The sequence below is a fragment of the Cinclus cinclus genome, chromosome 27 (genome assembly GCF_963662255.1).
Source record: "Cinclus cinclus chromosome 27, bCinCin1.1, whole genome shotgun sequence".
NCBI classification, from domain to species: domain Eukaryota; kingdom Metazoa; phylum Chordata; class Aves; order Passeriformes; family Cinclidae; genus Cinclus; species Cinclus cinclus.
Genome location: NC_085072.1, coordinates 7,045,317 through 7,166,147, shown reverse-complemented (window position 1 = coordinate 7,166,147; position 120,831 = coordinate 7,045,317). Strand labels below are relative to the sequence as shown.

Here is a 120,831-nt window from a genome sequence, read left to right as displayed (position 1 = left end):
CAGTCTTGGGAAAGCGGCGGAGCCCCGGGACCCTCTGTGGGAGCCCTTAGGGGGAGAGTCTGCAGCGGAGCTGCAGCGGGACCCCCGCTGGCTCCTGGCTGGTTCCCCTCCCTGCTCGGCGCCGCTTCCTGCAGCCGCCTGAGCCCCGAGTCCCAGCAGCCGCCACTCACCCGCTGCCGGCCCCGACCCCCTCTCACCTTGTCCTGCAAACCCAGGGCTTGTTTTGGGGTGCACTCACGGTCAGAGAGCCAGCGCTGTCCTCCCGCAGGGCAAGGCGGGGCTCATGCTGGGGGCGGCCGGGGGAACCCTGCGGGAACCGGGCTGGCCGCGGCCGCCGGGGCTGCGCTCGGTCCCCGGTGCCCAGCACCGCTCGGCTCCCGCAGGCGCTGCCGCCTCCCCGCCGGAGCCGGAGCATCACATGGTGCCGCCTTCCAGCCTTTAAAGAGCGACTGACCCGATTCGGGGCTCGCCGGCACCGGGAGAACCGGGGGAGGGGGTGCGAGGGGGCCGAGCGGAGGCGGCAGGGCTGAGTGGAGCGGGGAGAGGCGGCAGCGGGGAGAGCAGCGGAGCCGGTCCCAGCCCTAGCGCTGCCGACACCAGTCGGGCTCCGGTTTTAACGCTGAAACTGGTTTTTGAGGTCGGGTGTGAGCAGAAGATCGGGGCGGGGAGGGCAGGGCGGAGGCAGAGCCTGAGCCTGAGCCTGAGCTGGGGTGGGCGAGGATCCGGCCCGTCCCCGGCAAGGGCAGCGCTGCTCGGGACTGTGCCCCAGGACGGCGTCGGGACCCAAAATCAGACCCGTACGGCCCCAAGAAGCTCTGGTGCTCACCCAGGCTCTGGCTGGCAGTGCCTCACAGAAAATGTTCACCACCTGCTGAGGTGGGCGGGAGGTGAGACCCCCAAAGCACTCTTCATCCTTCGAACTGCACTCCCCAGGCTGGGGAGGGGCTGTGTCCCTGGGACAGGGGAAGGGTCTGTCCACACAAGGCGTGTGGAGGAATGGTGACCCCGAACTGCTGCTGAGACAGGACCAGACACTCTTTAAGGTTCTAGGAGAAGTTTGGGGGAATATGGTCATCCCCCAATTCCCCTCCATCAGCCAGGCAGTACAGAGAAAATGGGTCTGGGGGCTCGATCTCACTGATGGAGTTGAACCATCCAATCCCTCCAGGGACCCCTGGATATGCAGCAGGCACCTGCAAAGCTCGTCTTAGATAAATCACTTCTCAGGAGTGCGGCTGATTTATCCAAATGCTGCAAGGAACAGGACCTCAGACATGGGGCAAGGGGAGTCTCATGACACCCATCTGCACCTCTCCCCGTCCTTTCTTCCTCTGGTGAGACTCGGTACTGGAGTTGTCCCCTACTCTGCTCTGCCTCTTGAGAAATGTCCCAACCCTTGGATCTGCCCCTTAGGGCGGCCCCTCATCCTTGTCTCCATCAGAGCCTGCACACCCCACAGCAGGGTGGGACCATCCCAACCCAGAACTGATTTTTCGTCAGTTGCTGTCCCATGAGGTGCCTACTTTCCCCTTTGGCCATGTGGCCAGCAAAGAGCTGGGGGTCCCAGCCTCCTAGGGCTGTCTGGAGACTGTGGCATTGTGCCACCTCTGGGCACTGGGCTGTGCCAGCAGCAGGGTGAGGTGAGCTTAGTTTGGTCTGAATGATCTGTGCAGAGAAAAAAAATAAAAAAAGGCTCGCGGGCTCCTGTAAACATAGTGCTATTTATGGAGCATTCAGATCCCACAGCATCTCCTCACACCTCCTCCACTGCAGGGAAAAGTGATGCATCCTATGGCTGAGCCTCTAAATCCAGAGGTAGGGAATGGGATGGGGGTGCTCAGGATGGGCTACTGAGAGTGGAAAAGACATTCCCAGAGACCCCAAAACCCCTCACCCACCACCTTCCCAGGGTGAGTGTCCTTGCAATCAACCTCTGACTGGGAGCAGGGCAGGAAAACTGGCAGGTTCCTCACGGGAGTGCAATGCGGAAGCAAACGCAGTCAGGGCCTGGTCTAATTGTATGCAAATCTCCCAAATAGAGATTAAAACCACTCCTTTTCCTTTGTGGATTTGCAGTTTTTTGTCCTTCCCTGGATTCGTGCCCCTGAATGCTCAATTTTAGCAGCACCCCTAAAAACCCCCATGTTATGCCAAAAATGAGCTGCTGGCTGTGAACCTGCCAGAGGTGGGTGGAGCTCTCTCACCAGCCCAAGCAAAGTGTCCCAGGGCATGGGCAAAGGCTGCAGAGCTTGGACGACCAAACAGATAGGAATCATCTGTTCATTCTCCTGGCACCAAGCTGGGGATGTGTTCAAAGAATGTCAGGGATTCCTTAGAAACCCATGTAAAAGAATTTTCAGGTGAGTATCAAACGCTGGGAAAGTTATCCAGGTCTTCCAGGCTCTTTGTGGGGTTTTTAAGGAGAAAATGTCCTGAGAGCTGCAATGGGTTGTGAAGATGCTGCTATGGATAAATACCCTTGGCACACAGGGAGAGATGGGATGAAGTGGGACAAACAGGGGATATGGTGTGTCTTCCTACACCAGCTCCTGTGAGCTGGGGACAGGAGCAGCCTGTGCCATGGCAGGAGGAGACGGGCGGTGTCTGGCTTGATGTCAGCAGGATGCACCCAAGGCTGTGGCATGTCGGGGCTGGCTGATGAGACCAAACCCTGACTGAACCCCCAGGGTTTGGCAGCAGCCAAGAAATGCTTTTCCAGGGAGACAAGTCAGGGTGTGGGGAGCTCATTTCTGCCCATCTTTCTTCAGCTTTTCTCTGGGGTGTGGGTTTTCCCCTGCTGCCTCAATTTACCTACACAAAGAGCAGCTCCCTGGTGCCATTCTGGGTGATCAGGCAGGAGAAGCTGAGGATTTCTTTACCTCTTCCATCATGGTGACCATCCCACAGAACTTCTGGTCTTGGAAAGGGACCTCTTAATTAGGAAAGTAAATTAGGAGTGTGGCTGGTGCCAGCAGCACAGGGATGTGTGCTTCGAGGGCTGGTGGCTCTGAGAGAAATTAATTTGGATGAATGATCCCCTGAGTGCCATGGTCTGGTGGGTCCACGCAGTATAGCATAAGGCAAAGAAAGAAGCAGCAAAAACAGGGAAGCCCTGGAGCTTTTACAAGGAGGCCTCCACTGTGCTGAGATGTTTTGGAGTGATGCTCAACCCACGGTGCAGAGGCCACCATTCTGTGTGCCAGTGACAGAGCCTGGGGACCTCACTCAGGACATGGCTGGTCTATGACTTGTGCTCAGTTTCTCTCCAGTTTAATGGGGTACATGGCCCTAGGAAGCCATCTGGGGAGCAAGGAGCACCAGACTTCTGTAGGATGGTGCATCCCCATCTGGGTTTGGCAGAAGATGCTCAGCAGCAATGACACAGCACAGAAGATATCACAGAAGATAATTTAAATGGGCAGTTCCCAGAGAGTGGATGAAGGAAAGGCTGTTTTTCTGTGGATTGCCTATTCACACTGAGCACATCCCACCCCTGTCCCTCAGATCAGATTGGGAAGGGCCTTGGCAGCGCTGCCCATGTGCTGAGGGAGAAAATGCAATCTGGGAGGTGCCTGTGATCCCTCAGCCCTGTGCCGGCACAGGGCTGTGCCCCAGTTCCCTGCAGCCTGGGTAGATGCCACATTCGTGATGCTGCAGATTCTCACAGAAGTCAAATGGATCAGGCCCCACTCAGATCTCTGTCAGATGCCAGCCAGATGCTGCCCACAGGCAGCTGGGTCACTATGCCGGAGTCCTTGGCACAGCAGGATATTGCCAGACTTTTGTGCTGCCCTGTCAGGGAGGAACTGCTGAGACTTCACTGGGATGGAAGAGAAAACTGATCCAAGCCCAGGGAGTCCTGGCAGCGCCATCCCTGGCAGTGGAAGCGGGGTAGGGCAGAGGTCTGTCCAGGGTCCGCCACCACACCCCAATCCGGGCCCTGTGCCTCGGCACTGCTGCCTCTTCCACACCACTCCGGGGTAATTTTATTCCTCAGGGAGAACTGGGAGTGTTAGCAAGCCAGGCTGAGGGCCAGGAGCTATTCCTGCCACCGCTTCCAGCCGGCTCTGTGGGGCAGGAGGGGGTTAAACCTTTCCAACCCTGCCAAGAAGTTTCAAGGACAGTTCAAACCCTTTGCCCGCTCTCCAGGACCACTCCTGGAACAAACCCAGCACTGTTTGGCCTCTGGTTTCAGTTGCAGTAGCTCGTGGAAGGGCAAGACTGTGCCTGCTACCTCCAGCCCTGCTGTGCTGTGGGGAGGGAGGAGGGAGCCCGGTGTTGTGAGGGCTCTGGAACACCCAGCAGTGATGACAGATTCTTCTGGGGCAAAGACTGACATGAAACAGCGACTGCTCAGGAAAGGAAAAAAAAGGCTATGAGGGATGAAAATGTTAAAGGAAAAATGTGAATTATGGTTTGCTACAAGGGCTGAATGAGGGGAACCACTTCCCTTGATGGATCTCAGAGATGGTAAAATAATTTTCTGATTGACCTTTGGGGAAATGCTGGGGAGGAGATGAAGAGCTGAGCGGGTGTTGTGGCTGGAAGAGCCCAGGGCCACCCCCAGACCTGGGGCTGTGATGGCCTGGGGACACTTGGGGACACCATAGGGGTGGTGTAAAATGAGGATTTGGGGTGAAGGAGAAAACTGGGATGAAAGAGTGACAGTGGGAAATGTCCAAGGAGGACTGGACTGAGCTGGATTGGTGTCTCTGAGTGAGGAGGGAGAGGCAGCAAAAAAGAAACCATGGTTGCTGCTCCCCAAGCCCATATCTTTCGCTTTAGCATCTTGTCCCATATTTCTATTTTTAAATTCCCTGCTTTTAGCTTCCAGCTGTCACTTACAGCTCTCAGGTTTGGTAACGGAGCTTTTCCCCCCACTCAGACTCTTGCAGAGTTCAACCATCTCACCACCCTCCAAGAGGAAAGCTCTTCTTCCACCCAGGCCCTGAAGCCTCTGAGCCCTGCACCCTGCTGCTGCCCAAATTATTGCCTTCCAACCAATTTAAGGCGAATTCTTTTATATCCAGAAATTAATTCAGGACACTGAATTGGGTAGGTTCTCTGTGTTCTAGGAAAAGCTGTTCAAACCCTTCCCACATGCTGAAACCTGCAGATTCCTATGGAAGACGTGGAAAATTCCTTATCAGCACAGGGGATCCACCTCCTGCCCTGTTCCACTTCTCTTCCATCTGGAGTCGTTTCCCTCGTGGCCCTCGAGCAGCACAAACACGGCTGGAGCAGTCCGAGCAGCGTCCCAGCGGATCCCCGGGGAATGACTTGTCCCTGGCAGGACGGGGAGGCTGCAGGGGACGTGTGACGCTCCGCAGTGTCACAGCAGCCCCGGGGAGGGCGGGGGGACGTTCCCACAGCTCGCCGCCTTCCTCGGGGACGCGGGGCCAGAGGTTCCTGCCACGAGCTCGAGGTGCGTGAGCTTCGTTGGACGAGGAGGCTTCTGCTGCTTTTCCACCTCCTCGCAAGGACTGGGGGATCTGGGGGCAGGGCCGAGCAGGGGTCGCCCAGCCTCACGCTACGGAGCCCCGGAGGGGTTTGTGCTGGGAGGTCACTCGGTGATGCCCCGGACCTGCTACCACAGCGGTGCCGCACGGCTCAGGGGGCTGGATATGACGGAAAGGGGGGATCCATCAGTGCTGCACAGGTCAAGGGGTGTCAGCTGGGCGGCTACAGTTTTGGGGGACTGACATCCCCCGTATTCTCTCCGAGTTCTGAGGGAGCAGAGTGGGGGCGAGGGGGAATGCAGGCACCGCATTCCCTCGCTGGGAAAGGCTGGGAAAAGCACCAGGCTGAAGGACAGAGACGCAGACAGGCGTTGTGAAGACAGTAACACCAAATTTTCCTTCCTCATTACAGAAGCAGCCCTTTCCACTAGAAGTCTTGGCTGGAGTAGTGTTTGCTATCCGCGCCCGTCTCCTCCATCCAGGTTGGCCACGTGGGGATGAAGCAGGGAAGGAGCCTCCTGATGTGTACCCATGACGCTCGCACCTGCTCACCCTTCCCAAAATATTATAGTGGGGCAGGAGCTGGGATGTTGCACCTCTAGGGATCCCCTGGGATTAAAAGGTACCCAGGCACTGGAAACCAGGAAACTGGGAAAGAAGCCCAGGATCCCTCCTGGGGACAAGGGACCTCCCCAGCCCCAGAGGCAACTGGGGCTCCCAGTTTCACATCCCTAAATAAATGCTCTTGAAAGGACAGAGGCCTGCGTGAACTCCAGTGGCTGAGAGGCTCCCCGCTATTTTGTGCAATGGCTCCCCCCCAGCCACTGCACTTCCCAAAAGCAATTAAATCCATGGAGCCAAAGGCAGTAGAGAGGACATGGGCACTGGGGAAGAGCATCCCGTGAGGGCCAGAGGAGAAAGAGAATAAATATAAAAATATATACTACTACTACTACTACTACATTGTAATAAATTATTATTAATAATTGTTTATTAATAATATTTATATTGTTTTCTATTATTTTATATTTCTGCTGCAGAAGAAATAGGGAAGGAAACTCCTCAAATCACATTCCTGTCCCTCCCTATGGGATGAAAGCCAGCTGCTCCCCAAAACAGATTTGTGGGCAATTGTGAATGTATCTACTACACCTGAGGCCAAAAAGTCCTTCTCCAGGACAATTTCATCCCCAAATGAGTAGGAGAATGTAAAAGAAAGTGTTTCCAGGGAGTCCCCCCACTTCCCTGGAGCCTCCCCTTCCCGGATTAGGATGTTTTGGCCCAAAAGATGAATGAGGGAACTGGGACTGGAGCAGGAACTGCAGGAAGCCAAACCCTGGGAGCTATTTTCAGCTGTCAGGCAGGAAAAGCACCTGTTGGGGTCATTACACCACGGGAAAAAACAAACTTCAAGATTTACTCCTGTGGAGGGTTCAGAAATAAATAGCTGGGATCATCCCTGCTGGAGAACAAGGGGAGCACCCTTATTTCCAGATCTTGATTCCCCCTCTCAGCCCCCAGGGTCCCCACCCTGAATCCTGCGGGGAGAAGGACGGGTTCCTCCTAAGAAAGAGGGATTTAAAGGGGTCTGAGATGCTTTTGGGCTCTGACTCGCGGTGCGCATCCCTAAATCCGGACTCGGTTGTGGATATACGGGCTGTTGGTGCCCTCTCCCGTCCAGCTGCGGTGGCTGATGGCTCCTTCATCCCTCCTGCATCCTTCCTGCCATCCCTCCTTCATCCCTCCTCCCTCCTTCTGCCGTTCCTTCTGCACGGAGCCGGAGATCTTTACCCTCCCTGGTCCCATGGGACCCTCAGGCGACCTAACCAAGGAACGGAGGGGTTTATCCTTGGTCACGACCTCATGGCTCCACAAATTTGCTTTTCAAGGCATTTTTCCTCACAGGCAGCCAAGGGTTGCATTTCCTCAACAGTGGATTTCATCTCAGCAGTGGCTGAGATGGGTTGGGAGAACGTTGACCCCCTGAAATGGAGGGAAGTCACGGGGATCATGCCAAAAACACCTACCCCATTTCTGATCCCTACACCAAAATCCACCAGGCTTCTCACCCCTTCTAACCCCTTTTCATCCTGGCTCTCCTCATCCCTGCCTCTGCTCCAGCTCCAGCGGCTCCTTGGGAGCAGGACATCCCCGGGGGAGCTGGCCCAGGGACCATCAAGGGGTGCATCTCTGCCCAGCCCCAGGCCAGGATTCTCCTCCAGCCCCTGGAGTGGTGCGGCAGCAGCGACAGCTGGGAATGAGAGTGGGGGTTGGGGTTTGCTGAGGCTTGGCTCCCTGGACAAGGGGGGTACCGGGGGGGGGGGGGGGGGGGGGGGGCGCACGAAAAGGCTCCGCCCATGCCAGGGGAATTTTCAGGGTGGAGCCCCTCCGGAAGGGCTGGGGGCCCCTCCCTGGGGCCTGGCGCGTCCGGCATCACTGCTGGCATGTTGGGGGGGGGGGGGCGGGGGGGCGAGTCTGCTGTTCCTTGTCCCCCGGGGAATCCCACACTGAAGCCACAAAATCATCACAACTCTCCCTCCCTGTCTCTTTCTGAGTTACTATGTGGTGCCCTGCATGGAGACAAAGGAGGGTGGGTGTCACCCTTGTGTCAAAATTTGCTGTCACTTGGGGTGGGGAGCACCAAGGGGACAAGCTGATGGTCACCCATCCAGGACACATGGGCAGTCACCCAGACCCCTCCCCACCCTCCCTGCTGGTTCCAGGCATCCCATGTCAGGGCTGTCCCTGCCAAGGGACACTGCTGTCCCCAGGTCCCATCCCTGGGCCTCACATCCTCCTCTGCCTGGATCGCTGCCTTCTCTCAGGGTCAAACAGCCACCACATGTCATTACTGAAACCCTCACATTCATGGGCCTTCCTCTGAAACACCCACCTGTCCAGCAGCTTGCTGACACCACAGTGTCCTACTCTGGGGAAAACAACCACTTGTTGACAACCCAAGTCCCCACTGCTCCTCCCTTGGTGACACATGGAGGGACAGCCCAATCTGTGCCGCCATGCAGGGGACGGAGCAGCCAGGGATGTCCCTGGCATGGCAGTGGAGGGGGGCTCCAGAGGGAAGCCCCACTGTAGGGTTCATTAGAGGGCGTCCTGCTGGCTGAATCCTGCCTCCAGCTGTAATTTGGGGCTAGGGACTGTGAAGGGGAAGGGTCATGTCCAGACCATGGGGTTATGGAGAAAAGGAGGCCATGGAGGGGCAGAAACACAGGAGGTTTAGTACTGCAGTGGGGCAGAGCATCCCCTGATCATTGTGGGCAAGGAGGGAGGTCAGGGCACCTAGTGTGGTCCCTGGACTGGGAGCCGGCAGACGTGTGGGTCAGGGTACCTGGTTTGGTGTTTAATATGGGGATCCTGGTGGGTCAGGGCCCACAGGGTGATTGCAGCAGGGCACCTACTGAAATTCACAGACTGGGCCCAGTGCTTTGATGTGTTGGGGCACCCAGTATTGCCCCCAAATGGGAATCCAGTGGACTGGGGCCTACTCAGCCAGCAGTACCTCTCTGTCAATCCCTCACCTCTGTCCCAGGTCAAACCTGTAAAGACAGTTAATAACCAAAATAAAACTGTTCTCCAGACAGGTTTTAGACCTCCATCATGACCCCTGATTTCCTAATGGGAAGCTAGGGCACATAGGAGTGAGGGGGTACCATGGGTGCTGAGCCCTATGGGGACACAAGAGCTGCGGGAACAGACTTGTCCCACTTCCCTCCCATCCTACCAGGGAACTTAGACTGGATGACTTGGCACTTATGGGTGAGGGAGGGGCTGTCTGCTGGTGCTGTCACTGCCGCTGCCATCTCTGCGGGACAGACAGCAGGACATCATCCCCCATCACTCCACACAGGCTGGACCCCAAACTAACCCTAAATCCGCAGAAGGATGAGATGTGAATGTGCAAAACCACGGGCTGGGGCTGAACGGGGAGGCTCTTGCCGAGCCCCATCCCGGCCGAGCAGCTGTCGCCGTCCCAAATCTCCGGCAAGAAGGCACGTCGGAAATCCCGGGTGTCGGAGGAGAGGTCTGCTCCACATTCCTCGGCCGAGAACGGGGACAGGGCCAAGCATCTCCCCACCGCCTGCAGCTGCTCCCAAATATGTTACGACTTGTCACGGCGGCAGGAAGAGATGCCGGTGAGCCTGGAAAGCGAGAGGGGATATGGGACGGTGGGGTGCCCCGTGGGGGTGGGAGGGTGGGTTCGGCTGGAAGTGGCATTTCTGTGAGCCTCGTTTCCTGGGCTGAAATCCCAGAGAGATGATATCTGCTGAGCCCTGGCTTTCTCCCCATTAGTAAGACGGTCCCGGCACCCCAGGTTGTAGATGCTGTTTGGGAATCCAAATCTCTTCACCAGCCCCTAAACCCAGTTTTTTTCTGCCCTTCCCAGTGGGAGCCGGCCGGCACCACTCGCACCATCGCTTCTCCAGCTGGGCACGGCGCAGCTCCGTGCCCCGGGCAGGGATGTGCAGCCCGCGTGTGCAGCTCCGAGCAGGGAGCAGGGACACGCACTGTTTAAGGCTCTGTGCACCGGGAGGGAGACTCCCCAGGCTGCAACAGGGTTACGTGTACGCCCAAAACTCAGCAAATCCAGACCATCAGACGTCTGGGAAATCCACCATCAGACGTGGTGGGAAAGCAAAACAGCCCCTGGGTGTCTCACCCTGACCCCGCTCCGCGGACCTAGCCGCAGGCTTGGGAAGCTGCGCCGGAGGAGCAAGGACAAACCCTCCTCGCTGGGATTTTCTCAATGGATGGGTATTTTTAGCTCTGGGCTCCTGGCTGCCCTCCCCGCCAACTGTGTCGGGGTGAGCCGTCCCCGCGAGGCCCCCGCCGGCCGGGGAAAGGTCACCCGTGACGGATCGCAGCACGTTCTGCCCGGGGCTCACACAGCGTCGCTTTGTGTTGCCTCCCAGCCGCTACCATCCATCACGGGATAACCTGACAGTCGGCAGCAGAGCCCTAATCCCCTCTCGGCTCCGAATTACCCGGGCCGCAGCCTCGGCCGGCCGTGCGTACCCACGGGACCGGGAAAAGCCATGCTCGCCCGTCCCCCAACAGGTGTATTTGTGGGGCGGGGTGGCCATAATGGGAGTCTCCCTATAGCCCAGACACGGGGTCCCTCGATGCATGGCTACTTGCACAATGGGATTCAATATCCTTGATTTGATATTCACCGGGATGAGCCTGCTGGACCCACAGACACTGCCGTGTCCCTCCACCCTGTCCAGGAGGGATCATCCATGGCATGGAGAGGGGCTGCAGAGCTGCAGAGCTGCAGTTGGATGGGCACAGCGTTATCTCTGCTCCCACATCACTGGATGAGACCTCCAAATGGAGCTGGAGCAGTGCAGCTGCTGGGGCAGTGCAGCAGCCAGTGGGATCCCTCTTCCCTGTGTCCACCCGACATAGGCACTGAGTGCCATTTCCTCCCCATCTCCATGAGCTGCCTTCTGTCTCCCCTGCCCATTCAGCCGTGGGGACGCAGTGGCCTTGGTGGCCTATTAGGGCTGGCTTGTCCCACTTGTCTGGCTGGGGACACACAGCCAGCACTGCCCCATCTGTGCTGCCTCTATGAACTGACAGATGCTTGACTGCTCTCCTGTGCAGGTCAGCCACATGCCTGTGGAGCCCATTATGTCATGACCATGTCTCCCATCCTCCAAACATGCTCCTGCAATTCCAAAAAGCCCATTTATACTGGGGTGGTCCTGACACCTCTCATCCAGGGATGCAGCTGCATCTCAAGGGGCTCACTGGGGTCATGTCCACCAAAAGCTGCTGATAAAGGTCCCCATGAGTGATTCAAGCTGCTTGATGTGACGGTGTGGGGCTGATGTGAAGACCTCAGGCTCTGGTTATCCACTTCTAAAGCCTTCACTCCTGACATGGACACCTCTGCACACCTGAGGGATGAATCCTGCCTCTTCCCAACCCTTTTAGTGCTTTTTCTTTAGGCAAGGGCCAAGCTGATGCTCTGATTTCTTTCCTTCTCGAGTATTTTGGAGTTTGACTGACTGTGGGGAGCACAGGGGTTGTGCTGAGAGTGAGCCTCAAGGCTACAGGTCCTGCTTTCCTTAGTGCAGATCTTCATAGATATTAAAACCATGAGGACAACAAATCTGCAGGGCTGGGACTCCAAGAGACCAGGAATTGGGGTGAAGAGGTGTTGGAAAGCTCCTGGCCCCCCCCAAAAATCACAGCAAGTAGAAAATAGCATCATGACAGGTTCCAACAAGGCCAGAAATCAATCCCAAGTGAGTGAGGGTGCTGATAGTCTGTACAGGGAATGTGCCACAGCACAGCCTTTCCAAGGAGGGGGGATTTGGAGAAGGAAAATCCCAGCAGAGTTGGCCCTGCACTTTGCTGACATTCTTTCCACTGACCGATCCCTCAGCTGGAATCTGGCCTGGAGCAGGAATAGGAGGAGATGGGAGATGGTTTCTGATGTTCCAGATGGAAAAAAATGTCCTCTCTGAATTCAAGACAAAGCAGGAGAGATGTAGCCAAGCCATTTGAGTCAGCAAGGAAGGGCTGGGGATGAGTTAAAATCCCCCTCACACTGCTGCTGGGTGTGCCTCAGTTTCCCTAGGGGGAATGTGTGAGCAATGTGTCTTTTCTGGGAGAGGCTTACATCAGGATGGCATTTGGGGCTTTGGTTATCCACAGGTACACAGACCAGCACAGGAGAGCAGTGGGATGAGGCAGTGCCAGCTGGGAGAGGGTCAAGCCCAGCCTGGCTCTGCTGGAACCTGGAGACACGTGGGAAAAGGTGTCCTTTGGGTTTGGTGCGTGGGAGAAGCCACGAATGTGGATTTTGTAACAAAAGTGTGGTAAGGGACTTGCTGGGCACCTTCAAGAAGCCCACGGCACAGGAAAGGTTGGGCTTGGCTCTGTCCTGCCTGCTCCGTTCTTGCAGGACAGGCAGCAGGCACAGCATCTGGAACCGGGGCTGGCGAGCATGGAGAGGGGTGTCCACAGAGACGGGACAGGAGCCCGGGATGCTCCCTGCTTTGGGATATCCCTCCTAGGGCTGGATTCCGAGGCTTTCCCGAGGCTTCAGCACAAGTGGGATCAGTGTAACACGGCCCGGCAGGATGGGGCCATAGGGAATACGGGGGCAGAGTGGGATCAGGAGGTGGGAAGGGCTAGGAAGGGGATGATGCTGTGCTGGTGTTGGGTCTCACCGCAGGGAAGGCACAGATTTGGGATGCCGGGGGATCCCGTGGGGCAGCGTGAAGGGATGGGGATATCCTGGTCAGGTAGACTGGCCACGAGGCCACCACGGCTTGGCCAAGGCAGCCGTAAGTGAAGGGACCAGATGACGCTGGAATGCCGGGGGGGAGCTGGCAGCCGCCCGCGTCCCCCCCGGCACCTCGGGGCTCACACAAAGCCCTTGTTCGGGTCCAGCCGAGCTGCCCCGCCGCCGTGCCAGCCCCTCCAGCCCCTCCGGGCCGAGCACTGTAATCCCCGTGGGGAGAGCACATAGAATCAGACGGACAAGTTTTGATGTGAGGCAGCAGCTTAGAGTGGGCTCAGGTTTCCTTTGGGTCTTCTATATTTATCTCCGTGATTTAATGCCAGCGCCGGGGTTTAAATGGCACCAAGCAGTTGGCTCTGGGAGAGGGAGCAGCCGTCCCTGAGCCGCGCACACATCCCCGAGCTGCCCATGGAGCTTTTCGAGACCAACCCGTACTTCTTCCCGGAGCAGAGGTTTTACGACGGGGAAAACTTTCTGGGCTCCCGCTTGCAGACCTACGAGCCCGCGGCGTTCCCCGAGCGCGCCGAGGCGGCCCTGGGTGCCGAGGGCAGGGTGGCTCCCGAGGACAAGGAGGCGCTTGCTGAGCGCTGTCCCGGGCAGTGCCTGCCCTGGGCCTGCAAGGTGTGCAAGAGGAAATCGGTGTCCATGGACCGGCGGCGCGCGGCCACGCTGCGGGAGAAGCGGCGGCTCAAGAAGGTGAACGAGGCGTTCGAGGCTCTGAAGCGCAGCACCCTCCTGAACCCCAACCAGCGGCTGCCCAAGGTGGAGATCCTGCGCAGCGCCATCCAGTACATCGAGCGGCTCCAGCGCCTGCTCAGCTCCCTCAACCAGCAGGAGCGGGACCAGCGGGACCTGCGCTTCCGACCCCAGCCTGCCGTGAGTGTACCCAGCTGTCCCCTGGGTCCCCCGCCGATCCCCCCCCAGGTGCGGGGGTGGTGCCTCGTGGGGGAACGCTCTATGGGGCTGATGCAATTTCGGGGTGACTCTCTGTGGGAAAAGGGCCATATGAGGCTGATGCTCTGTGGGACAATGCCCTGTGGAGGTGACTTTCCATGGGGTGATACCTATGGACAATGCTCTATAAGGGGATGCCATTTAGATGTGACGCTCTATGGGGGTGATGCCTGGTGTGGGGCCATTTTGGGATGCCATTCTATGGCAGAGATGCTCTATGGGGACAATGCCCTGTGGAGGTTATGCCCTATGGGGGTGACACTCTATGGGGTTAATGCCATATGGGAATGACATTCTATGGGAGTGATGTCCTTTTGGGGTTCCACTCTACACGGACAATGCTCTATAGGATGATGCTTTAAGGGGTTGATGCCATTTCAGGGTGAAGGCCTTTTGGGGGTGATGCCATACGGGAGTGATTCTCTGTGGGGACATTGCTCTATGGGAGTGATGCCCTGTGGGTGTAACCCCAAGCAGAGGCACTGCAGAAGCTCTGGAGCACTGGGTCCTGCTGGGGAGAGGGCACAGGACTCCAGCTCTGGGGTGAGGCAGATGCTGCCATCTTGGGACACTGGTGGATGTGTGAGTGTGTCATGCACGGGGGCATGGAGACAGTGATCTGTCAAGTGCTCACATCCCTGTGGGAAGGAGGCCACTGCCACTCTGTTCCTGTGAATGGGTGCCTTGGGGACGTGCATGTGAGTGATACGTGGGCCTGAGATGGGGAGGGGTGGGAATGGTGAAAATGAAGTATATAACATAGAACTAAACTAAATGAAAATATAACATAATACAACATAATAATTAACAATATTAAATGCTAAATACAAAAATAGAAATACAGATATGAAATATAAAAAATATAAAGCATAAAATATAAAATAAAATTAACACTCCCTGTTCACACTCATGCAGAGAAAGGGATGAGAGGGATGGCACAGGGATGACACCTCTGGTTTTTAGGACCTAAGGGGCCAATTTGGGCACTGGCTGAGGACAGTGGTGTGTGGCAGGACAACAGGACAACTCAGTTGTTGTGTCCTGCCACTGACCCCAGAGAGGCAGGAACTGTCACTCTACAAGAGTTTGGTCATTAAACCAAGTTTTCAAGAGGTATTTTCATCTTCCCCCTGGTTGCTGTGAATGGTTGGGCAGGTGCTTCCCTGCTGCTCCGAGGTTTGGGTCTGGGAATGCACAGAGAGCTGAAACTACAGCTGTAGGTGTAGGGAGAGATGATCAATACAGATGGAATAGATAGCTATAGGGGCATGTATTGGTATAGGCATTGATGATATTGGTCCTATAGATCTAGAGATCGTATAGATAAATTAAATAGAGATGAAATTGATCTGCATATGATGGCTATAGAGATAGATTATATAATAATAATATAGATAATATATAGATATCTATATATCTATATATAGATATATAGATATATAAATATATAGACAGTCATAAAGATTATATAGATTATAGATATATAAATGACATATAGGTAGATATGGATAGATATAGATGCAGCTAGAGATGCAGATACAGACATGGAAAGACTTTATCAGAGACCCAGAAGAGGGAAACCCACATCTCCTTCCAGACCAAGGGATTTAAGGGCCAAACCAGTAGGTATCCAGGTAGTCCAATTTAATGCTAAATAAAGGAATGAAAAAAGTATTTAGGCTCCATCCTACATATTTGTGGGACTTCCCATTATCCACTTTAATGCCAGAATCCACTTGGATACCAGAATCAAATTTCCACTTCCCAGAATCCACCTGGATTTGCAAATGTGCCCAAAACTGTGTTGAGCTGCCCCTTTGTCACTTCCATTCTGATCTGCCTGTTCTCCCAGATGTAGCCAGGGGTTCATGTATTGATGCAAAAGCCATTATTTTTGGGGGAATAAAAAAGATTGTATATGTAAGAATTTCATGCTTTAATGGGAATTAAGTCCAAATGTTAATTAATTATCCCATGCTGCCATGAGCTTGTAGAGCCAAAGTGCCATTCTAGTCTGCTACAAAGAATTGGGTCAGTGGGGTTGCTCATATAAATCATGTTTGGGGTTTTACCTGAGCTGACACCCACTCCCAGATAAAGACACACTCCAAAAAAAGTGAATTCTGAGCTTTGCTGAATAATGCTCTCATTTTTCATGCTGTCGGCTCTTTTCTCCAAAATAACAATTCGGCCCCAACTTTTCCCAGTCCCCCTCCTCGGGATGGTGTGAGGTCATACAGCCCGGGTATTTTTTTTTTTTTTAAAGGAGTCTGATTAGGGTGATTTTCAGCAAAAAGGTGTTTTGCCCAAGGACATTTGTTCGTCTTCAGCCCTTTTTCAAAATCAGTGGGGAGACACCTTTTTACCTGCAGTGAGTGGGGAGCCCCATTTCTCTGTGGCCAGTGTCCCCAAAAAAGGAAGTTTTTCAGCCTTTATGGTTAAGACCTGATGGGTCCTGGGGACCTTTGCGTGGTGTCGGCTCCTCCAGGTGTGGCGGGGCGTGCTCCCCTCCACAGGGGTGTCATGCTGTGGGATGGGCCTCCCGGGGTGTTTTGGGGGGTGACAGCGGGGTTCGATGGAGGTGACACGCGGTTGCTCTGGGCTCCTGCAGGCAGCCAGCGAGTGCGGATCCGGCAGCTCCTCCTGCAGCCCCGAGTGGAGCAGCCAGCTGGAGTTCGGCACCAGCCCTGCAGGTACCGCCCACCTCTGGGCATCATCATCATCATCCTGCTCCTCCTCCTCCTCCCCCTGCCCTCCCCCCCCCCTCCCCCCCCACCTCCCTGGAGCATCCCACGGCCTCGTTGAGCTCTGCAGGGAGTGGGAACAACGGGGACACCGCAGTTCCAGAGCAGAGCATCACTGAGCCAACCCTCCCTTCCCGGCAGAAGATGCTTGAGCAAAGGACAGAAGGAACCTTGTCCTTCTTTCCCCGTCCCACTGCTGCAGAGTGATGAGCTCAGAAATTACAGCACCTCCTTGGCTCAATGCTCAGCAATTCAGGGTTCTCCCAGCCCTGATTTCACCAAAACACCAATCCTTGGGAGCTGAGAAATTGGGCTGCAGCAGCAGGGGCCCTGGTGCCTTCATCCCCAGCAAGGGTTTCATCTGTTGCCATCCCTTGGCTTGGCTTTTGCTGTCTGTGTTGCTGGGCATGGCTGGGCAGTGCTGCCCCAGTCCCCCTTCCCTCCCTGCAACCCCTCAGCAGCTGCTGGTCTTTTTTTCCATGCTTGCCATTATCCCTACCTCTGCCAAATCCACCTGTTATTTTCCCCAGAAGACAGAAACTTAAATCTCATTTTCCAGTGGAGATTAAAACTTAAGAAGGGTCCAAAAGCTCCACTCCCTGTTGCTCTCTCATCCTTCCCCAGGGTGGGGACTGGCAGCAAGGTCCCTAGGTCACTCTAGCTATGTGGGGGGATCATGGGGTCATAGAACGGTAGAAAAGAATCAACAAATTGTTATGGGTGCAAAGGATCATTAAGTCCAACCCTCAGCCATCTTCATCACTAACCTACAACCCTCTGAGAAGAACCAGGAGCTATCTCCAGCACAATCCCCTTTCCCAACAGTGTCCCTACCCCTTGCTCCCCCAGATCCCATTCCCAACAGTGTCCTCACCCCTCTATCTCCCCAGATCCCATTCCCAGCAGTATCCTCACCCCTCCGTCTCCCTAGATCACCTCCTGGCTGATGAGGCAGCTGAGGAGCGCAACCTGCACTCGCTGTCCTCCATTGTGGAGAGCATTGCTGTCGAGGACGTGGCTGTGACATTCCCGGAGGAGCGGGGTCAAAACTGAGCTGGCGCAAACCCCAGCGGCTCCTTGAGATGGTAACGGGGTGGGAATGAGATGCCAGAAGGGTCCAGCCGCTGGAAATCACATCCACCCCTCCAATGCCATGGGCTGCACGGCTCACACCACTCGGCTCCCTTCCCACTCCTTGCGGAGCGCTCCTGCTGGGCTGGAAGAACAGGAAGCGGTGGGATGGGGCAGTGCCAGAGCGGCTGCGGGTGCTGCAGGGGCTTCCAGGGGCCTGGCCCTGTTCCTGGGCTGCCCGGCCGGGGACGGGCAGGTTTGGGGCCAATGTGTGTGCTGGCTTCGCTTTGCTGAGTTTTCCAGATACTCCTTGACCAAGGTCTCTCTCCGTCTGGTGGTGCCGACCCAGAGCCCACCTGTCTTTTCTACTGAACGCTGTGTGCAGTTGCCATTTAGGGTTTTTTATTATAATTATTATTTTTGCTAACTTATTTGGATTCTTTTTTAAATAAAGGCATTCTCGTTTGGACAGCTTGGTGTTTCTTCTACTGTTGTCCTGCCCTGTGTAGGTCTCCCCAGTTCCACAATCCCCAAATCCAGGTTGGAGATTTTCCTATCAGTAAATCAGCTGGACCTCAGCATAGTCACTCATCTGGGAACTGGATGTGCCACATTTCAATCAGCCCTACACCAACCAGTGATTTCACTGGTGTTTAAGTGGGGGTCAGGCTTGTGCCCCAAAGATCTTGAAGGAGCTAGAGATTAATGATATTTTTAATTTGGGCTCTACAAAGAAGGCTCAAAGCCAGCACTGTTTTAAAAGCCTGTTTATTGGAACACACATACATCCTTTCCTGACCCGATCCAGGGTTTGGAGTCCATGCAGTACCAATAATATGATGAAAGAAATAGGGCATCAATATAAAGGGCTCACTGACTCTTCAAATTAAAAAAATATTTAATACTGTATTAGGCAAATGATACACTGAAAAGACATTGTGACTGTAGAGTCTCTCAGATATTGCACTTCCAGACAGCACATGATAAGTATAAGGTCATTCCAGCCATCAATAAATATCACATCAGAAATAAGGGCCACACAAGGCAAACGTGGCATGAGGAGATGAAGAGATCCTACCCTACGGGGAAGAAATGGGAAGAGTTAAGAGCCTCCTGCTAGGAGGCAGGAGGGGAGAGCATCTCCTCTGCACCTGGAGGGGAAGGGTGGGCATGTCCCGGGGGCAGAGGGGCGGGCACCCAAGGAGGGTCCCCTCTCCTGTGGGTGCTGGGCACAATCCCCATGAGCTGTGTGAGGCAGTCCCAGGCACAGCCCCCCTGAACAGGGCACCTCACAGCACCAAAATCAGCACCTTGCCCGCCCAGCCCTGGGTGAACACTGCCCTCCTCACCTCACACCAGGCCCCCGTTTGTCCCACCCAGGATCAGCCCTGGCACTGCCCCAGCCCCCACAAGGGCAGCTCCTTGCCCAGCCACCCTGGAGGGAGGATCACGAGCCTGAATCTTCCTTGGCTTCAAGTCCTGTGGACAGCAGCATCCCTGATGCCCAGGGCTTGGGCGAGTCAGTGCAGCCCCGTGGCAGATTGGCAAAATGAACCAAGCAGAAGAGAGGCTTTCAAACATCGCAGACATTTTGGGGATGTCCACACTGCTGCCCAGATTGCACCATGCCAGGATGGCATCCGGAGCACATCCATGGCCCAGCCAGCATGGGAGAAGTGGGAGACAGGCCACAGTCGGAGCCACAGGAGCTGGGGAAAGCAGGGGGTGCATGAGCAGGAGGGACAGATCCTGTCGGTCCACAGCAGTGACAGTCTGTGGGTCTGGGCCAAGGAACAGGCACAGGCTGGGCTCTTGTCCTGGAAGGCACCCAGCATGTGGCATACAGACATGGGGATTTGCTGAGGAGCAAAGTGGGAAAGGCCCTGTGAGGATGATGGCTCAGATCCACCCATGTACCCACTGGCCCACAAACCCAGATGGAATCAGCATTGGATCCTCCTAGCACAGGGCAACCATGGCCCAGAGCACGGCAGGATCCCAGGAGCCTCCCTGAAGTGCTTGACTATCCTTCCCATACCCAAGTGGGACCCTCATGGCATGGCATCCTGGGGCCCCCAGTAGAACCATCTGTCCAAGAGTAGAAAAACCACATGTGGTGGGATGCTGAGCATGCCTCCTGCATTGTCTCTGAGCCTCAGGCAGCAGCAGCTTCTCCACCTCTGAGGCCTCCCTAACCCTCCATGGCCAGGCAAACCTTGGTGAGGACAGCTCCCTGCCTGGGTGCTGCTGGGGCTCCTGCTCTGCCCTTGTTCCCCAGCCAGCTCCAGGGCCTCACACTCACCCAGGGCCTGGCTCCCATCTTGCTGACCCTCAGCACGAGTACGTTCGGACCGTGGAGGTCTCCAGCCTTGGGGACCCGGAGGCACCGACTGGAAGGGAACCAAAGAGCAAAGCAATTACTGACTTCTCCAATTAGCCTCCCGCTGTCCCAAATCCTATTTATTGAGCAGCATCTGTGCACTGCAGCCACGTAAAGATAAGGGTCAGAGGAAAAGCCACATTTGGCCAGCTTGGATGCTCCTGAGGCTCCAGGGTATCTGGGAAATTGCCACTTGCCATCCCTGCCCCTGGGCAGCGAGCACCCTCCTCCCCATCTGGGTGGGATTCTGACAGGTTTCACTGTCCTCAGCCAGGAACTGCAGCTTCTGGGGATGGGGTGGAAAAGGTCAAACAAAAGTTTGACTCAAACTGCTGGATGGAAAACTGGAGGCAGGAAGAGAGCTGAGCCTGAGGTTTGGAGTTGGAAGGTGAGTGCGCAGCTTTTTAATTCTCATTCCACCATAATTTCTGAGCCTGCTGAAGCCAGCTTTGCTGCAGCGGGGAGCAGCTGCTGCCTTGGGATAGTGGGACCAGAGTGCCTGGTCCAGGGAACATACTGGGGTGACCTGGCTGGAGCTTCTGCCTCCCTACAGCTTTGGAAGGGATCAAGACACCTTGAAGAAAGGAGTTGTGTAGTGGAGGCAGATCCTTGGACATAAAGCAGGACAGCCAGCAGCATGGGCAGCCCGGGTCTTCCAGCAGGTCCTGTCAGCTCTGGGAGAGCTCAGGCAAATGGAACCAGTTAATACACCCCTTTGGGCATGGTTCCCAAAAGGCAGAATGGAGAAAACTGGCCTAGACTGGGCTCCTGCATTCTGGCAGCCCCTGGGTGACATATCCCACTTCATGCCCCAATCCTGGTGCCTAACTTGTCCTTGTAGTTTATAACCAAGAAGTCACAGGTCTGAAGTAACCCTTCCAGAAAAACCATTTCCAGCAGGCCACAGTCCCAGGATTACATGGATTGAGCATCTTGGGGGACCAGTAACCCTCTCCCCCTCCCCCTCCTCCTCCTCTACCTCCTCCATCTTCTCCTCCTTCTCCTTCTCCTTCTCCTTCTCCTTCTCCTTCTCCTTCTCCTTCTCCTTCTCCTTCTCCTTCTCCTTCTCCTTCTCCTTCTCCTTCTCCTTCTCCTTCTCCTTCTCCTTCTCCCCCCCATCCCTTCCCTCTCCTGGTGGCACATCCTTCCCCACATTCCCTAAGACACTAGGCAGGGGTGGGAGAGAACCCTCTGAAGAAGGGCTGACCCACCTTCTGGGGGTATTTTCTTGGCTGGAGCAGCTGGAGGGGGCAGTGGCACGAGGCTGGTGACACGGAAGCCAGCAGGCAGGGTCTCAGCAGAGCCACTGAGGAGGTTGATGCTGTGTACATCCCGTGGGCGGAAGCGCTTGCGCCAGGATGGCGTCCGACGGAAGGTTTTGTCATCACCCTGGAGGGAACAGCGTGTGATGAGCCTGGGGTCAGTGCCAGCAGCACCTCCTGCCCCTGTGAGACACCAGCTAACAGGGGTATGTCTGTCCTTGGTGACCAGATCTAGAAAAGTGGGGGATCAAACTGGGCCCAGGACATAGGACATCTTGCTGGGATCCCATGGCATTGGCTTTATTCTTTCCAGTTCATCTGTCTCTTCTCCACAGCCTGCCTGTAAAGATGCCTTGGAGACATAAATACAAAAGTCCTACTAAAGACTCCAAGGGGTGCTGGGCTCATGGCAGAGGAGCTCCAGCCCTCAGAGCATCTCCTCTGGACTCACTCCAACAGCTCCACATCCTCCCTGTGCTGGAAGCCCAGGGCTGGAGGTAGCTCTGCAGGTGGGGCCTCACCTGAGTGGGGCACAGGGACAGAATCCTGCCCTGCCCTGCTGCCCATGCTGGGGGATCAGCCCAGCACACAGGGGGGGTTCTGGGCTGCCAGAGCACATGGCCAGGGCACGTTGAGTTTCTCATCCACCAACACCCCCATGTCCTTCCCCAGTCACACCGGACTTGGAGAGGTTTGTCACTCACATCATCCAGCCTTCGGTCTGTGCCCAAGGCAAGCAGGTTGTTGAACTCCCTTTCCAGCACTTGTCGAGCCTGCAATTAACCAAAAAATTATGATCCTGCATCAATGGGGAACATGCTTCCAGCCCAGACTTCCATCCTAGCAAAGCCTGAGCATGACAGAAAGAGCCCCTATGCCATAGGAGAGACTTCCTTTGAAAGGCAGAGTTGAGTTGGTGACACTGTTGCAGTTACACCACAGCCACATCACATACTGGCCACTCTCCTCCCAAATTCCCCAAGGATACTGCTCCTACCTGGCTGTTCTGGGTGGGGATCTGCAGCACAAGGGCCAGGCTGTTGTGGTCAAAGTTCTCATCAAGGGCCAGCAGGGCTCCATGCACACCACTCTCCATCAGGTTGTTCCCATACTCACGCAGCCCGATGGACTGGATCCAGTGAATGACCTGGTCATTGGTCCACACCAACACATCTGCACAATAGCAAGGGCATGGCTCAGGGCCACCTCACACCACTCTTGTGGCTCTGAGGAGGTCTGGGGATGTCCTGAGGCCCTTTCCCTTTGCCCCAGCATGATTCTATGAATCTCCTTCCCAAGCCAGCAGCAAAACCAGGAGCTCAAGTGCCATGAACAGCTCAGTTCAATTTACCAAGCTCAAAGCTGAAATAACAGGCAGAAAACAACTGTGAAAATTAATCCTAAGAGCCCATGGCTGCTGATGTAATTAGGGGCATTATCAATAATGAGATGTAATCCAAACAGCAGCCAGATGCACAGGGAATCTCAGGACAGTGACAAGGAAGGGAAGGCTGAGCAAGCTGGGGATGTCCTCAGTAGTGAAAAGGGCAGAGATCATGAGATGCTCAGGTTGCATCTTTGTTTTGCCCTGCTCCCTCCTCATGCCTGCCTGGGATCAGCTGATAAAGGTACTTGGAGCAGCAGAAAAGGCCGTCAGGAGAACAGTCCTGTGGTCTTAGAAAGAATGTGTCAAAAATGACAGACAGAAGACAGATCAGCCCTGGGTATCTCCTGGGAGGTTTCTCCTGTCCTGGAGCTGGACAGGGGATGCTGACCTTTGATTTCGTGTTGGGTCTCCTCTCGCCTCCTCTCGAGCTCTTTGCGGTCGTAGTTGAGCCTCTTGAGGCACATGATGCCATACTGGAGGCTGGTGCTGCAACAACACGAGGGGACACAAAGGGACACAAGGGGTCACCCAGCCCTCCAGGATACATAGCTGGGAAGGACCCGAGTAGGGACTCCCCTCTCTGTGTGCTCTCCATATGCCCAAAGGATGCTTCAGGCCAGGTATGGGTCAGGACAGAAACAACCCAAAGCTGGAAAATGGGGAATGTCCCTCCCTTCCATGGCAGTTCCCCACTTCATCAGTTTGAGCCTGTTCCAGCTGTGAGCACACAGATACAAACAAAGAAATCCTCACACTTGGGGGCTGCAGAGGGAAGAGGGAACCAGCCCATGGGGGATGCTTCAGGCTGAAGGACTCATCTCTGGAGGTAACCCTGACAGGCCCACTGGTCAGGGTGGGCAGTGGGAATCCCATGGCAGGGTGGGATCCTGGTGTTGAAGCCATGGCTGCAATGGCACAAATCTTCTCCCACTGGGCTGCTGGCAGACAGCAGTGAAGCACTGCCTGGGATGAGCCTGAAGTTTTGCCCATGGCTTGCTTCACAGCCAGGGGAAGGCCTGATCCTCTGCAATTCTGCAGCAAGGAGTGAAGTGAGGGAGAACTTCTGCCCGTAGGACCTGCCCCAGCTCAGGGTGGTGAGTCCAGCCCAGAAGAGCCATCCAGGGCTGCCCAAGACAGGGGAGAATCCCTCAAATTCCCCATTTGCTGCTCCATGTGCACGTTAGGGAGCTCCAGGGGCCAGGACTCACCGGTGGAAGCTGTCCACCATCTTCAGGTGCACCCGCAGGTCCTTCTTGGTGAGGTGGTCCAGCATCCGTGCGTCCACCAGGCACTCCATGAAGTAGCTGCGGTACTGGGGCAGACCCAGGCTGGGCAGCCACTCATTCCCAATCCACTCGTGGTTCATGTCCCCATAGGCCAGTGTCTGCAGAGAAGCATATGGAGAAGCTGGGGAGAACCCAGTCCACCCTTGGTGGAGCTACAGAATCCCAGGGGATCAGTGAGAGCCCAGGAGGGTCACTGTCCTGAGGCTAAATCCAGACCAGAGGATTCAGCCTTGAGTGGTACTGAAGGAGCTGGAGGGAACAGTCCTGTTAGCCACAGTCTGTGTCCTACTCATATCCCCCCAGAAGAAAAAGCAGTAGCCAAACGTAATGGCAAGGGATAACTGGACTTTATGAGCAGCTGCCTCTGGAAAAAACATATTCATTGAAAGATGAAACAACTGAGAAACAGGTTCCAGTGCATTCCCAACTGATTTTTAAGAATCTCTATTTTATGAATCTCTACTTTATGACTTCAAAACAAAACAAACAAACAAAAAAACAAGGATCAATTTTGGGAAAAAAAAAATCCATTCACTTCCACTGCAAACTGATTTGGGGTCCAAAAATGAATTAAAATCCACTAGAAGGAAAGTAAAATATTTGAGATGGATAAAACCAGAAGAGATGGATCCAAGCAAGACTCTTTCTCCTACCTTTTTGGTTCATATAAATCATCTGTATAGACTTGGGGCTACAAAATAGGTGAAAAATAAATGTGTGGTTGGAATTCTGCCCGCATGCAGGGTGCTCATACAGGTGGGGGTTCTTAACTGGAACCTGGCTCTGTATCTCACAGAGGTCCCAGGAAAAGCCACTGCCTGGAGCAGAGAAGACTCAGGAGGACATCCTGTACCTGGGAGAGGGCCCAGAGGAGCAGCCATGGGGTGCAGGTAAAGTCTCCAAGGCCTTGGTGAACATCAGTACCCCCAAACATCCCCTGGGATGTCCAGCTCCCCCCCCCCCCCACCACCCCATGCACCGCCCATGGACAAGGGTGGACCAGGGACCTCACCTGTGCCCAGCTGCCTTCCTCTGTGTCCTAATTGTGACACACGCAGCATGTCAACAGAAAGGACAGTGAAGTCAGTACCTGGTGGCCCTGCACAGGGACAGGGCCTGCCATGTGCATTGAGCATGGGACCCCTCAGCACAGAGGGACACGGAGGGGACAGGGTTCACTCTTATGGCTTGGGGATTTCAGCATTGTCCCCAGGGTGCTGGTGACACCCTGACCACACTGGGCCTGGTTCCCACCCCATCTCTAACCAAGAATACAGGATGGAGAAAAGGAAGGAGAAGGAGAAGGAGAAGGAGAAGGAGAAGGAGAAGGAGAAGGAGAAGGAGAAGGAGAAGGAGAAGGAGAAGGAGAAGGAGAAGGAGAAGGAGAAGGAGAAGGAGAAGGAGAAGGAGAAAGGATGAAGCTTGGGCTGGAGATGGCACCGACCCTGGGGCTCATTCATCTTCTCTGGGAAACATAGAGAGTTCTTACGTCCCCCGAGGTCAGATGGATGAAAGAGAATTAAGCTTCAGTACATCCGTCACAACCTGCAGGGGGCTGCCCAAGCCAATTTGCTGATTTTGTAGCTATTTCCTCCTTTGCCAGCCTGTGCTGGTTTTCCTCAGTGTCACAGAACCTGCCAAGGGACAGTGGCACATCCCTGCTACTCAACAAAAGCTTTAAAAAATGACTATTTCAGAGAACCCCAAACTTGTTGGGATTGGAAGGGACCTTAGAGATCATCCTATCTCACCCCTTGCATGGGCAAAGATACCTTCCACTACCCCAGCATGTGCCAACCTGGCCTTGGACACACAATTCCCAAATGCTGCCCTGCTCTGACACAGATAGGGGGTTGCACAGAAGGGAGTGTGGCTTCATCTCTCCAAAGGAGCCAGAGCTTTTGGGAGCATGGGCACATTCCTGCAAGGGACTCCAAGCAGTCAGCCAGTGGCAGGGACACATGGTGGGGACAATACTTGGGTGTGCTGATGTCACTGGGGGAATTAGACCATGACTTGGGTGGAGAATTACTCGGGGATCTCATGTGTCTTGAGATCACTCCTGGGTTTTGTCTTTAACTCCCAAACAGCCAAGCTGTTCTGGAAACCCAGTAAAATCCCCAAGGGAAAAAAAATGAATTAGGTTTAAGTTATTTTTAGAAATTGCTGGGACATTAAAGGTTGAAAAAGGGTTTCTAAAGAGCTGCAGGGTGCTGGCCAAGAGCTAACATGTGAGGGATCCCCCTCCCTCTGTGTTAACACACCTGGAGCTGCTTGGACCCTGACACCCCAGGGGCTTCCCCCAGTGCCCTGGGGGCTGCCCAGCCTCACCGTCTTGGTGGAAGTTGCCATGTTCTCCATCTCCTCATGAGTGACCCAGACATTTCCAGAGGACTGCAGGAAAAAGAGCAGAGGGGTCAGAACAAACCAGCACAGAAACAAGGCCTCTGTTCACAACCACCATGGAGTCATGGAATCACAGAATAAGTAAGGCTGAAATATCAAGTCCAACCCTCAACCCAGCACCACCACTGTGTTCAGCTCTAAACCACGTCCTCAAGTGTGACATCCACCATCTTCCAGGGACGGTGCCCCATCATTGCCCTGGGGAGTTGTGCCAGGGCCTGATCACCCTTTCCATGAAGAAATTGCTCCCAGTATCCAGCCTGAACCTCCCCTGGCACAGCTTGATGCTGTTTCCTCCTGTTCTGTCCTTTCTTCCCAGGAGCAGAGCCTGATCCCCTCCTGTCTGGGAGTTGTGCAGATCCAGAAGGTCCCGCCAGAGCCTCCTTTTCTCCAGGCTGAGCCCCTCCAGCTCCCTCAGCTGCTCCTGGTGCTCCAGACCATTCCCCAGCTCTGTTCCCCTCTCCGGATGTGTTCCAGCCTCTCCAGGACTCCTTTGTCGTGAAGTGCCCAGAACTCCCCCAGGATTCCAGGTGTGACTCCAGCAGTGCCAGCACAAGGGACAGGGACTGCCCTGAGCCTGCTGGGGTAGCCCAGGTACCCCTAGCTGTTTTGCCCACATGAGCACACCTGAGCTCACCTGAGCTCACGTCCAGCCTCTGTTAGCACCAACTATGCTGGAACCAAGCCTGGTTGAGACTGGTGGAGGATCAGACCACCCTGGAGCTGTCCTGAGGACACCCCACATCCTTGCATCACAACCTTGTGACATCCCACTGCCTGAGAGGACTTTGGGCTGTCTATGCAGCCACAGAGAGCAGAGCAAGGACCTTCATTCATCTCCCTTTCCACTTTAGTGTGATGCTCAAGGAGACTGCAGGACTGTCCCCTTCAGCTATGGCCCCAGACACAGCCATCTGAGGGGGACATAGCCAGCTTTCCTTCTGCCAGCTCCAAGTCTACAGCTGTGTCTTGGGATTACTTGGTCACCATTAACCCCTCGAGGCTTTTGGGGACCAGCAAAAGACACAATCCCTCCATCCTACCAAGGGCAGGGATCTGCAGCTGCTCTGAGTTGCCCCAGGAATTTTAGATGGAGAAGGCTTGTGTTGAAATGACCGGGAAGGAGGCTGTGTGCAAACAAGCTAGCCCTGTACATCAGGAATGTTTGGATTTCTCCTCTTTGGATGGAGTTTTATCCTCTCCAGGGCATCCAGGTCCTGAGTTCTGCTCTTTGCAGGGTTGGCCTCCTGCTGACAACCCCATGTGAGTGGCAGGAGCCTGGAAACGGGAAAGAGCTTCATGCTTCCAGCTGGGAATGACCTTCACGCTGGGGGATGACTGCCCAGTGGTTTGACCACTCCACGAAGGGACATCACCCCCTCCACAGCCACGTTTGCCAAGTGGTCCCAAGGGAAAGGAGGGCAGGGAGCATGCTGTCAGGTCCATGGAGGGTGTGGGGACGTGCAAGGAGCACTCACCGTGCGGGACGTGGGCGGTGCTGAGGGGCTGGTGAGGGACACCATCTCCTGGATGGCCAGGCGCAGCTTGAGGCGGTGCAGGGCATTGCTGATGCCGATCTCCCGCTGGATCTCGGTGTCCGACAGGGCTGACATGATGGCCCCACTCTTGACGTTGGCCCGGCACGCGGCCACGTACCAAGCTGGCATCCCCACCCAGAGCTAGGGACAGGGATAGCGGTGACTGCCTGGCACTGCCAGCCTGGCTCCTTCACCAGGGGCAAGGCCACCCTCTCTAGAGCCCAGTACTGAAGCTGAATGCCCATGTGGGATTCTGGGCTTGGCTGTACCTTGCAGAGGTGGCCCAGCATCCCTGTGCGTGATGGGCACAGCACAGGGAGGGAGCACCCACGGAGCTTTTCACAGAATCATACTGTGGCTGGAAAAGCCCTCTAAGATCAGTTCCAACCATTCCCACAGCACTGCTACATACACAACTTACCTATGTCCTGAATGCCACATCCACACATCTTTTGAACACTTCCAGGGATGGTGACCCCACCACTGCCCTGGGAAGTTGTGCCAGTGCCTGATCATCCTCTCACTGAGGATCTTTTCCCCCGTATGCAGCCTGAACCTCCCCTAGCGCAGCTTGGAGCTATTTCCTCTCCTCCTGTCCCTTGCTCCCTGGGAGCAGAGCCTGACTCTCCCCGCTGTCCATTCCTGTCAGGGAATTGTGCAGAGCCACAAGGTCCCCCCTGAGCCTCCTTTTCTCCAGGCTGAGCCCCCCAGCCCCCTCAGCCAGTCCTCATCACACTCATGCTCAAACCCAAAATTCCACTCAAACCACAACTCCATGGGCTCTGAGAGGGATTCAAGGATCTCCTCTGCTCTCCCAATATTTGCAGGCCCCAGCCATGTGCACAGACCAAGCATGGTGGGACATGATGGCACACACAGACCTGTGGGGACAGCACGGGGGCAATCCATGGGCACGCACCTCCAGCCAGGACACAACAGTGGGGCCATCCCAGTGGGCAAAGGGCAATCCTTTCCTCCGAGCCTCTTCCAGGAGTTCATGTCTGCAGGAACAGAAGCCAAAGAGTGATTTATGGGGGGCTTGTGTGGAAGGGAGAGTTCTTGGAAGGGAACAGACCCCAGAAGCAGGAAGCAGCTGGAGACAAAGCTCTGAAGGAAGTAACAAGGCCCAAGGGAGGGTGAAGAAGAGAAGATTTCCCAGCAATTCCTAGTCCTGTGCCATGGCTTCTCATCTGATCAGTTTCTTGCTGGAATAGGGAAGAAAGTTCACTCACTTCTTCCGCAGGCGCCGATCCTTCTCGGCCTGAGCCCCCAGCTTGCCCAGTCCCAAGGGGTCCTGGATGCCCCCCTCCACGTCAGTCAGCAGCACTGTTGGGCAAGCAAGACACCCTCAGGTCCATGTGATGTCCCTGAGTCAGTGTGACCTCCCCCAGGGCCAGTGTGGGCATTTTCACCATCCCCAAACAGTAACAGCACAGGAGGTGACAGTGCAACCCACCCCCATGGCCCTCCAAATCCCTGGGAAACCCAAGCAGATCCCCTTCTGCCATCCCTCCTATTTCCAAATCCCAGAACCCTGAAGTCACAGAATAGTCTGTTCTGGAGGGAGCCCAGAAAGATCATTGAGGCCAACAATGCTCAACGTAGAACCAGTAAAGGATTTAGGAGTGGAAAACCAGCTCCTACCAAAGGGCTCTGCAAAATCCATGGGAAGGGAAGTAGATTTGGGGATATTAAAGATGAGATACATTGACAGGAGGTCACTGTCCACACCTCATTAAGGGTTGGCATTAAGGCAACACCATGCTCGTGTCTGGGGAGAAAACACCAAGCTCCAACTTCCCTGAAGCTGCTATGGCCCCAGTATCCCCAAACCAGCAGGGGTGTCCCTGCCTCTCCCTGTCACCCCAAAAGCACCCCAGTGCCAGACAGAGCCAGAGGGTGTGGAGAGCCTGGCACAGACAGGGACAGGGTTGCTCACAGACCTTGCCCTGTGGCCCCTTCTCTGCTCAGCTGGATCAAGCGACCCTTCTCTTTCTTCCCAAACAGGCGCCCAATGGAGGATTTGATCCCCTTCCTCTTGGAGCCCTTGTGTAAGGAGTCCTGGCTGCTGCTGGGATTGCTGGCCTGGTCCTCCAGTGAGCTGGGGATGGAGGAGGAAGAGCAAAGCCTTTAGGTTATTCTTGAGCACGGCATAGTCCATGGCAAACCCCAGACCACCCCTCTCACACAGGCCCCAGGTATATCCTCAAGCCAACAGAGATGCCAAAGGTCTCCACATACCTCTTGCCATCCTCCTGACTCAGGGCAGGGTGGCCCAGCTTCTCCAGCCGCAGTGTCCTGGGTGAAGATGGTGGAGACGTCTCACACTTGATGGTGGTTTTGTCCTCCCGGCTCTCATCCCGAGCTGCAGGCGACTGAACAAGCGGAGAGGTCATGAGTGTGGGAGGTCAGAGCCCAGCTCCATCCTTGCCCTGCTGCCTGCCTCTCTCTTGCTCCATGGAGGCATGGCCAAAAGAGCCACTAGAGCCCTGGGGCTTTGCCACACTCCAGGAATGGCCTGGATGAGAGCTCTGGCAATGGTTCCAGATGCCCAAGCGGATGGGGAGGATGTGGCAGTATGGCTGAGATCCTGGGAACAGGGGGTGAGAGGATGCAGCTCCATGGTCCAGGTTATGGTTTGAGGACAGAAGCTGCTGGCCCTCATCAGAGGGCTCTGAGGAGCACAGATGGGAATGTCCCAAGGACACCCTGTTGCCAGAGGGGACACAATGTTTGAAGACCCAGTGGCTTTCTGAACCTCCCCATGTCCTGCCAGACCCCCCAGGCTGCCAGTGGGAACAGGTCCAGCACCTTTCGGGGATCCCCATGATCCTCCTGCTGAAGCCCTGGGGTCCCCAGCTCCATCCCGCGCCTGCTGCACCCTGACCTGGTGTGGACAAAGCCAGGAGCAGGCTGGAAAAAGGGCTTGGACAAAAACCAACGGGATGGGAGCCACTCACTAGCAGTTTCCTCCGGTGCTTCCTCAAGTCGCTGGGCTGATTGCAAGGGGGAAAGCGAGAGAGACACAGAAAGGGGGGCAGTTAATGGAGCACCCCCCCAGAGCAGTCCTGGGGCCAGGCTGCCAGGCTGGAGATAGCAAACACGGGCACCCCGTTGTCCCACCCCCCCCCCCCCCCCCCCAGGCCTGTGCAGACACCGGGCATTGCTCCCACCTCACAGCCGGACCCCCGCCAGCCCTGGCCCCTCCTGGCTCCTCACCAACGTCATGATCCCCATGCGGTCCAGGTCCTGTGCGGTGCTGCGGGAGCTGAGCTTGGGTGTGGAGCGGCCGCTGAGTGGAGGGGACGAGCTGGCCAGCGACAGGGCAGTCAGCGAGGTGGGGATGGAGGCCCTCTTGCACAGCTGGGTGAGGTTCAGCCCCTCCATGCTGCCACTTGTGACCCGCGTTTCCAGCTCCTCTGCACGGAGCTCCGTGGACTCCTTCTCTTCCTGGATCATCCTGGGGAAGCAGTGGGGCTCAGGGCTCCTGGCTCCCCACCTTCCCATGGACACAGGACCTCTATCCTGGGGAAATGCACCTTGGTGCTGTGCCTCAACCCCTGATTTCCAGGAATGGCAGCAAGATCCATCAGGATCCATAAAAACCAGAGCTGAGACACACCCTGATTCCTTTTAATATCCATGGAGGACTTCTTATAAAATAATGATTGCTTGAAATAATGACCCTCTGAGCCAGAACTGGTGCAGCTGAGGGACAGGGAGACATGACAGGAATGACCAAGCCCTGTGTCTGGATGTCCTGGAGCCATTTCCCTGACTGAAGACACAAGAAGGCCCCAATTTTAGGCCAGCAAAGACTCCTGGCTATCTGTTGTCCCCCTGGAGCCATTTCTGCACACGGCAGTAGTGCGTTTTGGCCATGGTCATACCTGATCTCTTCGTTGATGGCATCCAGCTGCTCCTGAAGCATCATGGCCAATGTCTGGGCATCTGAGTGCCCACCAGGAGAGAGCACATCCATGGAGCTGAACAGCGTCTCGCGGTCATCCTCATCCACATCAGAGATGTCAGGGTCGCTGTCAAAGGCGTGAGGTCCCGTGGACAGGACCCCACCTGCCTGGGCCTGCTCCCAGTCCTGGGGGAACAAGGGCCACAGTCCTAACATAGCATTCCCATGTCTCCAAAAGCCAGGCTGGTGACCTCCATGCAGGAATTCCATCTCAATGTGACCCCAACAGGAAACCCTTCTGATGTTCCCCCATCAGTGCACCAGGGGAAGGAAACTGCCCCGTGTCTCCAGATCCGACCCTAGGAGTCTGCCCAGGATGCAGGGCAGGATCCCACCCTGTGCTGGGGTGCACAGGATTTACCTTGGCTGGCTCCTCTCTCCGGGCACTGAATCGTCCCTTCTGTGCCCGGGCCAGCCCTGGAGCTGCTCCAAAGGGCTCGGCTGGGGCGTGGACCACAGCTCCCAGTGGGAAGCGCAGGTCAGTGGCACTGCCCATGTGGGACCTGGGAAGAGAGAACCCTGTGTGGGACTTTGCTCTGTGCAGGACACCCTCACTGTCAGGCTGCTCCCCTTGCAGCCCAGACAGAAGAGGAGGAGCGGGAGGAGGAGGAGACCATTGCAGGATGCCCATCCCAGCGATGTTTGCCTGCTTGGCATGAAAGGATGCAAAACCAGGGTCTGGAAACCCCATTCCACTACAGGGGACCTGGAAATGCACTCACAGAATCACTCACAGTACCACAGAATATCCTGAGCTGGAAGGGACCCACAACAATCAAGTCCAGCTCCTGGCCCTACACTGACACCCCAACAATCCCACCCTGTGCATCCCTGGCAGTGCTGTCCAAATGCTCCTGGAGCTCTGGCAGCCTCTGGCAGTCTCGGGGCTGTGCCCGCTCCCTGGGGAGCCTGAAGAGTGCCCAGCACCCTCTGGGGGAAGAACCTTCCCTGATATCCAGTCTAACCCTCCCCTGACACAGCTGCCCCCTGGGTCCTTGTCCCTGCTCAAAGAGATCAGAGATTGAAGCTGCCCCTTCTGAGGAATCTGCAGCCTCTGGTGACCTCTGCCCTCAGGAGACTCCCAACCTTCCCAGAATGCCACAAGTTCAGCCTTGGGCCTTCCCCTGCTGGGCCCTCCACTGCTGCCCCCTCCCCCTTGTCTGTGCACCCAAGGGGGCAACCCAGCCACGTGTGCCCAAAAACTCCTGCACTTGGGGGGCTGCTGTGGAGCCAGGGCAGAACAGGCCCCTCCTGCCTCTCCCTCTCGAGAGTAGCTGGAATCTCTCAATACAGCTTGTATCTTCTCCATCCCCACATAACCAGCAGGAGCCAGCCAGGGAGCTCTTCTCCTTTTTATGTTTATCCCAACATTTTAATGAGAAAATACCCTGATGAGGTCTCTTCCCAGGCAGTGAGTGACAGGATGAGGGGAAGTGGCCTCAAGGGGAGGTTCAGGTAGGATACTGGGAAAACTTTCTTAATGGAGAGGGTGGTCAGGACCCAGCACAGGCTGCCCAGGGGAGTGGTGGAGTTCCCACCCCTGGAAGTGTTCAAAAAATGGTAGATATGGCATTTTGTGATGTGATTTAGTGGGAATGTTGGCATTTGAGTGAAGGTTGGATTTGATGACCTTGGAGGACTTTTCCAACCTTAATGACTCTGTGATTTCATAATAAAATTCCATTCGAAACATCTCCCAGGTGTGAGGACATGAGCATTGCTGGAATCTTCCAGAAGGAACCAGCTGGAATTTCTTCACCCTCCTCCTCCCTACTAGGGCTGCTGCTTGGGACTAGGACCTGGTGAGTCCCGTATCAGGCAGAGCAAGGCAGCAGCTGGACATGAGGACACTTTGAGCCACTCATGCTGCTCATTCCACATCTCCACTTTGCCTGGTTGTTACTCTTGGTCCTGAAGACCCAACTATGGAGCTGAGCAAAGCACCTTCCTGGGCACAGGGTGATTACCCCCCACATACAGTGCCATTGGAGACTCAAGGTTTGTTTAGCTAAAGGTGAATTTAAGATGACAAAAGCAGCCCAAGGCAGATTGTGGTTTTCCACCATGGTGGGCCTGGTTTGCAGTGCAGATACAGGCTGAAGACAAAGCAGCATGGCAGCAGCATGGCTGGGCCAGCCTGGTGTGTCAAAGGCACAACCCAAGTTCCAGGGATTTCAGAGCTGCTGATAAGCTAAAACCAGATAAAAATGTCTTAGACAAAAGCTGACATTTCGGCTGGGGGATAATTCTGCAACTCAAGATTTCTGCTGATTTTTCATCTGAGAAATAGAAAAGATCACCAAACTGTCCATCCTGCTCTTACAGACCCATGCAAAGAGGTCCCACACCTGCTCCAGACTCTGCTCCAGCACCTAGCTCTCCTTCATCCTCACAGGCTCTTCCTCAGCCTCCCCATTTCTTCTCTCCATGACAGACACAGGGTCTCCAGGCCTTCTTCTCCTCTCTGCTGACAGATCCAAAGCTGGTTATACCAGCTCCTCCCCATCTTTTCCAGCCTTGCTGAGAGGGGAATTTTCTTCACAGGTTGCTCCCACTGACCCCTTGCTGCCTTGAACCCACACGGGAAGTGCTCAGGGCAGGGTGTGGTGTCCCAGGTGGCTACAGCAGTACAACAGGGTTGCTGTGCTGTCACCCTCTTTTTCCACTCTCATTTTCCTGGAGCAGCTCTGGGTATCCTGGGCAGTGCCAGAGGCTGCAACCCGATGGACTCACCTCTGCTCCTGGTGCCCTGGGCTGAGATGTCCCCATGTCCCAGCTGACTTTAAATGAAAGGGTGTGGAAGGACCATTGCATTGGAGAAAGAAGGGCTTCATTCTCCTTTGTCTGCAACAGCTCCAAAGCAATTCCTCCTTCTGCACCAGCTCATCCCCTGTACTCCACAGGGGAAAAGTCCTTTGGTGAATATCTATCTTTCAGAGCAAAATAAATCCTAAGCCACTTGTGCAGGAAAAGAAACAATGCCCAGTGGTTTCTCACCCTCACAAGAGCAAATCTGGGGCCATTCAGTTAGGCTGGGCTATTCTCAAGAGTCTATGTCCTACCCCAGGACAGATTCATGGTGGGAGAGCACGGCTGGAGCTGACCCTGCTGTGAGGACCCTGCAGACCAGCACTGAAGCCTGGGGGCAACAGAAACACCTAAAGCCAGCAGCATTTTCGGGTCCCCAAAGTCAGGGGTGCAGGGGTTTGCCCTGGCACTTACCTGGTGTGCACACTCTCCACAAAGGTCCCACTCCTGGTCTTGAGCTGATCCACCTCCAGCCTCAGCTTGTCAATCTCGTCAGACAAACGCCGCTGTTTGGGGGGGATGAGACAGGCAGGTGCTGGGTTTGCTCTGGAGAGCTGCCAGGTTTGGGGTAATCCACATCCTTGGCTATGGCCATGTTCACATTCCCTTTAGAGATCCCCACCCTGGGTTTAAAGCATCTTGGACACATCAGTAAAGAAACAGCTCATGCAGGCACAGGGAATGAGGGTGATGAGGAAGGAGGATCAGGGCAAACAGACACCGGTGCTCAAGGTATGCTGCTTTGGGAGATGAAGAAAAACAGGTCCCACTTGGATGTTCTGGTTCTGCTCCAGACTGCACGTGTATGTTCCCTTGGCAAGGGATCAGCAGGGAGGAACCACCCAGCCAAACTTGCTGTTGGTCCTGCCCCTCCTGCTCCCAGCCCTATCCCCATGGGGAAGCTGTGCCCATACCCAGTGCTGGGAGCAGCCAGGGGGAGGCTGCAGATGGACAGGGAGGGAAGGGAGAAGGGATCTCCTGGGCACAGCAGGATCTAGTCTGGGGGACAAACAGACTGAGCCAGGGTGGACAAAGTGCCAGCAGTGTCATGCGAGTCCCCGAGCTCTGCCCTGCCCAGACCTGAGCAGCCATGGCTGGGAAGCACAGGAATAAGCACACATCCTTCCTGCAGGCAAGGGGAAAAGCACCCCCCCTGATCCCCCAAACCATGCACGAGACATGCAGCACATGCCAAAAGCTCCCACTGCTCCAAAAAGCCACGTGCCTCCAGCTTTCTAGCAAGGCCACTAGGGGTTCACGATGAGACTGCTGTATCTGAGAGCAGGATGTGAAGACCTATGGGGCCTCTGCAAGCTGGGCACAGGGCAGATCTCCTCCCCAGTCTGAGAAAGCCTCAGGGGCCAAGGAGATGTCGCTGCCTGAGCCCTCCTGTACACACAAAGGAAGCCACCCTGGCCTTGCCACTGTCCTCAGTGGGCTCAGGGATGGATGACTGTGACATGGAGATGGGACCCAACATCCCTGGCAGGGAACTGACCCAGGGCTCTCTGGGGAGGGGGGTGACAGCTTACATCCAGCTACTGTGTGGGTGAGTGTGTGGCCTCCTGCTGCTGGGTGCTCTGGGATCCCAGCCCCTCCCAGACTGGGGCATTTTAGAAGAAGCAAGTGCCCCTGGCCAGGGGTTGGGAGTGAGGCAATGCCATCACTGCCGCATTTACCTTGTCATGCTGGTGTTCCTCTATCTGCTTTTGGGTATTTTCCAGCTCTTGTAATAATGTATTCTTTAAGAAAAACCAAGGAAAATAAAAGGGAACAAAAACAGGAAAGAAAAAGAGAGACCATTTAGGAAACAGCCATGTGGCCTACCAGGAGTGGCCAGTGTGGAATCCCTGTGTAGTGAACACTTGGAAAAGGCTCCCTGGGCTATTCCTCACTGGCCTGTGCACAGGTCTCCTCTGCAAAGCTCCTGCCTCTCAAGCAGGGTAGACACAGCTCAAGTCCTGCCCCACTCTGGGGCTGAGCATGGCCATGGAGGGCGATGGGGGATTTGACAGACAGGGCTTGAAGATTAGGAAGTATGTCTGAGAGGAGAACAACTTCTTGAGCAACTGGATCAAGAGGAAAAATGTCCCTTACATCTAAGCTAGGGAGTAGGCAGGAGGGAAAGGAGATGTGTTCATAGAATCACGGAATCATGGGACTGTTAAAACTGGAAAAGCCCTCTAAGATTGAGCCCAACCATTCCCCCCAGCACTGCTGTGTTCATAGCTAAACAATGACTCCAAGTGTCACATCCATGTTTTTGGAACACTTCCAGGGATGGTGGCTCCACCCTGTCCCGGGCGGTCTATTCCAATGCTATTCTTTCCCTGAAATTTTTTTTCATAGTATCGATCTAAACCTCCCCTGGAGAGTTTGTAACTGCCTGAACCAGTGCTCATTTTTGGTACCTGCTGGCAGCCAAACAGGATCATTTTTCTGCATGAAAGACCTGGATAAGCTCTCAGGGTGGGCAAGTGCTGGCACGAGACTGGGGAGCAGGCAATGCTCTTCACAACATTTCACCACTCTGGTACTTGTTACTCTGGGGTGGGATTTGGACTCATCCCTGCAGGCTGGGTCCTGCTCTTCATCCAGACAAATCTGCTGAACAACTGGACATGCTGGTGCAGCCACATTTGGCTGGGGACAGGAGGAACAGAGCAGTGGGGGAACAGAGCCAGCCCAGGAGGCATCAGCTGGGAGACGCACTTGTGTGCTCCAACTTCCTGAGGGCAGGAACCCCAAGAGAGAGCTGAATCACCAATGCCTGACTACTTCCCACTGGCACTGTGGGTGGATCTTTGCCTGGAGCCAGCTGCTCTCAGTTAACTCCATTCACACCAAGGCAGCCACAGCTTCAGCCAGCTCCTCCAAGGAAATCCAGTTCCCCAGGAGTCAGGTGGGAGATGTTCATGGACACTGCCCTGGCTTGGAGGAAGGAAATCAGTCTGCACCTGGGGGCAGGAAGGTTTTAAGGCAGCACATGGAGGGATGGGCACTGGGACAAGATGAACATTGCATTTTTTCCTGCAAAATGCAGTCGGGATTTGCTCTGACAGCTGAGCACAGGTGGCATCAGGGCTGCACCGGCAGAGACACAGGGAAGCGAAGGAATGGAGCAGGACAAATCCTGCTGCTGTGGGAGGTGCTGGGGAGGGGGTCTCCCTGGGTGAGGTGACTGGAGCTGTCCCATGTTCCACCAGCACTGCCATGTCCTCCATGTTACCATTCTCCACAGGCACTTCCAGCCCTGGGCCATGGTTGGACAAGGCACAGAGGGGCTGCAGACCCCTCAACCCCCAGAGGACCTCTGTCCCAGGCACTACCTTCTCCTCCAAGGCTGCCATCCTCTCCTTGAGATGCAGCTGCAGGCGCTCGTTGGACTCGCTCAGCAGCCGATCCACGGTGTCTGAGAGCCTCTTGTTGTGTTCCTCGTTCATCTTCTCCCGCTGGCGGGCCTGGGACAGACACAGTGACATCAGTGACATCCGTGTCAGTGCCCTCCTGCCATCCTGTGCCTGCTGCAGCGGTAGAGGTGGCCCACCAGGCCCAGCTTTTGGGGACAAATCCACCTCTTACAGCACTGGTTGGACCCTCTGTGGTGGTTCTGCTGCTCTCTGCTACCTCCCAGCCAGGAATGAACAGGAGAGAAAAGGATTTAGTGAGATCATGCCTGCCTGCCTGCCCCTCTAGAAAGCTTCTCCTGTGTACCTGCCATGAATATCCACACTGGGGGCACGTTTCAGACCCCAATGGATACTGAACCTCTAGATTTTCAAATATCTGTCTTGAGGCAAAACATCTGGGGGCTTCCCCAGGGACACATCTGTAATGCCACCTGGGTGACCTGAGAAACAGGCATTACAACCTCTTGCATGGACAGCCCAGCCCCTGGCTGAGAAGCATAGAAACTGAAGAAGGAACTGTGCAGCCCAGCACACAGCAGCTCAGCTTCCCTGCCCTTTTCATCCTGCTGACCCAGGCCTGGGGGAAGAGCTGCTAGAGCCTCCCCTTCCACCCTGCATCTGAGGTCCCAGCTTGCCCCAGGGGGTGATGCTGGGAGAGGAGCAGATGTGGAATATTAACAGCAAGTCTTGGATGCCTGGGAGAGGGCAAATCACAGCAGAGTGCCATGAGCTCCTATGTGGCTCAAGTTTAAGTGATCCAGGATGGCAAAGGATTAACCAGGCTGTTCTCCCAACCTGCTCCATAACTGTAACCCAGCTGTGCCCAGGTACCCAGGCACCCAGGCACCAAGGCAAGGATCAGGACTTACCCTGGCCAGCTCCTGGTTCTTCTCCTCCAACTGAGTCTCCAGCTGTCGGAGGTGCTCCTCAATGCTCCCATGCCTTTCTTCTGCCTGGGAAAAGCAGAGCAACCTTCTCGGATGATGGTCCCCAAAGCCATGAGAGCCCTGCTGCATCCTGGTGTCCATCTCTGCATCTGAGTCCTTCCTGGGATGCAGGGCTCTCTCCCACTGCCTGCATCCCTTCCAGGGCTCCCTGTGAGCCCAAACCAGCCCTGGGCAGGACTTGACAGGAGCTGGAGGTGCTCTGTGAGGGACTAAACACCATTCCAGAAACCAGAAAGGGCAGGGGTGGCTACATCCCTCCCTCCCTCCAGGCCTGCACCCTCCAAAATCCAGCTTGGTGCTTCCTCTTTCTCCTCATCATAGAGTGGTCTCACCCAAGCCAAAGGGCATCCACACCAATAGGGCTACCCCCATGCTGGAGAAAGGGGCCAAGGGAAGGGAGCAAACCCTACATGCAGGACACATTGAGGCATCCTTTAAAGGTGGCACCTTGTCCCTGCAGCAGTGGGGACAGCTGGGAAGGAGAGGTCACATCTGGGAAGGAGAGTGGGATGCCTTGGGCTGCTGGGGCTCCAACACTGCAGGGGATCCCAGCTGCTCCCCTGGTCACAGCACTACCCTCTGGCTCCAATCCCTGCCCTCCTTCTCCAATCCTTTCCCTTCCATTCCCTCTGGTCTCTGATGTCCCCTCCAGCCCCAGCCCCACCCCTGGCACTTGCCTTGGTGAGCGCAGCAATGCGCTGAGCCAGCTCTGCTTCCACCTCAGGCAGCGTCTCTGCCTTTCTCATTGTCTGCTGCAGCTTCTGCTCCGCCAGCTCCAGCAGCTCCTGCAGGTGCCGAGCCTTCTCCTCGCACTGTGGGACAGTAGTGTGACTGCCTGGCATGGCCCACCCCAGCACCCCCCTCTGCCCCCCACATCCCCGGGACAGGGGGGTACTTTGGGTCCAGTTTCAGTACCTGGCGGTGCAGGGACTCCTTGTTGGCCAACTCATTCTCCAGTTTGTCATTGAGGTCGTGGATGGAAGTGGCCTCTCGCTGGGCCGCCAAGTACCGTTTCTCGAGCGTGGTGATCCTCTCCTCCATGTCCTCCTTCTGTGCCAGGGCCTGGGGAAGCAATGGGGCTGTCATATCCTGCTCTGTGACAGCATTTTGGGAATAGCAGGGCTGTTCAGCTCCTTCAAGCCTGGGACACCCTGAGTGCAAGGCATGTGAAAACCCCCCTTGTCATGGGGATGAGGGACAGCAGAATGGGACAGTGATAAAGGGAGAATCAAACAGTCACAGGAAAACCTTTTAGAGAGGACACAGGTGCAGCACATCTGAGAGCCTGTCTGTAACCTCAGGGAAGTCCTTCTGGTGTACTTGGGGACAATTTCCCAAAGGCAGTGGCCTCTTCTGGAGAACACCCTGCACACAACAGGAGTTCCAAACCCTTCCCAGCCCAGTGGAAGCAGCTGTGAGGTCTCTGCCCCAGGTTGGGCAGTGCAGGGGGACATGGACTCACCTCTCGGAGGTCCCTCTGGTACTTGCTGCTCATCTCCTCAGATTTTATCAGATCCTTCCTGGCGGTGCCCAGATCCTCCTCCAGCTCAGCCACGCTGGCAGCCAAGGCAGAGATTCGCTCCTTGGCCTGGACCACTTCAAAATTCTGCTTCTCCAGGAGCTCCTGCAGCTCCACCACCCGCCCGGCCTCATCATCTGGGTGGACAGAGCCATTGGAGAGACGCTGCAAGGCACCAGAGAGGGACGTGGGTATCGGGATGCTCCAAAGCTCCCAGGCTGTGGCATTGCCTGCAGCCACTGCAAGTGGGAATGTGGCCCTGCAGGGACTCCGTGAGGGGATGGAAGTGGAGACAGGAGGCTCTGGGACCTCCATCAGTAGCCTCCACAAGCCAGGGATGGGGCTTCTTACAGGAATGAAGGAATAGGGAGAGTTGAGGGCTTCCCAGAGCATCTGGTGGAAGGTGTCCCTGCCCATGGTGGGCATTGGAACAAGATGGTCTTTAAGGTATCTTCCCATAGAAACCATTCTGTGATCTTTGGGAAGCAGAACCCCTTGGAGCACCCGAGCACAAATTCCACCCCCCACTCAAAAATGGCCTGTATCCACCAGGAAGGGCATTTCCCATGGGGCTGGACATGGGGAGAGGGGAAAAGGTTTTCAGCATGCTGGAGCCAGCACCAGGGAGGTGGGAGAAATGACAGCCTCACTGAGCACGGCCAGAGCAGGGGTTTGCAGGGCTCTCACCTTCCAGGGAAGCTTTGGTGCCGGTTCCTTGGGCTCCCTTTCATCACGCTCACCCGCCGTGGGCTCCCGGGTGGAGCCTTGCTGCAGAGCTGCCACCTGCATGGGAACAGGGACTCAACAGTGGGACACTGCAGGAGGTGAGGACAGTCCTACTGCACCCAGGGCTGCACCAGCTTCCTGCCAGAGTCCTGCTTCTGGCTGGGGGGCACTGGAGGGAGTGGGTGAGGAACAGCCCTGAGCTGACACTGCTGGGGTCACACCTGGAATCCTGGGGGAAACTCTGGGCCCCTCAATTTGGGAAGGACATGGAGGGGCTGGAGTGGCTGAGGAAGCTGGGGTGGCTCAGTCTGGAGGAAAGGACGCTTGGGGGCACCTGGCTCTGCACAACTCCCTGACGGAAAGGGGACAGCCAGAGGGATTGGGCTCTGCTCTCAGGGAACAGGGACAGGACAAGAAGAAATGGCCTCAAACTGTGCCAGGGGAGGGTCAGGTTGGAATCAGGAAAAATGTTTTCCCTGAAAGGGTGGTCAGGCCCTGGCGCAACTACCCAGGGCAGTAATGGAGCCACCATCACTGGAAGTGTTCAAAAAGCTAGTGAACATGGAACTTCACAATATTGTTCAGTGGGCATGGGGGTGTTTGGTCAAAGGCTGGAGGCTTTTCCAGCCTTAATGATTCCATGATCCTAAGAGAGAGGAAGTCAGAGGTGCTGGGAAGGTTCAGCGCTGAGGGATGTTTTCCTGGTGAGCCCTGGATCCCAGGAAACTGGTTTACAGCCAGACAGATTCTGAACCCAGTGTAGCAGGAGCAGGGCATAAACACTGGCACCGTGTCCTGCTCTGAGAGGTGAGGATGGGGAATGGGCCCTGCAAGGAGAGGGGCCGGTGAGCCTGGGAAATACCATGAGACTTATCCTGGGAACTGGAAAGAGGAGCAAAGTTTGGCTGGCAGATGCTGTAGGAATCGCTCTTTCCTTTCGGGAGTAGTGGCTGGGCACAAACTCCAGGAAGGAAAACAGAGTTCATGTCTCTTCAAGAACACTTTGTCCCTGAAAGTGTCCAAGACCACGTTAGACAGAGCTTGGGGTAACTTGGGATAGTAGAATGTGTCCCTGCCCATGGCAGGGGGTGGAACAAGATGAGCTTTAAGGCTCCTTCCCACCCAAATGAGTCTGGGATTCTGAGATGACCATGGCTGGAGGTTGGGGACAGAGAAGTCCCAACCCCAGGACTCCAGCAGAATAGAAGACGGGGGATGCATGATGAGGTGCTTGAAGCAGTGTGGTTTGGGTCTCTGCCAAATCAGGACAAATCCAAGTCACTCTCAGCCCCCTGGAATGATTCAGATTCAGACTGTTTTTGTCAGTGACATGAATTCCAAACAGCAAACCACATGGAAATGTGGTTTGTCTCACCACCTGTGAGACAAACAATTTTCAGAATCCTTACAAGGTTTCCTTAAATACAGACAAACCTTCAAGTAAACAGCAATTTTAGAACAAAAGCTTTACAACAAACCTGACAAATGCAAATATCACAGGAACTCCCAAAGGTAATGGAGAGCATTCCCAGCTCAGCAGGTGTCCAGGTACCTCTTACCTGCCGATGGGCATCTACGAGCTGCTCCTCCAAGGTGGCCACTCTCTCCAAGGCTGCTCGCAGGCGTTCCCTCACCTGCAGGTGAGTGAAACAATGGGAAAGGCTGTCATTTGTCCACAGGATTTAGGCATGCTCCCATTTGTTGGACTGACAGCCAGGCTCAGGTGGATTCACAGGTTCAGGATCATCCAGCCCATCACAGAGTGGGGTGAAATTGTGTTGGAGACAACAGGCTGGGCCAATTCTTAGAGATCTATGGCCAGAATAGCCTAGAGAGGTCTCCTAGCAGAGGAAGGAGATGCCTGAAGTGAGTGAATGAGGAGGCACAGTAAAGACTGATCCAGGGTGTCAATTGCCAGGCCCCCCAAGAGTGACCTGGGGGAGTTCAGAGTATCCAACAGCCTCAAACCCAGAGGATCCACTGGGCAGCTCCAGCAGCTCCTCAGTGCAGCTTTGGGATATCCAAGACTTTCCTGCTGAGGGCCCCCATGTCACCTTAACAATACAAAGTTAAGCAGGGAAGGAGTGGAGGGTTGGGAGAAGGAGCTCTGAGTAGGAGAGGTCCCAGCAGCTTTCCCACCTTTTCATCCAGTGCCTTGTGATGCTCAAAGAGTGACTTTAGTGCCTTGAGAACCTCAACCTCACTGGACACCCCGGATGGTGACTGGGCCTGGCGCTTGACCACGGTCATCCTGAGGGAGCGCTCATGCCGTGACACCAGGCACTCCAGGTGCTCCAGCAGGAGCTGCAGGGAGACGAGAGTGGGGCTGTCACTGCCAGGATGGGCCCAGCAGCCCCTGCTGTCCCACAGCCCCAGGACTGAGGGCCTGCCAGCAGGGTCTCCAGGCTTACCCGGGTGTTATTGCGCTCCGCTTTCAGCTCTGAGATCTCCTCCTCCCTCTCCAGAAGCTGCTCCCGGCAGGCGCTGAGCTCCCGTGTCAGTGTGGCAAACTCCTGCAGAGATCAGGGCAGTGAGCAGGGACACAGATGGGATGGAGTCAGCATTCCAGCCCCACCACTGGACCTCCAGCACAGCATTTCCCATCCAAACCCCACCAGGGTAATGCTGTGGGGAACATGGAGAAACCGGTGGAGAGGCACAGCCAGGCCAGGAGGGGGGTTTTTTTCCTGGCTTCCCTCATGCTTTGGACAAGGAGAACACAGCAGCTCAAAATTTATCCCACTAGGTTTGATGTCCAATGGCACAAGAAACTTCTCTACAGCTGCAGAGGTGGTTGATGACATTTAAAGCATCCCAGTCAAGACGACCAGCATGTTTCCATTCCCACTGTCCCCTGGATGCAGCTCCCACATTGCAGTATCCCATCAGGCTAAAACTCACCACAAAGCCACAGCTGGTCAGGATGAGTCCCCTGGCCCTCAGACAGCCTCTGCCATGGCCTCAGGACCTGGAATCATCCAAAACTTCCTTCCAAAAGAAAGAGGTTGATGCCTCAGTCCAGCATGTGGAGCCCCAGCAAGCTGCCTATGGGGCTGCCCCAGGTCCTGTGTCCCAGCTGAGAGGGATGGGGCACAGCAGGAGATATGCCAGCTGCCACCACTTCTTGCCGCTGCCACCACTCCCCCCAGGAATGTGACAGCCAGCAAGGAATAGCTATGCCCAGAGCAACGCCAAATGAATGCTGCACAACCAGCACATCCCTTGAGGCAGGATGAAAACTAAATCACACTTGTGGATGTGTGAGAGGGGAAGGGAAACTTGAAGTCCCTTGGATGCAGGAGGATTTCCTTCCCCCTAAAAAAGAAACCCAGGCACCTGGGTGAGCCCAGGAGCACCTTCCATTGCTCCAAGTTGCTCTTCAGTGGTGCAAGGCCCAAGTGAGGTTTTGCAGCTGGGATTTCTTAGGGTGAGAAATGCAAATGCAGGAATATGCCAGGAATTCGCACCAGGTTCAGTGTTGTTGGAAAGAATTTCAAAAGGCAAAGGATTTCAGAAGAAACTGAGAAGGATTTGATGGAGCATTAACAAACTAAATTTCAAGAGGGGGCTGAGAGCTGTTTTATAGAATGAAACTATTTTTCACTTTAATTTTCAGGTTTAGCAAATAAAACCCTTTCAAACTGAAGCAAAGCACTGAACCAAATGCTCTGCTCAGCTCCAAGTGAAACCTGTGACAGCTGAAGCTCCGAGAAATCCAGAGTTTATTCATCTGTTTGCCCCAGCCAGGTTTTCCCTCTCCCTCCCCACCCCAAACCTGTCCCAGTGGTGGGGTTTGTAGCCTGGGATTAGTGGGGATGGTGGTGGGCACTGATGCAATTGAGACCCCACAGTGGAACAGGACCTAAGCAGGTTGCAGTGAGGGAAAAGGGAAAGAGTCACTGTCCCCATAAACAGCTGCTTTCCTGTCTGTCACCTGCCTCAGGCCACTGCCACACCCCTACCCCACATTCCTGCTCCACATCCCTGCTCCGAAATCCCTGCTCGGGCATTGGCCCAGGGCCTGAGGTCTCCAGTTCCTTCCCAGAATGCCTTCTGCCCCATCCATTCCCCAGGGACCACTCCAGCCCTGCAGTTTTCCCTCTTCCCACCCCTTCTTAGGGAACACCCGTGGGATCTGGGATCACCCGTGGCCCCATCCCTTCCCCGAGGATCCCTTCAGCGCTGGGATCACCTTTCTCCCCACCAGTTCTTCCCCCGAATGTGTCACAAAACCCCAAACCTCGTCACCAACCTCTGCCATGCCCCATCCCACACTTGCTCTGGGACCATCCCACAGCCCCCAGAGCACAGGGAGCCCTCGGCAGGTCCAGCTCCACTGGGACCCCGCTGTGCCAGCCCAGCCCTCCCCGGAGCTGCGCTCTCCCTGGCGCTGGGATCCCGCTGGGATCGGGCTGGGCGCAGCCCGGCCGCAGGCACACGTGCGCATTCCGTGGGCTATGCAAGCGCTGCCAGCAGCTCCCGAGAATCCCTGCGGATTAGAGCCGGGCTGGGAATGCCAGCGAGCAGAATGCAGCAGATGTGCCAGAGAGGTGCCTGTGGATCGCCTCAGATTTAGGGATGTCACTCCCCCAGTCCCTGAACATGCCAAGAGACAGGCGGCAGGGCTCCAGGAGCTCGAGAAATGAATCCTGACAGCCGGGATGGCCCCGGGACTATCTTCTAGCAGCTCAAGCTGTAAACGTGGGGGACAAACACACCAGCTATGGGCTTTTCCAGCACCGGGGCAGGACCCTGCAGATCCAAAGCCTCTGGATCTGCAAAGGTAAAAACTTCTTGCTCTGCCCCACGGCTGGCAGGGGACACTGGCTGTCGACATGGATGCTCTTCCCGATGGAGTGAACAAGGTAGGGCAGCACGGGATGGGTGGGACAAGGTATTGGAGGCAGCAAGAGGACAGGGATGGCCAGTGCTGGGGAGAGAGATCACCACTGCGGGGACAGCAATGGCCAGCACTGGGGACAGTGACCACTAGCAGTCCGTCCTCTCCCCTCATGCCCTCGCTGTGGTGGCCAGGCTGTACAGATACGCTCGCATCCAGGATTTCATCCTGAAAGAGGGGATTAAAAGGGAGCAAATCCTCTGGAGAGAGAGGCAGCCCCTGCTGCAGCCAGCCCGACACACACGCGGTCAGCAGGTCACAGCCAGAGCTCCTGCCAGCCCTTCTCCAGGGGTGCTTCTCTCCGAGTCCTCCATCCTGACTGGAATGCTGGCTGCAACCTGTGCTGTTTCCCACATCCTGTGCCAGGCCTGGAGCACCCCATGGCAAATCAAAAAGCCCTTGATAACTGTCTCCCCTCGGGGAAAGGCTGCAAAAATGAACATATGCATCAAAAATAGCAACCACCCTGCAGTGAGCCAGGCCAGCAATGAGGTCAGCCAAGTACACAGGGCCTGAGTATGATACCTTGGGAATAAAAAATAGGAATAAATCACCCCAGCACCCGCTTCTAGCCACCTCCCTCAGCCTTGGCCTTTGGCTCCCACATCTTGGCTGTGCCAGATGCCAACATTGCCACCTTGCTCTGAGTCACTGGTGGGGACTAGGCAAGTTGGGGACCATGGCAAGCTGTCCCCAGTTCATGGCTGCAATGTCACACTGTGGAGTGCAGCCTCCACCGCATCCACAGGTGTGCCATGGCCCTCCATCCCAGGAAAGTGGAGATAAAGAGGATCCAGATGATTTTCTTCTGCCCTGACCATGGCTGGGAGTCTCCCAGGAGAGGCAGAGGCTCCTGCCCAGCTCTGATAAGATCTGGGACTAAGCAGGGACACCTATAAACAGATTAGAAAGTGAAGGAGAGGTGCCTTATCTCCAATCCAAGGTGGACAATGAGACTACAGCCTGGGAGTCCCCAGGAGCCCTGCAGGAAGCCCAGCAGCTCAGGAAGGGGCCAGTTTGGATTAAAAGCAAAGCTCCACTGTGTGACTGACTGGGCTTGGCCCCAAGTCCTGGGGTGAAAGGGAGCAGGATGGAAGGAAGGAGGAGGAAGGAGGGATGCAGCAGGATGGAGGGATGGAGCAGAATGGAGGGAAGGAGCAGGATGTAGAGATGCTGTTTTCACTGTCGGAGCAGCAAGGAAGACCTGGAGCACCACACAAGGTATTGAAGTGGGATGCTGTGGACAGGCACTCAGATCTTCAGTGAGCACCAGGCATGTTGGGGGTTTGGGGTTTTCCTCCTTGGCTGCATCAGGGGAAAAGACACAGGGAAGAGCTGGAGGGAGGCCAGGAACCAGCAGCATGGAGATGGCTGGAAAAGCATGGCGAGGTTTAGGAAGCCCAGGGGGAGAAGGCCCCAAGGGCTATAGCATGGAAAAGCTGAAATGCCTAAGTCCTCAGCCCAGGGCCCTCTTGTGTCTCCCCCAGTGTCATCCACAGCACAGACAGAGATGCAGCAGGATCACACCACAGTCAGCAAAATTCCCTGTTTGTGGCAGGAGCATGGCTGCTGCTCCAATGCACCCAAGCCTGGGGACAAACTGGCTCCAGCTATGGGATTAACTGCATTTTAAAGCCCCTAATTGGAGTGATTGCTCCTGACAGGAGCGGCAGGGGATGTGTGGGAAGGATGTCCATGCTGGGAAATCACTGCTGCTGACTCAGCATGAGAGGAAGAGTCACATCCATCGTGGCAGCCCCATCACCCCACTTCTCCTTCTGTCCCAGGAGTGGAGCAAAATGAAAAGAAAGCCCCAGATCAGAGACGAGGGGATAAACACAACCTCAGCAGCTGTAGCATGGGATTACACAGATTAAATCCTGCTGGGTAAACCCAGGGCTTTGACCATCACCCAATCCCAGCGCTGGGCACCAGCACTTCCTGGACCTCCTGGATACAACACTGGGGTTCTGCGAGACCATCCATGGGGAATCAGTGTCCTCCCTTCATCAGGATGTGTATTTCTACCTGGGATTGCTCAGGGAGGAGCACTGTGCAGCAAGGCAAGCAGGAATCCAACATCTCACTGTCCTAGTCTTGTAGGAGCACAACTAGCTCCAATGGTTCTACACAGCTCCCTCCATCCTTCCCAAACTCTGGAGATGCTTTAAGGGTCTTACCCAGTGGGTGTTTTCCCCCACCTGGGTTTCCTGAGGTTCTCATTTACCTGCTAGTCTTTGCAAATTAACTCGAGATACGATTCAAAGTTAAATGGGATTGTTAGATGTCAGGTCCTGGGGGACCTCCAGGGAGTTTGGGGAGTCTTAGGGGGTCTGCTCACCCCAAAAAGGCCAGATCTCAGCTCTCCAGGCAGTCCAAGAGGCAGAAAAGGCACAGAAGAGCTTAATGGAAGGAGAAACTGCAGGAGGTTTCCGTGGCTATTGGCAGCCCATAGCCCTCGGCCCTATTGAAATCTGGGAGCGTGTTCTCCCCATGACACAGCTGGGGACAGGGACTCCTGCCAAACTCCCAAGCCATGGCAGGACAGGGAGGAGCTCCATCCCACACAGGACCCTGCACTGGCAACACATCCAGATGCACCGGGAGCCCTGAGTGTCACATCCCCTAGTGGCACCTGCCCCCAGCAGAAACTGAGCTGGAGGTCTGGGCAGGAGGGACCTGGGAGCAAAGCCAGGGCCTTGACAGACTGCTGAGAGCTCCCAGAACCAGCTCAGGGCTCAGTCCTCAGCCATGAATTCCCTGCAGAACAGGGGGGCTGGAGCTGGAGCTTTCAGCACGATTAAGTCGCATTCAGCACTCCCACATGAATAAATCATGTAAGAAGCATTAAGGCAGCTTAGTCTCCCCAGGAAACAGCCCTCGAGTTCTGCCTTTTGGGGCCTGAGGGATGCCCCCATGGACTGGGGGTGGCTCAGCCATGCAGCACAGGCAAGGGGGAATGGGAGCTACAGGCAGGAGCATCCCTGCCAAGGGGTTTGCCCTGGACAGGCACATCCCCTACCTGCCCCATGCCTGGATCTGCACCAGATCCACATTCCCTGCCTGTCCCTTTGGATTCCATGCCAACACAGCAGCATCCAGCTGCCACTGTGCCCTGCGAGGGTGCAGAGCGCCATGACCCCAGCTGCCATCCATCCCAGCCTCACCAGGCAGTGCATACCCCAGCCTGGCTGCACCCAGGGGACACTACTGATGAGCCTGGGTACCCAATCCTGCCCTCAAAGAAGGCGTTCTTCCAGACATCGAGCTTGCATCCCACTCCAGTTGGGGTCTGAGACACTGCAGGAAGCTCCTGGGCAAAAGAGCTCACACAGAAGGAGGGAAAGGATGGGACAGACCTATGGGATGTGCCCATCCTCTCCCTGCACCCTGGGGAGAGAACCATGTATCCCAACCCCACTTACCTGGTACATGCACATGCTGGGATTAATCCCATTGGGCAGGTGACCACCTTTGGATTTGCTTCCTGTGTTCATGCCAGGCCCTCATGTCCGGGGGTGAGCACGGGGGGCACCGGGGGCCACCGTGCTTGGGTGCGGAGCTCCGTGCCCACACAGGGACCACAGGAGGCAGCAGAAGCTGCGGGGAATGGAATTCCCCATGGGATCCGCCCCAGTCACATCCCGGGCACGGAGGGACCAGAGGCGGCCCCAGCCAGGCACCCGTGGGTCGCAGGCACAGTGCTGTCAGTGAGTCCCTGTGTGCTGACCCAGATTGCTCCGAGCACACCCCGAGGCTCCGAGTGCCTGTCACTGGAGCGGGAGCAGAGGCTAAATCCGTGCATCCCTTAATCCGGGAGGCTCTGGTGGGGTGGGCAGAGCAGCAGGGTGACCTGGCTTGCTCTCTCCAGAGCAGGGAGCAGAGGGACTGAGCCCCCAGCACAGGGAGGTGGTGGTGAGACTGGATGTACCCAACACCCAGGTACGTCTCAGCAAATCTCTCAGGAAGGTAGAAGTTCATCCATAGGGACCCCAGGAGCTCCTGGGAAGCACTGTTGGGTGTTTTGCTCTCAGCACCTTGGGTAGAGGCAGGACCAGCCCAGCTCTGTATATGGAGCAGTTGTTCCCAAGCTGCTTTCCTCCAGACACGGCAGAGCACCAGCCCCCCACAGTCCCCGTTCCCCCAAGTCTGAGCTCTGGGACACTGTGCTGTCCCACAAGACCCCACAGGCATGGTGGGCAGCTCAGACGCATCCTGCACAGCCCTGTGACACTGGGCTCATACACCTCACCCTCTTCCAGCCTGAACATTTTTGTGGAAATCAAGTCCAGTCCTCTGGAGTACCTGGAGAGGGTCCTGCAGGTGGGGGGACCGGGAGCAGAGCACCAGCAGAAACCTCAAGACAAGCCCTGATTCCCCAAGCCCTGGGGTGCTCACTGAGCATGGACATCTGGCAGTCTCACTGTCCTCTGCCCCTCTGCTCCCTGAGATGTCCCAGTCCCCACCATGCAGCAGCTCTGCCTCCAGTGTCCTCCCTCAAGACCAAGACTGAGATATAGAAGTCCCATCACCCCACTGGGGAATGGAGCTGATGGCAAGGAGCCCTCCTGGCAAGGGAAGGGGCAGCAGTGGGGCTGCTCTGCACGGTGAGGAAGGAGAGTGATGAATAGTTAATGCCCCCATCTAAAATGCCAGTGTGGGCTCAGCACGTCCTGACATCCCAAGAAGTTGACTGGAGGCAGCAAGGAAGATCTGCTGCCCAAAATGAGCAATCTGCTCCCCAGGTGCTGTCCCCCAAGGGACTGACTGTCTCCACGGGAAGTGAAGACTCTGCATCTGCCTTGCTCTCACCCTGGGGTGTTGCTGGGGAGATTTTGCCCCTTCTCCAAATGCATTCCCCCGTGGACAGGGGAGGGTTGCACTCCTACCCCTCCTCACAGAGCTGCGAGGGTACAGAGGAGAAGGGGAGATGTCCAAGCTGGTTGTGGCTTGGCCTGAGAGAACCTGGGGGATTTGCTGCTGACATGAGGTACAACACTTGCAGCAGCATCACCACTGTCACACCAAGCCAACCCTCCCACAGCCAGGAGCTGAACCCCACATCCAATTCCCCTGTGTGCCTCAGGGAAGGCTCTGCTGTGCCAGGAGCAGATGCTCACCTGTGGGAGTGCCGAGTTCAGCTGCCTCTGGAGCTGGTCCCGCTCCCGGAGCGTCTCCTGAAGGCGGCTCTGGGAGACAGCGAGTGTCTCACGTGTCTCCCGCAGGGTGTCCAGCAGCTTGTCCCTCTCGTCCAGCATGTTCACCATCAGCTGCTCGAAGTCAGCGTCCGCCTCCGAGCCCTGGGGGGGGCCCAGCGGGTCCCCCTCGCTGATGGTGGGCATCACCTCGCACATCATGGCTGGGCTGGCTGGAGGAGGGTCCCGATGGGGCTGGGGGTCTGCTGAGCACAGGTCACATCACTGCAGGCTCCCAGGGGCCAGGAGAGCCAGCATGGGAGTGGACAATGGGGTGCTCAAGGAGAAGGACTCCCCATCCCTTCCTCCTGGGTGCTAAGCAGCAGCTGGCATCACTCCAGCAGGGTGCAGGGATGTCCTGGGCACCAACAGGGTCTTCGCAGTCACCAGTGCCCCAATCGCTACTCGTCACTGCTGGCTCCCACTGTCACGGCTCCTGGGTCCCGTGTGTCACCTCCCTGATGCCTTTCCGAGGGGCTGCAGCATCTGTGACCCACGGGCTGTTCAGAGGGGGACAAAACGACCCTTGAGGATTTGTCCCAATGGAGAGCCCAAGCCAAGAGCAGCACAGGGAGGATCCAAGGAATGTTTGGGCTGCCTGGGCATGCCAAGAGGGGCTTTGGTGAGGATGGGCTGCTGTCCCTAAAGCTGGATGAAGTGTCACTGCTGATGTGGAAGCGTATCTCCACTGGGCATCACAGTTCTTCAAACACCCAGCAGTGACCTGTGGCAGAGGGGACAGAGATCAGATCCCTCCCACTGCCCCCAAAATGCCCAGAGAGATGCCCAGCCCCCTCTGCTCCCCATCAAACCCTTGAGAGCTGCACCAGGCGGGATCAGCATCCACATGAATGGGCTGTGCCAGGTTGTACCTCCTGCGCCCACTACACTGAATCCAGGATGGTACCAAACTGCAGGGAACAGCAATCCTGGCACCCAAAATCCTGCAATTGTCTTTGGCATTCACGTGTCCTGGGCCAGGATCTCATGCCTTCTGTGGAACTCCTGGCTGCTCAGGGCCTCTGTGGCTCCACTGTTCCCCAGCCTCAGGGAATTTGCAGAAAATCAGGCTCCAACCTGAGTTTGGTCCAAACATGGAAGTGACAGCAACAAATGAGTTGAATGATTGGATTAATGTCCCCCCCCCTCCCCCTTCTCTAGACAGATGTGCTGGGCCCAGCTGTTCAGTGACAACTGAACTCCAGCACATACTCCCTTGGTCAAACCTCTCCCAGGGATGCAGGCAGCAGCATCTCCAAATTCCTGCCCAAGCACAAGCACCAGGGATGATAGGCTGGAGGGGAGAGGCAGAGGTGATATTTGGCTAATATAAAGGCTGGATTAAAGCATGGCTGGACCTGAGGATCCAGCCCAGGGATGATGCTGGAACCCACAGCCCCACCTTCCCTTCTGCAGCCCCAAACCATCCCAGATAAGATTCCAGGTGGGAATTCACAGTCCTGTGGGGGAACTTCAGCCCTCTGCAGCAGGGTGAGGGTCCCCAGCAGCAAGGGTGAGTGTGACACTGCCACCCCAGCCACCGTGGTGACCTGCCCACCCCAGTCACCATCTGTGCCAGGGGACAAACCATGGGAAGGGTTTGAGCTGAGCAGCAAAACACAACATGGCAGGCCCAGGGTGAGGAGTGCTGGTCTAGCGCTGCTTCTGGGGCAGGCTCACTCCAGTTTTAAACTTTCCAGATGAAACGCTGAAGGATAGGTTGGAATATTCTGTGGATGCCTCTGAGATCATGGCTGCCCCATCCCTGGAAGTGTTCAAGGCCAGGTTAAACTGGGCTTGGAGCAACCTGGGATAGTGGAAGGTGTCCCTGCCCATGACAGGGGGTGGGACTGGATGAGCTTTAAGGTCCCTTCCAGCCCAAACCAACTGGGATTCTGTGTCAATTCCCCTTCAAAGTCCCTCCCCATACACGGATAAAAAGGACATGCACACAGGCCTAGGCCAGAGCAACCTGTTCTGGCCCTTTGGGATGGGATGAAAGCTCGTGTATCCAACAGCTCAATGGCACAGCAGGGACCTGCCCTGATGAAAGGTGACACTTGTGAGGAGGTGTCTTTGTCACACCAGACACTGCCAGGGTGGGGGAATCAGAACTCTGCTCTTTGGATGACATTGGCTCATCAGCTGAAGGGAAGTTTGACACAAAAAACTCTAAAAATAGAGAAGCTCTGGCAAAAGCAGCAGCCCCTCACTGTGCATCCTGTGTGATGCTGAGAGCTGGCTCCAGCACACAGGGACATAGGACAGGGCTGTCCCACAGGTAGAGTCCTCCCCTCCCTTCACAGATTAGATCCTCAAGTGGGATAAAACCTGTTGTGGACATGTAACACTGTACTGAAACTTTGGAGGTTGCTTATGCTCCATCCTGGCTGTTGGGATGTGGATAATCAGGATAACTGTCGATTCATGGGATAACTGCACTGAGGACATTCCATCCCTGAAGCATGCCACAAAAACAAGGCTGGTGGAGGAAAAGGCAGAAGTGAGGGAGTCCCAGCCCCTGCTCTCCTTGGGTTGAGTTGGACATGAGCCTCATCCCTGTAATTAAGCAGGGAAAATGCTTTCCAGTTCTGCTCCTAATGAACAGCCCATGGGGTACTGTTGGGGGTTGGTTTCTTTCCCTTTTCCCTCTGTGGAATTTTCCCCATTGTCGTGCTAAGATACCTGTTGACTGGGCCCTGGTGACAAGGGGGAGGGGACGGGAGGGAAGAAGCAAGCCCCGCGAGATTCAAACAGCCAGAAGAGGAAGCGGAAGGCTGGGCCTCGGCCCATTTCCCCCGCGGAGTTCGGACGAGAAGGACGATCGCCGTCTGTGTCCCATCCCAGCGTCGGGAAACCACCATCGGACCCTGCCCGGCTGTCTTCTCGCTGTGAACTACCACCATCCAGCACTCTACTGATCACCGGGACCGACACCGTGAGTGGAGAGCTCTCTCTCCATCTCTCTCTCCCCCTGGGACAGCGCTGCCATCACCCCCAGCCCTCCTGCGGCTCTGCGGGACCCGCCCGCCCCCAGCACCGGGAACTGCAGCTCAGGGAAAAGGTGCCTGCAGCCAAAAAACACTGGGACTGAGTTACTGTTCTGTTTGTGGGTAATTTCATAGCTGGTGTTGTTCTTGTTTGTCTTGTTAGATATACTAGTAAAGAACTGTTATTCCTACCCCCATATCTTTGCCTGAGAGCTCTCTTAATTCCAAAATTATAATAATCGGAAGAATCACATTTTCTTTCAGTCCAAAGGGAAGCTTCTGCTTTCCTTAGCAAACACCTGTCCTTCAAACCAGGACAGATTTTGGCCACCCAACGTGGGGCCTGAGGGCATTGAGAGAAAAGGGTGAAAAAGGAATAACAGTTCTTGAGTTACCTCAGTTTTGTGTTAGGTGGCATCATGTTGTCCAGCTTACCGTGGTTTGGGCTCCATGTGGCCACAGCTTTATCTCTCCCATTTGCAATCCCTTACTTGAACATGGGTCCTATAACTCAGGCTGCTGTAACTATTATCCAGCTCCTTTTGTGGGCTGATAACGTGAGAAATTCATGGATTTTTAACTTCCTCTGGAAGGTGGGCACATGGATTCGGAGCTATCACACTCTAACTGTATGTTTTTGGGGCTACTTTAATAATGGTACATACTGTGAGGATATGACACCAGGGAAAATTTTGTCCCAACCCCTTACACAGTTTTTTGGGTCTGCTCCACCAACTTTTGAGGGGTTCAAATCTCTTCTAAGCAGTAATGATATCATACAGTGGCTGACATTGCTAATAGGCCTTGTAAACCTGTTCTATTTAACATTCCGAGATGAGGGGAGATTGACTCGGATGACAACCCTGATACGTCCCCCAAGGAATAGGGATCCTGCCCCAGAGCCTGGCCCTGCCCCAGAGCCTGGCTCTGCCCCAGAGACTAAGGACTCTGCCCCAGAGACTAAGGATTCTGCCCCAGAGGCTAAGGATTTTGCCCCTGAGCCTGATTCTGCCCCAGAGCTCACCTCAGAAAGGAACCATCCAGAGTGGGTGGGGTTTCTAGTGAAGGAGATGGGCCAGATGCTGAAGGAGTACCTTTCCCCAGCTCTTGAGAAACTCTCCCCCTGCCTTAAAGAGGGAGAACCTGATGGTGCAGCAGTGGAACCCACAGATGTTACATCTCTCCAGGTTCCAGCTGAACTGCAAGGGCACTCACAGCCAGCAGTAGTTGCCCCTGTGGAAACTAGAAAGTCTAAGGTGAAAACAAAGCACCTAGATAATAATGATCAGAAAGCAGGGCCCTCACAACCAGCAGGGGAGCCAGAGGTTGAGATCCTCACAGAGTCCCTGTCATACGAGAGTCTCCGTAATCTGCGTAAAGATGTTGTACGAAGGGGCCGTGAGGCTTTTACAACGTGGTTACTGCGGGTCTGGGACCTTATGGGTACAGGTGTGCAGCTGCATGGTACTGAGGCAAGGAATTTGGGACCCCTGACCCAGGACTCAGGTGTGGATCACATATTCGTAAGGGAACCAGGCCCCCTTTCCCTCTGGGAGCGGCTTTTAATGAGTGTAAGAGAGAGGTTTGTCCAGAGAGAGAGAATGCAGGAGCACCACCATAGAATGCGCTGGAAAACCGCTGAGGAGGGGATCCAACAGCTGAGAGAAGTAGCAATACTGGAGATACTCTTTGGGAGGGGTGGACAACATGACAATGACCCCGACAAGGTCAGGTGCACAGGGCAGATGTTGTGGAATCTGGCACACCTGGAGCCATCTCAATACACCACATTCATTGCAGCCATTAATGCTGACACCAACCACGAGACAGTGGGTTCTGTTGCCAGTAAGCTCAGAAATTTTGAGAGTATAATGAATGGCCCAATGCAGGCTCAGGTCTCTGCCATGATTAGGGAACTTAGAGAGGAGTTCAAGGAGGAGATAAGAGGGGTGAGGGAGGAGATGAGGAAGGTCAATGCAGCACCACTGTGAGTCACAGATACCAGAGTTAGAGCCCAACGTCCCCCAGCTAGGGATAGAGGATACACCCCACGAGCTGACCTGTGGTTCTTTCTGCGTGACCATGGGGAAGACATGAGGAGGTGGGATTGGAAACCCACTTCTGCCCTGGCAGCACGGGTGCGTCAACTCAAGGAGGGAAACACTAACCAAAGGAGCTCCACTAAAGTGAAGGTAGCCTCAACTTCCCATAACCAAGATGCAGGGTATTACAAAAGGGAGGATGATTTGTCAGATCCCCTTGAGGGAACCTCCAACATGTATGCCCAGGAAGGAAATAATAACCAGTGCTAGAGGGGCCCTGCCTCTAGCCAGGGAAAGGCACGGGAAAACCGGGTCTTTTGGACAGTGTGGATCCAATGGCCTGGCACATCAGAGCCACAAAAACATAGAGCATTAGTTGACACTGGTTCACAGGTCACCCTAATACCATCAGAACATGTGGGGGAGGAGCCTGTTTCTATTGCTGGGGTGACAGGGGGATCACAGGAATTGACTTTGCTGGAGGCTGAGGTGAGCCTGACTGGGAAGGAGTGGCAGAAGCATCCAATTGTGACTGGCCCAGAGGCACCGTGTATTCTAGGCATAGACTTCCTCAGGAATGGCTATTACAAAGACCCAAAGGGACTCAGGCGGGCTTTTGGAATAGCTGCTGTAGAGGCAGAAAACATTAAGCAATTGAACACCTTGCTTGGACTGTCGGAGAGCCCATCTGCAGTGGGACTCCTGAAGGTGAAGGAGCAGCAAGTGCCAGTTGCCACCTCGACAGTGCACCACCAGCAGTACAGGACAAATCGAGATGCCGTGATCCCCATCCACAAGATGATCCATGAGCTGGAGGGCCAAGGGGTGGTCAGCAGAACCCACTCACCCTTCAAGAGCCCCATCTGGCCTGTGCGCAAGTCTGACGGAGAATGGAGATTGACTGTGGACTATCGTGCATTGAATGAAGTGACTCCACCGCTGAGCGCTGCCGTGCCGGACATGCTGGAACTCCAGTACGAGCTGGAGTCCAAGGCAGCAAAGTGGTACGCCACCATTGACATTGCCAATGCATTTTTCTCCATTCCTCTGGCAGCAGAGTGCAGGCCTCAGTTTGCTTTCACCTGGAGGGGCGTGCAGTACACCTGGAACCGACTGCCCCAGGGGTGGAAACACAGCCCCACCATCTGCCATGGACTGATCCAGGCTGCACCGGAAAAGGGTGAAGCTCCAGAACATCTGCAATACATTGATGACATCATTGTGTGGGGGAACACGGCAATGGAAGTATTTGAGAAAGGAGAAAAGATCATCCAGATTCTGCTGGGAGCCGGTTTTGCCATCAAGAGGAGCAAAGTCAAAGGTCCTGCCCGAGAGATCCAGCTCCTGGGAGTAAAGTGGCAAGATGGGTGGCGCCAAATCCCCACTGAGGTCATCAATAAGATCACCGCGATGTCTCCACCAACCAACAAGAAGGAAACACAAGCTTTCCTAGGTGCCATAGGCTTTTGGAGAATGCACATTCCTGAGTACAGCCAGATCGTCAGCCCTCTCTACCTGGTCACCCGGAAGAAGAACGAATTCCACTGGGGCCCTGAGCAGCAGCAAGCCTTTGCCCAGATCAAGCAGGAGATCGCTCATGCTGTAGCCCTCGGCCCAGTCAGGACAGGACCAGAGGTGAAGAATGTGCTCTACTCTGCAGCCGGGAACAAGGGCTTGTCCTGGAGCCTTTGGCAGAAGGTACCTGGTGAGACCCGAGGCCGACCTCTGGGATTCTGGAGCCGAAGTTACAGAGGGTCTGAAGCCAACTACACCCCAACAGAGAAGGAGATCTTGGCTGCTTATGAAGGAGTTCAAGCTGCCTCAGAAGTGATTGGCACAGAAGCACAGCTCCTCCTGGCACCCCGACTACCAGTGCTGGGGTGGATGTTTAAAGGGAAGGTCCCCTCTAGCCACCACACCACCGATGCCACATGGAGCAAGTGGATTGCCCTCATCACACAGCGCGCCCGTATCGGAAACCCAAATCGCCCTGGGATTTTGGAAATAATTACAAACTGGCCAGAAGGTGAAAATTTTGGTCTTGCCGATGAAGAGGAGCAAGAACAAGTGACCTGGGCTGATGAAGCCCCGCCATACAACCAACTGCCAGCAGATGAAACTCGCTACGCTCTTTTCACTGACGGTTCCTGTCGCATCGTGGGGATGAACCGGAAGTGGAAAGCAGCCGTATGGAGCCCCACACGACAAGTTGCACAAGCTACTGAAGGAGAAGGTGGATCAAGTCAACTTGCTGAACTCAAAGCCGTTCAGCTGGCCCTGGACATTGCTGAAAGAGAGAAGTGGCCAAAGCTTTACCTTTACACTGATTCATGGATGGTAGCCAATGCTCTGTGGGGCTGGCTGGAAAGATGGAAAAAAGCTAACTGGCAACGTAGGGGAAAACCAATCTGGGCTGCTGATGAGTGCAAAGACATTGCCAGTCGGGTAGAGAAGCTACCCGTAAAGGTCCGTCATGTAGATGCCCATGTCCCCAAGAGTCGGGCTAATGAGGAGCACCAACACAATGAGCAAGTAGATCAGGCTGCAAGGATAGAGGTGTCACAGATAGACTTAGACTGGCAACACAAGGGAGAGTTGTTTCTGGCTCGATGGGCCCACGATGCCTCAGGTCACCAAGGCAGAGATGCTACCTATAAGTGGGCACGAGACCGAGGGGTGGATCTCACCATGGACAGTATTTCCCAGGTTATCCATGACTGTGAGACGTGTGCTGCCATCAAGCAAGCCAAGCGAGTGAAGCCCCTCTGGTATGGGGGGCGGTGGTCCAAATATAAGTATGGGGAGGCCTGGCAGATTGACTACATCACACTGCCTCAGACACGCCAAGGCAAGCGCTACGTGCTGACCATGGTGGAAGCCACCACTGGATGGTTGGAGACCTACCCTGTGCCTCATGCCACTGCCCGCAACACCATCCTGGGCCTGGAAAAACAAGTCCTTTGGAGACATGGTACCCCTGAGAGAATTGAGTCAGACAATGGGACTCATTTCAAGAACAGCCTCATAAACACCTGGGCCAGAGAACACGGCATCGAGTGGGTGTACCACATTCCTTATCACGCACCAGCAGCTGGGAAAGTGGAACGGTGCAATGGGCTGCTTAAAACCACCTTGAAGGCACTGGGTGGGGGGACTTTCAAAAACTGGGAGATTAATCTACCAAAGGCCACATGGTTAGTGAACACCCGAGGTTCCACGAATCGAGCAGGCCCTGCCCAGTCTGAGCCCTTGAGAACACCAGATGGGGACAAGGTTCCAGTGGTGCATATGAGAGGTATGCTAGGAAAAACTGTTTGGGTGAACCCTGCCTCCAGCAAAGACAATCCAATTCGTGGGGTGGTTTTTGCCCAAGGGCCAGGGTGTACCTGGTGGGTGATGCAAAGGGATGGAAAGACCCGATGCATACCCCAAGGAGACCTTGTTTTAGGGTGAACTACCTACAATACTGTGCCTGTATCTGTAACTGTTTGGATGTCTATAATTTGAAGATTTTAATTTGATTTGGCATGATGGTAGGGGAAAATTCGGGGTGGATAACGTTGGGGGTTGGTTTCTTTCCCTTTTCCCTCTGTGGAAGTTTCCCCATTGTCATGCTAAGATACCTGTTGACTGGGCCCTGGTAACAAGAGGGAAGGGGACGGGAGGGAAGAGGGAACCCCACGAGATTCAAACAGCCAGAAGAGGAAGCGGAAGGCTGGGCCTCGGCCCATTTCCCCCGCGGAGTTCGGACGAGAAGGACGATCGCCGTCTGTGTCCCATCCCAGCGTCGGGAAACCACCATCGGACCCTGCCCGGCTGTCTTCTCGCTGTGAACTACCACCATCCAGCACTCTGCTGATCACCGGGACCGACACTGTGAGCGGAGAGCTCTCTCCATCTCTCTCTCCCCCTGGGACAGCGCTGCCACCACCCCCAGCCCTCCTGCAGCTCTGTGGGACCCGCCTGCCCCCAGCACCGGGAACTGCAGCTCAGGGAAAAGGTGCCTGCAGCCAAAAAACACTGGGACTGAGTCACTGTTCTGTTTGTGGGTAATTTCATAGCTGGTGTTGTTCTTGTTTGTCTTGTTAGATATACTAGTAAAGAACTGTTATTCCTACCCCCATATCTTTGCCTGAGAGCTCTCTTAATTCCAAAATTATAATAATCGGAAGAATCACGGTTTGTTTTTTTTCAGTCCAAAGGGAAGCTTCTGCTTTCCTTAGCAAACACCTGTCTTTCAAACCAGTACAGGTACCCACAGGCATGTAGCTCCCTGCCAGCTTTCCTGGGGGCAAGATGTCCCAGACTCCAGGGAAATCCAGGGCCAAGAAGAGCAAAACACAGTCCTACCCCAGGGCTAAGCCCTGTTAATTTGGGTGCAAAGCCTAAACGAGGTGATTTTTATGCCCCCTCCTCTGCTGTGCCTCCACTTGAGGGATGGCATGGAGAAGGAGCATCCAGACTGGGGAAAAGTCTGGCAGTTCCTGAGCAGGACTTGAATGGCAAAATGAGTCACATGGGCATGGCCCCAGCCAGCTGCCTGTGGGGAATTGGGAGAAATTAGCAGATGAATTAAGAGATACTAATCAAGGCACTCAGGGAAGAACCCTGCAAGCCCTCAGGGAAGGGAAATGCTGCAGGGAATGACCAAGACATAAATCTGACCAGAGCGATGATGGGATGGAAATTTATCCCAGCTGCAAAGGAGAGACACCCTTATCATGAGGAGACTCTGCAGATGCCAATTCCAGCAGGGCTGTGGTGGCTTTCTGCAACCCACAGAGGTCATCCAAGGGGCTGGACCCACACAGTGCAGGAGGAGGCACAGATTTACGGCCAAGAGCTGGTTTTCTTTCTCCTTCCCCCATGGCTGAGCTTGTGTATGGGTGGTTTCGGGGGGGAGGGTTTGTTTCACTATAAACCTGCTCCTGCCCACAGTCACATCCTGTTATTCCTGTGTGCTTGTGCAGGGAGATGGGGAGATGAGCACAGCCAGTCCCCCAGCCTGGGAAGGGTGATCACAGAATCACAGGAATCATACACAGCACTGATTCTAGTCCAGGATGGACTCATCCCATTTCACTGGTCCCCAGAAGCTGCTGTGCCCTGTCCCTGAGGATGCTCAGTGAAGCATCAACCTGTCCTGGACAAGGCAACGATGGTGACGCAAAGCTCCTCTGTGCCCAGGGTTTGGGGGTGTCTCCACTGAGGTCATATTCCCCCTTCATCCCAGGCCACTAAGGACACACACAGAGGTGTAAGGCTACAACCCCCTGCAGCCAGAGCAGCCCTATGAGCAGGGTGAGACCTCCCATCCCCACAGACAGCATCCAAAGCCCCTCTGGCCTGGCCTGAAACCCCTAGGCAGGTGGGGACAGCCAGTCCAGGGCTCTTGGGGCTCTCTGTGCCTCCCAGGACGCTGCTGCACTGTGAGAATCCCTCTGCCAGAGGGCCCCTGGCAGGGAAATCCAGGGGGATGCTCTGCCACCTCCAAGTGTGGCTCTGGACACAATCCAGCCCTGTGTGCCCGTTCTGTCTGGAATCATGGCCAAGTCCAAAAGTGGAAAACTCCGTGCACTGCAGTGGGACTGTCCACATCCACGGACACTGAGCTTCCTCCAGCATCCCCATCATGGATACATTCCTCCAACAACCACAGGAACTCTCCTACCCCATGGATTTGTGAGTGAGCATTTCTGGATTCAACCACTGCAGCTTTCACAGCAACACCATGAATCCCAGGAGTAGCCCAGGCTCTAGAAAGGACCAACATCCAGAGTCAGGCCAGCTGCAAAGGGTTTATTTGGGATGGCATGAGAGGGAGCCAGGACCAGGCTGGGTTTGATCCCTGCTGTCTTCAAGGCCTGTGGAACAGGAAGTGAGTTCAGTAAGCAACAGGCACAGGTGAGTGTGCACGGATGTGCACACAGGAACAGGGATAAAGCAACATCCATGGAGCCAGAGATGTGGGAACAGGGACAGGGATACAGCAACATCCACAGGGCCAGTGACATGCACAAGAGCAGGAGTGTGCAGGAAGTTCCTTCCCAGGGTCAACTCCCCTAATTTCTGTCCCACCTCAAACCTTGGGCTTTTCTCCATTCTCCAAAAGCAAGAGAATCTCGCCCATTCCCAGGCACCTCTCCCAGGAAGCCCAGCTAGAGGGGGCACACACAGAGTCTGTCCCTACCCAGCAAAGTTTAGCACTTCCCAGGCAAACCCACACATACCAGCAGTCACTTTGAAGGACCTTGGGGACATCAGTGTGGGTGACAGCCCAAGACACCCTCCACACTATGCTGTGACTGCGGCAGCAGCAGTGATGGCACACCCAGAGCAGCTCTTTGCTGCTGGAGGTCAGAGGGGCCTGAGCTTGCTCCCAATTAGCGCCTGTAAATCTCAGCCTTTCACAGGACTCTGGGAGAACTCCCTAAATGCTCTTGCCTGGCTTTAGAGCGCTTTAAGTGCTGGGATAATCATTAGGTAGAGTTGTGAGGCTTCGAGGAGACATCTGGGAGCTGAGCAAAGAGACACAGCACAGCTCCAGCCCTTGCTGGGTATTTTTAGTCCCATGGGACTGCCAGGCACAGGCGTCCTGGGAGCAGGTTTCTTGCCAGGGAAAACATGCTTGCTTTACTATCCCTCCCCACTCTACCCCAAAATGATGTTTTCCCCCCTTTTTGGGATGGAAAACAGCTCAGTCACATGCTGCCTGCTCAGAGAGGTCACTTCCTCACAATGGTGCCGAGACTTGGAGCAGCAGCTGATGGGCACCAGAACGGGTTTTTGCCCTGGAGCTAATGATTTACTCAGCTCAGCTGTGAGTCAAGGTAGCCCGTGGGATGCTGGATCCCAGGAAGCACCCTGGCTTTCCCTTCCCAACAAGGGAGAGAAGCACCCACAGCTTCACCCATGCACAAAGGATAGAGTTTCCCCGTGTTTCCTCTCTGAATAGCTCCACTCCCATCCCAGCCTTGACAAGGAGAAGAGCCTTGGTGGCTCTGTCAGCAAGACCATTGCCCAGTAGGCAGCTGGCAAAGAGACTTTAACACACTCCTTGAAGGCAACAAGCTCTCAGAGATTGATCATCCCATAAAAATGTCATTCTGATCTTTTCTGCTCCTGGAAAATACTCCTCAGCTGCCCAGCTTGGCCTTGGAAGCACAGAGATGAGATGGCAGAGCCCACACCAGCATCCCTCACTCCCAGTTCCCTGGAACAGGAATAGCCTCCCTTCTGCCCAACTGGCCAAACTCGGGGTTCAGCACCTGCACTGACCCCTCCCTGCCAGATCCAGGAGGGACCAGAGTCTGATGCCCTTTTGCTGTTAGTTTTACCTTTCAGGAACTCTTTTAATGCATTATACTGCATTAAACATGACCCAGGACAGGCTGCAAATGTTGTATCCTGGCATTCCCAGCAACCTCATCCCAAACACTGCCCCTGCAGACAGAGGCACATCCCAGCACAAGTCCTGCCCACCATCACTCAAGTCAGACACCACTTGCAAGCAGCCAGGACATGTTGGGCCACCAATCCTAACGCAGGGAAGGTCAGCAGTGACCCACTGAGCAGTGGGATAGCAGAGTGGGAACATCCTCACCATCTCTACCAAGCCGCCATCTCTCCTACCCTCAGTGAGTGATGTGATAATTGGAGGTTGGGAAAAGGGAGATTATTCTGCACACAAGATAAAGGGGATGCTGAAGAGCCCTGGCTTGACAGTAGAAATTGCTGATTCAAGTGTAGAACCTGGAAATGTTCGCCTGCTGCAAGTCTTGGAGAAGCCTTTGCCACATGCTCCTGTGGCTCATGGGCTGGGATTTCCCCTCCCAGGTGCCGTGAGACCTCAGGAGAGGTGCTGCTCATGCCCAAAGCAGACACCAGCTGAGTTCCACATGTGCCAGGAGCTACTTGGATCCCTCTGACAGTCCCACAGCCCCCAATGGCCCCTCTCCATCCTTCCCTCCCTCTATCCCTGTGCCCAGGCACAGACCCCTTTCCACACACTCCACAGGTTTCTTAGAGTTTTACAAACCTGGAGTGAAGCCATCCTGCTGTGAGGTGAAGCATCCTGACTTCTCCATCCTGAGTGATACTTGGGTAAAAATCTTTTTCTCATGAAGAAAACCAATCAGAAGACACTGCCTCATCCCAGCTTTTCTCCCAAGTCCCTTCATTTATTCCCAGGATACACTGTGGCCTCATGGGACCACCAGTCCCCTGAGAGGGACAAGGAAGATCCAGTTTTCTGTGGGGCCCATATGGTGACAGCACTCCCACATTCCTTAACACCGCCCTGCCGCCAGCAGGAAACTGCACAGATGGTCCCTGGCTGGTGCCAGAGGCTGCCCATGGCCAGGACACCCAGGGATAACAAGGGAAATGAGGCATTCTGGCTGGAAATAAGGTGCCAGTTTTAGCAACAGAGGATTGGATTCCCATTCCAAAAGGTGAGATGGATTTGCTGAGATCAGGGCTGGCAATGTGGTGGAGACCTGCGAAAAGACGCAGTGGTGCCTCCTCTCTCGTCCAGGTCTGGGAGGACTCCTGGGGTACCCCACAGCTGAAGCAGTGTGTCCTTTGCACCCAAGGGGACAATGTCCAACTTGTCCCTTGTTGGAGATGCAGCAGTGGCAGAACAGGACATCTGGGCAGCTCTCCAGGGTTTGGAGCTGTCTCAGGTGTTGGGAAGCCCTGGGAGCCCCTAAAGGGTGGGGACAGGGGACACTGCAAGCAATAAAAAGCAGCATATTTATCTTATTTTGAAGGACACACTTCTTCCCCAGAGATTTGCTCCAATCCCACAAAGCAGTTCCCACCTCAACCCTTGCTCACTCCAAACTGCTAAACCAGAGGAGAATCTGTGAGGAAAAATGTCCAGATCTGACAGTTTCTTTTCAGGGAGCAGTAAATGCTAGCATTTCACTGGTATTTATACTTCCCAGTGGGAGGGGAGGCATTACACACTACTTCCAGAGGGTATTTTCAGACAGTCACCTGCTCCTCATTGTGCAGAGACACAATTGTTCCTCAGCAAAACCTTGTCAGACAATGAGCTGAAATCTGTGCTGGGCCCTGGGGGTGGGGGGGGAGGATGGAGCCAAACCCTCCAGGGCTGGCACCCAAACGCTGTCACACAGACATCTGCAGGAATCTACAGGACTCTGTCACAACCTGGGAGGTGTTGTGGGGGTTGTGTTGGGGGTCCTGACTCAGTTTCCTTGTTTCCAAAGTGGGCTACCTGTCCTGCCCTGACCCCAGAGAAAGGTGGGACCTCAGTCTGTTCCAAGGAGGAATGTGGCAGGGACAGAACTGCCGGGTAAAGCCACACCAACCTCCTTTGGGGTGATGTGACAGACAGAAATGGGCCTTGGAGAGGCTCCAGCCTGGACGATCCCTCAGACAAGTGGGATCCCCAAGCCTGGCCAAGAGATTCAGCAAGCCCTGGGTCACCTTGAGACTTCATCCCTGGGTTTGCAACAGCCAAAGACATAGCTGGGAGGAGAGAGGACCACAGATCTGAGGATCTGACACAGGTCTGCTGAAGCCCTAAGGATCCCAGGAGCCTGTGTGGAAGCACAGGGAGTGCTCTGGAGGAGCACAGGAATGTGGTTGCTGGAACACGAGCTGGATTGCACGCTGTGGCACAGCTGCTCCTATTGGCATAAGGTGTTCACCCGAACCAGCAAAAACATAAACCAAACCCCCAAATCCTGTAATCACACCACACTCCAATCACCTACACCCAGTGGCATCACTGAAAGACAGGACTGTGGAAATACTGGAGAAGTCCCAATTCCTTTGGTGCATGAGAGGCTGGAAAACCACCAGTGCCTTGGAAGGGAGGAGATGGATGCACCTGACCCATGAGACCTTGCTCACATCCCTCTTCCAGGATGTTGTGTGCACTCAGATCCATCCAAAGGGACAAGGAGGGGTTTCAGCAACCACCAAACCAACACAAAGAAGGAACGGTTCCAGTTACAACATTTCCTTGTACAGCTGCTTCTCTGCTGCATGTACACATGGCTCATCCATCCTTTTGTTCCATAACTTTGAACCAAACTCCTGTCCTTTTCTCTGTTAGCCTGAAGCCACAGAATCCCAGAAGCCCAGACTAGCTGGGGTTGGAAGGGACCTCTGAAGATCTAGTCCAACAACCTCTCAAAGCAGGGTCAAACCCCAAGCAGATGACACAGGGACACATGAAGGTGAATTTGGAATGTCTCCAGGGAGGGAAACTCAATGCCCTCCCCAGGCATTCTGGTGCTCTGCCCTCCTCCATGGAAAGTTCTTCATGTTGAGGCACTGAGAGTCTTTAATTTCTCTCTCAAGGATGGTTATTTGAACAGAAGCAGAAGGAAATGCAATCCCTACAGAAGCAGCACATCAAGGTGAACTAGGCCCTGGGTGACTCTGTCAGAGAAGGCAGCATTGGGATCCATCCCAGCAATTGGGCTGGCTTCCAGCCCAAGGTGGATGCAGACTCCTCTGACAGGGAACAAGGCACAGGAAAGTGATCCACCACCATTGGGAGAAAATCCTGTGCTTGTCACAGAGGGGGCATCACTGCAAAGTCCCCTTACCTTTGGGAAAGTGAGGCTTTGTGCCTCAGGTTCCCCATGAGAAGGGCACAGCTTCAATCCTTGCTGAGGCACAGAGGAATGGCAGGTGATTTTCCATGATTTCACTGGAGGTTTTGCCATGGGTACATCCCTCCCACCCCCATGACACTTCTGCTGAGGAGTTATCTCATCTGGGAGCCTGCTGGGCTGGAGCTGGGGGCCTCCCCCTCGCAGCCAAACTAGAACCTGCCCTGCTTTAGTCACACCCCGTGAGCACTTGTGGTGTTAATTTATTCAGCGAGGAAGGAAGAGTCACCAGCTCCAAGGGGGGCTGAGGAAATCTGTGCCAGGGGTGCACCCGAGCCCTGCCAAATGCTGTAGAGGTGCCTGTTCACTCACCCAAGCCCTGGCACCCATACCTAGCCCATGCCAAGCCCAGGGCTCGGGGTAGACTGCTGCTTGTAGAGAAACCCCAGGACAAACCTCACATGCACCTGAGGAGCTTCTATGCCTGGTCTGCCCAAGATCCAGGGTTTCTCCCACCACCCATCCCACTGGAATCTCTTCCACACCCTCAGCCGGCCCTCCCTGCCACACCCACACATCAGCTGCACATCTGCTCAGTTCCCAGTGGAAAATTCAGCCACCAGCTCCATGGCTGGTGGAAAGGGAAAGCGGCTCAGTGAGCTCAGAGGCTCAGAGCCAAATCTCTCTCCCTGCCCCACCCAGGCAGGTCTCCAGTATTCTGCCACCACAGGATCATGTGGTGAACTCTGCCTTTCTGCCAGGCCCTGGATCACTTTTCTTTGGAAAGGACCTTGAAAGCTCAACTGGTTCCACCCCCTGCCATGGGCAGGGACACCTTCCATGAGACCAGGATGCTCCAAGCCCTGTCCAACCTGGCCAAACATCCTTCAACAGATTCTAAATTAAGAGTGGGGTTGAGGAAGAGCCCAGGGAGGGAGTTTGGAGTCAGGGAAGAAGCAAATGGGACTTTCTGTGAAATTTGGGAAGTGTTAGAGGGTGTTCAGAGCCACAGTGGACAGAGCAGAGAAGTGTCCAGTGCTGCTGGCTTCAGGATGGACCACAGCAGGTTCAGGAATACATCCCTGCATCACACTTTGGGGTTTTGCAGGCACCACAACCTGCAAGGGAACACCAACAGTCCTGGAGCATGACCCTGGCCCTGGAGAAGCCTCTAGAGTTCAGCAATTCACCACCAACCACCCCAGCACATAAACAGAGCCAACAGCAGCAAGACTGCGCCCCAAGTTCCCCTTGTGCTCCCCATCCCACCTGCAGACAAACCAGGTAGGGCTCCCCTTTCCTCCATCCTCCCAAAGCACAGTAGGTTTTAGTTCGTCCTGTTCCAGAAGAGTGGTGACATCATGGTTTGGGCACTGGATGACACCAACAAGAGGTGACTGGGATGGTTTCAGTAACTCTGGTGATGAGGGGTGGGGAAGATTCCCTCTTGTTTTCACCCCTTCTGCTGTTCCATGACAGTGCTAAGGGACTTCAGCAATTACTTAATCCCTTTGTTGATAGCACAGCTAGTTCCTAAAGAGCTTTTGCCCAGATGCAGTGGTGGGCAGTGGGACATCAGTGGGATTTTCAGTTCTGGACACTCAGGCTTTGAGTTTGAACAGATCCAGCACTGGGACAGCTCTGCAATGTCTGGCAAGGAAACCTCACAGAATTTACCACAAACATCTCCTCCCCTTTTGAGACATGTGGGTGCTCAGCTCCGTGTAGGACAAGGCAGGACCATGGGGTTAAATCCCTGCCTGACTGAAACCTGCTCTTCCTCCCAAGCACCCTCACAGCACGGATAACCACAGCCCTCCCTTGCCAAGCCAGGCTCCTCTGCACCTTGGCTGTCCCCCACTGGTTTGGAAGGTGTGGATGAATCCCAGCAAGGAGCAGGCAGAGACGGAGATGAACAGCCCCGTCCACCCCCAGTCCAGGCTAGAATGACCCTGGTGCCATGCTCACATGGGGCAGGGCCCAAGGCAGTGTCAGCTCCCAACGCCTCATCCTTGGCAGCCACTGGACAGGGCAGGAGCAGCCGTACGGGAACATCTGAGCACGGTGACATTACAGGGTGGCTGGGAGCAAGGCTCAGGCACTGGAGCCCTGTCTGCTCTGTCTAAATCCACATCGAGCAGGGTCATGTCTTCAACCCACACCCTTCAGGTGCAAAGTGAGCCCCCAAAATGAGCCTCAGCCAAAGCCCACTTGGCACATCCAGTACACCGGGCACAGCCAAAGCCACAGTGCTGCAGGAAGGACTCATCCTACTCCTGTCTGGCATTTTAAGCCTTGTTTCATGCAAGAAGGACTTTCTGGTGGAGTCTCTGCCCTGCACATCCCAAATCCTGAGGCAGGGGAGGATGTGCCTGCTCACTACATCAGCAAGGCAGAGGGCCTGGAGATGCTGTGCTTTAGAAGGGAAATCCAAGTTGTTCCTCTTTAGGAGAATTGTGGTATAAGCTCAGCCCTTATTACGTATCAGAGGAACCACAGAAAACACCTCAAAAATAGCCTGCCATAGAAAAACTCTAGCTGGAGTTCATTCCTCCCGGATATAGGACACAAGGAAGATATGAAGGATATAAAAGTCCAGTTCTCTCCAGAAATCCCAAGTACTGGAAAATATCAGGAAGAATAAATCAAGGTTTGCATTAATGTGACAAGCTGTGTTGGATCCAGCAGGGAGCCCTAAGCAGAGCTCCTGAGGATTTCACCCAGCATGGCATGAGCAGAGACAGGGACCAGAGGAAACACCACATCCCACCACTGCTCCCCTCGTTTGAGGATTGAAGAAAACAGAGAAAGCTTCAAATCGAGGGAAGCAACACCAAATTGCTCCAGAAAGTGTAGGGAGTGTGGTGGTTTGCAGAGAGGCGGCAGCCCTCCCCCATGGCAGCAGAGCTCTCATCTGGGCTCATACTATCTCAAAATACAGCACTGGGCTTTAGCTCAACTCAGTTTCTAACTTGCTCCTTCTCAAAACGTCAGCTCTGTGGAGCCCAGCTAATGCAGACAGCTAATGCCCAGGCACTGCCCTGCCTGGCACAGGACCTCCAAGAGCTCTGCCCTTGTCCTCACTGTGCTACCCACAGGCTCCTGTGGCCATACCAGCTCACCCAAGTGGGAGCCTCAACCATGGCATCATCAAGCCTGACCCCGGCTTCCAACCACCACCCCCAAAGGGCACCCAAAAAACACTGAACCCGTTTCACCCTTTGGCCCAAAGCCCCTAGGAACAGCACTCTGCCACCCCCAGTAATTTAAGCCCATCCTATTCCATCCCCTGCCAAGAGACACCTTCCACTATGCCAGGTTGCTACAAGCCCTGTCCAGCCCAGCACCAGTAACAATCTCTTGAACTACCCCAGGAGGTTAGAGCAGGATTTGGCTAATCCATAAGACATCACCAGGAGAGGAGGGACATATCTGCAGCTCAGCAAGCTTTCAAAGGAATTAAATGTGGGTAATTACACTGGTGGGAAGAGTTGCTGGTGGGGTGGTTTCCTACCTGGTCCCCCTGTTTGCTCATGTGGACACTCAAAAATGTGGGGGCCAGAACACCTTAAACTCCCTTGGGGGGGAATGAAGGAAAGGGGATATCCAAATGCCTTGGAAAACATCTGCAGCCTGAGCTGAGGATGTTGTGTGCTCTCTACCAAAAGCCAAGAGCTTATCAAAGCTCACAAGGCAAAAGGACTCATCTGGAGCTGGGACTCTCTCCACACGACCCAAGCACAGCAGCTGAGCCAACGCTTTCCAGAAGGTTTAGTGACTATTTCTGCAGACAGCTTTAAATTTCTGGCTCTTTTACAACACAGTTGTGGACCTTGTGCACCTCTCAGTGCCTGTTCCTGCAGATGTGGGAGCAGACAGGGCCCAGCTCCAGCAGCACTGGCTGGGGTGGAGTGTTTAGGCCATTCCTGAGCCCCAGTAGTCAGCACTGCCAGCTGTGCTGCTGCAGAGCTGCAGGCCCTCCAGGGCAGCAGAGGCAGAAAACCCAGCACGTGTCACGACTGGTGGGATGCTCACCCGAGCAGAAGTGGCTCTTGCTCAGCCTCCTGTGCCCTCCTCCCACCTCCCCAAGTTCAGAGCTGCCTGCAGGCACCAGCCCACCTGAGGTGACCTTCACCTGTCATGCTGATATGGGGACATTCACTGAGTGATGCTCACACGTGAACCTGATAGATAGAGCTCTCTGACCTTGCCTCCTCTGGGTAAATGCACCAATTTATCCCCACCAGCTCTGGAAGGTACCTGGTTTGGACAGCTACAATCACTTCCCTGATGAAATACAGTGATTCCAGGCGAGGTCATCTGAGTTGCCATCTACCTTGCCACAACCAGAAGAGGACCGTCAGCCCATGCAGACACAGCAACAACACCTCCCTGGTGCAGGAATGCACCCAGTGCAGGCACTCAGAAGGATGGAATTTACCCTGCATCCAAATGGTATGCAACTGGAAGTGGGATTTTTGTGCCTTGCCCTTTTGAAAGTGCTTAGCCCTGCTGAAGAACATGGTAGACTCTGAAAATGTGGTGGAGTCTGAAGAAGGTGGTGGGCTCTGGGCTTGACAGGCAAAGCAATCCCAGATGCTCTGGGAATGTACATTAACACCCACCCTGCAGATCTCCCATCCTCATGGCACAGCATGAGGTGCTCTCCAAAGCCCTTTCTCCCCTCCAACATCACAACCACAACTGTTGGTCACCATCTTTTCAGCTCATCAGAGCCACCTTCACCTGCCTGGACCTACTGAGAGCTGACAGGGAGCTCCAGGGCTGGGCTCACATTCAGCAGTGCTCTGCATCCTTACAGGCCATACAGCTTCTCCAGGGTGCTCCCACCCCAGATGCAGAGTGAACCTGAACAGGATTCATCTCTCCCTACAGCCAAAGCCACTGGATCCCTTTGGCACCTTTGCATATCCAAATCCTTCCATTCATAGAGCAGGGATGGATCCAAGCCCACCTTGCTCCTCGCTCTCAGAGATTTCTGAAGAGCATCAGCCAGTTCTGATGGCTGAAATGAGATAAGGGCCTACATGCTCCAGAGATAAAGTAGAATCTAGTTACTGAAGCCCAAGAACCAAACACCCGCCCAAACTCAGTCTCACCATCTCCTCTGCCCTTTGCAAAGTACGTGGCCTCCTCCAGCTGTGTCTGGTCTAGAGAACATGGGACAGGGCAAGGCAAGAGGGTTTCTGGGTCAATCCAAGTTTCCTGAGGGGAAACAGATGGGTTTTCTGGTGGGGACTGATGTTCTGAAAAGCAATTACACATGAAGACATCCCCAACAGACTCTGTTCTGGCCCAGAGCCCAAGTCATCCTGGGCTTGGATTTTAATTAGCCCCATTTTTGGTATCTGCTCTCTCTTCCCTCCAGATAATGATTTAATTACTACAGACATATCTTCAAATTAGCAGCTTCCTCAGTGGATTATTCAGATCTCCTCAATTACAGAGCCCAACTCACCACCATCGCAAGAGAGGCTGGAGAGAACAAAGGAAGCCCACAATGCTTCCTGAAAAGAGGAAAGACGCAAGCATCCATACAAGCAGGGGCCACTGCCAAGCCCTTCTCCTCCGTTTATCCAGGTCTCTCTCACAGCTGGACAGGAAACCTTGCTCCACCAGGTCTCTCTCACAGCTGGACAGGAAACCTTGCTCCAAACGACACCCAAAGAGCTGTATCATGTGTGACCATGGCCCTGTCTTCCCAGCAGGCCTTTGTACCCAGCTGAACACAAGCAAGTGAAAAGGACACGGGACAAGCTGGGACATGGAGCTGCCTCTGTGCATCCCCCTCTAATGGGATCATAAGTTTGAGGATCCTCCAGCAGAAGGCACCCTGTGGAAACCTGGTGAGGACCCACTGCCAGACTACAAGTGCCCTTGTGCTGGGTGTCAGTAAGCTCCTCACCTCGGGAGGGACCACAAGGGAGGTGGGATCAGGCAGGGAACAGGGACCAAGAGGTGGGAATGGCAAGTCAAATCTCCTCCAGCAGTGGGACTGGGCAAGGGCCTGGGGCTCAGCCAGGCCCCAGGCCTGAGGGATGCTGGTTGAAGAGAAATCAGCAGAACAGGCTCCCAAAATAAACACCAGAGGCAAATGCAAAGTCAAGGAAGGGGGAAACCTTCAGGGTGCAGCTCTACAGCAGATTTGGTGCCAAGGAGCAGAAACTCATCTGCACAGGAGAGAAGTCCCTAGCTGAACTTCCAGACAGACATGCTGTTCCCTCACTGTAAGGTGTGCACAGAGCACCTCCAGGCTGCACAAATTCCCAGCAAACTCTCCTCCCCAGCCTGGCACAGACTCATAGAATATTCTGAGTCGGAAGGGGTGATCCCTGTCCCCAGGCTGGGCTGGGACAGGAAGGGACGCACTCAAGAGGTGCCCCATCCCTTGCTGCAAAAGGTAACTGGTTACTGGTGTCATCAGCATTTGTCCTGAGCCTGGAAGTCCTCTCATATTTACAGAAGTTTTGGGTACCACTAAGTGTACTCAGCAGCTGTGTCAGAGTGATCAGCCTCAATTCATGCCGTGGGGGATGGACAGAGGCAAAAGGAAACCATGAAGGTCCCAGCTGCCCCAGGGACTAGTTAAACTGGGTGCTTATAAGCAGCTTCTGATCATGGTTTAGTGGCCACGGTAGTATTAAGTCAGAAGTTGGACTGCATCTTGGAAGTATTTTCCAACCTTAATGATTCTATGAGTCTTTGATTCTATGATTTGGGGATAAATCCTGTAAATTCTCATACTTTTGGGAGACCATACTCATACAAATGTCCAGCTCACGAGTGACCACACAGGACCTGACCACTGTCACTCATCTGGCGTGCACTCTCCAACTGCACCAAAAGAAAACAGAGAAAGCTCCAGGTGCAGGCAGCAGCATGGGAAGATCTTTCTGCCTCCTTCCTCACACCAGGGTTTTGGCAATTTGAGGCACCCCAGGGCAGCCCATGAGGAGTCAAGAGTCCTTGGAAGGAAAAAGTCCAGGCACTGAGTGATAGAGGACCTGACACACCTTGGTCTGACAGACCAGGGTGGCTCTTTCTGATAGGTCACTACATTTGTCCCAAGGCCAGGGCAGTGATAGACCCTCCCTGGCATCTCCAGTGGATTTCCTTGGAGTTGCAGTGGACAAAGGAGGAAATCAAGCAGTCAGTGTCTTCCAGCTGGTGGGGGCTGGTGATTGGTTTCCTCACCTTTCCAGCCTTGAAAATAAACATAATTTTCTTTGCAAGACTGAGGGAACTATCAGTGCTTGTGTCTATGGCCTGACCATGTTGCAGCAGGGTGTAGGGCTCCCAGGGAGCAGCCAGCTCTGTGAGTGTGTTCCTCAAGCCCCTGCTCCTACACTGCCACATTCCATCCCCATCATGAACTTCCCAGCAGCAAACATGGCAATCACATGGAGATGGAGATGTGCAAATACTTTCAATCCAAGGTCTCCTAAAGAAACATATCTCTTTAGAGCATCACACCTGTTCTATAGCTCAGCACCTCCCAGCTGTGCTAAATTTCAGTTTGCACATCCATCACACCCAGTTCTGCTTCTGAATGCCTGTCGGTCCCACAAAGCCAGTTTGTCACTGGTCCCCAGGATCACAGCATGTGACAGTGAAGCCCTAGGCAGGCTTCATTCATAGTTCAAGTGATGACCACTCCTTGCTCTACCACAAGCCAGCGGGGTCAGGAGGCTGAAAGATGCTGGAGACAAGAACCTGCTTGCACAATGCATGCACACCAGTCTGCCCAGTGCCCTGTGTGAACTGGAAACACCAGCAAGCCCTCTGCATTCACCCACTGAACAGAGACTTGGCCCTCAAAGCAGAACAGTTGTCACCTTTTCTGTATCCCACATCCCAAAAACAGATGTGAAAAGGTAAATTGTCCATTTACAAAGAGGATGGAGTAGACTCCCAGGACACACACAGAGAGTTAACAGAGGGTTTTGAGGGTATTTTACTTGATGCTACATGAAGTCCCCAAAACTCATCTTTTCCTCAATGAGATGGGCCCTCAGTGGCCACTAGAGAAGATGCCATCATTTCCCTCCCGGACCCCACACCCCTGATTATGAACATACCTCACAGCACAGAAAGTAAAGGTAATAAATGTTCATTTACCCCCAAAGTGATGCAGCTGCTGTGTTACCTAGAGGCCAGATCTGGAGGGCAGAGTGTGACCCTTGGGAGCACAGCAGATGTCCTGCACCAAGCCATGAGCAGTACCTCAGGCAGGAATGGAGGCTGTGCAATAGCCAAGTCATTGGAGAATTCAAGCGCTGGTATTTTTAGGCAGTGGGAGGACGTGTGGGAGAGCTCTCCCCATGCAGGCTGATACCATTTGCTGCAGGGCAGTCGGAATGAGATTTATTGACAATGTGTGATTTGAAAGCGACACCGGCACTCCCAGAGAGCCAGGCACTGATCAGCAGTGCTGGGGCTCGTGGCAGCCTCAGTTTAGGAGACAAAACTTCTCTATAAACATGAAGGACGCATGTAACAAAAGCCATTTCTGCTCTCAGGGATGCTTTGGCTGCCAACTCAAAAAATGGCCACTGTGAAAGTCTGCTAACTAAACTAACTAGAAGCAGATGATCAAAATCAGGAAAAAAATGTACTTTTTTTAATATGGCAGCCCAAACTGTAGGCTCTTATTGAGTGATTATCATCCAGGTTTTGATGCTAGGGAGAAGATTCTTTCTCCATCAAACACAAGCTGCTCTCTGGGTGGCACATCTGGATGTCAGACAGGTAACAGCAGCAAAGCAAACCCTTTATGGATCTGGGATCAAAGGAAAGACAGGTCAGGAGAGATGAGCCTTGTGGCTCTAATTAAAACCTGATGGGTTAAAATGAGTAAAGCCGTGTTATTGAGCACATGGAGCAAGGAGAGCCCAAGATCCTGAAAGAGTTCTGAGAGGAGGCTCTCCAAGGGACACTGGCAGTGACCTGAGACTCCATTCCATGTGCCCATAAAGGCACATCTGCTTCCAGATGCTGCAATGCTGGGGAGGAACACAGACAGCAGCTCTCCACAGGCACATGGGAATCTCGAGAACTTCCACCCATCCACTCTCTAGCACAGCCAGGTTTTCCAAGCAGCAAAACCTGAACATTTGGGTTGGTCAACACCCCCATGGATCCTTCAGAGGCTTCCGTTTGCTGCTCCTCTACCCCCACATGGCCTCCTCACCCCTCCCCAGCCTGCCTTAGCCCAAATTGCTGGCAGATGCAGCCCTGGCTGGAGGACCAGGTCCTCTTTGCTCATGCAGCGGTGCATCCAGGCTGGACATTGCCTCCATTGATGCTGCAGTCTCTCCCAGCAACCTGGAGGGATGGGATCTGTGCTGCTTCCAGCATCTCTACACAGGGACGCAGCCAACAGTGATTCCATCCTCAGCTGGGTAGGAGACATGTTACCAGCACACTGGGATGGCAAAGGCTCCAGCAGCACTGTGTCCCAGTGATTCCCACTCTGGCAGATCCCAATCCATGGCCAGAAAACAGCTTGGCCACACTGGAATGCCCCAGGGAAACATTCCCTTCTGCAGATACAGGAGAAAAGCAGGATTTGGCTGTGCCACACTCACATTTCACTTCCCCACCCCTTCCCAAGAGCAGGAGCTCAGCTTCACAGCATGCCAGGGAAAGCAAACACAGGAGGGAAAACTCAAGGAGCACCAGAGCCACTACATCCTGCAGAGAAACCATCTCAGACACCATGGCCCTTCTTGAGCCTCAAAACAACACCATGTTCAAAAGAGTCCTGAAACAGCTCCCTGCACTCCCCAAATCCAGGTGTCACCCAAGCTGGGTACTCCTTGGGATGGAGCAGGAAGGCATAGAGCCTTCCACCACCTCAGGACACAGGGCTCAGGTCTATCCCCAGGGACGGAGGATGAGAGGGCACAGAGCCCGTGCCCCTGGCTCTAACCTCATTTGAGGACCCCAAGTGGGCTTACAGGACATGGAGCCTCCAAGGTGGTTCATGAGAACTCTGTGTGCAAACAAGAGCATCATCCCCCAATGTCTCCCAGGGAAACCACACCCACACACAGTACTTGGTGTTATGTGGGGCAGTGTGGGGCCAATATAACTCCTCTCCTGGCTGATCAGCATGTGAATAAATCAGCCACAGCCAAAAATAACCTCTGGACATTTTTTGACTCCTTCCTGGAAAACAGTTTGGGGGAGATGCTCGAAAGAAGCCCAGATCTACTTAATTACAGCTGCCAGACACTGAATTACGGGGAAGATTAAGTGAATTAGGGATTTCGTACAAGCCCATCTTTCCCCTCTGTGCCCACAGCCCCTGGCACTGGGAATGCCTGCATGGGGAGCAGTTCTAGGCACCACCACCAAACCTATTTAATTCATGATCAAGAGCCTGAGATCAGGTTTATGACACCTGTGTTAATGCCACAGTGAGGCTATAAACACCTTCCCAAATCTGGGACCAGAAAGGTCAGGCTTTGGCAGGAGAAAATCTATGTGAGAATGCCCTGCACTAATGAGACTCTGGAAAGGTGAGAGTTGGACTGGGGCCAGACATCCCCTTCTCCCAGGCTCCAGCCATCCCACGTTCAGGCAAGCTTCTTCCTCTGGGCTATGGATCCCCCAGGCACCCCATGGGTGCAGAGTGTTTGCCTTGTCCCAGCACATTACATCATGATGTGGCCAGAAGGAAACCTGGAACTGCAGAGAAAATTCCACCATGAAAGGGTGGAAATGCTAAGTTTAAATGCATGCACCCGGCGCACGGGCAGCAATTCCGGGAGGGGGCCTGTGTTATCCCTGCCGTGTTACCCTGCCCTGGCGAGGGATGCTGCCCTCTCCAGAGGGCGGGAATGTGGATCCAGGCAGGAGGAGCTTCCTTCCTTCCGTCCCTGCCGCACAGCCCCTGCCCGCGGCTGCTGAAAGCACTCGGCCACGCCGACAGCGCCTCGCCTCGCCTCCCCGCGGAGGAGCTGGGCCCGCCCGGGCCCCCCCCGTTCCCTGGTACGGCTCTGCCACCGGGACCACCGGCAGGGGGGACTCAGCACGGCAGGAGCTGCAGGGAAGAGGCACCATGCAGCAAAAACCCCCGGGAACTGCCCTCTCCTGGAAACCGCACGACACGGACAGGAGGATGGGAAAACGAGCTCTCATCTCCACTTGTTTTGTTCTTTTTTAAATTTTTTTGGATGCAATTAAAGGCAGCCACCCAGCCGGCACCTCCTCGCGCTTGCTAAGAGAAGCGTGGCAGGAACTGAAAACCACAAGCAGAAAAAAAAATAATCTGCATTTCAGATAAATTCCAGCCTTGTCAGTCCTGCAGGATTACAGAGCTGGAGACAGCAACCCACGAGATGCTTAAAACATCAGGGGGAAGATTCAGCTAAGGAAGGGCAACATGGAGGACACAGGGTCAGTCCCCTCCCTGCCAGTGGCTTTTGGAGAAGGTTTGACACCAGGTCCCAGATGCTCCTGTGGAATGGAAATCACTGCCCTGCCAGTGCTGTCTAGGGCTGAGGGGCAGCAAGGCTGCTCAAGGCACAGTTTTGCACAAAAAAGAGAGAGAGATGAGCAGCCCATCTCTCTTCTTCATTCACAAAACCACAGAATCACAGCATGGCTTGGACTGGAAGGTACCTTAAAGCTCAGCTCATTCCAGCCCCATTCCAAGAAGGAACACCTCTTATTAATCCCAGGTTGCTCCAAACTCCGTCCAACCTGGCCTTGGATGCTTCCAGGGATTCAGGGTTAGCCACAGCTTCTCTGGGCAGCCTGTGCCAGGGCCTCACCACCCTCACACAGAGGAATTCCTTCCCAATATCTAATCTAAATTTCTCTTCTTTCAGTCAGAACCCTCTTGTCCTGTCACTCCATTCCCTTATGCAGACTCCCTCTCCAGCTTCCTTGTAGCCCCTTCACACCCTGGAAGAGGCTGTGAGATCTCCACAAAACCTCCTCTTCTCCAGACTGAACTGCCCTGGCTTCCTCAGCCTGATTCCTCAGGACATCCTCACTCTACAAATGAACTCAAGGCTTTAATCCTGTTCCCAAAAGGGTTTCAACCTGCTTGACCACACAACAAACAGAAATCCAATTATATCAGCACAACTTTTTTTAGCAAAGAGCCTTGAATCATTTTCCACCACTTCTGCTCCAGATGGGTCCAAGCACAGACCTGTCCCCCAACACTGCAGTTGTTCCATGTGATAGTTTCCCTCCTCCTTACCAAATGCCAGCCCGTGTGAGCACACCCACACGGGCATCCACCTCCAAGCCTTTCATCTGCTCACAGAGGAGGCCTTTAAGCACTGAAAACTCCCAACCACATCCCCCAGGAGCCTGGCCAAGCTTGGACCCACTTGCAGGGCCCACAGCAGAGCCCTCAGCCTGGGTCAGGTCTGTCACCCTACACCTGGTGCTTGGCACATCCCAGAAATAATCCCTAAGGAAGGTGCTGTTATTCACACCTCTCTGAGAAGCAATCTGGGCAATGGATCCAAAAGTCTTCTCCTCCAGTTAATATTCAGACACCTCATAGCTCAGTTTTGGGAGCCATCTGGGAAACCTGAGGCTCACCAAAGCATTCTTTAGGAGGAAATTAATTGTGAATTAAGGTTTCAAGGTTAAATAAAGAATACAGTATCTTTCTGCTTTACTGAAAACCCTGAAATGGCACTCCCCAGGCAGAGGATGAACACTCATGTCAAGGTTTCTCCACATGCACAGAGTGGAGCCCTCCAGAAGTATTCCCAGTTCAGCCCCAATTTCAGTTCAGCTCCCTCTGAGGCTCCAAGAATGCCTCTCCCAGCTCCAGTGAGAATTTCCAGCTCCAGCACAGTGTCAGGCTCTTTACCAGCACTGACTCAGGACCTCCACATCCTCTCCCAGCACAGCAGGACCCACCAACTCACAGTCACTCGGCCTCCTCCTCATCCTTGTCCTCATTCCCAACCCTCAGTGGGAGGTGCCCCAAAGGACAATACTTGCGAAAAGGTCCCTCCAAAAATGCAGATGAGAAGGCTTTCAGCAGGGGTTTTATCTCTGGTGTCCTTTGAGACAGCTTAGACAGGCAGGAACCCAAATCTCCAGCATGTCCAGTCCCTCCACACCTGCACTGGAGCTGCTGCCAAGCACAGCTGGGCCAAGACCCACTCACCACAAAGACACAAAGCTGCACAGGGATGAGAACTTAACCCCACATCTGCAAAGCTGGCCACTCCAGAAAGCCTAATCTGCCCATCAGTCCCACTACTGGTGTCTCAGGAACCTGGCAGTTCAGAGGCACCCCTGCCCTCCTGTTGGTGACACTGGTCCCAAGATAGCCTCTGGTCTGACTCCTGGGAAGGAGCTGCAGGAGGAGCAAGCACTGAAGCTGGGAAGGCACCTGTGCACCTGAGCACCACAGCATGCCAGGGGGAAGTCCCTAGAGATCAGTCCTGTTCCCCAGCCAGCACATGCAGGGAGCAGCACACCATGATGGTCCCAAGAGAACAGGTACCTGAGACTCTCAGACCATCAGAGACACAAAGACACCAACTTTCCATCTCCTGCTGCATGGGCAGCACCACAGTCAAGAAACTCCCAAACCACATAGGCACATTCATCCAGGTCCCAAACTCTAGCTCACACTTGCCTCTGGACCAGCTCCTGCCCACAGTGGTATCAAACCCACCAGGAGAACCTTATTCCAGCATCCAGCATATGGTGGCAAATGAGCAAAAATGAACACTTTGCCAACCCTGACTTGGCCAAAACCAGGGCCTCCCCAGAAGGGTTCACACAGCTTTAACAAAGCCCAGCTCCCTAAGCCAATTGCTATTCTAATGATGCAATTTAGAGGATAAACAAGCCCTTCAAGGCTGGTTATTCAGGAGCAAATAGTGCTGTCTGGAGGCAGCTTGCAGCAGCAGTGATGACACGAGCTAACAGAGGCTGGGAACCAGTGTGGGAACAGTTGGAGCTAGTCAGGCTGCCCGGATGCTCTGCTGGTCTAGCTGCAAGCACACGGGCAAACGTTCAGTCTGAACCAGGTCTGTGAGCATTTTCCCACTTCTGAGCTGGCCCAGCTTGGCAGGCATTTACCTGATGCTGAGCTCCAGGAGTGTCTGTGTGGCAGCATCCACACGAGCAGTTCCAGCCCAGAGCTCGGAGCCAGGCAGATGCTCAGTGGGGCTGACACACAGCTCAGCATTGGGTGGATGCTCCAGGGCTGGAGGCAGCACTGAGGAAGGCGGGAGAAGACAGCACTGGGAAATCAGAGGAGCAGTAGAAGGCCATGGTAGGACCCGGCTCACCAGAATTCCTGTCCTCCCCTCAGTGTAAGGTAGATGGGGGAGGGGATGCAAAGGGACAGCTTGGGAGCATATGGGGGTCTGCCAAGGGCAGAGAGCAGCTGAAAATCAATCGGCCCCCGCTCCTGGAATTAAGGAATCACTGCCCCCTCCCTGCCCCCATACCATGCAGCCTCGGGGGATGTGCCTACCCTTCACCCCACTGCCTGCACACCCGGTGGAGATGGGGAAGCAACCCCCTCCAACCCAGCTCAGGGTGAGAATAACACCCCTCCAGATCAGACTCAACCTAAGGGAAATGGGGAAGCTCAGCACACCCTGACTCAGACACCCCCTCCAAGGAGTAACGGGGTGGGAAATGAAACCTCTTCGGGGCACGGCAGGCTGAGCATCCCCACTGCAGGCCCGCCCGGGGGGCAATGGGGAGCATCCCCAGTGGGGGGGAGGGGGGGAAACAGGGCAGAGCATCCCCGTGGGGAGGCAAAAAGGGCAGAGCCCCCCGAGCCCAGCCCCACCGGGAGGGCTGAACATCCCCACGGGGGGAGGGGGGGCCGAGCACCCTCTCGAGGGGTAGCAGAGCATCCCCGTGGGAGGCAATACGGGTAGAGCCCTCCAGGCCTGACCCCGCCAGGAAGGCTGAGCACCCTCCGGGCAGCCCCACGGGGGTCACGGGCGGCCCCGTTCGGAGCGGAGCATCCCCCGCGGGCAGCTCAGCCCCGCCCGCACTCACCGCCCGCCGAAGTCGCTGGAAGCCGCCGCTGCCGCTGCTGCCGCCCGCCCTGCCCCGCCCACTGCGTCACCGTTCCCGCCTGGACACGCCCCGGACACGCCCCATCTGACACGCCCCCGGGGGTCGGGGGTCAGGGCGAGACCTGGGGGGGGGGGGGGGGGGTGTCCTCCCGGGGACCGGAACCTTCCTGTGGGCAGAATCCCCCTGGAAAGGGGAGGAACCCTCCCCCTGGAGGGGGCTAAGAGACTTTCAGGAGAGACAGGAATCCCCCCCCGGGGAGCTTTCCTTGGGGGCAGAAACCTCCTTGGGGGGCAGGAATCTCCCCGGGAGGCCAGAAAATTCTGAGGTGGGGCAGAAATGCCCCTGTGAGAGCAGGAAACTCGCTTGTGAGGAAGGTTCCTCCCTGGGGGAGGTACAGGAATCCCCCTGGAATGGGCAGAGAATTCTACTGGGGGCAGGAACCTCTTTGGGGTTTGAAAGTCCCCATCCGGGCAGGACTCCCCAGGGGTGTTGTTCAGATCCAGAAGAAGGGAGGCAGGAGCAGACCTGGGCTGCGGGGTGTCCCAAGCCCTGGGTGCCCCATTCCCCCCACCATTGGTGAGCATTGATGGGGTCAGGCAGTGATCTCCTGACTGCCACAGCCTCCTCCTCACCCTGCAAGGCTCAGTTCTGAGCCCTGGGGGGATGAGATGTATCACCCTGGACTCCCCTCAAGAATAACTTTCAGTGTCATAAATAGGATTTGGGACAGAGGGCTCCCATGAACTTCAGCAGGAGCAGCCAAAAGCCCAACCTGCTCCATCATCCTGCCCTCCACAGGGGCATCATTAAACAATTAATTTGGGGGTCTGGAAGCACAGCCCCTGGCACAGCCTTTGGGATCCCTCAGCAGTCTTCACCCAGCCTACCAACAATGAGCTCCTTTCTGTGACCCCACTGGGAGCAACCGGGATCAGTAGCAGCATCACAGAGCAGCATCCTCCCCTCTCCAGGAAGGACCTCGAGCTCATCTTCAGGATTTTTGCTGGAGGACCCTGGGAAGGTCTCACATAAATGCCCCCAACCCACCAGAGGAGGAAGTGTGCTGTATCCACCCACCAGCCAGACTCAGGAACAACTGCCTTCAATCCCAAGAACATTTCATCTCTTCTCCACATGCCAGAGTTTTCTAAGCCAAGACAAGCTTCACTTTTTAAATATTATACTGTGATACACTTCCCAAATAGCAATAATGAATAGGATAATCCAAGGAAAACATTTTCAAGTAAAGACATGGGTGCAGCTAGCAGCACCTGGATCTGGTTTATTGGCGACCATCTACATTAATTCATATCCATTGCCTTAAGAACAGATGGATTAGGAATAGTCTTTCTGTAAAGGAATGGCCTTTCTGGCCTGGGTGGGATGATCAGAAGTTTTCTCAATCAAATGTGTTCCTTGCTGATAAAATGTTCTTTTTGCGTATTTAAGAAATGCTGAGAGAATAGGGTCAGGCAGGGAGGTTATGGACATACTAGCACCTGGCCATGCCTGGGAAGCAGAATGTGGATTTCTAGAATTTGTCCATATTCCATGCTTTATCCTGCTCTGGGGAGGCCAAAGAGCTGACACCACAGCTGTGAAAATGTGCCACCGTCATTCCAATCCTCTCCTGAAGTTTTGTAGGAAAGGGACACAAGTAGGAATGCAGCACTCTAGAGTGTTCAGAATCACTGAGGGAGAATGGGGCAGGGCTGAGCTCTTTGGTCACTGTGTAAACCCCAAAGGAGGAGAGCAGGATTCCACCAGCCTGGCCAGTTTACCCCAGAACTGGGCAGGACTCCCAACCAGCTCCTGGCAAATCTCCATGTGAGTAAGGCAGGATACAGGGGGACACAGGCCCCGAAATCACCATCAGACCCTGGGCTGCCAGTCACAATTTCCCTTTGCAGATCCCCTGGAAGCAATTCCTCCCCCATGGGGTGGCACCACTCCTTCAGCAAGCTCCAAGCATTCGTTTCAGCCCTAAAAAATAGCAAATACAGTTTACAGCTGGTGGTCATCTATCACTGCTCCCACCACAGAGGTGTGGGTGGCACTGGGAGCCTGTGCTGTGGGCTGTGCTTGGGCACTGCTTGGTGGGTGTCTCCTGGGAGTGTTCCAAATCCTCTGATCATCAGGATAAACCCCTCCAACACTGTCTTTTTAGTGTCAGTAGCATTACTTTATCCTTGGCCAGGGTGTGTGTGGCCAACAGAGTTCCAGCCTCCATACAGACAAGAAATACAAAACTTTTTCACCTGCTTACACAATTTTAGGAAGAACTAAAAAGCACATTTGTTCCAAATTCCATCATTCTCTTATAATTCTCTTTCACTAACTATTATTCTATCCTCTTTTGGTCACTGATTTCTCACTTCTTATGTTAATTAGTCCATCCTTTTAGTCTTTTTAGTATCTTCGGAAAGTAGGAACTTTTGACACATAGATGGAGTTTTTGTTCGTCTCTTCTTTATCTTCAGGTTTCTTTAAAATATCCTTGTGGTTCATAAATACAGCATTCCAGATGTCCAACCTCACCAATACATTCTTCTCTTCCAGGCTTTGTTCATTGAAGCATATCAGACTTAGCTTATCAAAACTTTAATTTCAGTAGTTTTCCCACTCTGTTCCTACAGAAGTGGTTCATGGCAACTTTGCTAAATGCTGGCAGAGTAATTAAAAAAATAACGCACTATTTATAATTTTTATATATAGGTTATGATTAATTAAAGCAATTAATTTAAAGGTTACTTAAAACCATTAACTAAAATTATTATTTTAAATTTCCATTGTTTCCAATGAGGGGGGTGCATCAGGACAATCATCTCAGAGTTCCTTATTCCTGGGAGCACTGGGGGGGGGGGGGGGGGTCGGTCTGCGATCACCTCAGAACCCGTTTTACTGGAGGGCAAATTGCCTCAGAACCCCTCCCTACTGGGGGGAGTGAGAAGGGCAATTTTCTGAGAGTCCATCATTACTGGCAGAACTGGAGGGTGAAGGGAAGCACAGTTACCTCAGGAGCTCTGAGGACTTGAGGGTAATTCCCTCCGAGATCCATATTCCTGGGAGAATGGGGGACCCACTTCTTCAGAGGCCCTCATTACTGGGAGCACTGGGGAGCCAGCATCCTGAAAGGCCTTTGTGACTGGAAGGACTGGGGTGCCGTTCACCTCAGGGACCCTCAGTACTGGGAGGACTGGTGTGGGGGGATCCCCTCAAGCGCCCTGGTTACTGGGAGGGGACAGTTACCTCACAGACCTCAGTACTGGAAGGAATCTCCTTAGTAGCCCCCATTACTGGGATGACTGGGGCAGGGGGAAGCCCCTCAGGACTCCTGTTAATGGGAGAACTGGGAGGTGGCATTCCCTTAAACGTCCCCATTGCTGGGAGGGGGCAATTTCTTCACATGTCTTCATTAGTGGGGGGATCTCCTCAGGGATCCCCGTTAGTGGGGGGAATCTCCTGAAGTGTTCTTGTTACTAAGACTGTGGGGGAGGGAGAAGCCCTCAGGGACCCTCAGTAGTGGGAGGACTGGGAGGAGGAATCACCTCAAGGGCTCCAGTTCCTGGGAGCAATGACGGGGGAATCCCCCCAGCCCTGGGGGGTTATATCACAGCCCCTTCCACCGCCCTGCTGACGCCAGACCGGCGCGCGGTGTCGCGGCGGTGACGCGACGCAGGGCGGGCGCTGTGGCGCTGTCCCCGCTGTCCCCGCGGGGCCCGGCCGGACATGGCCCCGCGCGGCCGCCCCGCCGCCGCCGCCGCCATGCCCCGCAGGGGCGCCCGCAAACGCCTCAAGTTTCGCGCCGACGACGTGTGTTCCGAGCGGGGTGAGAGCCGGGCCGAGCTGAGCCGGGAGAGCGGGGCCGGGCCTGGGCCGGGGCTGATGAGGGGAGTGGCGCCTGATGAGGGGAGCGGGGACTATGAGGGAAGCGGGGACTATGAGGGAAGCCGGGACTATGAGGGAAGCCGGACCTCAGAGGAGACGAGACGAGCCTGAGGTGAGCTGGGCCGAGATCGGCCCTGCTGGTGCAGACCGGAGAGGAAGCCTGGGCCTACATTAGGGCCTGAGGGTATTTGAAGGGGCTGGGCTTGGCCTGGGTGAGGGGTATGAGGAAAAGGAGGACGGTCCAGTCTCACCTGGGAGGGAGTTGGGCCCTCTCGGGTTTGTGCAGGCAGAGAGCTGCATCCAGGAGGGGTCCCCAACAGGATTCTGGACGGATGTGTGGAAATGAGACCTCTTTGCCTGTGGAGGAGGAGCCTGGGACCAAAGGATCAGCCAGGCTCCAGTTGGGCTGTGTGAGGGACAATGGGATTATCATTGGCTGAGGTAGTGGGAGAAGGAGAATCGCACTGGGCTGGGTAGGGGCTTGGGTCCCCTGAGCCTGGTCGGCTGATGGTTTGGAATTGCTGGGGATTCCTGGCCTGCACCTCTCTGCTGAGGCTCATTTTCCTGCTTGTGCCATCTCCTCCTCGAGCCTCTGCTCCTCTGGGGACTGTTCCCTTTAGGCATCTTAGCCCTTCTGTCCCCTTCCCATAATCCCTAATCCCTCTGACCCCTGTTTCCCTCTCTCTGTAGTGACGGTGGCAGATTATGCCAACTCAGACCCAGCTGTTGTGAAGTCTGGACGGGTGAAGAAAGCTGTGGCCAACGCAGTGCAGCAGGAAGGTGAGTCTGCCCTGGGGCCCCAGCCTTCTCCACACTGCCTTCACTTTTGCTGGCCTCTGCATGACAGAGGAAACTCCTCTTCCCTAAACTGAGAAAGTGTGTGTACATTAGTGCAGAAAATGAGCCCGTGCTACTCTGTAGACAATCAGGTGTTAAGGACTTAGGAGGTTTTGAAGAAAGCCTGCTGCAAGATTTGCTAAGTCTTTGTTAATGCCTGAGATGGAAAGGCTTAGGTGTCATCTCCTGCTTGAAGCAGAAAATAACATTATAAAAGTCTTTATTACTTTATTGCCACATATAAAACTGTAGGTAACTTTATTAGCAGGTAAAATTCTTTGCAGGAGTAAGGTTATTATAGTTCTGTCAAACATGTGTTGCAGGGAGGTTTTGGGAGGGTGTTGCTGTTTTTCTGGTGAACTCTGCAAACAAGGAGTTTTCCTGGAAAGCTAGTGCAGTATTTTGTTATCTACTTCCTCCTCGTCTGGGAGTTTTCTGAACTAACACACTCCACTTGCTTCAGAAATGGCGATGTTTAGGCCTTTTAAATGTAGCTGTTCACAAATATTGGAGGTGGATGTTGTTGTGTTGACAGTGACAACTGAACTTTTTATAAAGGGAAGCTCTTTGTTTGCTGCATTGTTGGAGATAGCATGCATTTGGTATGAGTGCCTGTCATACCAAGTGGTGTTCCTGAGCATCCTCATCAGCTTCTACTTCGAAAGTTTTTAAGAACAGGGCACTTCCCTCTTTAGTGGCCTCCTTTGGTTTGGGCTTCCCTCCTGCCTTTCCCGCTCCTGTTCACCCATCTGTGTTCTGTCTTCTTGAGACAAAGTCCATGCTGACAAGCTGCTGGTGTTCTGTGCTCCCTGCCCCCAGCATCACCTGCTTCATCCAGGTCATCCCCTTTCCTGCTGTGTTTTTGGCTCACCTCCATCTCATCCTGGTGACTCCACAGCAGTTCCCTGCCCACCCCTTTCCCAGGCCTTTGCAGTGCAGTGTCAGGGGTTTCTCCTCTGGATTCAGGGATCCTTGGAATCTCTCCTCCCCAGCCCCAGGGCTATGCTCCAGCCTTATCTGGTCCAGCCATGACCCTGCTGCAGCCTTATCTGGCCCAGCCTTATCTGTGCATCGTGGGGTGACACCCATGGGGACAGGAGCTCCAACCTTTGGCCTTGCTGCCCTCCAGAAGCTTGGCTCAGTGTAAACCCCATGCTGGGTGTGACTGAAGTGAGCAGGGCGCTTTCCACAGCGAGCATCGCATGGGAGCTTCACTGGCAGGGGAGCCACAGCCTGGAGGAATTTTTCTGGGCTTTTTTCCTCCTCTTCTAATGTCCAGGATGGAAGGATTGCAGCAGTGAGGTGAAAAGAGGACACCCCTGCAGGATTGTAGTGCTGCCATTCACTGTTCAGTGCACTCGTACTGTTGACTAAGGTTGACATTTCCTTAGCAGAGTGGGGTGGACTCTTCTTCTGAACCCCACTCTGAGTCCCTGTCAGTTTTGTCTTCTCTGGCTTGGCTGTGTTTGGTGTCTTAACTCACTGTCATTTGTGTTGCCACCTATTTCACTCTCTTTTTACCTATAAAAGGTCACTTGGAGAGGGCAGTGGGATTTGGCCTGAGTACATCCAGGTGCTAAGAAAGCATCCAGTGTACAGAACAAACTGCAAAGCAAGGTAGAACTGGTTTAGCAAAGCACCGAGATGTGTCTAGTCAGCGGGTAGAGTCAACGCCTGTCTGAAGACTGTCTTTTCCATCTGTCTTTTCATTTTAAAACCTTGTTTGGTGGCTAGAAATGAGACTGTTTTTCACCCGAGTTTATGTTCAGTTTCTTGATGTTGTTGTTTGTTTTCCTGTTACTCTCTCTCTGTGACTCAAACAGCACATTTTGCTCTTCAGTGTCTCTGGTGATTGCAGTGACTGGAACTGGAATTTATAAAACCTTCGTAGGCTTCAGTTTGTGCTGGGTAGAAAAGCTTGAACATTGTAAGCCTCCTCTGACCTCATGGTCAGTTCTATTCTTCATGCAGGGCATTGGATTGAAATTCAGCTCTTGAATGAATTTCACAGCCTGTTTGCAAACCCCTTGTGCTGCTGTGGCAGTGCCTCACACAGCTGTAATGTAGGACCACACTTTTTCCAAGACTGTGGAACATGTGCATTTTTCTGCCTAATGAGCCCTCAGTTTACAGATCGAGTTTTAAAAACAGTATTTCTGAACAGGGATATGTCTAAACATGTCCCCAGATACAGGAAAAAAACAACCCCAAACTCCAGCTGACTCAGCTGTCTGTTTGCTTCACTAGGCCGGAGTCCTTCCCTTCACTAAATTCCAGGGTAAGTAGAACTCCTGTGCACCTGACACTGAGTTTCAGCCCTGGTGGATTGCATCATCAGCCACAGGATGTTTGTCCTGCTGCGAAGGGAGTGAGTCTTCTTCGTGCTCATAAAACAGTTTCAGAACAGATGCTGGCTCCAGGCTGAACACGGCCACGCAAGGCAGGTCTGGTTCAGGGAAACCAGTTACTCCTTAGAAAGACCCTGTTGTTTTATTTGGAGTTGTAAATAACTTCAGATAAACCAGTGGGATCTGCATAATGTGCTGCTAATCATCCTTATTGTTCATTCTTTAAAACAAGCAGCTGAGTAATTATATTTCCCATTCACTCACCTCTGCTAATCTTTCCCTGACAAGGTAATCCTTGAGCTCAGTATTTGCTTGTGTCACTCACCAGAAAGCTTTAAGGCAGTGTTTCCATTGAAGCATCTCCTGAACTTGGTTTATCTTTTCCCCTCTGCTATTGTACTTACTGTTGTTTTTCATTCCAGTAAAATCCCTGTGTGGCTTGGAAGCTTCCTGTGTCCCTACTGAGGAAGTTCTCTCCATGTCAGGAGAGTCCTGTGACAGCAGCGATGAGATGGATACCAAGGAGAGCATCAACGGGAGGGCTGCCTCGAGGAAAAAGAAGAGCAAAAGGCACAAAGGTGTGGAAACCTGCCCTCCTGGGGCTCTGTGGGCTCCTGCTGCATGTCCTGCATGGGGGATGCTCATGCTGGGGATTTACCGGGTGGTCATAGGCTTTTGGCGGTTCTGAAATTTGTGTGTGCGCAAAGAAATGCCAAATGTTGAGTCACTTGTAAATCTCCTGGCACTTGGTCACAGGAGCTGTATTTGCACAAAGGCAGAGCCTGGGACATATAATCAGAACCTGAGAGCTCCTTGCTTTTAGCAAATATCCCTCAGCCTTGGAAAACAAACCCTGCTATTCCAGAGTTGTGCAACTTTTCCACTGGCTGTGTTGCTTCACTAAAAGTGAGGTGGTGGCAGCAGGTTTGCTTTGGGGTTGAAGTGCTGCTGTCTATGATGCAGTTGTTGGCAAAATACAAGCTCTGTTTTCAGTGTGTTTCTAAGGCCATGGTTTGTTGCAAATGAGTTTAAAGGGCTCTTTTTCCAGGAAGGAAGGGCATTTAATCTTAGTGGCATCATCATATGTTAATTCAAGGGAGATGTATCCTTCAGCATTTACACTTTGTGCAGCTCCATAGAAAGCCATTGACAATACAGTGTAAGCTGCAAACAGCTCTGCTGGACTCGGGAACCCTGCAGAAGTTTCCAGTACCAGGTTGCTTTCAGGTTGAGAAGCAAATTTTAACCAGTTTTCTTGAGCTTAATAGCAATTTATGTAGCATGTGATCATCCACCACAGACTGGAGGTGGACAGCACTTCCTCTGGGAAGGGAGTTAAAAGAGTTTAACCTCTTTTATTAAGGCATCCTGCAGACTTCTGGCAAAATAATATCTGAGTGGCTGGAGCTGTGAGTCTAGGAAGACAATATTCTGTTCTAACACAGCCTTGCCTTGTATTTGTTTATGGAGGAAAAATGGAGATAGAACAGTGATACTTCTGGCTGCCCTCTGAGTTCAGCAGTGTGGAGTTTGATGGCTTCTTGAGCCAGAGCTGATCCCGCAGAGTGGGTGTAGCAGCCCTTGTGGGTGTGCCTGACATAAATCTGAAGTGCTGTGGGGAAGTGATCCAGAGATTTCTTTAGCAAGTATCACATGAGGATAAAGAACTGCCCTTTGTATTAACCTGCTGTCTCAGGGTTAGATCTGGCACCCTCAAGTTCCCAAACACCTCTTCTGTGCCAGAGACCTCACAGTAGCTTTTCCTATTGGCACTGTGCACAAGCTGGGTTTTCGTTCTCTGTTCTTAACCTTCCTAATGCTCAGTACTGGTCACCTACTTATATTCTTTAAAAGTATTTTTTACTCCTAGACTTGGAGCAGTGTCTGTGGAAAAACGTGTAAACTACAAAACACTCCAGGAATGAAAGCAGTGTGAGCTCTCAGTTCTGGCTGAGCAGTTCTGACACTGAATGGGACGTTATCTGCATCTGAATTGCATTAAAAGTTCCCATCTAAGAAGCTTTAATGAAATTAAGAGATTTAAGAAAAGCAGCTGATTGCCAGATGCAGAACAAAATTTCTGTCCCTTGACAGAGCTCCTACCAAAATATTGTGACCACTGGAACAAAGAATTGACAAGCCTGGAAGTATCAATGATCAGGCTCTTCAAGTGTGAAGCAATTTTAGTGACCTGTTGAATGTGTCCTTTTGATTAAAAATGCAGGAGGTTGGCCCTCCCTAACATAAAGTTGCCTCTTTATTTGACATCCAATTTTTATTTCTCAACTTCATTGTGGTATTTCAGCTGTGACAGGGTCAGACATTGAAACAGGGTCCAGAAAGGCTTTGTGGTTTCCATCCTTGCATACAGAACTCACTTGGACAAGATGCTGAACAAAATGACCTAATTCTGTGTGCTTTGAGCTGAGCTGGTAGATTAGAAACCTCCAGAGAACCTTTTCAGCCTGAATTCCTTTATGAATCTGCCACTTAAACCACTTGTGCAGCAGAGATAACAGTGGCAGGTGTCCAGCACAGGGGAGGTGTTATGGCTGTGTGGACACTGATGGGCATGGGAAGCAGGGCCACTGAGGGTATGTAGACTGGGGCTTGGGCAGCCTCTGTGTGTGTAAGAAAGCAGCCCAGCTGTGCTGCCAGGTGTGCAACACGTGTCTCATGGTGGGAATTGGTGCAGATGTGATGTCCTGTGCCAATACACCCTCGTTGCCTTTAGAAGATGCCGAAGGGGGAGGAGGAGAGGAATATCCCATTGACATCTGGCTGCTTCTGGCTTCCTACATCCGCCCTGAGGACATTGTCCGGTTCTCTCTGATCTGCAAGAAAGCGTGGACTGTCACTTGCACTGCTGCCTTTTGGACCAGGCTCTACAGAAGGTGAGATTCTAGGGGTTTTTTTTAACCAGTTTCGAGAGGTTTCAGTAGAGAGCAGTTCTGTGCAGAGCTGGAAATAAGGGAATATATTCCCTGTAGGCTTGGGCCCTGTGTTTGCAAAATGACATGGTGATGTGGGCCTCTCTTGGCAAAGGAACATGGACACATCTGCTTTGGGTCTGGAAATGGATCTGTGGTGTATTCCTGTATGTTCCCTGTAAAATCTCAGAGCTCTGTGTCCTTTTCTGCTTGCCATGGCCCAACACTTGTGTACATCAGCCTCTCCAAGTGTGTATGACATGGTCAGTGCTGAAAGGCAAACATCACTGATGAACAACTTGCCCTGCCTCAAGCTCTGATCACAGCCACCTCCCTGTAATTGGGGCATTTTGGAGCTGTACAGTGACAGGAGTAAGTGAAAGTAAGGAGGACAAAGGGGTGGTCAACACTTGATACAAATCTTCTGTCCCAGTGCATGCCACTGGGATATTCCTTCAGGAAAGAACATTTTCTTGACACAGCTCTACCTGTTGCCCAGGAGGCACAAGCAGCAGGGGCACAGAGCAGAGAGCAGCTGTGGTCATCCTTGCCCCTGGTTTTTAGTGTGACATTCCCTGGCAAAGGTTCCTTTGGAAAGTGATTAAGGAGTAGCCCTTGAGTGCGGGTATTCAGGCTGCTCAGGCAGTGCTGTGAGCTGCAGCCGGCTCAGCTGGGAGTCCCTGGGAGCCTGAAGCAACCTTCAGGCCTTTGTGCAGCCTGCAGCTATATCCCCAGCTGGTCTCTGGACAAACTAGGAATTACTGGGAATTGTAGCAGGGTGTGTAGGCTGGAAGCCTGCCTGGTGTGGGTAAGGGCTTTGAGGCTGCCATGTGGTGTCCTGTCAGCAGCACAACCCCCTGGCAGCCCTTAGGGTTGCCCAGAGTCCTGTGGCCATTCAGATGCAGAGTTTTTCCTCTGGCACGGCTCTGTGCCCTGGAGCTGACAGCAGTGCTGTGGGTTGTGCAGGCACTACAGCCTGGACGCGTACCTGCCGCTGCGCCTGCGCCCCGAGTCCATGGAGAAGCTGCACTGCCTGCGCGCCTGCGTCATCCGCTCCCTGTTCCACATGTACGAGCCCTTCGCTGCCCGCCTCTCCAGGAACCCCACCATCCCCGACAGTACTCCCAGCACTTTAAAGAATTCCAGAGTAAGTGGCATCACTCAGGAACTGGGATTTGTCTGAGGTGTTCCTATTTCTGTCTGGTTTGTTTTTTTCTTTCTGGAAGAAAAACAGATGATGTGGAGATGGTCACCAGTAAAGCTGGGGTGTAGGATGGTCACTAAGTTGGTATTTTCAGTGGGATTTGTAAAAATGGGCTGGTTACTTGTACTTGTAGAGTTACTCTGTGGAGTCATGTCTGCCTAATCCTACGCTACACCGTTTTAACCAGCAAAAGGGCCCTGGTTTCACTGGATATCAGAACTGCCAGGGATGCTTGCAGCTCTCTCTTCCTCTGAACGAGGGTCCATAGGATCAGCTTTTATCTGTTTTGTTTTATTGTGATACTGTCTGCCAGAGTACATCTTCTCTCTGTAACAGGCCTCTGGAGAGCTCGGGAGTGACACTGATGCTAGGACTTGTCACCCTGCTTTCCTGCAGGTCATCCATGGTCTGGTGTGTGGGTGAGGCGGGGTGATGGCACTGGGGTGAGCATGGCAAAAGTGCAGAGCCAGTGTCTGCTTTGGGACTGGGCTGCACTTGTGTTGGGCTGTGAAGGGTTTGTCTGTGGTGTGGGCAGGTCCCTGTGCTATCCCAGCTTGGAGCACTTGCGTATCATTCCTCTTTAATTGCTATTGACCATTAACTCTGAAATGCCTTTGTGTCTCTTGTTTGAGTTTAACTTGCAACTGGCCAATACTCTGTGAGCAGCTTAAGCAACTATTCTCCACCTTCCAAATCCAAGGTCAAAAACCTGTTGAATGAGGTTTTTGGAGCCAAACTGAAGTGGATTTTGTTGAGGAGTTATTCTTTCTTTTCTATTCAAAATAGAGGAGCCTCATTCTATCTGTATGTGACATCCCACCTTTCTTCCTTCCTCTCCCTGTCACAGGCTGTCATAGGCTCGGGGAGCATCCAGCAGCATACAGGAGATGGTGCTGCAGCACAGGGAAAAAGCACATGGCTCTGTGTGAAGTCTTATCTCTGCATCCAGAGCTCCTCATTCTCTTCCTGAGTCCCCAAGCTGGGGATCTTCATTCTTACCAACCGAAAAAGCAAGACACTTTGAGGAAATTCCAGTAGTCCTGAGCCCAAGCTCCCACTGCTCGTGGCTGTAGCCCCGAGGTGGTGCTGGCAGGGTTGGCATTTCGGGAGGATTCCTGGTGACACCATAACGGCTTTGGTGCCCACTGCTAGTGCTTCTCTTGTATAAACAGTTGGAGGAGCATCCTTTAAATGCAGTCTTTCATTGTTCAGCTTTTAAAAAAGGAAATTAAATGGGGACGAGACTTGGTCAGAGCAGTGGAGGTTTGCCCTAACCCCTTGCAGCATGAAAGAACTATCCTAAATCTGGTCTTGCTGTCCTACTGCACTGCAGGACTCTGAGCTCCATTTGTGTGATTGTGCACAGAAATTCCTCATGACAGAGGGTTTGGAGGAGGACCTGACACTGCCTCCCCACGTTCTGGCTTTCCTGGGCTTTGGTTGTACCTTTGTGGGTTGCTGACACTAATGGCAACACCTACCTTAACTGCATGTGGCTAGAGGAGATCCCAGCCCCGGGTGTGATCCAACCTAGCTTTTCCTCTTTAATTTCCTTTTTTCTTTCCCTAGCCTAGCTTGTGTGGGACACTGGAGCTGTTATGGTGTCAGCAGAGGTGTTTGCCCTTTAAAGACACCCCATTATTTTGGGCGGAGCGGCAGCCGCACGGCGCATGTGAAGGGCAGGACGGCTGACCCGAGGACGACATCCTCTGCCCCTTAGGAGGTACTGACCTTTTGTGCTTCACTACTTGCCATGACCAAACAGGTTGCTAGACCAGGCTGTCTCTGCAGGTGAACTACAAATGCCACTGATGGTGGAGTTAAATTCAGCAGCATCTGCTTCTCATCTGAATTAAAAGATCTGGAGAATGTTTTTATTGGAAAAAACCTGAGGAAAAACCTGCTTCCTCCTAGGTGGAGATTATTCCATGCATGTTTCTGAGCTTTACTCCACAGAGCTTTGTTGTTCACCTCATGAAGATTGTGGAGAAAAAAGGTCCTTTAAGGACTCTTTTTTATGGGTATGACTCAGAGTTGAAGTGGAGGGTCTTGTATCCGCTTTGGCCTCTTGAGACCCCCTGTGGTGGAGGCTGGCTCTGGCTTCATTTTATTAGGATCACTTCATCCTGGAATGAAGTTAAAAGTGTGCTTTGCCTGCAACCCAGTCAGGCCTTCTCTCTTCAGGAGAGACTGTGTCTGGATCACAGGGAGTTCTCTTTACCCACATTATTCCTCTTTTTCCTGCTGACACTGATGAAAGATGAGGCCAGCTGTGGTGGGCTGGCATCTGTAGTGTGGAAGAGCTTTGAGGGATGGCTGGACTGACTTGCCAGGTACTTTCCTTAGCTGTTGAAGGCTGGTTGCTTGTATTGTGACTGGTAGGCAGGGATTTCCCTCCTACAGGAGTTCTTTTGAGCCTACTGCTCTAGTGAGCTCCTGAGCAGGAGCCTGTGGCCCACACAGTGATAACCAAGTGAAACTGGAGCAGTCCTGGTATATGTCTGTGTGGGAGGGCAGTGCTTGTGACTTCCGAGCCTGTTTGAGACTGGTTTCTCATTTTCTTTTGAAAAGACACAGAAGGTTGATCAGACTGTGCTGTCCTGGCAGTGATTCTGGAATGACAGAAACAATGACAGTTATTGCTGGTGATGGCAAGGTCAAGGTCTCCATTTGACACCATATTGGCTTAGGAACCTCTTCATCCTCGTGTTGTGGTCTTTGAATTTCCCTCTGGATCCTTTCCTTCTCAATCCTTACTCTGTTCTCTGTTGTTCATCGCTTTAACCTTGTTTGGAACCCAGTTTAATGGGAGTTGCTGGTGGGTGTAGGGAACGGGTGAATCTGCACTACTCATTCCTGCCCTAGGAAAGGGATAAATGGCACAACAGGATTTTGCTGTTTAGCACATCAGTGACTATGTGTTGCATGAGGAGTTGGCCAGCTTGAAACTGGGAGCTCTACACTGCTGAAGGGGGTTCCTCTAATATAATTTGAATAAGTGGCTCCTAATTGCTCCGATGTCATTGTGTTTGCAATTGGAAGCCTTTATGATCTGCTAAAACTTACTTAAGGTGGTGCTTCTAAGGGTTTCATAATTTTGTGTTTCTTTTTTCCACCCCAGTGTCTGCTTTTCTGGTGCAAAAAGATTGTAGGGAACAGACAAGAAGCAATGTGGGAGTTCAACTTTAAGTTCAAAAAGCAGGTATGAAAGAACCAGATCAGTTGTGACTTTTGTTTGAAGCAGAAATTATTTATCTGGGAGGATAGGGAAGTGGAAACTTTTTGTCCATTCAGACAATAAATGCAAACTGATTCCCATGGTAAACTAAAGCACATTGTGGAACTACACTCAGTTTTCAGTCTGTGGTACCAAGATGTTTAGAATCCCACATTTTTATTTTCTCGTTTGGTATCCTTTCCCTCCTATAAGATGTGGATCACTTTTTACACCAAGTAATCTCACCTTTGGGTCATCACTACTGATTGTTACCAAAATCCAGCCTGCCCAACTGCAGTGGTCAAAATGTCGACCAAAATCTGAAACTTCTTGTTATGCTATTGACAAGATTTCTCAGAAGTGAAGACAGTCAGCACTGCCAGGGAAAGCCTCCAGTAGTGGGTCTTGGAAGAAACCAGTTATTTCAGGCAACCTTGGGAATTGTGCAGCTTTCCCCTCTAAAGGAATGGCCCTGAAAATTTACCATCCTGAATGATGGCATTTTGTTGTTCATGTGACACTTTGCCCAAACACCTGGGGAGGAGGAGGGACCCTGCCAGGCCGCACTGGGGAGGAGCAGCCAAACCCAGCAGAGGCTTCTGCTTTGCTAAATTGCCCTCTTTCTTTCAAGTCTCCCAGATTTAAGAGCAAGTGTTGCAAAGGTCTCCAGCCCCCAATCCAGTATGAGGAAGTGCACACAAATCCAGATCAGGATTGCTGCCTGCTGCAGATCACCACCTTCAACTTCATCTTCGTGCCAATCGTCATGGGCATGATCTTCACTTTGGTGAGTGGGAGAAAGCTGCCAGGCTTTGCAGATGAGGTTCCTGTTAAGGACATGAAGAGGGTACCTGGAATCTCCTGTGTTGGAAGGGCCCACAGGGATCATCAAGGCCAATTCCTGGCTCTGCATGGCACAATCCCAAGAATCCCACCCAGTGCCTCTTTTGGGCTGTATAAATCCTACTGCTCTATCATCAAACCAGTTCTGGGAATCATATGGTTAACGAAGAGAGGAAATGCTCAGAATCTCAGATTAACTTCTCCATTTCCGTTGGCTCTTCCCTGTTTGGTGCAGTGAGTAGAAAGGATGTAGAGAATCTGCCAGGAGCTGTAGTTGTGTAGTGTCTGGGTGCAGGTCAATTACCAGAACTGCAGCAGGTACAGGAGATAGGGAGCAGCACAAGTGGAAGAGTGCCCTTCACAGCAAAATATCTCTTTATGGCAATAAATTCTGAGAGGGAAATCCCACATGAGCAAACTCTTTGAATGTGTGTTTGGGAGTCAGGGTTTCAGAATGGCAGGTGCTTAGGAGAGGTTCAGTCTGGCCTCACTTAGGAGTTGGGCAGTGAGATCCAAACTTCTGACAGCCACTAACCTTCAGGTTCACTTAGAATCAGACTCATAAAATTACTTAGATTAGAAAAGACCTTTAAGAGTCCCAGCACTGCTGTGTTCACCCCTAACCCATGTCCCAAGTGCAATACCCACAGGCCTTTTGAACACTGCAAGGATTGGTGACTCCACCATTACTCAGGCAGTTCCAGTGTTCTTTTACAACTCTTACAACTTCCAAGCATGATTATTTGGGACTGCCAGCCAGATAGCCGGTTTGGATCCAGTGCTGTAGCCTTAAGAATGTGACTGTGAAACACCTTAGACTTGTACAATTCAGAGGAATGTATGAAGTCTAGAAGTGTTGTGTTGAGAGCTCTCTTAGCCACTGTGACTTTCTGAAGCAGCTCTGGTCTCCTCTCTTGCAGTTCTCCATCTCGGTGAGCACAGACATGCGGCACCACCGCGTGCGCCTGGTATTCCAGGACACGCCTGTGCGCAACGGGAAGAAGCCGCGCGTGGAGCAGGGGGTGCAGGTGGTACTGGACCCTGTGCATAGTGTCAGGCTCCTGGATTGGTGGCACCCACAGTACCCCTTCTCCCCAAAGGCTTAGTGCTCTCCTGAGTCTGCAGGAGCCTGAAGAGAATTCTGGCAGGCTGAAGAGAATTTCTAGGAACCAGGAAATCCTATTTTTATTTCTGAAATAAATTCTGCAGTCCCCTTGCAAGTGGTTGAAGCTGCTGAGCTAGTTTGTATGTATATAACTTCTGGTCAGTAATGAGCAGAGCTGAGTGTAAAGCAGAAACTATTTGTAAACACACTTTTATGTAAAATTGACATTTTATCATTTGAAAGGAGCTCCCTGAAACTGTTCATTTAAAATCCTTTTGGTGCTAATCAAAGTGGTCCTGTGTTCTCTTGTTTGGGAAGAAGCAGGAGGTTTTGCTTTCCAAGAACTTTCCCTTTTGCTTTCCAGGAACAATTCACAAACAAAATCCATGTTTGTTTTACTGCAGGAGGATTGTGTTCGTGCACAGTGTGATATTTCAGTGTCTGAGAAGCAGTGAGCAAGTCAGCAGTGATCAACAATAATCTTAATTCCCATCCCAGCAGATCCAAGTTTAAGGAAGGAAAAAGGCATAAATGATCAAACAAAGGAATTACTTCAAAGAGGAGTTGTAAGGCAGAAGTCTCACTTGAGTGTAAAGGTACTGAAGTTCTCACACTTGTGCTTTTCTCTGAAAAGATCTAAACTTTTAAAACCAGAAGCTGCTTTTCAGAGAACATAAACAGGAAGGGAGAGGAGGGGATAAACTAAAATAACTGAAGCAGTGATGAAGGACTCAATTCGGTCTTTTCAAAGAGCAGTGTGGAAATCTTTTCTCTTAAAAGGCCCCAAGCAGCCACTGATCTGGCCTTTGACTAAACAAATTGATTTCTGTGAGGAAGAAGCAACCCTGAAACTTCCTGTGGCTCTGGGCTGACTGAGAAGTCAGGGGTGCAGGGGCTGGGCCTCTCAGGAGTGTGGTCTCACCAGAATGAATCTGGCTGGAGGTTTAATTGAACACGTGGCTCTCTGGGGAGGTGCGGAGGAGGTGCTGCAAGGCAGGGGAGCAGCTGTGCAGATAGAGACCCTGGACTGAGCTTTGCTGACGATCAGATATCAGCTCCTCAGTCCTGCACATCACATCTGGTTCCAAGCAGGAGGATCAGCACTTGTCCATGTAGAATGTTCAGTGAAGTTTCTGAAAGAGAGGGAGTTCTGCCATCTCAGTTTGGATTCTGTGGTCTTTGTGGGTCCCTTCCAGTTCAGAATATCCAGTGATTCTGTGACCCCACGTGACCCTGGTGTAACTGCCCAGGAGGAGTTTCTTGCATGTGCCTCTGCTGCTCTGTAAATCACCACTAAGGACAGCTGCCCCAACCTTGGATCTGTGTTGGAGGCTCTTCATGTTGATTTCAAATGCACATGGGACAGGCCCTGCCTCACAGTTCCCCTTTTCACCACTGCTGAACTTCTGTTGATGCCACCAGGTAAGTTTCAAAGTAAAATTGGTTTAGTAGAGATAAAGGGCAAGAAAAATGTGTTGTCCCTGTGCTCCTAGGGCTGCCATGGCAGCAGAGCCTGGTCTGTGTTGTGGTTGTGGTACAGGAGAGGCAGGACAGGGCTCCAGCTTTAGCTGTGTGTAAGGGCTGCAGGGGCTCCATCCCCAAGGAAGCTGCTACAGGGAAGTGGGGGACAGCAGTCTTCCTTTTGCTGCGGGATTGAACATCACTGAACTCGGGGACAGGCAGTGAGATGTGGTTAGGCTGCTGTTTCCGGTTGTCTTGGAGGGAGGTGGTTGCTTACTTGGAGCCTGGTTCTGACTGTGCTTCAGGCTGTTGCCTTGAAAAGTCTCTCATGATGATGGCAGGGCTATGTGCCTGGTGATTACTGTTTATGTAGGGTCTGGAGGGTGGGAGCAGAGTGGTTTGGTTCCTGGCTCAGGCTGATGGCAGGAGCATGGAGCAGGCTGGTGTCTGTGTGAGGCTGTGCCCTTACCTGTGGGGAGCTGCAGCCTGGGCCCTGCTCTGACTTGTGTGCAGAGCTGCAAGACAGCTCCTAGGGCTGTGTGTTCCTGCCGTCTGGCAAAGCAGGAATACCTTCTGATTAGGCATATGGCAAATCCAGGGGGCAGAAGTGCTTGGAACTCCCAGAATTCCCTGGCTGATCCCAGGCGGTGCAGCCGGAGTGGGCGGCACAGGGTGTGACAGCAAGGAAGCAGATAGATGGGATGTTTCCTGCTACCAACAGACTTGCTAGATTCAAATACGGATATTTAGATACAGACAGATTCCCCTAAGCCAGAGGTGACCCTCCCAGGCCAGGCTTTTTCTAGGCTGAAATGTATAAAATGTACAAGAACAATTCTCAGTCTTTTCCTTCACAAAGCTCCTGGTGATCCACAGCTGGAGCTGTGCTGATCAGCAGTGCTGACAGGGATTGGGAACCTGTTCTGATCCATGTTGAGAGCTTGGGAGTGGCAGGGATCCTGTGGATAGGGGATTCTGCCCCTGTGTAGAGGTGCAGCAGGGTGCAGGTGTTTGCTTGGTCCTTTCCCAGAGCATCAGACCCTGAACTGTGGGCTTAGTGAGGGAGTGACACCAAAGCTCAGCCATGAGCAGGGGATATCCACCCTGGCTCCCGAGCCCAGCCTCTCATGAAGCTTGAGTGCCAAAAAAATCCTTTCCAGTGTCCTCCAGGGTGGGATGCAGTGAGTGCAGTGGCTGGAGTGGCTGTGGCTTGGTGTCACCCGTTTCTGTAGGACACGACTCAGAGGGGTCCTTCGTGGTGTGGAAGTGGAGCCCCAGTTCAGCATCACGGGGGCTCTCCCTGTGCTCTCCCTGCTGTGTGAGGCCCCTTTCTGCCTTTGCTTTGTCATGCTCCTGAATAATGGAAGGGCTGTAAACAGATCCTGCCTGGCTCTCTGGTTTCCTAGGGGAAAAAGGAAGACTTGGCCACCACCCTCCCCCTGCTCCTGTCCTTGTCAGGGATCTGGTGTCCAACAGGAGCTGAGCTGGGTAAAACAAGGTCTGGGGGCTTGGGGAAAGGGGCTGGGCCCTGCTGTGTGTCCCCTTATGCCTGTCCCATCCCAGTCCCTCTGCTCTGGCCCCAACAGGGGGAACTGGTCTTCCCTGGCCCCCTGAGCTGGGTGTTCCTGTGCAGCCCCAGGGCCCTCTCAGATCAGCCTTTGTACCTAGGGCTTTTTTTCCTTCTTCAGCTTATTTTAAAAACAAGCAAAAATGTGCATTTTAGCCTCATTTCAACCACCTCCCTGTTTCCCCTGGTCAAATATTTTGGTGAGAAGAGCATGTTTGGTTTTGGGGGCCAGAGGGAGGTTTGAGCCTGGCACCCAAAGCTGCTAGGCTCTGGTTGGTTTCCTGGGCTCTGGGGCTATGCTGTGGCCCTCACAGGGGGACAGGTGGAGGGACCCTTTTTCAGCACCCAAACACCATTTGCTCGATAGCAAGTCCCATCCCGTAAAGGGATGGCTGGATGAACTGGCTCAGGCTGGGCTTGTGGCACCTGCTTTGCGGGCAAGAGGATCCAGCATGTTTGCCTGGGCACCAGGAGCTGTGTCCTAGCTGTGGATTCCTTTCCTGCTCCAGGCAGGCTCGTGGATGTGCCTGGAGAGGGTCAAATCCTGCCCTAGCACTGCACCCTGACGCAGCCTGTGAGGACCAATGGGGAATTTGGTGGCTTTGCTGCTCCCATTGGCAGTGCTGGCTGTTCCTATGGGAGGTCTGCTGCACCCTGAGCATTGGAAACCCAGGGCTGTGCTGGGTGTCACACTCCTCCTCCTCCTCCTCTTCCTTTCTGTAGAGGCAGGAAGGATCAGGTTTCCTTCCTGTGCAGGGTGGGGGTCAGGGGCAGCTGTGGTGAGAAAAGCCCTCCTCCTCCTGCAGCTCCTTCCAAAACCCACGGTCCTTTCCCACCCTGGGCCACTGAGCAGTAAAGCTCTGCTGGGCTGCACCGTCCCGGCTCCTTTGGCCTCCTGGAGTCCTCCAGCCCCTGCCAGTGGGGAATCCTGGACTGCCTCTGCTCCAGTGCAGGTGAGGTGTCCCCACTGAGCGCCCCTGGGACCCTACTGGAGCAGAGCCACTGCCATCCCACCTTGGAATGTAAGGATTTAAACCCAAATGATGTAGGAAAAGTGAAAGCCAGGAGATGCAGGAGCCCAGACACGTCTCTTCTGCCTTCCCAGCACCATTAGCTGCTTCCTGCCCTACCAGATCTGTTGCAGAGGTGTCCCAGGCTCCATGTACTCCCATGGGGAGCAGCTGGGGCTGGAGGTTGTCATGGGGTATTTGTAGAAGATGGAGCTTGGCAAAAAACTTGAGGCCTCCCTGAAGGTTGGAGAGGTCCAGGCCAGCAAGGAGAGAAGGGGAGTGGGATCCATGCTTCTGTGTGAATCAATAGAGGGAAGGGAAGGGAAGGGAAGGGAAGGGAAGGGAAGGGAAGGGAAGGGAAGGGAAGGGAAGGGAAGGGAAGGGAAGGGAAGGGAAGGGAAGGGAAGGGAAGGGAAGGGAAGGGAAGGGAAGGGAAGGGAAGGGAAGGGAAGGGAAGGGAAGGGAAGGGAAGGGAAAGGAAGGAGCTTCCTCTCCACTGGGGTGCTGTGGGTGAGTTGCTGTGTGGAAGGAGCTGATCTGGTTGGGAGCTGGGGACAAGCAATGCAGTTGGTGACTCGTGGATGCTCCAGAGCCATATTCCTGCTCTGGGTCTGGAGGAGGGAAGCAGTGGGAGAAAGGACTTGGAGGGTGGAGGGACTGGTAACAAACTGGGCCATGGAAGAGCCCTATGTGGCCCCCATTGGTTCATTGGGATCAGAAGGGCCTTCATTCCCAGCCCAGCTGCAATGCCCAATGCTCTGGTGAGGAGCTGGAGTGTGTGGGGAAGCTGCGGTGTCCTGGGGCTACATCCTGGGCAGGATCCAGGTTCTGGATCCCAGGGTGCCAGGTGTGCAGTTCTGGCTTTGCAGCCCCAGAGGTTTTTGCCACTTCAGCACAAGAGCTGGAAAATAAATGGGCAAAAAGCTGTGCCAGCTCCATGTCACCAGCTCCTGGCTCGGTGAAGTGGCAGGTTCGTGCCAGAGTTTGGGATGCTGGGGCTGGGCAAGAGCCCCCAGCGGGGTTTGGTGCTGCCCGGGGGACTGGAGCTGCCTGCGAGGATGGGGTGGGACACAGCTAGGATGCCCGTCTGTGAGGCTGCCGCAGTTAACACGGTGGGCTGGGGGCCCTTGGTCCGTCCCACGTGGGTTCCCGCCGACCTGGCCGGTTCTCCGAAGCTCCTGGGGCAGAGGCCGCCGGCGAACGCTCCTCCTCTGCGGGAGGCAGGCAAGGACTCGGGGTGGGGCTTTGTCGAGCGAGAATCCAGAGTCCGGCCAGCCCGGGGAAGTTGCCAGGGCCCAGCACCCCGGAGAGGCGAAGCTGCCGCCCACCCGTGAGTCACTGTCCTCGGCGGATGCGTCCAGACCGGCGCTGGCCAGGAGCCATCTCCTGCTGCCACGGGCGGGGGTGCCTGGGGACCCGGGGCTGAGGGCAGGGGGCTGGGCCGGGGGTTCCCCAGCTGTCAGCGGTGGGGACAGGATCGGTGTAACTGTCCCTCCCTGCAGGGACCCCCTTGTTCTGTGGGACACCTGAGTTGACCGAAAGCTTTGGCCCCCCAGAGCCATGTGCTGCTGAAACAGGGCAACCCCTGGGGCAGACACCCACGGACAGTGGGGCCAGACCCTGACCTGACCCCCCCATCCCACACACCCCCGAATGGCCACAGTTTGCCCACGGGGGACGTTGTGATGCCACAATTCACAGTGTCCCCCCCACCATTTCTGGTGCGCGGTTCCATCCCACCTCTTTCCATCCCGGGGACCCGCAGGGCGGGGCACACAGCTGTGCTGCAGGAGAGCTGGTGTTTACCCTGCCGGGTGACACAGCCGAGTCTGTGCTTCGGTTTCCCCCAGCATGGAAAGGCTCTCCTGGCAGTGGGAAGGTAGCCCTGGTTGTTCCCTTCTCCTTGTTCAACCAGCTCTGCTCTCCTCAATGCCGCCGGAAGCAGCTGGAGCTGCCTGCACACTGGGAGCTTCCTCGAAACCTCGTGGGACTGAGGCTGGGAATGAAGTGTTCTTCCCCTGCCCTGGACTGAGGCTGGGGAGGAGTTTTGTTCCAAGCAAGTGGCTCTCAGCTCCTCCTGGCCAATGTCCCCACAGCGGAGTGGCTTTTGGGGACATCTGCAGTGGAGTGCTGATATGTGGGGAAGGTGCATTGAGGTGCTTGGAGCAGTGTGGGGACAGGGATACTCTATGTGGGGAAGGTGCATTGAGGTGCTTGGAGCAGTGTGGGGACAGGGATACTCTATGGAGGCACTTTAAGCTGGAGCAGGAGGATGCTGCACTCCTGGTTGTGCCCATTTACCTGGGCTGCTTTATTCCTCCATGCAGGCAGAAATTCAAAGTCTAATTAGTGGGCTAATTGTGGGGCTGTACTCGTTACCTTCTGTGCCTGTGACCCCTCTGCCCTATGGGCTGCCTGCTCCTTGGGTGAAACTGCTGCTGCTGAGAGTGGGAGTGTTTAGCAGCATCTTTTCAATGTTTTCCTGTTTTCAGTGCAGGATGGGCCGTTGGCAGCCAGACATTCTCCAGCAACCAGAAAAACCATTGGCCCCCCAGAGTGGCCAAAGCCTGGCCTGGCATGTGGCCAAGCTTTGCCCTTTCCAGCTCGCCTTGTGGCCCTGGCTGTAGATCCCAGATGTCCAGGCTTGGAAATCCACATCCAGGGTGGCATCAGTGTGATGTCTCTGTGTCTCAGGCGGATCCCTAATGCTGCTCCCCCCTGAGCTGGTGAGATCCCCCATGTCTCCAGAGCTGTAGGGGGATGGTGAGGCCCCACTCTCTGCTGGGACCTGGACAGAGACTTCGAGCAGCTTCAGGAGCTCGTTGTCTCTGCTGGCAGTCAGTCCTGCCCCGCCTGGGAGCACGGCTCTCTGGCTCCAAGTGTTTATCTTCACGGAAGGAGCCTTGTCCCTGGGTGGGGTCACTGCTCCAAGGACAGTGGCTGCGGATCGGATCCGGGGCACCTGCTCAGCACCAGCCTCTTGAGGAGCTGAGAACCCCTCCAAAGGACTCCTGGGCATAAAAACTGGATGGTTCTCCTTAAAATAAGCACACGCTCCAGGGCAGCGGCCCCAGAGGTGCTCTTCTCCAATCTGTGGGGCCCGCGAGTGGGCTCAGAGCATCCCCTGCAGAGCGGTGGTCGGGGCAGGAAAGTGTTTAGAGCACGGTCCTGGGAAGTTCAGCCTTGGTTTGAGAAGGCTTAGGAGGACTTTTCCTCTATGTTTGCATTCAAAGCTGCTTTGACCAAGCCAAGCCAAGGCACTGAGAGCGGTTTAGATGGGACTGAGCGTGTTTGCCTGTCAGGCTAGGCACTCACCTGGGCTCAGCTGCCTCTCTTCCAGGGCAGCACTGTCATATTTATAATGGAAAAAACACAGGAGCCTTTTAGCCTCCTGCCACACCTCTGCTACAAAGGTAAAATATCTCAAGGTCACTGCAACTTCCTCAAAGGTGATACTGTCCCCTCAGGGACGCCTTTCTTGTCCTAACAAGCAGGGGACAAGGCTGGGACAGTGTGAGCTGGTGCCTGCCTAGAGGAAGGTGGGAAGCTGCTTCCTCCTCAGTGCTGGAAGAGCAGCTTGGGCCCATTTGAGACCTGTTTCCCAGGGCTTGGTGACAAGTCCTGGGGTGTCCCCATGACCCGAAAGTTTTTCATGAGGCACTGTCACCTGCATTTCTTCTGCCTCCAGCTCCGGGGTGCTGCTTGAGGTGTCCCAGGGCAGCCAAAGTGTCCTGGGGCTGGTTTAGGGGGATTTTGTACCTGGCTGATTTTTTCCTGGTCAGGTTGGGGTGTCCCTGTCCCTGCCTGCCCAATGAGGACAGTGCACAAGTGTCCCCTGATGCCCCATGGCTGCCCTTGGGTGTGCACGTGGGTGCTCAGGGCAGGGGGGCAGTCCCAGGGGTGTATCCAGGTCCCATTCAGGTGTGTCCCATCCAGGGGGTGGTGGCTTTTCCCAGGCTGTGCCCTGACATGTCCCCTCTCCCCAGGCCTCAGCCAGCAGGGGCCATGCGATGTTCCCTGAAACGCTCCCTCACAGCTCTGCTCACTGCCTCCTTCCTCCTCCTCCTCCTCTTGCTCCTCCATTGGGACAGCCAGCAGGCACAGGATCCCCTGGAGGTGAGTCCCCAGCCAGTGATGTCCCACTGGAGAGGTCACTGGAGCATCCTCTATGCCTTCCTGCCCCACATAGACCCCAACATCAGCTCTGCTCTCTTCCCTGCCCCATGCTACCCCCAACCCCCAGATCTGCCTTCTCCTCTCGCTGGGGTTGCCCTGGGCTGCTGGACCCCCCTGAATCCCGGAGTTGGGAGGGCAGGACAGGGGCTCCCCTTCGCTTCTGGGTCCCCCTGTTGTCATCCTCCCTTGCTGCAGGTTGCTGTTGGGCGTGACCTGGCTGCCTTTGGCTCCCATGCAGGTGGAGTTCAGGGGCCTGGCTCCCAACACGATCCTGCTGCAGCCAGAGGGAGACCACCGCATCCTCAGGGACACAGATGAGCTCTCTGTACTCCACAATGTCTCCTACCAGCTCCTTGCTGGCTCTCCAGCTTCCCAAAAAAGTGAGTGGTCCTGGACTCTCTGGGTGTACACATCTGGGTGTGCACATCTGGGTGTGCACAGCTGCATGTCCCAGCAGGGACCTGCCCCCTCACTGCTGCTGGGGCAGGGAAGGGCTGTGTCCAGCTTTTTTGGGTGGGGACCGGCCCACAACCTCCTTCAAAACCTCCACGGCCTTCACTGCTCACTCTGGGGACAGAGGAGTTGGGGAAACTCCACGTGCCTCATGCAGGGTCCAAGTTTCTGCACCTGGGGACTGGGGTGATCACAGGTTTTGGACTTCCCAGACCTCTCTATGGCAGATTGCAGAGATCCCATCTCCCCGGGGTTGAGCTTCCAGGGGAGATGGCGAGTTGGACCACTGGGACAGCCCCATAGTGTGGGAGAAGTGGGCCAAGCTCTTCGACGGGTGCACAAGAAGCAATTCCCATACAAAACCTGTGGGAAGAAGTGTAGGGCAACCTGTGAGGCTGTGTTGGAACCAGCACAGGAATGGTGCTGTCCTGACCAGTAGCAAGAGAAACTGAACCAAAGGCAGCCATTGCTGGACCGTGGAAGGGACAAGAAGGTGCCTGATCCCAGTGTGGTGCATCTTTATGAGGTGTGCAGTGGGGAACGCTTCCAAGATGTCTTGGTGTGAAAAGATAGGTGTCTGCTAAGGAAGTCAGGCACCTCTCTTGAAATGGAAAATGTAAACCCCCTCCCTCTGAATTATTACAGTTTTGAAATTATTACAGTTTTGAAATTAAGGGGCTCTCAGGCAAAGATATGGGAATAGGAATAACAGTCCTTTACTAGGAAAATTAAAAATACAGCAATACAAAAAAACTCAAAACCACTGAGTCAATACAACCTGACACCCCATCAGTCAGTCAGGGTGTTGGCAGCAGTCCCATTAAATGGTGGCTGCAGCCCTCCTGCAGTGACAGGTGTGGTTCTGTTGAAGCAGTGCTCCTGTAGAGGGGTGCAGTTTTCTTCTGAATGTCCAGTGGTGGTGTAGATGGGCCTGGTCTTCCTCTGGAATCCAGTGGGAAAAGGCTGCTCTGATGTTCCAAATCTCAGATTTTATTTAAGTAGGAAATACTTGGTTCCTCCCTCTGGGTGCAGCATCTCCCAGTGGGATGATGTAATTTTATCAGTCATACAGTGGGACTCAATGGCCCTTTAAGAGAAGATATCTTCCTGGAGGGAGGATGGGTCGTGGAGGAGATAAAGAAAACTTCCCCACCTGGTCTTAACAGCTGGTGATAGAATACTGGAATGCTGGTTACATCTTGCATTGCAGTCTAAGACATGCAGCCATACAATTAAGCCATTCCTGCATTATAGACTCTCTCTGCACTGTTACTTGCCTGGGTTTGGCTTAAGGTGTTTTTCAGGAATATTTCTTCAGAGGAGCCTCTGCCTCCTCAGCCTGCCTCTTGATGCCATTTGGGCTAATTTTGGGCCCCTCTTGAGAAGCTGAAGGCTTCAGCTTTGAGAAGGATCCACTTGCCTTAAACATGGGTTACAAACAGCACTGACCCTGCAGGCCAGCCATGGCAAGAAGTTCTTGGAGCCCTTTCATTATATCTTGCAGGGAAGAACATCACATGGTGTTCCCAGGTCACCCCTCTGCTGGCTCATGCCTTTCCTTTGCCTTGCAGAATTCCTGGCAGTGGGAATGGCGTCTGTGCAGAGGCCGCGTGGTTTCTACCTCCTGGCCACACTCCAGTCCCTCTTCAGCCAGTCCACGGAGGAGGAGCTGCAGGAGATGGTGGTGGTGGTGCACCTGGCTGACACCGATCCTGGCTGGAACATGCACGTTGCCACCACCATCGCTCAGAAGTTCACTCGCCACATCCTCCTGGGCCAGCTCCTCCTGATCCATGCTCCCCCTGAGTTCTACCCCACCCTGGAAGGACTGAAGAGGAACTTCAACGACGCAGAGGAGCGGGTGAGGTTCCGCTCAAAGCAGAATGTGGACTATGCCTTCCTGCTCGCCTTCGCTGCCAACCTCTCCTCCTACTATCTGATGATTGAGGACGACGTGTGGAGCGCCAGGTCCTTCCTGACAGCCATCCGCAAGGCACTGGCTTCCCAGGAGGGCTCCAACTGGGCCACCCTTGAATTCTCCAAGCTGGGCTATATTGGAAAGCTCTACCGTTCCAGTGACCTTCCTCGCCTGGCTCGCTTCCTCCTCCTCTTCTACCAGGAAATGCCCTGTGACTGGCTGCTGGTCCACTTTCGCCAGCTGCTCACCCAGAAAGACGTGATCCGCTTCAAGCCATCCCTCTTCCAGCACATGGGCCTCTACTCCTCCTTCCAGGGCACCATCAACCGGCTAGAGGATGAGGATTTCCAGCCTGATGCCTTGGATCTCCCAGACAACCCACCAGGATCCCTGTACACCAGCATGTCCATCTTTGAGAACTATGAGCCCCTCAAGGCCTATGGCTCAGCACAGGGGTACTTTTGGGGCAAAGACCCAGCAGCTGGCAGTACTTTTTCCATCGTGTTCCAGCAGCCAGCTCGAGTCAGCCGTGTCCGGGTGCTCACGGGCTCCGTGGAACGCCCGGGCGATTTCCTGCACGCAGGGCTGTTGGAGCTGGGCCAGCACCGGGACCACAGCCGGGAATGCTCCTCCTACATCCCTGTGGGCTCCTTCAAGAAGGGGACCCTGGAGCAGCAGGGCCTGGAGAAGGTCCTGCCTGGGCCCGTGGAGTGCGTGAGGATCCGGGTGACGCAGGACCAGAGTGAGTGGCTCATCATCCAGAGCATTGATATCTGGACCACAGCAAGCATTTGAGCACACTGTGGGAGAGTGTCAAAGCAGCTGTATTTGATTCTATGGAGTCCTTTATTTTTCACATTCTCTTTTTGGATAAGAAATTAAGTTATTGACACCCACTTCCCTGTGTCTGGAGAGATGGAAACCACTGCTGTGGGCTGTGGATGGGTCAAGGAGCGCATCCCATCAGGATATGTCTTGCTGAGGGACGGCCCAGTGAGCCAGAGAGGGGGCACAGGAAGGGGAAGGGGCTTGGGAATTCAAGGCTGGGCAGTAGAAAACCTTTCCTCCTGGGGAGGATGATGTATAAGGCAAAGTTGATCAGCTAATTAACTAAGCAAGTAATTAATCAGGCAGTAGTATTTTTTGCAGCCTCTCCACACTTTTACCTGCTCGTAAGTTCTCTTAACTTTTTCCAAAACTCTTGATTTCTGTCTCCCTCCTCTCTGCTCCCAGTTCCTAGCTGCTCCGGAGGGGACAGGGGAAGGTCTAGGGCTGCTGCTCATCAAACCCCTCACCGTACAGGCTTAGCAGGCTGGTGGCAGCAGCAAGCTCCCAGTGGTGCCCGGCCGTTTTCCGGTGCCAATCGGGAGCGATGGCCACCAGATGGACCCATCAGACCGGCCCCGGGCAGCGCCTCCCACCAGTGCTGCTTGTTCCCGCCCTCAAAGAAAAAAAAAAAAAAAGAAGAAAAAAAAATCACTTCCCAGGGACCTCATCTCCTCATCTCGTGTTCATGCGGGATTCCCACGGAGAGGGAAGGACAGGCAAGACAGGGCTTCTACAAAGGGAAGGCACGGAACTGAGCAACAGGGAACAAGGATGAGTCAAGGAAAACATGACCTTGGTATAATGTGAAGCTCTGTGTCCTTTTTAGCTCAGTGAGATGCTGAAGGGTAAGTGGGGTACACACAGGCTCCCAAAAGCTGCTGTTTGGGTTTGTCTGGCCGGGCCAGCTTGGAGGGCTGGATGCTCCACTAGCAGCTGCTGGCTCCAGCGTGTAGGGCCGTGACTGGCACCTCTCCCAATTAGGCTTTCAACAAAAATTTCTCAGCTTCCTCAAAAGGAAGAATTCCAGTCTGCTCAGCTTTCCTATGGGATAGGCCAGAGAAGTTAAGTCACTAACCTGTGCCAAGCAGGACTCAGGTCTGCCCATGTTCCATGGCTCTCCTGGAACAGGAGAATTACTGTCAGCAGGGAGCAGTGCCAGGGACCCTCCTGCTGTGCCATAACCACAGCTCTGGCTTGAGGTGACATCAGCTCACTTGCTGGGCACTGGCAGGCGGATGGAAAGCCCCAGACATGGCATGGATGGGGTTTTTCCCCTGAAGAAAAAGCCACTCAGGTAGTAGATCTTTGCATTTAATACAGATGTGCTACACCATAAACTCCAAATGTTCTCAGTGGGATCAATACACATGGCAGAACCACTGCTGCTTCCTCCACGCAGCCCAAGTCCTGTCAGAGCTCTTGGAATGTTCTGAGTGGCACAAGTGTTCACTTCCCAGGGCCCTGACAGGTGGTCCAGGAGAGCCTTTGCCCCAGTTCTCTTGGACAAAAATGCTGCTGCCCACCCTGGGAAGAACACCAAGGGTCACCAGTGTGGGTACAAATGGAGAGGTTTCACTCCAGGAGATTTTTTTCTACTGGTAAAGCACAAAAAGATAGAAATGTAAACCAGCTTTTTACCTGTTGGACTCTTACTGATGTAGGTACTAACACATTTTGTGGTACTCACCTGCCCAGAAGCATGCTACAGTCTCAGTTATGCCAGTGTAAACCTGGACAGACTCCAGAGGTATGGAAATCTCTCCATTTACATCAGGATAAGTGGAAACAGCAGTGCCCACTGGCAGAAACCCCCTCCCCTTTGTTCCTGTGCTGCACATGTAGCTCAGCACCACAATGCCCAGGGACCATCAGTGCACACTGGAGGAGGAGGTTGCTGCTGCATCCTGGAGAAACATCACATAATTTATCCCACACCAAAATTCTCCCACTATTTTTATCCCAGGAAGACTCAGCCAGCTCCCAGTGCTCTGTTCCCACCCCTGCTGGGGTGGGCTGATGGAGTCCTGTGTTTGGTCGAGCTCCAAATGGCAGCCATAGCCCAGGGGCCAGTGCAGCTGGGCAGGGGAAGGATGTGGGACACAATCAGAGAAGCCTTTGGGGCTGCGGCTCCCTCTGGAGACAGTGAATCGGGGAGGGTTGGAGGTTCCATTCCAACACTAGGGTGTCCTGATAGGGCAGAGCCCAGCAGAATCTAACTCAGCATCTTGTGCCGGTCGAACACCGTCTTCCTCTGCTCCTGCACCTGCCGCTTCCAGCGCTGCTGTGCCCCTTCCACCCGCTCCAGCACCGTGTTGGCCCTGGCACCAGCCAGGGTGGGCACTCTGGCCAGGGAGCGAGTATCCTGCAAGGAAAGGAATGGGGCTGGAGACCAGGCAATGCCCAGCCCGAGCACAGAGGGAGGAGGGACTTGGGGAGAAACTGCACCTGAAAGAGCAGTTCAAGGTTTGAGTTGTTCAAGTTGTTGAGCAGCCCCCAAGTACTTGCTCTTGGGAATCAGCCATGACTCCAGATAAAAGTCCCCAGGAGAGGAACCACACAAAGCATAGAGCTCTGCTGGAAATCCACTCCTGGAGTCTGCAAGGAGCCACAGTGACAAAGCGAACAACATCCCCCCACTAAAACCAGGCTGACAATGGATAGAGATCTATCATGGCACAGGAACAAGGCCTATCCCAGAGGACTTAGTCCAGCATACTGGAATGAGATAAACCTCACCTAACACCAGGCATTTACCATGTGCACCTGGATGTAGATCTGAATTGCTGCAGAGCAGAGTGCCAACCCATGATTTGGGGATACAATCTCCTCCTGCAGGACCTCCTGTTTACAGGAGAGGGAGGCAATGGATGGACTGTGAACATTGGAGCAGCTGCTCCTCACTTACATTAGGATATGAAGGAATTGGGCCAAATAGTTTATACTCACAACAAAGTACAAATGTGACAATCCAACCCAGTGCTGCAACTGCATGAATTTTATGCAGCAAGAAAGTTGTCCTCCCCCAGAATTGGTGTGTGACAAAGAGAGAAAGAGGGAGAGAGTGGCTCTTTCTTTGCCCATGGTTTGTACACCAGTGTTCCACAAAAAGATGGGGTTTGAATAAAATTGTGCTCTGGGGAGATGCACAAGGAACAACAGCCTGGATATAATCCAGGGCCCAGCCTGAGAGCAGGATCAAACAGCATCTCATAGGCCAGTGTTTTAAGTGCCTAAAAGATGTTTCAGCCAACACTTAAGCACATTTTCCCTGGAAGCTCAGCACCACAAAATTCCACCTCGGACACTGCACAAACAGGATCAGTCTGACTTTTTGTTCCCTCTGGATGGACAAACCAAATTCAGGCCAGTTGCTACAAAGCCCCTCTGCCTCTGAGGGCAGAGCTTGCCTTAGACTCATTACACAGAGCTTTGAATATTCCTTGTGCTTCTGCATGATCTGTAGAGATCTGAGTCCAAACACTCACCTGTGGAAGTGCCTCCAAAGCAGCAGTGCTGGTTCCTCACCGGATCAGAGGAGACGAGCAGGAGGTCGCTGTTTCCCTGTCCCCCATTCTCCTGCCCCCTTGCTGCACCCCTGCCCACTCACCTCGCTGTCCTCCTCATTGTGCAGGGGCTGGGTGTAGAGGTCTGGCTTGCGGATCAGGGGGTCCACGAGCACCAGGAATGCCATGTAGAGCAGCAGAGCCCCCACCACCGACAGGTAGACAATGATGATCACCTGCAGTTGAGGACAACGCAGGGGGAAAGGATAAGCAGTGTAGGTAAGAAGCACCACAGAGGTCAGGAAGGTCCTTTGCAGCCACCTCTTATGTGTGATCTCTTGTTCTCACGAGTCTCTTGCTCTTGCCAGGAGGCTGAGGTGGTGCCATCACTGCACAAACTGTGCTGATGGTCTCACTCACTGCACAAACTGTGCTGATGGTCTCACTGTGCCAACTGAGGGCATGTTCTGCACATAAGGAACAACGAGATGGGGCCCTGGTCAGAGATGCTTGCCACTGTCACACATCCCCAGCAAGAATACTGAGCTCCCACACAGCTCCTCGCTACCAGGAATGCCTCTGGCTCAGACACAGAATCACAAAAATCACAGAAGTCACAAAATCCCTGAATTACTTAAGTTGGAAAAGACGTCTAAGATCATGGAGTCCAACCTTTGACTAATCCCCACCTTGTCACCCCACCCAAAGCACTCAGTGCCACATCCAGTTATTCCTTGAACACTTTCAGGGTGGACAGTGACTGCACCACCTCCCTGGGCAGCCCCTTCCAGTAACCAACACCCTTTTTGTGAAGAAATTCTTCTTAATTCTTCACCTCCCTGGTGCAGCTTAAAACCATGTCTTCTTGTCCTGTCACTGGCTGCCTGGGAGAAGAGGCCAACCCCCACCTGGCTACAGCCTCCTTTAAGAGAGTTGTAGAGAGTGAGCCGCTGGCACTGCCACTATGCACTCGCTGTGACAGTTTTCTCTTTCTGGGCTCTTCACCAGGAACTTACCAGTGTGGCAGTGCCTGGGCTGGTGTGGCAAGGCAGGGGGGCAGGGCACAGGCAGGGGACTGAGCTCAGGTACCTTGATGGTGGTGGTGCTGCGCTCCTCATACTTGCACTCGCAGAGCAGGCAATAGGCCTCCACGTCATTCCCAGGCACTGGCATAGGCTCCACCACGTGCAGACAGTTGCTGCGGCACAAACAAACCAGCACAAGGTGAAATCAATGCTCTGTGCAAGGACACTGGGGTGACTTTGTCTGTGTCCCAGCTTTCCTGTCAGGCTGATAACACTGATCTGGTGTTAAGAGCTCCTTTCACAGCCTGGCTGGCCCAAAGTCCCTGTGACAGACTGTCCCAGTGCCTTCTGCAGGGATCCAGTCCAGGTGGAAGGGATTGGAGGGCACACCCTACATCTGCCCACACCAGTGAGTTAACATATCATCCCAGATTCCTCAATTTCTGTTTAAAAAAATGCCCCTGGCCTGAGTTGAACATCACCCACCAAAGCAGCTCCCTCTGCAAATATACAGACAAGAAATCCCTTCCTCAGCACCAGTTGGGAACTCCAGAGCTTGGCAGTCATGGACCAACCCCTGAGGTTGCTCCTACTCACTCACCAGTCCTTCTGGGATACATTCTTGTTGTAGATGTGCCCGCTGATGTTGCGGTAGGGGGGGCAGATACACTTGCAGCGAATGTCCTCGGAGCTCTGCAGGGCACAGGAGCCATTGTGAAAGAGGGAACACGGCTCTGTCCCCTCATACCCCACATACGGCTCAGTGTCACCCACCTTGCTGGCCTGTGCTGAGGGACACAGGACACAGCCCAGCAGCACCAGCAGCAGCACAGGGCTTGCAAAGTTCCAGGAGTTCTGGGCAAACATCCTGGGAGCCTGACGGAATAAAACTCACATCCAGGATAGAGCATCTCAGCTGAAAGCAGCCACAAGGTAGTCAAGAGGTTTTTTTGGCCCACTTGCTTCTGTTTTGCCCAGGAAGAAGAAATTTGTTCCCAAATCACAGCTGATACCAGCCAGAAACTCTTGGAAACACCACAGATCCCAGGAACATTCCTGTCAGAAGAGCTTCTACCTTGTACAACCAGACATCCAGACAACCCCAGCCCTGCAAAAATAATGCTGATTTCCTTTCAATTGGACTTGCACAAAACCTCCTGTTCCTCTCTTACTATCCTGGAGCCCAGCTACAGATATTTTGGTGCTGACAGTTTTGCTCAGTATAAGACACAGAACTAGGAAAACCATTGAGCAAGAGTGACCTAATGCAGTACACTGGGGCTCCCTGCTGCACTGTCATGAATGGTAAATCATCTTCTGACATTCAAAGTCTTGCTGCTGAAGGGAATGATATGTTTTCCTGTCATGAGCTATGGGAAAGGGATGGAATATTCCTAAGTATTCCAAACCAATTCCTAAACCTCCTTTATCTGAAGATACCTGTTCAGTAAATCCTGATTTTAAAATTACTTCAAGCTGGCAGCTTGGTGAAATCATTAACACCTTTTGCTACATATCACATAATAGTTTGGGCTGGAAGGGGCCCTAAAGATCATCTCCTTCCAACCCCCACATGTGTGGATAAAGTTGTTCCAGAGACGTGTGCTTCCACAATTCATAAGAATATAATTTATCCCCTGTGCCACAAAAGGCCAGTTGGCCTTGGCCAGGCTGGCATTCACCCTCAGAGAGAAAAGGTGGAGCAGGTGTTGGGGACCTTGGGAGAGCACAGAAGAGCTATTTTCAGCAGAGGAAGGGGAATGGAATTTACACCTTCATTAGTCAACTCTCAGGTAATCCCACATCTTACTCCACGTACTTGTACTCCATCACCTGACCTGATTCCATTGGGATTTAAATCACCGCAATATTCCATCACCCCTTGGTTTATCTTATGTCAACACCTTAAACTGACATAATGGATTACAAACACCAAGTTCCTTTCTTCTTTATCTAAACAAAACACCAGAAAGTTCTAACAAGCTGCCAGACTGCCAAAATGCATTTCAGTCCTATCACCTCATCCCATGATTTATTAAGGTTTGGCACCACAATTTCAAAAATCTCCTCCAACAATGGTCCTTTCCAGGGAGACTCCCCTGTACATCAGTTCAGATCATCATCACAGATCTGGGGAACAGGACTGATCTGAGCTGCCCAGTGCGCGTTTCCCATTTTAAGTGGGTCTGGACTTTTGTCTGAATTTTTAACACAACAACACAGCATATACCTGGAATTCAGTTTTAGCCTCTCAACCAAGTTCAGAATATCTGAACAGCTCATAAATATCACTTTTAATAATAGTAGGGGAAAACAAGTGATCTATTATACCATAAAGCAAAACTTGGAACCTGGGCAGAGCTCACGCACCATGAAATGCAGAACACCCTCAGCCACAGAAAAGATAATTAAGGCATATTTATCTCCAAGTTTGACAGCAAAGGGATGTGCACATATGCCTTACAGCTATTTTTTCCAGACCATCAGCCCAGCCCACAGCAGCTAAATGGTCAAAGGCATCTGCATATGGACCAAAACTCACCAGCACTGTAAGCACAGCACAAAGTACGTGTTTGAGGTGAAGTTCTCGGGGGGCTGTGTGGCAGCTCCCAGGATAAGCCCCCACAAAAGGCTGTCCAGAGCACTGCTGGACACAACCACCCCATGCTCCTTCTCCCTGAGTGCTCAATAATTGCCTCATCTTTAACTTCCTTATCCCTGGAAGTGTTCAAGGCCAGGATGCACGGGGCTTCGACCAGCCTGGGGGTTGGGACTGGATGAGCCTTATCGTCCTTTCCTACCCAGACCACTCTGGGATTGATTCTGTGAACATCACCTGGAGACCTTCTAAGACTCTGGCCCATTTCCCTTCCCGGATCTGTGCTCGAACCACCCCCGACATCGGCCCGGACTCAGGGCACGGCTGAACCCCTCAATTCCCGCCGAAGGCCCGGATGTTCCCTCAGCCCTCCAGGGGCTTCCACCGCCCCGTCCCACTCGGCCTCCCGGGATGCCTCCGGCAGTGCAGGCCGCCGGTCCCGATCCCCTGGTCCCTTACAGCCCCGCACAATCCCGCTCCGGGTGCGAGGAGCGGAGCAGGAACAGGAGCAGGGCCAGAGCCCAACGCCTCTCAGCCCCCGGCCATACCTACCCCATATCTGCCCCTTACCTGCCTCTCGCTCCAGCCCGAGCGCGGCCCGGCCCTGTAGGCCCCGCCCCGGTCCTCGACGCGCGCCCATTGGCTATGGAGCGTGACGCCCAGTGACAGACACCACCGCTGGCCAATCGGAATGCAGGCAGCCCGGCCGGGTGCTGAAGATGGCTCTGCGTCCCGCAGACGTGAGGTGCTGCGGTGGTGGCAGTGCGGAGGGATTGGCGGGGCCGGGAGTTGCCCCTGCCGGATGGTGCCTTCGGTGGACATGGCCTAGGCAGCTCCCGCCTGGGGCAGCGCCGCCCCATCCTGGGGCTGAGCCGCGAGATAGTCCTGCTTCTTCTCAGTCCCTTCTTACCTCCCTCACACCCCCGTTCTCCCCTTACAGCCCCTTCTGCCCACACACCTAGCTCTCCCCTCATGGTTCCACTTCCCCCGAATGACCCCTCTCTTCCCTCTCACACGGCCCCACTCTCCCGTCATGGACCGCTTCTCTCCCAGTCTCCGTTCCCCTTTCACGCCCTGCTCTCCCGTCATGGCCCTGCTCTCCCCTCACACCGTCGGTGGTCCTGTGTCTATCAGAAGGAAAAGCCTGGGCCGCATGGTGCCCTTGCTTCTGTTTTTTGGCTGATTTATGGTTATAGATTATATCAGTGTTATAAATGAGAAACAAAAAGTCCCGATATTTAGCAAAATTTAGATTGCTTTATTTGATATAGACGGAGCAAGCAGCGCTGGGGAACGTGAGGGGTCACTGTCCACTCCACGCTCCGTCGAACCTTGATTTGCAGCCTCTTATAGTATGGGCTCTCATTGTAATTTTTGACTTTGCCAGATGGTCGAATAAACATCCGTAAAGTCTTTGGGCGATAGTCTCATAGATAGCCATCTGTTCTTGGTAGATAAAAACCAGCAAAATTCAGGAAGTAGACAGGCAGCATTGATCAAACAGAGGCAGGAAGTCTGATTTTGCAAAATCTATTGGACTATCGGAAAGTCTGATTTTGCAAACTGGTAGTAGATACAGCTGTGATAACTGATAAAAGATTCATGTTAATCATAAAAGCATTGGGGTGTGTATAAACCAGAATACTTAGGTCTGAAATGAAACATGGACATTAGATAGAGAAAAATATATATGATTAAATCATTCTGTTTAAATCCCCTGTTACGAATACTGTGTTTTTTAGTAAATTGTATTTGATACCAGTTTGTAAAATGGGGGCTTCCCATGGCCTGAAAGATATTGCAAAATCAGATTTCCTGCCTTTGTATAATCAATTGCAACCTGAAAGATTTTGCCATACCAGATTTCCTGCCTTGGTGTAATCAATCCCAACCTATCTGTTAAGACCAGATCCCCCATGTGTACTATTCCTTATCTACCAAGACCACATGGCTGCTTGACAAACTGTCCGGAGACTACAAGGAGAACCATCCTACAAAAAGGAGCTGCAAACCAAGGTTGGATGGAGTGTGGAGTGGGCGCTGACCCCTCACGTTCCCCAGTTCTGCTTGCTCCGTCTATATCAAATAAAGCAATCTAAATTTTGCTAAATATCGAGACTTTGTTTCTCATTTATAACAACTTATTTAGAAAACATAATATTCATAATGGGGATTTAAAACAGAACGATTTAATAATATATTTTCTTCTACCTAATGTCCATGTTTCACTTCAGACCTTAGTATTCTGTTTTATACAAACCCCAATAATTTTATGATTAACACCAATCTTTTATCAATTATCACATCAGTGATCCTTCAGGTTCAAATGCTTCAGTCTTGCCATGAACCTCTTGTATTTGAGACTTGTGACTCATTTTAAAAGCCTTGTCCTTATTCCAAGAGGAACATTGTGCCTTTCCAAGGCCACAGGGTCTGGTGTTTGCTCAGAGAACATTCCTGAGAAGTGGTTCCTTGGGTTTGCCCCATTTTCTGTGTCTTGCATCCTTTAGGTGTGGAAATACCCCCAAGCCTTGGCTTTGCTCCAGTGGCAGCTCCCAGGAGATTCCATTCATAGCTGGAGGGACTGAGGATGTCAGGAAAATTAATCTACAAACGCCAGAGATTTATGTCCAAAAAGGAGACAGAGGAGGCCTACTACTTTACTCTTATAATGGGTAGAGAGTCCACCAGAGAACATGCCCACAGGGCTTTATCTCTCAAAGTTTTGGAAGGCACAGCCTCCTTTGATCCCAGACTCCCTGGGCGCATGTTGTCCTCTTCCGTTCCCCCTTGGATGGGGTACTGGGAAGGTGCAGCCTTCCTGAACCGCCTACCACATGTCCCTCCATGAACCTTATTTTACCCCAAAGTTCAGGATTGTGCCAACGCTTGTCTTTTCCAGGAGCAGACACCCATACCTTCACCCATCAAATTGTTTGTAAAGACATTAGCTTTCCTCTCAAGGGTCTTACCTGCTTCTCTGGCACTCTGCTGCTTTACCTGGTGTAGATTTATCTGGTCTGTGCTTCTGGATAAAGTCAGGACCTATTTTTTTTCAGGTAAAAAAATGCCTTGATGGAAAAAAAAGAGCCCTGATATAAATAAGAAAAGGGTTTGAGGGTGGAGTTAAAGATTGCTGAGAGTTATGTTAATTGATAATGCTGTTATTGACAAGTCATGTAAAGAGTTAATTAATTGTTGGAAGTTATGAACTGTTATTCAAATTCTATGGGTTGCTGGGGGAGGGAGGTCTTTATTGACAGGTTGTGGGTGTTAACAAGTTGTGGGTGTTAACAAGTCATGGGCGTTGCCGGGTTGGTGCTTGGTGGACAGAGAAGGAAAGAACTTTCTAGATTAATTATGTCATGAGGTGACGACAACGGACTGCATCATGATTGGACTCTGCGCTGACCAATGGGGACAATGGATTTGAAAGAGAACCAATCATCGAGAGGATCGAAAGGTGCACCAATCCAGAGGAATCGAGGACTATAAGAACCCTTGGCTGCTCTGCACCAGGGTCCTTCAAGGGAACTTGGGTGTCCTGAGAAGTACCCTGTGCTGTGGGCACAGTTTTTGTAGCAGTCTAGCCTGTCTGGTTTACCGAGTGGGGCCTAAGCTTATCTTGGGTTCCCGCCTTCGGTGCTTTCTTAAACAAACAACCGAGCTGAGTCTTTTAAGATTCTTTTTGGGCGTTTTTAACAAGCCCCAAACCCCTGGTTTAACTTCTAGAAATAGAATCACAAAATCAAATAGGTTGGAAAAGACCTCTGAGATCATTGAGTCTGACCTGTGCCTGACCCCCACCTTGTCATCCAGTCCAGAGTACTCAGTGCCATGTGCAGGTTGGACACCTCCAGGAATGGGGACTGCACCACCTGGAGTCACTGGGCAGCCCCTTCCAATGAGTGACCACCTTTTCCATGGAGAAATTCCTCTGGATGTCCAACCTGAACCTTTCCTGGTACTGCTTGATGCCATTTCCTCCTCTCCGGTCCCTGTT

At 53.7% G+C, this 120,831-nt stretch overlaps 5 protein-coding genes across 25 annotated transcripts; 3 read left to right on the top strand and 2 right to left on the bottom strand.

Moving 5' to 3' along the window:
* Nucleotides 1-13,140: 13,140 nt before the first annotated feature.
* On the top strand, nucleotides 13,141-17,483 carry MYOG (myogenin). Its single transcript, XM_062509617.1, has 3 exons — nucleotides 13,141-13,612; nucleotides 16,302-16,379; nucleotides 17,362-17,483. The coding sequence occupies exons 1-3, from the start codon at nucleotides 13,141-13,143 to the stop codon at nucleotides 17,481-17,483; spliced, it is 672 nt and encodes a 223-aa protein (XP_062365601.1).
* A 770-nt stretch (nucleotides 17,484-18,253) lies between these two features.
* Nucleotides 18,254-66,979, bottom strand: PPFIA4 (PTPRF interacting protein alpha 4). Of its 2 annotated transcripts, XM_062509337.1 has the most exons (31): nucleotides 66,857-66,979; nucleotides 51,161-51,959; nucleotides 43,552-43,653; nucleotides 43,280-43,444; nucleotides 42,700-42,774; nucleotides 41,102-41,197; nucleotides 40,358-40,579; nucleotides 39,811-39,957; nucleotides 39,569-39,707; nucleotides 38,818-38,897; nucleotides 37,868-37,999; nucleotides 36,218-36,280; nucleotides 34,953-35,044; nucleotides 32,092-32,233; nucleotides 31,651-31,856; nucleotides 30,980-31,220; nucleotides 30,721-30,756; nucleotides 30,002-30,135; nucleotides 29,704-29,861; nucleotides 28,993-29,086; nucleotides 28,680-28,761; nucleotides 27,701-27,901; nucleotides 26,148-26,210; nucleotides 24,829-24,855; nucleotides 23,739-23,914; nucleotides 22,919-23,016; nucleotides 22,141-22,316; nucleotides 21,848-21,916; nucleotides 21,093-21,270; nucleotides 19,804-19,891; nucleotides 18,254-19,360 (listed from the first exon to the last, which is right to left on the bottom strand). In XM_062509337.1, exons 2-30 carry the CDS (start codon nucleotides 51,395-51,397, stop codon nucleotides 19,833-19,835), a joined length of 3,690 nt encoding a protein of 1,229 aa, XP_062365321.1. In that variant the 5' UTR covers nucleotides 51,398-51,959; nucleotides 66,857-66,979; the 3' UTR covers nucleotides 18,254-19,360; nucleotides 19,804-19,832. The 2 variants fall into 2 exon arrangements, with proteins under 2 accessions (XP_062365321.1, XP_062365322.1); XM_062509338.1 differs by lacking the exons at nucleotides 24,829-24,855; nucleotides 36,218-36,280.
* An 18,616-nt stretch (nucleotides 66,980-85,595) lies between these two features.
* On the top strand, nucleotides 85,596-98,406 carry TMEM183A (transmembrane protein 183A). Of its 14 annotated transcripts, none has more exons than XR_009934011.1 (9): nucleotides 85,597-85,745; nucleotides 86,495-86,584; nucleotides 89,412-89,567; nucleotides 91,685-91,883; nucleotides 92,886-93,066; nucleotides 93,460-93,519; nucleotides 94,693-94,846; nucleotides 96,245-96,325; nucleotides 96,972-97,030. XR_009934011.1 is itself a non-coding variant. In XM_062509762.1 (8 exons), the coding sequence occupies exons 1-7, from the start codon at nucleotides 85,646-85,648 to the stop codon at nucleotides 94,813-94,815; spliced, it is 924 nt and encodes a 307-aa protein (XP_062365746.1). In that variant the 5' UTR covers nucleotides 85,596-85,645; the 3' UTR covers nucleotides 94,816-94,846; nucleotides 96,972-97,038. The 14 variants fall into 14 exon arrangements, 12 of the variants coding, with proteins under 12 accessions (XP_062365746.1, XP_062365739.1, XP_062365742.1 ...); XR_009934010.1 differs by having other exon boundaries at nucleotides 93,460-93,534; XM_062509762.1 differs by lacking the exon at nucleotides 96,245-96,325 and having other exon boundaries at nucleotides 85,596-85,745; nucleotides 93,460-93,534; nucleotides 96,972-97,038.
* Nucleotides 98,407-98,721: 315 nt separating this feature from the next.
* LOC134054196 (alpha-1,6-mannosyl-glycoprotein 4-beta-N-acetylglucosaminyltransferase-like) lies at nucleotides 98,722-109,765 on the top strand. 6 transcript variants are annotated; one of them, XM_062509751.1, is made up of 5 exons: nucleotides 98,722-98,884; nucleotides 99,485-99,710; nucleotides 106,313-106,442; nucleotides 106,741-106,882; nucleotides 108,527-109,765. In XM_062509751.1, exons 3-5 carry the CDS (start codon nucleotides 106,332-106,334, stop codon nucleotides 109,666-109,668), a joined length of 1,395 nt encoding a protein of 464 aa, XP_062365735.1. In that variant the 5' UTR covers nucleotides 98,722-98,884; nucleotides 99,485-99,710; nucleotides 106,313-106,331; the 3' UTR covers nucleotides 109,669-109,765. The 6 variants fall into 6 exon arrangements, with proteins under 6 accessions (XP_062365735.1, XP_062365736.1, XP_062365734.1 ...); XM_062509752.1 differs by adding an exon at nucleotides 104,819-105,052 and having other exon boundaries at nucleotides 98,722-99,710; XM_062509750.1 differs by having other exon boundaries at nucleotides 98,722-99,710.
* Nucleotides 109,766-110,487: 722 nt separating this feature from the next.
* Nucleotides 110,488-115,750, bottom strand: TMEM9 (transmembrane protein 9). 2 transcript variants are annotated; one of them, XM_062509769.1, is made up of 5 exons: nucleotides 114,987-115,750; nucleotides 114,831-114,920; nucleotides 114,294-114,402; nucleotides 113,309-113,440; nucleotides 110,488-112,063 (listed from the first exon to the last, which is right to left on the bottom strand). In XM_062509769.1, exons 1-5 carry the CDS (start codon nucleotides 115,094-115,096, stop codon nucleotides 111,914-111,916), a joined length of 591 nt encoding a protein of 196 aa, XP_062365753.1. In that variant the 5' UTR covers nucleotides 115,097-115,750; the 3' UTR covers nucleotides 110,488-111,913. The 2 variants fall into 2 exon arrangements, with proteins under 2 accessions (XP_062365753.1, XP_062365752.1); XM_062509768.1 differs by having other exon boundaries at nucleotides 114,831-114,922; nucleotides 115,004-115,750.
* Between the last annotated feature and the right edge of the window lie 5,081 nt (nucleotides 115,751-120,831).

What these genes read in the sequence shown, in the direction of transcription:
- TMEM9 (XM_062509769.1), bottom strand. Translation starts at nt 115,096, where the DNA reads ATGTTTGCCCAGAACTCCTGGAACTTTGCAAGCCCTGTGCTGCTGCTG. An exon ending in AATGTATCCCAGAAGGACTG is followed by an intron (nt 114,403 to 114,830) that starts GTGAGTGAGTAG and finishes TTTGTGCCGCAG; the next exon opens with CAACTGTCTGCACGTGGTGG. An exon ending in ACAATGAGGAGGACAGCGAG is followed by an intron (nt 112,064 to 113,308) that starts GTGAGTGGGCAG and finishes CTTTCCTTGCAG; the next exon opens with GATACTCGCTCCCTGGCCAG.
- TMEM183A (XM_062509755.1), top strand. Translation starts at nt 85,646, where the DNA reads ATGGCCCCGCGCGGCCGCCCCGCCGCCGCCGCCGCCATGCCCCGCAGG. An exon ending in GAAGAGCAAAAGGCACAAAG is followed by an intron (nt 89,568 to 91,684) that starts GTGTGGAAACCT and finishes GAATTGGTGCAG; the next exon opens with ATGTGATGTCCTGTGCCAAT. An exon ending in GCACTTTAAAGAATTCCAGA is followed by an intron (nt 93,067 to 96,244) that starts GTAAGTGGCATC and finishes TTTCCACCCCAG; the next exon opens with TGTCTGCTTTTCTGGTGCAA.
- MYOG (XM_062509617.1), top strand. Translation starts at nt 13,141, where the DNA reads ATGGAGCTTTTCGAGACCAACCCGTACTTCTTCCCGGAGCAGAGGTTT. An exon ending in CCGACCCCAGCCTGCCGTGA is followed by an intron (nt 13,613 to 16,301) that starts GTGTACCCAGCT and finishes TCCTGCAGGCAG; the next exon opens with CCAGCGAGTGCGGATCCGGC. An exon ending in GTTCGGCACCAGCCCTGCAG is followed by an intron (nt 16,380 to 17,361) that starts GTACCGCCCACC and finishes CCGTCTCCCTAG; the next exon opens with ATCACCTCCTGGCTGATGAG.
- LOC134054196 (XM_062509749.1), top strand. Translation starts at nt 103,406, where the DNA reads ATGCCCGTCTGTGAGGCTGCCGCAGTTAACACGGTGGGCTGGGGGCCC. An exon ending in GGCGAAGCTGCCGCCCACCC is followed by an intron (nt 103,657 to 106,312) that starts GTGAGTCACTGT and finishes CCCTCTCCCCAG; the next exon opens with GCCTCAGCCAGCAGGGGCCA. An exon ending in CTCTCCAGCTTCCCAAAAAA is followed by an intron (nt 106,883 to 108,526) that starts GTGAGTGGTCCT and finishes TTTGCCTTGCAG; the next exon opens with AATTCCTGGCAGTGGGAATG.
- PPFIA4 (XM_062509337.1), bottom strand. Translation starts at nt 51,397, where the DNA reads ATGATGTGCGAGGTGATGCCCACCATCAGCGAGGGGGACCCGCTGGGC. An exon ending in TGAACTCGGCACTCCCACAG is followed by an intron (nt 43,654 to 51,160) that starts GTGAGCATCTGC and finishes TGATCTCTGCAG; the next exon opens with GAGTTTGCCACACTGACACG. An exon ending in AGGAACACCAGCATGACAAG is followed by an intron (nt 35,045 to 36,217) that starts GTAAATGCGGCA and finishes CCCCCCAAACAG; the next exon opens with CGGCGTTTGTCTGACGAGAT.